Source organism: Triticum urartu, chromosome 7A (assembly GCF_056163025.1).
Source record: "Triticum urartu cultivar PI428250 chromosome 7A, HENAU_Tu73, whole genome shotgun sequence".
Classification (NCBI taxonomy): Eukaryota; Viridiplantae; Streptophyta; class Magnoliopsida; order Poales; family Poaceae; genus Triticum; species Triticum urartu.
Window position 1 is genome coordinate 102,242,831 of NC_141879.1, and position 144,179 is coordinate 102,387,009.

Here is a 144,179-nt window from a genome sequence, read left to right on the forward strand (position 1 = left end):
CTAGAGGGCATTATAAATTAATAAAAAAATTAAAAAAATATAAAACCTTGGAAACCCACCTATGTTTGTGCAATAGATCATGTCTGCCAAAGTTGAGGTCATTTGGAGATGGTCGAAAGAATGACCGCATATCGGAGGGGCCATTTAGTCTAACTTAAGCCAGTTTTTGAACAAATGTGATTTTTCCCACCACCTCCAAATCACCCAAACTTTCTTGAACATGGTGACCCACATGTGCCAATCATGCCTATGAAAGAAAATTTTGAAAAAGAATATTTTACAATACCCCCTGAGGTATAGACCGATGTTTTGACCAGTCAGTCTAGAGGGCATTATAAAATAATAAAAAATTTAAAAAAACTTAGAAACCCACCTTTGTTTGTGCAATAGATCATGTGTGCCAAAGTTGAGGTCATTTGGAGGTGGTCGAAAAAATGACCGTATTCCGAGGGGACATTTGGTCTAATTTAAGCCAGTTTTTGAACAAATGTGATTTTTCCCACCACCTCCAAATCACATAAACTTTCTTGAGCATGGTGACCCACATGCTCCCAAAAGTTGGGGTCATCTCATGCATGCCCCCACATGCATCATGTACAAGCCGGACCATTTGGGTCTGCCAGAGGGCAAGTTTGAAAGAGGTTTTCCTTGCCGGACCCACCAAATGATCCCAAACTTTTTGCACAGCGTACCATGACCATGGCATGCTTGTGGGAGGAGAATTCATACACCACGGCCTCATTTTGTTGAAATCCAATTAATTTCCATGTGTATTACATGTACGTGAGCATGTGTAAAATTTATTAGATGACTTGAAGGTCAAAACATTAACTTGTCATATATGCAAAAAAAGTGTGTATTGAACGCAAGTGAGCATGTGTATAATTTAGTGTGTGATTTGAAGATCAATACACATGGCAATATGCCAAAAAAAAGTGTCCACCTACCAGAGCAGGAGAATTCATACTCCACGGCCTGCATACGACTAGGAACCCTGCCATGCATGGGCCAGGATGCAGGCCCGTGGTGCAAAATATCTCTACTGCTAGTAGGCCCCACGGGGCAGAGGGGACGAGGGTTAGGCAATGTACTGCCTGCAATTGATAGGAGCTTGGGAGTGGAGTCGCAGCCGAGTATATAAACTAGTGCGGCGCTCTCTCGCTTGGCGAGGTGGGACTAAACTCCCACCACCCAACGGCTGTGCGCTGCGATGTGCCCTGTGCGGCTCCGCCTTGGGCCCAATTCGGGCGGGCTGGCCCAGGGCAGCGTTACCCGCGTGCTGATATGTTTTATATTTTATTTGTTTCTTTTCTTGTTTATATTTCTAATATTTAAAATCAAATCTCTTTTTTTCTATATTATTCCTAATAGTGTTTACTAAAATTTAAAAATATGCCAAATTCGGTTGTGTTTTATTTCATTTCTTCGAACTCTTTTGTATATTGATAATATTTACGAAATATGAACTAAAATGTTGTGTTTTATTTCAATTCTTCATTCTAATATTTCTTATCTTTATTATTTTTTAAATATTTTTAGTTTGTAAGATAAAATGTTCTGTTTTATTTCACTTCTTCATTCTAATATTTGTTCTCTTCTTTATATTTGAAATATTTCAAAAATGTAAGATAATATGTTATCTTTTATTTCACTTCTTCATTCTAATATTTGTTATCTTCTTTATATTTGAAATATTTCCAAAATGTAAGATAATATGTTGTCTTTTATTGCACTTATTCATTCAAATTTTTCTTCTGTTTTCTATATTCTCCTCTTTTCTTTGTTCTGACAGTTATAAATTCAAATAATGTATGATATAATGTTGTCTCATATTTCACTTTTCATGGTTGTCTTTCCTAATTATAAATTTTATTTTCTGTTTCATACTTGAAATATTATTAAATCAAATATAGTTGGGACAATCGCATGTATGCCTCCACTTGCACCATGTACTACAAGCAGGTTCTTCTTCTCGGTCTCACCAATTGATACCAAACTTTTATGCACACCCTACGATGACCATAGCAAGCATGCCTGGCAACTACCGTTCATTTCCAACACTCTATGCATTTTGTAGGCGTTTTGCGGTGATAAAACCCTAGAACACTGCCGCGGCGTGACGCAACGTGCGTTTTGTGTCCGAACTCGTGCACACCTTGCCTGGGGGGCCACATTGGTCATGCTCACATGCTCCCAAAAGTTGGGGTCGTCTCATGCATGCCCCCACATGCACCATGTACAAGCCGGACCATTCGGGTCTGCCGGAGGGCAAGTTTGGAAGAGGTTTTCCTTGACGGTCCCACCAAATGATCCCAAACTTTTTGCACACCGTACCATGACCATGGCATGCATGTGGTAGTAGAATTCATACACCACGGCCTCATTTTTGTTGAAATCCAATTAATATCCATGTGTATTACATGTAAGTGAGCATGTGTAAATTTTATTAGATGACTTGAAGGTCAAAACATTAACTTGTCATATATGCACACAAAAATGTGTATTGAATGCAAGTGAGCATGTGTATAATTTAGTGTGTGATTTGAAGATCAATACACATGGAAATATGCCAAAAAAAGTGTCCACCTACCAGAGCAGGAGAATTCATACTCCACGGCCTACATACGACTAGGAACCCTGCCGTGCATGGGCCAGGATGCAGGCCCGTGGTGCAGAATATCTCTGCTGCTAGTAGGCCCCACGGGGCAGAGGGGACGAGAGTTAGGCAATGTACTGCCTGCAATTGATAGGAGCTTGGGAGGGGAGTCGCAGCCGGGTATATAAACTGGTGTGGCGCTCTCTCGCTTGGTGAGGTGGGACTAAACTCCCACCACACAACGGTTGTGCGCTGTGATGTGCCCTGCGCGGCTCCGCCTTGGGCCCAATTCGGGCAGGCTGGCCCAGGGCAGCCTTACTCGCGCGCTGATATGTTTGATATCTTATTTGTTTATTTTCTTATTTATATTTCTAATATTTAAAATCAAATCTCTTTTTTCTATATTATTTCTAACAATGTTTACTAAAATTAAAAAATATGCCAAATTCTGTTGTGTTTTATTTCATTTGTTCGTTCTCTTTTGTATATTGATAATATTTACAAAATATAAACTAAAATGGTGTGTTTTATTTTAATTCTTCATTCTAATATTTCTTATCTTTATTATTTTTGAAATATTTTTAGTTTGTAAGATAAAATGTTCTGTTTTATTTCACTTCTTCATTCTAATATTTGTTCTCTTCTTTATATTTGAAATATTTCCAAAATGTAAGATAATATGTTATCTTCTATTGCACTTCTTCATTCTGATAAAATGTTCTGTTTTATTTCAATTCTTCATTCCTAATTATAAATTTTATTTTCTGTTTGATACTTGAAATATTATTAAATCAAATCTAGTTGGCACAGTCGCATGCATACCTCCACATGCACCATGTACTCGAAGCAGGTTTATCTTCTCGGTCTCACCAATTCAGACCAAACTGTATGCACACCCCAGGATGACCATGGCAAGTATGCATAACGAGTATCGTTCATTTCCAAAACTCGATGCATTTTCTAGGGTTTTTCCGGCGACAAAACCCTACAACACTGCCCCCACGTGACGCAACGTGCGTTTTGTGTCTGAATTCATGCACACCTTACCTGGGGGACCACATTGGCCAAGCCCACATGGTCCCAAAAGTTGGGGTCATCTCATGCATGCTTCCACATGCACTATGTACAAGCAGGACCATTCGGGTCTGCCGGAGGTCAGGTCTGAAATTGGTTTTCCTTGACGGTCCCACCAAATGATCCCAAACTTCATGCATACTCTACGATGACCATGGCATGCATGCGTGACAAGTATCGTTCATTTGTGACACTCGATGCATTTTCTAGGGTTTTCCGATGACAAAACCCTACAACACTGCCCCCACGTGACGCAACGTGCGTTTTGTGTCCGAATTCGTGCACACCTTGCCTGGGGGACCACATTGGCCAAGCACACATGGTCCCAAAAGTTCAGGTCATCTCATGCATGCTTCCACATGCACTATGTACAAGCAGGACCATTCGGGTCTGCCGGAGGTCAGGTCTGAAATTGGTTTTCCTTAACGGTCCCACCAAATGATCCCAAACTTCGTGCATACCCTACGATGACCATGGCATGCATGTGTGACAAGTATCGTTCATTTGCGACACTCGATGCATTTTCTAGGGTTTTCCGGCGACAAAACCCTACAACACTGCCCCCACGTGACGCAACGTGTGTTTTGTGTCCGAATTCGTGCACACCTTGCCTGGGGGACCACATTGGCCAAGCCCACATGGTCCCAAAAGTTGGGGTCATCTCATGCATGCTTCCACATGCACTATGTACAAGCAGGACCATTCGGGTCTGCCGGAGGTCAGGTCTGAAATTGGTTTTCCTTGACGGTCCCACCAAATGATCCCAAACTTCATGCATACCCTACGATGACCATGGCATGCATGCGTGACAAGTATCGTTCATTTGCAACACTCGATGCATTTTCTAGGGTTTTCCGGCGACAAAACCCTACAACACTGCCCCCACGTGACACAACGTGCGTTTTGTGTCCGAATTCATGCACACCTTGCCTGGGGGACCACATTGGCCAAGCCCACATGGTCCCAAAAAGTTGGGGTCATCTCATGCATGCTTCCACATGCACTATGTACAAGCAGGACCATTCGGGTCTGCCGGAGGTCAGGTCTGAAATTGGTTTTCCTTGACGGTCCCACCAAATGATCCCAAACTTTATGCGTAACCTACGATGACCATGGCATGCATGCATGACAAGTATCGTTCATTTCTGACACTCGATGCATGTATAATATTGTAGAAATGATAGAGATATTATAAATATTGTTGAACATATACAAGTATACAATAACTAATAGGTGTCACAAAGAGTTTTTTTAGGGATGAACCAATGATATTTATTTTGAGGGAAGAAACAATGCAGGTAGGTGGGCCGGCCCAGACCGCAAATAAGTGTCGGATCCATATTGTGGGGCCCACAATGCTGCGCTTTCCATGCACGTCGATCACACGCACGTCGATCACGGGAGTAGTTGTCGTTCTGTTACACAATTCTGGGATCCTGCTAATCCATATGTTCCTAATCCCTACGATTGAGGAGCACGTTCAGCCTCGCTTCAACGGAGGAAAATATAGATCGCGATATTGGCCACAGGGAAGTTACGACGACCTAGGCGTCGACCTCGTATATGATCTCCTCCTCCTCGCACATGTCGTCGACTAGATCGACTCCTGCCGGCGAGGCGTCGACAGCTCTGTCCGCCGCATCCCACATGCCACAAAAACCCCGAGAAGATCAAGGTCGTCCGCACGTGCAGGCCGACCTCGACGAACTACGTCGAGAACGCATCGTCGACTTCTTTCATCTTCGTCGACCGATCAAGTAAATTGTCCTCCTTCCCTCGTGCCTTCATAGCAAGCTACTTCCCCCGTCTCGTTGCTTTGATGGACTTAGTTTTACCACATATTTTCAACTAGTATGAACTCGACTAGATGCGTTCTGACCAGATGGTATAAATGAAAACAATCTTTGGTTCTTTCATAGCATGGTAGAATAAGATGTTGTTTCTCGAGAAGCATGATGCAATACATTTTTTGTCACAAGATCCAATTATATTTTTGTCACACGATCCAATTATATTGTTGTGCACATAGAAAATTAAAGAGTTATTAGCATTAGATGTTGATGAACCTCAAATAGGTACCATTGCTATAGACTCTAGTTTATTTACAGCTGAACAATTTGTCACCCTGTTAATAAGACAACCAGACGAATTAGTAACAGTTTACCATATTAAATTTATTGATTATATAATTTATCTGATACTCAAAGAACTTGATCAGATGCAAGTAAATTCAATTACCAATTGTAGTTATTTTTTTATTGCCTCATGTCAGCACACACTTGGCTGCATGTTGCAGTATACATGGTGATAGTTTTGTATTTGAATTAGTGTTATTTTTGCATTAGTGTTAGCTACTGCTAGAAAGTTTTATATTTTTGCATGTCTATTATTATTTTTGCTTTAGTGTTAGCTAATGTCACGAAGTTATATATTTTCTTTCAACAGGATGGACGAGCTGAATGGAGAAATAGTATGCGCCGTTGAAAAATGGTGCAAGCTTGTTGCAGCTCTATCGAGCGGTCAACGCGCTAGAGTGGCTGATACAACATTGCGCAGCATGCTGCAGATACCATCTATTAAGATGCATACCCTACTGATTAGGTATATGATTGAGAATTTTCAGGCCAGCACGGGCAGATTCATTATACAAGAGCAGGTTGGGGAGGTGACTCTCGGTGCGGTCGACGTCGAGTGCATCTTTAACCTCGAGAACCAAGGACTGTCCGCTTCGGACATTCTGACTGAAGAAGGCGAGGACATGAAGGAGCGGGTGCCGCCACAATTTCTCAGTAAGACATCAGAAAACATAGTGATAGATAATCTCATTGAGGACATAATTAAAAGTAAAGCCACCGACGACGATTTCCTTCGCAAAGTAGTCCTTGTCCTGTTAGGAACAATTATTGCTCCCATGTCGAGCAAGATTGTGCCAAAGCAGTACTACGCTTTGGTCGAAGATGTGAAACGTATTTCAAAGATTAACTGGAATGCCTTCACCATGCGTGTTCTCCTTGATTGCCTTCGCATAGTGAAGAAAGGCAAACACCTCCGCCAATGGCCGAAAGGCAATTTGGCTCTCTTGTAGGTACACATATGAGACATGTTGCATAATGTCAATTATCATATCATTGCAATTTTATGTGATGTATTTTACTAACTCTAAATCCTTATATCTTTTTGTAGTACTTGTACTGGGAGAAGGTGCAACCGATCGAAGGCGAATGCGCCTATAATCCCAACTTGTCCATACAACCTCTTATGAGGAACTGCACAGAAGGTGCAGCCACTAGGAGAGATAGGTTCGACTATGACAATGGGCGCGGCCGTGGTAACGTCAGGGTAAGTCATTGTGTTTCGTCTTTCTTAAATGTTTTGTAACTTAATACTATTTATTTTTTATTCATCACATGTACTTCAATATCGCATGCAGATCGAAAATAATATCACCCAGGAGTATAGGGCTCAGGAGCCCAACATCCCAAATAATGCGCCTACCATGAAGCCAAAACCAAGCCTGCAACTGGAAACGCAAAGAAATCGATGACAGCCGCATTGTCGGAAGATTTGATGGAGCTTCTAATGAAGCGGTGCATGGACTTCATACACACCCAGATGAGGCAAATCCCTGATCAAGTTGCTGAGGTATCACACCCAAACTTAATAGTTTACAGTATGTCTGCTGTTTTAAATCATGCTAGCATTACTAAGTTTATATTTCTATTGCAGAGGTTGTTGGAGAAGTTGAACAAAGCAGGTGTCATGTACAAGCCGGCTGCTGCCGTGCCATCCGCGGAGAATGATCCAGACGAAGTGGATTCGTTCGAGAATGGTCCATATGAAAAGAAGGAATTCGTGTACAAGGAAGACATGGACAGTGATGGACAGCCGATCATTGACATGACGCAGCCTGATATAGTGCTTCCCGACCATAAAACCGTACCTGAGGTACTATGTATTTATCTTTCTGTCTATAATTTTCTCGTTTAATTTTTTACGTCTAGAAATGTTCACACGATTTAGTTTGCCAAACAGAAAACCCCATCGAAGATGAATAGACACAAGGAAGCTTCACCTGTTAAGCGTAATGATGTATGTGGGGGTACACCGGAAAACCCTTGGGTGGTTGGTACTTCTACTCTAGCACCTTCATCGGACATAGACATTTGTCCATCTTCTATCAGCAAGTTCATGGCTAAGGCGAATGGAAAAAGGGTGCAACAATCGATAAGGATGAGGAGGTTATGTCCGGTAAGCGGAAGCGGACCGTTCCCAAGAAATTTGAATCCCCCTAAGCACTTGACAAGCCCGGCAGGCGTACTAGCCGTGGTCAGAGAACCTCTGGTACTAGTACTGCTACTAGAGGTATCGTAACTAATATTATTATTATTTTTTATTTACTACCAATGCATATGATCACCATTGTTGACGTTCATATTATTTCATGCAGCTCTATTTTCGAACAATAATGTGCCGGAGGTTGTGGCAGATGAGTTGACATCGGAAATAATTGATGCAGTTGTTCCATTTGTCGAGTTAGCTGCTAGCACTGAGAAGAACAAGAACAAAAAAATTTACTACAGTGAAGGGCATGGCATAACTCTGACTTCCGAAAGGATTCTATCGGTACTAGCTCATAGATGGCTGTCGGACGATGTAAGTACTACTTGCATGTCCTGTTTTTAAAATGCTCAATAATCTATGTCTCAACTTTCAACATGTAATGCGCTGATATTCTATGTAGGTTATTGATGCTTATATGGGACATTTGGAGCTGTGTGTTGCTCATGATCTTTACCTCTATCCAGCGTGGAGGTCCAAATTCCTTGTAGATCGTGCTATCGCACAAGACGATCCATTTCCATCGAGCTGCAACATGGATAGTGCTCTGACCAAAGTTGAAGCAGTTAATAGAGTCACGAAAGAGTATACTGTGCGTGATAAGGTACGTAATGTTTGTGATTCATCACTACAGTATAGTTCATCAAGTATTTCTTTTGATCCATAATGGTTTTTTGCACTGTAGACGTACATCGCGTTGAATATCGACAATAGCCACTGGATGACCGTGGTCATGCACATGATCAAGAAAGAATTCCAAGTTCTCGATTCGCTCTATCCTCTGGACCTGACTGAGAGGACTGTTAAAGCACTGGTAATGTAACCAACATTTGTACCATTGCTCTTACATATTGTTTATGATTGTTCTTTAACACTATCCTCTTTATAGCGAATGGCTATAGCACACGATATGCGTCAGGCAAATCTTATTACACCAGGGAAATATCGGGACATAAGTAAGTGGCCTATCAAGGAGTATGACATACCCTAGCAAGAGGATGGATGAGTTAATAGGACATCATGCACAATCAAACAACAACACACATGTTCGTATTGCCCACCGCTAATGTTTGCATATGTACCAGGAACTCTTGTGGCCTTTTCGTCACAGAATGTCTAGAACATTGGGACGGGGACCGAATCACCCACGATTTTACACAGGTATGCTGTTATTTATGTTTGTAGACTAGCTACTATGGTGGTGTAGCAACTTCGGTTCATGTAACCTTTATGTCATTTTTTGCAGGCCACCGTTGACGCAAGGAGAAGACGTTTCGTCGCAGAGTTGATTATGTTACCTTCGAACTCGATGGAGTGTGTGAAAAACAAAATTCGAGAAATCGCAAGGAAAAGGCGCGCCTGAAGAATTCATGCGGCATGCAAAATTGAAGTTTTAGTGGTTTGGATTTAGTCCGGTCGAAGGTTTCGATGGCATGATTATCTTAGGGGTTCTATCATTTTTATGTAATAAACAGGGCATCTCGAATATTGTGACACATGCATGTGTATGTGTCTGTCAGACAATTCGCTCGTACAAGACAATTCGGTCATAAAATTCGCTCGGAGAAGACAATTTGGTCGTACCAATAAAGTTTTGGCTTCACTTATCAATTGTTCTTGCTTAATATTTTTCTCGTTTCCAATTTTTTATAATTGTATTTTTCACGGCTTCACTTATCAAGTGTTCTTGCTTAATATTTTTCTCGTTCTCCATTTTTTTGTAATAGTCTATTTTTCTCTTCAACTGCTCTCGTGAGTTTCATATTAAAATTTTCACAATCTTAACTTTTTTTAAAACTCTACCAAGCTTAACCTTCTGCCTTAGCTATCTGCATGTCATCATCTTGCATAATCTCCTAGTAATTCCCCCTCATCACATGATTATGGAAAGTAGTCATGGTAGATAAGTAAATATATCGAGCCAAAATGTAATATTACACTGATCAAAATTAGTCATGTCAGCTCGTTGGCTCTATTACGTGTTATCAGGCATCATGTTTTTCTATTTTGTTTTACAAACCTGTCATTTTTTTATTATATGTATAATTAACTTTTTCTGTACTCACAATAATGCCAGGCACGGCCCATCTAACCACGTGAGGGGCCCCGCAGGCAGGCTATCTTCCCGGCAGCGCTACACCAGCCCATTTTGCCAGGTTCACATCGATCTTTCCCCTTTTCTCGTTTCCCTTTCCAAATCCCTAGCCCTCCCTCTCTATTTGTGCCTCCAAATCTCGACGACGAAAGCATGACAGCGAGCTGGGCGTCGGGCGGCGGCGGCGAGAAGAACGGTGGCGACCGCAAGTTAGGTCGAACCCTGGGTCCTGCAAGCAGGTGGGGCGGATTCAGTGGAACAGGAGGCAGCGGCGGCGGATCTAGTGGAACAGGGGATGGGAGTTTCGTGGGCGGCGGCGGGCCGGGAGAACCCACGGCTAGGGTTTCTTCAGTGCTACACTTTGGTGGCAAAAAGGTAAGTTATTTACCGTTGTTCTTTACATCCCAGCATTATCGCCCATAATTCATCACCTGTGGCCATGACAAGCTCCATCTATGTGGTCATCAGGAAACTCCTAGTGGCCGTGTCTGCGTAGATGCAGACAATTTTGGCAGCGCACTCGGGGGATGTGTGTTTGAGGTTAGTCTACTGAGCATGATATTCAAACTAGTACTGCTATTGCGGTTAAGCTGCAAAAAAGTTCAGTGTTTAACGCTTGCAGCGACAAGTTCAGTTATAAAATGACTTGAATTGCTCATGATTTATTTAGGATGATATCACTTCTGAGTATGTTGAATGGGTTGATGGGGAGTGGGATAGCAAAGCAAAGTCAGTCATTAAGTATCTTGCCATGAAGAACAAGAAACTGGAGACTAAGATTACAGAATATGAAGCTGGAATTAAAAGGAATGAGAAAGAAAAGAGGGCAATGGTTAAGATGCACAAGGAGATATTGCTCTATAGGGATAGGATTTTAGGATTTGGAGGTCTTCTGTATCTTGGCCTGCTTGCCATTATGATTGCTGTCATAGTTAGCAAGTAGATTGTTCATAAAGTTATTGACATCATTGTAATTGACATGATGAAATGCTGCTGAATTATTTGCTATTCAGTTTATGGGCAAAGTGTAACAGAGATTGCAGCATAAATAACATGGGGCCATCATGATTGGTAGACAATGCACTTTTGGCATGTTCTATATTTGGCAGACAATGCACTTTTAGCATGTCCTATATTTGACAGACAATGCACTTTTGGCATGTTCTATATTTGGTATGTGATGCACATGGGCACATCACCTAGCAACACTACTGATTTATGCAGCAGCCTAATTCATTGTCTTGTTGCAACATAGGAGCAACATCTAGCAGCTTCCATGCAACACTGAAGCAAAGCAACAGTACATATTCAATATTCAGAAATTTAACTGAACTTGGCACTTAGGGTGAGCAGTAGATATTAAGTTCTTCAGCCACAAAGAACCCGATCAAACCGTACCGATTGCATAACTTATATGCTTACATATAAAAGCATACCTAACCAACATCAAACCCAAAATAATGTTAACTTATATGCTGAAACATATAACAGCATACCTAACTTAAGATAACCAGCAGCTTCCTCCTCCTTCAGCAACTGTGCCCATCTTCACTTCTTCAGAAATTTGAGGCGGCGTGAGCGGCGCACCACACACAAAGAAGCCTTCTTCTTGACCGCCGTTCTGTTCGACAGCTGCGCCACCTGATCCTGAGCCACCTCCTCTTCTTCCACCCTCACTATGTCAGGGAGGAGGGGAAGGAGCTCGACGTCGATGGGCATTGTCTTGCCACCCTCGACCGCAACCGGCGCTACCATCTGCACAGCGTCCTCCTCGCCCTCCTCATGGTCACCAGGGATGAACAGTACCTCCTCCACATCGTCCTCCACGACATCAGAGCCCAACGGCAGCACTGGCTTCGACACGTGGCGGACCTGGTAGTCCGAGCTGACGGGCGCAGGGAGAGCGAGCTCGATGTCGACGCGGTCCGCCCTCGACGCGACACGTGCTGAATCTGGCCGCAACGTCATGGTGGTGGAGCGGTACATCCACCACCTTGCGCGCTGAACAGGGGAGTCGCTCAGCGTGGCCTCTCGCATTGCCCACACGAGTAGGACAGCCGGCGGGACGCCGCGGCCATAGGGGAAGGCGCGCTTCCTCTCGGCGTCGGTGAGGACTTTGACGAGGCCACACGCGTGGTTGACCTACATCTCCGTGCTGGGGAACCAGCCGCACACCTCCGTCAACTGCGCGCGCCATCCCTCTTCATCGCCGGCGAGGTCCATCATCGCTCTCTGCCAGCCGAGGCTTCTCTCCATGGAGGCGGCTGCAGCGGTCGCCGGCGAGGGTATTCTCGATCTACTGTAGGTGGGGATAAGAGGGGAGTTCGAACCGGCGCCTGTGGGAGGTGGGTGAGTGTGTGGTGGGGAGGAGAGTGGTACAGTTACTTATTTAATGGCATTTAGGACGTGGGCAGGGGAAATGTACAATATTCTTTCTACCTCCCGCCCCGGTCATTACACAGTAAAGAATTTTTTTGATTTTTGTTTAGAGGGAAACATTTTACTTTATTTAAACAAAGACTGGGATCTCGTTTGCTAATACACTAAGGATACAATCAGGGGGCGAAAGCCTCCAAACCAAAGAAACACAAGCGCCTACAGCTACCTTAGCCAAAGTATGAGCCGGCCGATTAACACAGTAAATAATTGAAGCAAGTGTTCTACTCTTGTTCCTTCTCCACTTTTTCTGCACATGATAGAAGACAAGCTAAGTTAATGAATGATACAAAATTTAATAATCCACAATGCATACAAACACTTACTTCTGATTTAGTTTGCATTTCTTGCTACGTCTAGAGTGTCCTACCAAGTTGCAAGCGTCGCACCAGGTTTTCAACTCATCAAAAGAGAGTGGTCTACCATTTTTCGAGACAGGGCGGCTCTCATCTACCTTTGTTGCACCTTTGCTTGACACTTTCATAGGATTTTTAACCTCAATCATGTTGCCTTCACCATCGTCCACATATTCAACTGCACACTTACTGATGTCATTTGTTTGCTTCAACAAATTTTCCTGTAGCAGATCATACTCATGACTCTTAGCTATCACAGCCTTCAAACTCTCCTGTAACTGATCCCACAATGCAGGGTGTTTGCATGCCGCATGCATAGCTTCAGACGCTAACACACTGACCTGGCTATATTTCATTCTTTCCCCGGCCCCAGTCCAACCAAATCCCAATAGATCGCTTGTGCGCCTCGCGGGCAGTCCCAACCTTGCTTCTTTCGTGAACCGAATAAGAACTAAACAGTTCGGTATTTCAGATATGTTCAAGTGCTTCAGTACATGGAATATGTGCTTGCAAGGTAGACCCTTTCGAATCATTCTTCTGCAGCTGCACCTTATAGTTTCTGCGGAATTTACTGGTGTATACTCCACCCAAAAACGGCGCTTCCGGTTATTCTTCCAGGCCACGATGTACTGCTGTGATCCGTCTCCCAGCTTTATTTCTACAATCTCCATGCCGTCAATTTTTCTAAGATCATCTTGCAACATATAGAAGTTTGCTGGAGTGAAGACGTGAGAAGCAGCTATCTCAAGTTCCCTCGAGCTAGTAACTGGCACCGGTAAACTCTGTGAGGCCGTGCAGTCATCTCGCGCCTCGTTTTCACGGATACACACAACGGCGTTCTCATAGTGCAAAATCATATCCACCAGGGTCATTTCACCGTCTAGGTGGAGGTGAAGGCATGAGTTCAGGCTTTCACTCCGCTGGTTGCTTTTCATGCCAAGCCAAAACCCCTCTGTTAGATATGCCGTGGCCCACAGTCTCCTCTTCTTATACATCCGCCTCAACCATGTTACAGTTTTTTCCGACTGCCATCTTTTGGAAAATGCGTGCCATCTCTCCTCAAATGTTGTCGTGGACGTGCTATAGTACAGAAGAGTTCGGAACTCCTTCAAGGACTTGTGACTGAGGTGAATCTTCATATTTTTCTCTATGTGCCACGTACATATACGGTGCCACACGTCTGGCAAGACTTCGCGAATTGCCTTGATCATCACAGCGTCGGCGTCTGTGATAACACTCTTAGGCATCTTTTGACACATGGACCTCAAAAAAGTCTGCAGAAGCCACACGTATGTCTCCTCGGTCTTGTCTGAAACTATGGCACAACCAAAAATAGTAGTCTTCCGGTGATTGCTAAGACCAACAAAAGGTATGAATGGCATACCATAGCGGTTCATCTTGTACGTGCTGTCAAATACAAGCACGTCGCCGAAGTCCTCATAGTCATGACGAGACTGGGAGTCGCACCAGAACATCCTATTCAAATGTCCTTCCTTATCTAGCCTGTACTCGAAAAAGAAGTTAGGATCCCTCTGTTTCCTACTGGCCATGATGCCTATGGCTGTGGCAGCATCACCTTTTGAAAGAAGCTTCCTCTTCTCCTTGGCGCAAAGGTTGTATATTTCACGCCTGGTAAAACCAACACCGCCATACCATACATGTTTGTTGATGAAGCAATCCATCATGTCGTGAATTCTAATCCCTGCAGCTCTCATGGACATTATCTCATCCTTCTGGTACTCTTTAATTTTTCTGTGGGACCAAAGAAAAGGTACCTCATCAGGTCCTGCCAACATATGGCTATGCTTGTCCTCAAAACTTTCAACATACCAAACCCCACGCTTTTGGTCAAGCTTGACGGTCAGGTGCGCTTCGCAAAAGCAGCGTGTCTCGGCTCTGAGCCTACGGCTGTGTCCTTCCTTGGTTAGCAACTTTTTGTCACGTTTTCCTTGTCTTGAACAAACAAACCGCCTATAACACATATGACGTGACTCTGTTTTGCTATACCTGACCTTATTCTTTCTAATGCTGAAACCATTATCTCTAGCATAGCTGTTGTAGAAATCATACGCAACATCGTGAGACGTAAAAGTCATTTCCATTATCTGCATGAACATATCCCTCTTATCATCTGCACTGGCAGTATCTTGGACATTCTTTGCCCCATCATCTTGTGTCACCTACACAATCAAACCACAACCATGAAAACAGGTTTCTATGGTTTAACATTACTTACTTCCATAGAACATTGATTACACACATACCTCACTCATGATGACCGACGAGTCAGACTCCCCAGAACCAGGTGCATCTAATGATTCGTTGTTAAGGCATGTCTCCGCGTCGGATTCACCGTAATAGTCGTACGCATTATGACATTTGGAAATGAACTGAAAAATACAACACAAATACATAATTACTTATCATATAATATTCCAGAAGAAATTCAATTTGCATGCCAAAAAAAAATTTTCACTTACGTACCTGACTAATGTAATCTTCATTCGAGAGCTCCGAGTTGTTTTCCTGATCATCATCAAGCTCATCGATCTATAAATTTTCAACACAAAGATTTAATGTTGTCGGATGCCACCAAAAAATTACAACATGACAATGCCACTCACATTAAGATCGTCCCATTCGTTCCCATTCTCTGACCGATCTTCACGATCTGAATTTTCATCATCTGACCAATCTTCTATCCAGTCTTTCATCAGTTCTCCAAACTCCATGTCTACCATGATATCAGTTAACTCCTCGTCCGCCATTTCCTACAACCAATAATATGTATCATCACATGTGCAAACATTATCAATGATGAAATATAAAACACATAGCACACGATCATGGATGTTATGTAAACAACCGCAACCGAGGTCGTTCAGATCTACCAAACTTAGTAAGGAATATGGCCACGGCACCCGTCATGATCACTTTCAATCGCGAGAAACTGCACGATCTCAAAACCTAGCTAGATCTGTGATTACCTCTGCCGTTGGATACCTAGGTTAGCCGCCACATCAAATAACGATACTGGTGGTGCGCACAGCCGACGGCAACCGACGCTACGTGAACCCAGATCACGAGGAGCAGCACTACTGGAACAAGATCCACGATCGCATGCGCCGCCGGGTAGCTAGGTTACCCGCTCCGCTAGGTTAACCACTACCACTGGCGCGGCGGCAGTTCGTTCGATGTTGCCGCGAGCAAGACTAGAGGGGGGACGCGGGATGCGGTACCTGTGCACGATCGTTGGAGATTCACGACGTTGTCGCGCCCGCTGTCCGACGAGATCGCCGGCGACGAGATAGCCGCCGGTGGAGATCTACTACTTGACTTACGGAGCTGCGTCAATGCTCGCGAGATTGATGGAGCTGCTCGCGTGAATGATTGGATTCGGTAGGTCTTACGTGGACGTGGGGTCGTGTGATGTTTTTTTTTGGACCAGGGTACTGTACGTATACGGTCTGGGTTATACAGGGCTAGACGGGGCTTGGATCTGGGTTGCGGCAGGCCAAGAAAAAAACAAACTCGCGGGGACAAAAATACCCCTCCGAAATTAGGTTAGGGGGGAGCACCGGAGCAGGCCTATGGTGTGGGCATTCAAACATAATACTCTCAGCTAACAAAACATAAAGCTGAAACCAATGCCTCACAGGCGCGTCGAGTAGCAGAACAAGGGAATGGAATTGTAACTGACCCGCAATTTTGCAGTAAAAAAGTATAAATAAATAAAACAGAAAAAACAAACTCTACACCATCACGTATTGGTATATACTAGCAAAAAAGTCCGTGCGTTGCAACGGGACACAAATTTTAACTTATTAATTCCTCTAGAAGGATGAACAGGTTAACTCTGCATCCTTTGAATAGTAATGCTTAATTTGTGTGATGCTTGAATTGGATGGTGAACAACAAAAACTCACCTCATCTCTCATTTTTCCTAATGTCTATCTTCTGCTAGTTTTCATGAAGATGACCTTTTTGAATACTCTACATGGTACCTGTAAAAAGCAAATAATATGATTAGTTTTGGAGAACAACAGTTGGGTAAATAAAATATGATGCTATTCTTTTCATTACAGAGTGATGTGCCAGTGGAAAGTACCCATATGCATGTCTTCACTCTTAACAATCTTATGCCACGATTGCATCCGCAATCTAGGGAGAACTTCTCTCAGATAATGGGGAAAAAGATCAAACTATTAGATAAGATTTATTTTTCTCTCTGTTGAATTTTTCGTAATAATGAAAAAACTATCATAAGATCTCTTTTCCTGGTCTGATCAATTTTTGTAATAATGAAGCAACTATCAACTATTGGATGAAATGAATTACCCAAAAATATAGGGAGAATTATTTGAGTGAAGCTATAAGAAATGAATAAAATCATCCAGTAAGTTAGTCCACATGAAATCAATGAACGTACTTCTCATGTCGCTGGCAATTTACCTTTGATAAATTGTAAGCAAATAGTTATAGTTTTCTTGTCAACAAAGGCAAACAAAATCCATCCGAAGACATTAACTTACCATGCAATTGTATGTTTGTGTATCTTGTCGACAGAAGGTCTTAGCAACTGTCAAGTTTGGCAACTAAGCAGTGCCGAGTAATTTACTTCATAATTATGCACTCTGACAGGTAGCAACAGCAAGGTATTCCAGCGTTATTCCCTTTCGAATATAATGTTGTCCCCATCCCTTCCATCCGTCCTCTGATCTCTCTCCCTGATGATCAACATTATTAGAATTTAGAATAGAATCAACAGTTTCTTACTTTACGGAACCTGAAAAACCATCGAGCGACTAGAGGCACAGCCACACACGCACACACGCGGATTCCATCGCCACCAACTTTCTTGAATGGATAGATAGATAGTACACTATATCATCCAATACTAAAAAGTATTAGTGGTCTTCCGCTCTTCCTTGTTGAAGCCTTGTCTGAAGTACATCTAGCCCCCATCAACTCAAAGGAAAACAAAAAAAGCTATCGATCACAGTCATGGCTCTTCACAAGCTTCTGCCGGCCTCCGTGCAGCCACCTGTAGAGCCACTCCACCACGGTCGCGCACTCCGACGGTGGCGCAGCGAGGGCAAAGGCCAAGCCGGTTGGCTACCTCGGCTGTTGGGATGATCAGGCTATCGTTGGCGTTGAGGCTGCACACGGCGCACCAACAGCTCGCAAAACATCTGCCTCGACAAGCTCAAGTTGAGATCGTGGACTCGTGGCCGAGGTAGCAGACCTTGACCTCGCCCTCCATGACACGGAGCGTTTTCACGGCAGCTCCATGTTCCAGATGATCGCCCACGTCCGGGACGATTGCTCTCTCGCCGGATCTTGGTATGGTGGCGGTGATGGATCCGTGGAGGTTGGATTTTGCTGCAGGGTGGGAGATGAGAGAAGAACGTGCGTGCTGACCGACTTAGGAGCGGAGGACGTGTTCGGATCTGTCTTGTTTTTTGTGGGCGTCTGATTCGTCTTCTAATCGGTCCGATGGTAAGAAGCAATAGTACCACCTCGGATGTAGAAAATAATATAGGTGAAAAACTGAAAGCGTAAATTCATGAGAAGAAGCGTATTGTGACGGTGAACCCACGGAGTCAATCCGTGCTTTATTATTAGGGAAAGATGAGACGATTTACATTCCTGTTCCATTATTACTGTTTATATATGTTGACGCAACAGTAAACCAAAAATGAATTGAACAAGGACAAAGAAAACAGCCATCGATCTCATGGCATGGACATCGTTCATGGTGATGGTGCCGGAGCAGTATCACCTCCTATGGCGACAACGACGACGGGGCTACGCACGACATGCTTCTCTGATACCCAGCTCAAGGTTCCCTCCACGTAGAGCTCTTTGCCCAGGTCGTGGCCGCTCACGGACACACTGAAGGTCTTCTTCTCTCCGGTTTTGGAGAACGACATCGTCTCCGGGACGGCACGCACCGTCAGAGACCTCGGCACGTCCACTTTCGCCTTGAATGTTGAATTTGCTGGCCCGACGTATGTCACAGTCCGGTTCACGGTGAACTGCGTCGATGTTAGTGGCACGGTTATCGTCGGGTAATTCAGCTGCACGTCCTGGACCTTGGGCAGCTTCGCACAGGTCAAACTCGAGTTGCGCACTATGGTTGCTAGGCCGCTGTCACCAAGGAGCCAGCAGATGTAGCCAGCGTAGTCAATGACGCTGAGGTCATACACCAAGCCAGGGTCGGCGGCTCTCGCCGGGTTTACATGGCCGGCGCCTGTGTCATACACGCCCGCCTTTCTATGCTGCTCGTCCAAGATTGAGCCGCCGGTACCGTTAATGATGTTTGACGTTGTCAGGATGGCAGACTTGATGGTGGCCGGCGACCAGTTAGGATGGATGCCTTTGATGAGCGCCGCGACACCACTGACATGTGGCGTCACCATGGATGTGCCTGATATGATGTTGAAAGGGCCCTGTCCATGGCCCGTTTTTGACGGCCAAGCAACAAGGATGTTGAGGCCCGGTGCCACTATGTCTGGCTTTAGGATGTTGGGGGCGAGTGAGCTTGGACCCCGGGAAGAGAACGAGGCCACGACGGGGGCAGGGCGTACGCTAAACTGTGTGCCGTTGTACGCAAGAGACGCCGCAGAGCTATTGTCCGTCGACGCGATGTAAGCTATGAGGGCCTCGCCACCGGCCGCAGTCACCTGTACAACGCTGCAGTTGTAGTCCGTAGCAATGGTGGTGTAGCCACTGATTTCGTCGTTGAACAACACCACGCCTGCCGCGCCAGTGCCCACTATGTTGCGGATTTTGGACTGTTGAGCCTTCGACTTATTGTCCTTGCAAACGAGGATCTTACCAATGATACTACTATCATAGTCGTAATTGCAGTACCGCCATTTCTCGGAGTAGAGGAGAGAGTGCAACTTTAAGCTTGGATTCGCTATCTGGGTAAGTGCTTCTCCTTCAATGCTCTTGCCATTGCCGAGATGGATGTTGGCTCCGAAGCTCCGGTCCACGGAGCCGGCGGCGGCCGTGAGCAACCAGGGTGCTTCATTGGCGACGGAGCGCTGAGTCGGACCGCTGTTGCCAGCGGCGCACACCACAAGGATGCCCTTGGACATGGCACTGAAAGCGCCAATAGATATGGGGTCTTGATCAAAGCTGGCGCCTGTGCTGCTGCCAAGGGAGAGCGAGAGTACGTCCACCCCATCCTTGATGGCCTCTTCTAGGCCGGCCAGTATGGCAGATGACTTGCAATCACGAGCAACCCATGCCTTATACATGGCAATGTGGGCGCTCGGGGCAATTCCGGCCGCGGTGCCTGTGCCCACACCATTGTATGATGCACCGGTTACGAAGTTTCCGGCGGCTGTGGATGAGGTGTGTGTTCCATGCCCCTCTTCGTCGTCAGAGTCATCACCCGCAATCAGTGACTTGGCACCGATAAGCTTGTTGTTGCACTGGGCCGCGTCGCACGAGCCCTTCCGCGGGGGGTGGTGGAATACCATGGTCGTTGAAGGAAGCGTGCGCCGCATAGATGCCGCTGTCAAGCAGCCCGATGATAACTCCCTTCCCGTAGTCAGCCTGGCTCCAGAACCTGGTGCCATTCCTTAGCCCAAGGAACTCTGGCGTGTGGGTGGTCATTAGCTGCAGCGTTTGGTCTGGGAATGCACGCACAAACCCTGGCTTCTTGGACACCATGTCGAGTTCGGCAACGGTGAGCCTCACGGCGAAGCCGTTGAACACCTCGGTGTAGGAGTAGAGAAGACGTGACTTGATAGAGTCACCTGCCAACGAGCTCGACAAGAAAGACTTGTGCCACTGATGAATATTCAGTTTAGGAGGGTGCTTGTGGGCGAACGATGGGAAGCATGGCTTCATTTGGTGCGTAGACTGATGGAGGTTCAGTTAGCTCATCAGCCCGAGCAGTTGTGTTGGAAGCGTACTAGGTCTGAAGAGTTCACAGTCACATAGATGTATATCGATATCATTAACTCTAGTGTTATTCCTAGTTCCAAACATGTTTGGAAAGTCAAAGTTCCTTTGAAGATTAAAGTGTTTATGTGGTTTGTGCATAAACAAGTAATTTTAACAAAGAATAATTTGGTTAAGCGCAACTGGACAGGATCTACTAGGTGTAGTTTTTGTGATCGGGACGAGACTATCAAACACCTCTTTTTTGATTGCCCGTTGGCAAGAGTTTTGTGGCGCACTATGTAAATTGCCTTTAATATTACTCCTCCGAATTCGGTCAATACGTTATTCGGAACGTGGCTTGTTGGGATAGAGTTCGAAACAGCTAGACACATTCGTGTAGGGGTATGCGCGTTGTAATGGGCAATTTGGAACTGCAGAAATGATTTAGCTTTTAACAGAACAACAACTATTCATTTTTTGCAAGAATTATTCCGGGCTACTGCGCTGATCCGTATGTGGTCCTTACTCACTCCGACGGAGGCCAGGAAGCGTTTGGTTACTGGATCTGTCCGGTGGAAGATGGTAGCGCGGGATATCTTCAACCGGTTTGGATGGCGGTCATGTAATAGGATAGGCGATTAGTTTACCTATCTTTTGTTTTGCCAGCCGGTTGTGGCTTTTTGGGCCTTTTGTTCTTGGCGTTGTGGCTCTGTGTGAGCTTGCCGTTTTTATTTTGTTTCCAGACTTTAAGACCTTGTTGAACCTCCTTTATTAATAAATGTGGCCGTATGCATCGTTCTGATGCAGAGGCCGGGGAGTCCCCCTTTTCGAAAAAAAACTGATGATGCGCGTCTTCGCCTGGATTCAAGGGTGGTGGCTGGACGAGCATGATGTAAGCACGATAAGCAGAGGATTTTGTGGCATTTTGGTGTATGCTTGTGGTAGCTGAATTGATATAGGATAGTGCGAGTGTAGGGAAGAGAGTGGTGAGCAAGAGAAGTTGTACTAAAAGATCTGTAAACGACGCCATTTCTTAAGTCGCAGACAGGTACACAAGGAAGATGATGGGAATGCTGGAATAGTCAATACCGGGTAATCTTTATATGGCACAAATAATTAATGTGTCGTGCCTTACTTTTGGCATGTAGGAGTATTAGTCAATTCATAAATCCAGCGCATGCGGTAACACATAAATGGCTTCAATTCCTACTGAATATGGATGGCATGATAAGGTTATGTGGGATTGTAGGAATGTGGGCAATGTATCTACCTGGGTTTATGGTGAAGGATTGGGAGGGGGGGGGGGGGGGGGGGGGGGGGACGACGACGCAGGATCTCTTTCGATTTTCCGGATGATCTTAAATACTCCATACCCAGCAGTATCAGAAAAAATGAGGATAATTAATGATTTAAATTTAATAGCTGGAGTACATTTTATGTGTTATCATCTCATAATTGTGTAGTATCAACAGATTCTTGAACATATTGAAGTAATGACAATATCGAAGTGATGAAATCAAGTGAGGTTGAATAGGTCGTCTTCTTTTGCTGTCAAAAGCACAAAAATATTAGGCCTAAGGGCTAAGGCTATGTTTGGTAGCAAAATATTAGAAAAACCGAAGTATTGAAAACCACAGTATTTTTGTCAATGGGTACAAGATACCACAGTTTTGATAATACCAAAGTATCTTGAAGTATTGAGATTATTATGACCTGTTTGGTTGTTGCCGCAAAACACAGTATTGTTGCCTAGCTGTTGCGTACAAACAGTCAGCTACCTAGCCGTTAGCAGGGGAAGGACATGCAGCTGGCCAGCCGTTTGAATACTATTCTGTTGAGCTTTTGTAGCTAGCTAGCTGGATATCCTAACCATCAGCATGCATAACAACCCAACGGGTGGCTTGTATATACAAAAAAGATCATCCATGGCACGGCATTTCTTGTGAATCACCTGATAGTGAAGCTACACATAGACGGAGCTGTTGACCGTTCTTTGCGTCACCATCGAGGCGCAGCGGAGCTACGCGTGGAGGTGACGACCCAACACGTCGCGTAGTTGGCCAGTCATCTGTGTCACTTCCGAGGGGCACGAAGAGTTGCGCCAGGATTGGAATCGCGCGCCCACGCTCAGCGCATTCACTTGATATTTGCATCGTCTCTATCCTCTGTAAGTCCTCCTAGTTTCTCCATCAATGTGGGGGAGTTTTCTGAAGCGTAAACATCGAGAAGATGATGAGTTGGCCATCATCGAAGCCGTATACAAAGGCGAGAGAGGTTCAAGCAATCACCAACGTATTCACACTTCCATCCTTACGGGGCATAAGTACGTGAGAGAAATTTTAGAGGGTCATGAATTGAGATGTAAGAGAGATTTTCGGATGGAAAAATATGTATTTTATAATTTGGTTAAGTCCTTCCAAGAGAGACAACTTCTACAACACGACAAGGCAGCGCGTCGGCGGCGTGGTAGGAGCGAGTTGTTGAACAGAGAGGGGAAGGATAATGAAGGAGACCCTTCTTTTCGGCTCCTCTGTTTTTTAAAAAGAGGTCTGAGATTCTTTTTTTATGCAGAGAAAAAACCACAGTTTAGCAAATACTACAGTATTAAAACCACAGTTGTTACGGACGACGCAGGATCTCTTTCGATTTTCCGGATGATCTTAAATACTCCATACCCAGCAGTACCAGAAAAAATGGAGGATAATTAATGATTTAAATTTAATAGCTGGAGTACATTTTATGTGTTATCATCTCATAATTGTGTAGTATCAACAGATTCTTGAACAAAAATATTGAAGTAATGACAATATCGAAGTGATGAAATCAAGTGAGGTTGAATAGGTCGTCTTCTTTTGCTGTCAAAAGCACAAAAATATTAGGCCTAAGGGCTAAGGCTATGTTTGGTAGCAAAATATTAGAAAAATCGAAGTATTAAAAACCACAGTATTTTTGTCAATGGGTACAAGATACCACAGTTTTGATAATACCAAAGTATCTTGAAGTATTGAGATTATTATGACCTGTTTGGTTGTTGCCGCAAAACACAGTATTGTTGCCTAGCTGTTGCGTACAAACAGTCAGCTACCTAGCCGTTAGCAGGGGAAGGACATGCAGCTGGCCAGCCGTTTGAATACTATTCTGTTGAGCTTTTGTAGCTAGCTAGCTGGATATCCTAACCATCAGCATGCATAACAACCCAACGGGTGGCTTGTATATACAAAAAAGATCATCCATGGCACGGCATTTCTTGTGAATCACCTGATAGTGAAGCTACACATAGACGGAGCTGTTGACCGTTCTTTGCGTCACCATCGAGGCGCAGCGGAGCTACGCGTGGAGGTGACGACCCAACACGTCGCGTAGTTGGCCAGTCATCTGTGTCACTTCCGAGGGGCACGAAGAGTTGCGCCAGGATTGGAATCGCGCGGCCACGCTCAGCGCATTCACTTGATATTTGCATCGTCTCTATCCTCTGTAAGTCCTCCTAGTTTCTCCATCAATGTGGGGGAGTTTTCTGAAGCGTAAGCATCGAGAAGATGATGAGTTGGCCATCATCGAAGCCGTATACAAAGGCGAGAGAGGTTCAAGCAATCACCAACGTATTCACACTTCCATCCTTACGGGGCATAAGTATGTGAGAGAAATTTCAGAGGGTCATGAATTGAGATGTAAGAGAGATTTTCGGATGGAAAAATATGTATTTTATAATTTGGTTAAGTCCTTCCAAGAGAGACAACTTCTACAACACGACAAGGCGGCGCGTCGGCGGCGTGGTAGGAGCGAGTTGTTAAACAGAGAGGGGAAGGATAACGAAGGAGACCCTTCTTTTCGGCTCCTCTGTTTTTTAAAAAGAGGTCTGAGATTTTTTTTTATGCAGAGAAAAAACCACAGTTTAGCAAATACTACAGTATTAAAACCACAGTTGTTACGGACGACGCAGGATCTCTTTCGATTTTCCGGATGATCTTAAATACTCCATACCCAGCAGTACCAGAAAAAATGGAGGATAATTAATGATTTAAATTTAATAGCTGGAGTACATTTTATGTGTTATCATCTCATAATTGTGTAGTATCAACAGATTCTTGAACAAAAATATTGAAGTAATGACAATATCGAAGTGATGAAATCAAGTGAGGTTGAATAGGTCGTCTTCTTTTGCTGTCAAAAGCACAAAAATATTAGGCCTAAGGGCTAAGGCTATGTTTGGTAGCAAAATATTAGAAAAACCGAAGTATTGAAAACCACAGTATTTTTGTCAATGGGTACAAGATACCACAGTTTTGATAATACCAAAGTATCTTGAAGTATTGAGATTATTATGACCTGTTTGGTTGTTGCCGCAAAACACAGTATTGTTGCCTAGCTGTTGCGTACAAACAGTCAGCTACCTAGCCGTTAGCAGGGGAAGGACATGCAGCTGGCCAGCCGTTTGAATACTATTCTGTTGAGCTTTTGTAGCTAGCTAGCTGGATATCCTAACCATCAGCATGCATAACAACCCAACGGGTGGCTTGTATATACAAAAAAGATCATCCATGGCACGGCATTTCTTGTGAATCACCTGATAGTGAAGCTACACATAGACGGAGCTGTTGACCGTTCTTTGCGTCACCATCGAGGCGCAGCGGAGCTACGCGTGGAGGTGACGACCCAACACGTCGCGTAGTTGGCCAGTCATCTGTGTCACTTCCGAGGGGCACGAAGAGTTGCGCCAGGATTGGAATCGCGCGGCCACGCTCAGCGCATTCACTTGATATTTGCATCGTCTCTATCCTCTGTAAGTCCTCCTAGTTTCTCCATCAATATGGGGGAGTTTTCTGAAGCGTAAACATCGAGAAGATGATGAGTTGGCCATCATCGAAGCCGTATACAAAGGCGAGAGAGGTTCAAGCAATCACCAACGTATTCACACTTCCATCCTTACGGGGCATAAGTACGTGAGAGAAATTTTAGAGGGTCATGAATTGAGATGTAAGAGAGATTTTCGGATGGAAAAATATGTATTTTATAATTTGGTTAAGTGCTTCCAAGAGAGACAACTTCTACAACACGACAAGGCAGCGCGTCGGCGGCGTGGTAGGAGCGAGTTGTTGAACAGAGAGGAGAAGGATAACGAAGGAGACCCTTCTTTTCGGCTCCTCTGTTTTTTAAAAAGAGGTCTGAGATTCTTTTTTTATGCAGAGAAAAAACCACAGTTTAGCAAATACTACAGTATTAAAACCACAGTTGTTACGGACGACGCAGGATCTCTTTCGATTTTCCGGATGATCTTAAATACTCCATACCCAGCAGTACCAGAAAAAATGGAGGATAATTAATGATTTAAATTTAATAGCTGGAGTACATTTTATGTGTTATCATCTCATAATTGTGTAGTATCAACAGATTCTTGAACAAAAATATTGAAGTAATGACAATATCAAAGTGATGAAATCAAGTGAGGTTGAATAGGTCGTCTTCTTTTGCTGTCAAAAGCACAAAAATATTAGGCCTAAGGGCTAAGGCTATGTTTGGTAGCAAAATATTAGAAAAACCGAAGTATTGAAAACCACAGTATTTTTGTCAATGGGTACAAGATACCACAGTTTTGATAATACCAAAGTATCTTGAAGTATTGAGATTATTATGACCTGTTTGGTTGTTGCCGCAAAACACAGTATTGTTGCCTAGCTGTTGCGTACAAACAGTCAGCTACCTAGCCGTTAGCAGGGGAAGGACATGCAGCTGGCCAGCCGTTTGAATACTATTCTGTTGAGCTTTTGTAGCTAGCTAGGTGGATATCCTAATCATCAGCATGCATAACAACCCAACGGGTGGCTTGTATATACAAAAAAGATCATCCATGGCACGGCATTTCTTGTGAATCACCTGATAGTGAAGCTACACATAGACGGAGCTGTTGACCGTTCTTTGCGTCACCATCGAGGCGCAGCGGAGCTACGCGTGGAGGTGACGACCCAACACGTCGCGTAGTTGGCCAGTCATCTGTGTCACTTCCGAGGGGCACGAAGAGTTGCGCCAGGATTGGAATCGCGCGCCCACGCTCAGCGCATTCACTTGATATTTGCATCGTCTCTATCCTCTGTAAGTCCTCCTAGTTTCTCCATCAATGTGGGGGAGTTTTCTGAAGCGTAAACATCGAGAAGATGATGAGTTGGCCATCATCGAAGCCGTATACAAAGGCGAGAGAGGTTCAAGCAATCACCAACGTATTCACACTTCCATCCTTACGGGGCATAAGTACGTGAGAGAAATTTTAGAGGGTCATGAATTGAGATGTAAGAGAGATTTTCGGATGGAAAAATATGTATTTTATAATTTGGTTAAGTGCTTCCAAGAGAGACAACTTCTACAACACGACAAGGCGGCGCGTCGGCGGCGTGGTAGGAGCGAGTTGTTGAACAGAGAGGGGAAGGATAACGAAGGTGACCCTTCTTTTCGGCTCCTCTGTTTTTTAAAAAGAGGTCTGAGATTCTTTTTTTATGCAGAGAAAAAACCACAGTTTAGCAAATACTACAGTATTAAAACCACAGTTGTTACGGACGATGCAGGATCTCTTTCGATTTTCCGGATGATCTTAAATACTCCATACCCAGCAGTACCAGAAAAAATGGAGGATAATTAATGATTTAAATTTAATAGCTGGAGTACATTTTATGTGTTATCATCTCATAATTGTGTAGTATCAACAGATTCTTGAACAAAAATATTGAAGTAATGACAATATCGAAGTGATGAAATCAAGTGAGGCTGAATAGGTCGTCTTCTTTTGCTGTCAAAAGCACAAAAATATTAGGCCTAAGGGCTAAGGCTATGTTTGGTAGCAAAATATTAGAAAAACCGAAGTATTGAAAACCACAGTATTTTTGTCAATGGGTACAAGATACCACAGTTTTGATAATACCAAAGTATCTTGAAGTATTGAGATTATTATGACCTGTTTGGTTGTTGCCGCAAAACACAGTATTGTTGCCTAGCTGTTGCGTACAAACAGTCAGCTACCTAGCCGTTAGCAGGGGAAGGACATGCAGCTGGCCAGCCGTTTGAATACTATTCTGTTGAGCTTTTGTAGCTAGCTAGCTGGATATCCTAACCATCAGCATGCATAACAACCCAACGGGTGGCTTGTATATACAAAAAAGATCATCCATGGCACGGCATTTCTTGTGAATCACCTGATAGTGAAGCTACACATAGACGGAGCTGTTGACCGTTCTTTGCGTCACCATCGAGGCGCAGCGGAGCTACGCGTGGAGGTGACGACCCAACACGTCGCGTAGTTGGCCAGTCATCTGTGTCACTTCCGAGGGGCACGAAGAGTTGCGCCAGGATTGGAATCGCGCGGCCACGCTCAGCGCATTCACTTGATATTTGCATCGTCTCTATCCTCTGTAAGTCCTCCTAGTTTCTCCATCAATGTGGGGGAGTTTTCTGAAGCGTAAACATCGAGAAGATGATGAGTTGGCCATCATCGAAGCCGTATACAAAGGCGAGAGAGGTTCAAGCAATCACCAACGTATTCACACTTCCATCCTTACGGGGCATAAGTACGTGAGAGAAATTTTAGAGGGTCATGAATTGAGATGTAAGAGAGATTTTCGGATGAAAAAATATGTATTTTATAATTTGGTTAAGTGCTTCCAAGAGAGACAACTTCTACAACACGACAAGGCGACGCGTCGGCGGCGTGGTAGGAGCGAGTTGTTGAACAGAGAGGGAAAGGATAACGAAGGAGACCCTTCTTTTCGGCTCCTCTGTTTTTTAAAAAGAGGTCTGAGATTCTTTTTTTATGCAGAGAAAAAACCACAGTTTAGCAAATACTACAGTATTAAAACCACAGTTGTTACGGACTACCAAACAGGTCATTGTAAAAAATACTATGGCAATCTAAAAAACTGTGGTATTATCGAAATACTTAAAAAATACTTTGCTATCAAACAGGGCCTAAGGCCCTGTTTATTTAGGCTTTTGCTTCTGCTTTTTCAGATTTTTCACTTTGACAAAAAAGCCAGAAAAGCTTCTAAGTAGGTGCTTTTTGCTTCATCTTTTGGCTTATACTATCACCGTTAAGTGTAGCATCGCTGTCGAAACTGAGTTCTATCAAAAGATTCTTGACAGAAATTAGCAGCAGCTCCATTAAGAAAGGGGTAGCAAGGACGTGGGTAATGTATCTACCCATTTTAATGGCGTGGGATGTGTGGGCTGGGGGGCGGGGGGATGCACATGATATTTTCTTTTTTATTATTTTCTGGATGATAACAAATACTTATATATCAGCATCGGTAAAATTGGAAGATATAACTAACTAGTCAATGTGTACGTGCAATGCACGCTAATTTGGAAGTATATTAAGTGCATGCAGATATTAAGTATGATATTATTCGCGTGTTATTATGTGATTAGCACTATATTTGGCATTAAATTAACTGTACGCTAAATGTGTTGAGCGCTCGGCATTGAAGCACTCTAGGTCGTTGGATTGACATGATTTAATGGCCGAGATTAATTGGATCTGCCCTTTGGTTCTTTTTATATTGATATAGATATAGATATAGATGATTCAAAATTAACAGCTCAGGGTTTGTCTCCCCACCTATGATGCATTATCATCTCATTAAACCCATTAAGTCACATGAAAAAGGCGGCCTCTCAGCTATGCAAGTGGCAGCTACGGCTTGGCTGTTGTGGGAATTGTTTCTTTTTTAGAAAATCTTTTTTATTTTGAGTTGAAGGCTCTTTTTTTCCTTTTGAAATGGATGTGATGTCCGCGTGTCATCTGTTGGTTGGTTGATGTGAGAAAGTTTTTTTTATGGAGATAAGGTTTCTTTCTCTTTCTCTTTGAAATGGAGAAAACGCATGTATATCTTCCTCTTAAGCGGCACACAATGGAGCCAACTTCAATAGTTCGTGCAAAAAAGGGCAAATTTTCCTTGCCAGATCGGCTATACAAGCTTCCTCGCTCACTCTGGTGCCGCCTCCTCCTCACCATGTAACTCCTTCTCGACTGCCTCACCAGTAGAAAACAGGGCTTTGGTCCAAGCTCAATCTACACATTAGTCCCGGTTGCATTACAAATCGGGACTAATGTGAGCATTAGTCCCGACTCAAGCGGCTAAGGCGCTAGGCAGGGATTAGTCCCGGTTCAAATGGGACCTTTAGTCCCGGTTTGAGCCACGAACTGGGACTAAAGGGTGCGATGCCCTTTAGTCCCGGTTTGAGCCACGAACCGGGACTAAAGAGATTTTGAAATTTGTTTTTTGTTTTTCCATTTATTTTTTGTGTTTAGTCTCTGTTTTAAATTGCTTATATCTTTTAGGATATTTGATGTTTTTGAGTGATTCTTTTTGCATTAGATTCATAATTTTGTCTAGTTTCTGTTTCTGTCATTAGTTTTCAAATTTGAATGATTTAATTATGATTTGTTTTCAAATTTGCTTCAAACCCTAGATTGTGAATAATTTGAGTTTAAAAATAGTTTTTAATTTAATTCTTTTTCTCCTAGTCACATGTTAGATTGTTGTCACAGTAAGATTTATTTGATTATTTTTAGAATAATTTATATTAAAATTTTAATTAAAACAGTATTGTTTTGCTTATATAGTCGTTTTAGTCCTTTAATTGTTCTTTTCAATTATTTTTAGTTAGTTCTATCTGTAGATTTTAACATGTTGTAGGATGCTTCTGTTAGACAACAGTAGATAAATTTTTATAATTAATTAATCTTAATTTTGCTAAAATTTTGTATTAATAGTTGTTTAGCCTTTAATAATAGTTGATAGAATTAGTTTTGCTATATTAAAAGTAATTCTTTTTGCCACTTTAATAGAACGTGACTCTGGCTTGGTTAACCTTAGTTGTGACTTTGGCTGGACGGTGCTAGCAGATGTACTCGACAGTAGGATTGGATGGACACCATGTTGTACTATGCTTTTGTTGGACACCACCAAACTCTACCCCCCCCCCCCCCCCCCCCCACGTATCGCCATTTCAGTTTTGAAAAAAAAAACAAAAGAAATGATAAAAACTTCAAAAAATAAAACCCTTCAAGATGTAGTTATGTTACTATATCTAATAGTTAGGAAAATTAAAAAGCATAAATTTCGACATGTTTTGCAAAAACGTGTTATGAAAAAGTAAAACGGTTATAACTTTTGCATACGATGTTGAGAAAAAATGTATAATATATCAAAATGTTCAGCACAAAAATCTGCTTCCGATTTCGACGGCCGCAAGGCATTTTGCAAACTTTTAGAATCCTCAAATTCTGAAAGGAAAAAAAGTTATCCTCAAATTTAAGTTTTTTTGAATTTTTGGTCAAACTGTGGTCAAACTACTTATTCAAGAAATATTAGTGTTACTAACTATTATTATTTTTAAATAATAGTTTCAAACTCAAACGGTGCTTCATGCTCAATTTCAACTCCTAAGGGTTAATAGGATTGACAGCTTACTATTGTCAGGAAAATAGCAAGTGTAGACTTGGAAACTAGGGAGAATAGAACTCGGAAGTAAAACATGCTTAGGCTGGGGTAGTGAGAGGATTGGTGACCAGCCGGGAAGTTAGATGATTTGGAATGAGTGATACATACTTGAGCAGTGATGAGGGGTGATTAGAGATTAAATTGTCAAATAATTTAGAAATTTGAAAATAAAAAAAATTCAATTTTTTTTCAAAATTAACAGCTCAGGGTTTGTCTCCCCACCTATGATGCATTATCATCTCATTAAACCCATTAAGTCACATGAAAAAGGCGGCCTCTCAGCTATGCAAGTGGCAGCTACGGCTTGGCTATTGTGGGAATTGTTTCTTTTTTAGAAAATCTTTTTTATTTTGAGTTGAAGGCTCTTTTTTTCCTTTTGAAATGGATGTGATGTCCGCGTGTCATCTGTTGGTTGGTTGATGTGAGAAAGTTTTTTTATGGAGATAAGGTTTCTTTCTCTTTCTCTTTGAAATGGAGAAAACGCATGTATATCTTCCTCTTAAGCGGCACGCAATGGAGCCAACTTCAATAGTTCGTGCAAAAAAGGGCAAATTTTCCTTGCCAGATCGGCTATACAAGCCTCCTCGCTCACTCTGGTGCCGCCTCCTCCTCACCATCTAACTCCTTCTCGACTGCCTCACCAGTAGAAAACAGGGCTTTGGTCCAAGCTCAATCTACACATTAGTCCCGGTTGCATTACAAATCGGGACTAATGTGAGCATTAGTAGTCCCGACTCGAGCGGCTAAGGCGCTAGGCAGGGATTAGTCCCGGTTCAAATGGGACCTTTAGTCCCGGTTTGAGCCACGAACCGGGACTAAAGGGTGCGATGCCCTTTAGTCCCGGTTTGAGCCACGAACCGGGACTAAAGAGATTTTGAAATTTGTTTTTTGTTTTTCCATTTATTTTTTGTGTTTAGTCTCTGTTTTAAATTGCTTATATCTTTTAGGATATTTGATGTTTTTGAGTGATTTTTTTGCATTAGATTCATAATTTTGTCTAGTTTCTGTTTCTGTCATTAGTTTTCAAATTTGAATGATTTAATTATGATTTTTTTTTTCAAATTTGCTTCAAACCCTAGATTGTGAATAATTTGAGTTTAAAAATAGTTTTTAATTTAATTCTTTTTGCTCCTAGTCACATGTTAGATTGTTGTCACGGTAAGATTTATTTGATTATTTTTAGAATAATTTATATTAAAATTTTAATTAAAACAGTATTGTTTTGCTTATATAGTCGTTTTAGTCCTTTAATTGTTCTTTTCAATTATTTTTAGTTAGTTCTATCTGTAGATTTTAACATGTTGTAGGATGCTTCTGTTAGACAACAGTAGATAAATTTTTATAATTAATTAATCTTAATTTTGCTAAAATTTTGTATTAATAGTTGTTTAGCCTTTAATAATAGTTGATAGAATTAGTTTTGCTATATTAAAAGTAATTCTTTTTGCCACTTTAATAGAGCGTGACTCTGGCTTGGTTAACCTTAGTTGTGACTCTGGCTGGACGGTGCTAGCAGATGTACTCGACAGTAGGATTGGATGGACACCATGTTGTACTATGCTTTTGTTGGACACCACCAAACTCTACCCCCCCCCCCCCCACGTATCGCCATTTTAGTTTTGGAAAAAAACGAAAGAAATGATAAAAACTTCAAAAAATAAAACCCTTCAAGATGTAGTTATGTTACTACATCTAATAGTTAGGAAAATTAAAAAGCATAAATTTCGACATGTTTTGCAAAAAAGTGTTATGAAAAGTAAAACGGCTATAACTTTTGCATACGATGTCGAGAAAAAATGTATAATATATCAAAATGTTCAGCACAAAAATCTGCTTCCGATTTCGATGGCCGCAAGGCGTTTTGCAAACTTTTAGAATCCTCAAATTCTGAAAGGAAAAAAAGTTATCCTCAAATTTAAGTTTTTTTGAATTTTTGGTCAAACTGTGGTCAAACTACTTATTCAAGAAATATTAGTGTTACTAACTATTATTATTTTTAAATAATAGTTTCAAACTCAAACGGTGCTTCATGCTCAATTTCAACTCCTAAGGGTTAATAGGATTGACAGCTTACTATTGTCAGGAAAACAGCAAGTGTAGACTTGGAAACTAGGGAGAATAGAACTCGGAAGTAAAACATGCTTAGGCTGGGGTAGTGAGAGGATTGGTGACCAGCCGGGAAGTTAGACGATTTGGAATGAGTTATACATACTTGAGCAGTGATGAGGGGTGATTAGAGATTAAATTGTCAAATAATTTAGAAATTTGAAAATAAAAAAATTCAAAAAATTCAAAAAGAACAAATTTCAAAAAAAATCCTTTAGTCCCGGTTGACAATGGTTGGTGTTGCCAACCGGGACTAAAGGTGGAGCTCCAGAAACCAGCCACGTGGAGCTCCTTTAGTCCCGGTTTGTAAGCAAACCAGGACTAAAAGTTTTGGGCTTTAGTCCCGACCAGAACCGGGACTAAAGGCCCTCTGGAATCGGGAATAAAGGCCGTTTTCTACTAGTGCCTCCATCTCTGCTGCCAAGCGCTTCAATATCTTTGACATGGACGGCACGCACGATCATTGCCCATCGCCATCCAACTCGTCTATCCTCATGGTCAAGATCTTAGTATCCTCCGAAGTGGCCGCGAGCTCAACCCTCCTCTCTTCGCGCTTCGTCTTCTTCCCTTCGAGACTAATCTTCTTCTCAGTCGCCGCCATCAAGATGTTAAACCTCTCGCACTTATTTTCCTTTTTCTTGTCGGAGATCTTGACACATGCCTTTGATGACCCACGAGTATAGGGTATCTATCATAGCCTTTTCGATAAGTAAGAGTGTCGAGCCCAATGAGGAGCAAAAAGAATTGACAAGGACTCCCTCCGTTCCATAATATAAGATGTTATTACATCCAGTATACTCATATATTTCATGTAATAACGTCTTATATTATGAGACAGAGGAAGTACTTTTCAGCAAGGTTTCACTGTAAATATTGTAAAGATAATTTGGTAGCTTGTTTGATAGCAAGATAAATAGTAACAAAAGTAATAAAGTTCAGCAATTGGCCCAATCCTTATGTATGCTAAGGAGAAGCCGGTTGTGTTTCTTACAATAGCTAAAACGCTCTTGAGGACACACCGGAATATCGTCAAGTTACTTTAACCATGATTCATTAAGTTACTATTCATTGATTTAATAAGTGTTGTGTGGGTGGACCGGAGCTAGGGCAATGCTCTTACTTGAACGAATACCTACTTATGATTATACCCTCCATGCAAGAACCCTCATATACAAGAGAAATAATTAAAACAAATCTAACAATAGCATTAAACAGTTGGATCCAAACAGCCCCTCACAGAACAATTCATAAATTGGGGTTTGGGTTTCTATCACTCCTGCAACCCATCATCTACAAACTAATTCCATAGTGTCTTCCCCTAGGCCCAAAGATGGTGAGGTGTCATGTAGTTGACGTTCACATAAAACCACTAGAGGAAAAACAACACAACATATCATCAAAACGTTAAATGGTAATCAACTTCACATGATTACAAGCCACAAGACTTCTCACATGTCCTCAAGAACTAAAGGACACACGACATCATATACATCATGATCAGTGGGAGGAACATGGCCATATCACAGCCACTCTCCAGATTTTCGAGATTCGAGGCATGTGAAGAGAAGGTGTTGCATGTATTCGATTGGATGAAGTCATCTGGGAGAAGCGGCATGTTGATGGATCGTTTTCTTATGCAGGTTTTGCATTGTGTCGAGGAAGTTGGTGTGTAGGAGCCAGCCAAAGATGCATACCTTGGCAGGAAACCTGAATTCCCATATGTGATCTAGCTTTGGATCCAAGTTTGATTGTTTACGGCGGCATATGCCCCCTTGATGGATATTTTTAAGCCAGCAAGAAGGGCCCTTTACTGCTTTAGTCCTTCAGAGCAAGACCTTGCAACGGTAGCCTTATGGACTCAATTCACTAGTCACAATGGAGGTTAGACGGCTACCAAGGCCAAGGGTATGGCTACTTGTAGGATCGAAAGTATGTCTACAGGGGGGTGATTAGACTATTTGACCAAATAAAAATCTAACATTTTCCCTATTTTAGTTGTGGGTAGATTTTAGCAATTAGCACAAGTCAAGCAATCAACCTACACACGCAATTCTAAGAGTATAGCAGCGGAAAGTAAAACATTGCATATGAAGGTAAAGGGAAGGGTTTGGAGTATGCAAACTCAATGGAGACACGAAGATTTTTGGCGTGGTTCCGGTAAGTGGTGCTATCGTACGTCCACGTTGATGGAGACCTCAACCCACGAAGGGTAACGGTTGTGCGAGTCCACAGAGGGATCCACCCACGAAGGGTCCACGAAGAAGAAACCTTGTCTATCCCACCATGGCCATCGCCCATGAAGGACTTGCCTCACTCGGGTAGATCTTCACGAAGTAGGCGATCTCCTTGCCCTTACAAACTTTCTTGGTTCAACTCCACATCACGACGGAGGCTCCCAAGAGACACCTAACCAATCTAGGAGACACCACTCTACAAAAGATAATAGATGGTGTGTAGATGATGAACTCCTTGCTCTTGTGCTTCAAATGATAGTGTCCCCAACACTCAACTCCCTCACACATATTTGGCTATGATGGAAGAGGGATTTGAGTGGAAAGCAACTTGGGGAAGGCTAGATATCAAGGTTCAAAAGGTTGGAATGGAATCTCTTGATCTCAACACATGAGTAGGTGGCTCTATCTCAAAAAATGAATGGTGGAAGTGTAGGCACATTCTGATGGCTCTCTCTCCAATGGAGACGGGGGTGGAGGGGTATATATATAGCCTCCACACAAAATCCAACTGTTACACACTTTTAACTCATCTCGTGGCACCGATTAGGAAACTCGGTGGCACCGATTAGGAAACTCGGTGGCACCGATCTGTTCAAAAATATGAACGTTAGGAATCTCAGTGGGACCGACTGGAACAACTTGGTGGGACCGATGTGCTAGGGCTTAGGGCAAACATCATCTCGGTAGCGCCGATTGCATCAACTCTGTGGGACCGAATTGAAGCAATAAGCAACAGAGCATCTGTCAAGCCAACTCGGCGGGACCGATTGCATAAACTCGGTGGGACCAAAGCGAATGCAATAGATAATAGAGCGCTGGCAAGGCCATCTCGGTGGGATCGAGATCCGTATCGGTGTACCGAATCGTTAGGGTTTCTGGTAGTGGTTATGTCAAATGAACTCGGTGGCTTCGGGTTGAAAGAATCGATGGGGCCGAGTTTGGAATTAGGGTTTGGACATATTTGGATGGAGAAAGTGGTTGAGGGTTTTGGAGCAATATCACTAAGCACTTGAGCAAGTAAACCATTAAGCAACACGTCATCCCCTTTTAATAGTATTGACTTTCCTATGGACTCAATGTGATCTTGGATCACTTAAATAGAAATGAAGAGTCTTGAGATTTTGCCAATATTTGTCCTTAGCATTTTGAGGGGTCCACATCTCTAGTCCATGCCATGCCAATCACTGAACATCCTGAAATATTTATCTTGAATGGATATTAGTTCAATGAGCTATATGTTGTTATGAATTACCAAAACCACCGGGGGATTAGTTGCACTTTCACTACTAGTATGTGTTGTTGTGTGTGGTTTGAGAAAATTGCAAGGAAAGCCTTATCGACTCATTTACTCTTGAGTTGCAGGCCTACAAAGTTGTAAGTTCAAATATCATTTTGTTGAAAAGAAACAAAACGAGCAATTTCTATAGTGAGAGACCACTAATCTTATGCAAGTTGGACACATGGTTCATGTACATGGATGCGAATGGTTCGGGTTCGGGTCAGATTGAAAAATACCATCAATTCCAAACCCAAATCCATTAAGGCATTCCCTGCCCACCCATGAAATAACCCATGGGCGGAAAATCGCGCCCATGGCCAAACATGATGGATATCGATTGGGTATGCATATCCCTCACATCCTCTCAATAGGTATACATAATACCTTCGAAAATAGCAAAAATGCGTGCCAACTAAGATTAGCACTCCGGACAATACCCAAATAAGCACAAGTACTAAGCACATGAATTCACAATCTAAGTTCCTCACGAAATGTCATAACACAATAAAAAAATGCTAAGGGAATGACATAACACAACTCGAGAAGACATGGAGTAAGTTACGGCGGTGATTTTCTTTCTTTTTCTAGTTCAGATTTATTATAGGGGAAAGGATAGTGAGTAGGGATTAGGGAATATTGCCTCCAAAAGTCAGACTATCGGGTTGGATTCGGGCATACCCACGTGCACCGGCGGAGCTTCAGCAAGGCTGAAAGGGCCATGGCCCGCCCTTGGCTGGATCAAAAAAATGTTTTATATGAAGTCTAGCCCATAATAATATTGATTTTTTTTACTTTGTTACCACTCTTTACACTCTGCGGCCCGTCCAATATTATTTTGGTAGCTCCGCCACTGCCCACGTGTATGGAACCCATGCCTAATCCATGAGACTCATAATGGGAGTAACTTCAACAGTAATACAGAGTCCAACTCAGCAAGTTTGCCTAGCTATATGGTAATGAGTTAATGAGAAGAGAGGCAATTTGAGTAACTTAGCTAGTTACCGTGACATCACATATCCTAATATAATATGAATTTATAACCTAATAAATGAAGGTTTGCATGACACCGTACTTATGTTACTACCCACTATGAAGATAGTAAAATAAGCTAGGGTCATGTGTATGACTAGTGTAACTTACTCTCCACTATGGCTAGTCTGACTAGTCGGATCAGATTTGAGTGCTGCCCTTGTGCACAAAAATTTCCAAACCCTACCCATTCGGACCGTGTACCCGCGGTCATTCATGTCCATGCGAAAAATTACCAGCCTTATTCAGGTAGGAGGTGTAACTGCATGGGGTTGGGCCTATCACACAGTGACACAATCCCCTTACTCAACGACTTTTCATATAGTAACTACCTCTTCAGAACTTTTATATTACTGTAAAAGAAATTTGAATGAAGGGATCTCTCTCCGATTTCATTAAAGAAATCATTAGAGTTTTGATACATGGCGATCATCGGCTAAGAGGAAACAAAAGAGAGTATATGTTGTACAAGCTCACTGGAGCTAGAGAAAAACTTTCATTATTGTATATGCTGAGGCCAACTCCACCGCGCGACCCTATCTTGTCCGGATGCGTCCGTTTGGGATAAAACGAACGAATAGCGCGGCCCAACGCGCGGCCTCAAACGGACAAATGTCCGAATTCCGTCCGTTTTCGACCCATCCTCGGCCCAAACTTGCGCTCGGTTTGGGGTGAAACGGACGCGCGCGGACGGCCTCGACGCATGCCCTTGCCCCCCCTCCCCTCCCCATGGCCCGCCTGTCGGGGACACTAGCAGTCCCTCCGCTCCCAACGCTTCCACCCTCTCTCCCCGCCCCGCCCCGCCGCCGGCGCCGGCGCTATTCTCCAGCCGCCTCCTCACCGCGCAGCCCCCGGCCGTCCATACCAAACCACGTCTCGACATGGCCGCCACCACGCCCGCACTTTCGCCGTAGTTTTGGTCGTCGATCGGAGGAGGTTTGACCGTCGCCGTCTTTGCCGGTGGCAGAGGGGACACGACCACCGACGACGTACCATGGCGGCCGCGGCAGATTCCGACGAGAGCTCCAGAGCGGCCAGTAGCCGGCCGGCAACCATCCCTGCTGCGTCGAGGTGATCATCGCGGCCCCTTCGCCACCACGACCGCAAGGTGTTCGACATTTTGCCAACAAATGTATGGACAGTGGAGACGAGTTTTTCTTCCATCACTTCCTTTGTTCATCAGACGATTCGTCGTCGGATGATGACGATCTTGTGGTGGCTACACTGGTCGTTCACGACCATATCCAACGGCAGCTTCCTCGGTACAGGGGATCAGTCCCTGGTCGTGCTCCCAACCTGAACCGCAGCAGGGAGAGAGGCCACGCCCTGCTCTATGCCGATTACTTTTCCAACACCCCGCTCTTTAAGCCGGATAAATTCCATCGCCGTTTTCGAATGGCAAGGCATGTGTTCAATCGTATCCGAGAGGGAGTGGTTGCTCATGACCCATACTTCGAGTGCAAGACGGATGCCCTTGGCAAACTTGGATTCTCCTCTTACCAGAAATGCACCGTGGCCATCCGCATGCTTGCATATGGAATTCCATGCGATCTGGTGGATGAGTATGTGCGTATGAGTGAGACAACATGTCTGATGTCAATGTACAAGTTTTGCTAGGATGTGATCGAGGTGTTTGGCCCAGAGTACTTGAGGCAGCCAACTGCAGCTGATACAGAGAGATTGTTGGCGGCCAACGCAGCTAGAGGCTTTCCAGGCATGCTTGGCAGCATAGATTGTATGCATTAGGAGTGGAAGAACTGTCCATTTGCTTGGCAGGGCCAGTACAAGGGGCATGTCAACGCGTGCGATGTCATATTAGAAGCGGTGGCTTCGCAGGATCTTTGGATATGGCATTCTTTCTTCGGCATGGCATGTTCTCACAATGATATCAATGTGCTGCAGCGTTCTCCAGTCTTCGCAAGGCTTGCAGAAAGCCACTCCCCACCTGTCAACTTTGAGATCAACGGCCACCAGTACAACAAGGGATACTATCTAGCTGATGGTATATATCCTCAGTGGTCAACTTTTGTGAAGACAATCTCAAAACCCCAAGGTGAGAAGAGAAAGAGATTTGCCCAAATGCAAGAGAGTGCTAGAAAGGATGTGGAACGTGCTTTTGGTGTGCTTCAATCCCGGTGGGGTATCGTTCGAAACCCTGCACTGTCATGGGATGAAAGGAAGCTTTGGGAGGTGATGACTGCTTGTGTGATCATGCACAACATGATCGTCGAGGACGAGCGTGATGAGAGTATCTTTGACCAAGGATTTGATTATCAAGGTGAAAATATTGAGCCCATGCACCAAGACCCGGCCACATTTGAACAATTTGTGCAATTCCACCGTGAGATGCGTGATTGGCACAGTCATTTGAATCTTCAAAATGACTTGGTTGAGCACGTGTGGGATCACATTGGCAACCAATAGACGTATTGGTTCATTTTATGTTCAGTCAAGACAATTTCGATTTGGTTGTAGAACTTTTTTATTAAGGCCAATTTCAATTGGGTTGTAAAACTATTTTAATTTTCAGACAAATATTTGGACGTGCAAACTAGTTTTGATGAGAATATGGGTATTTTTGGCCCTGACGGACAGGATGAGGCAAATGGATGCGGCCGCGCGCTGGGCGCACGGCCATCGCATCTCAGGACACGCCCAGATACGACCTCAAATCCCTACCCAAACGGACAGAATCTGGACAAAACGGACGTCCGTTTGGGGTCGCGCGGTGGAGTTGGCCTGATTGAAGATGCATGCATTGAACGGATACGGAGTAGGAAAGTAGATGGATGGCTGTCACTCCAAAGGCCGCGGCGCACGTTGCTCTTGCTTTGGCCACAGGGTGTCATGTCGTTCTACAGTAAGGGAAAGGCTCCACATCTGCAGCATTGCATTTGCACGAGTTCCAAGTATATGTCACTCAGTACTGCCTAAAATGGGTGGTCTTTCCTACTGCTAGAATCTATCTCTTGTACCGTCCATGGACATGCATATCTCTCTCTCTCTCTCTCTCAAGTTGATGGTTGTTTATTGGAGATTCAGATCAGCATACAATTTGATCGTATTCCTCAAGGTAATTTACTACTCCCTCCCTCTCGTAATATAAGAACGTTTTTTGATACTACACTAGAAGAGTTGGAGACCGTTGCTGCGTTGCATCATGTTAATTTACTACGTGCAACGCAGTGGCAGTGGTCTGATATGCTCTACTACACATTTACATGCTCCTGCTGCCAGCACAGTGATCTCCCTCACGTGCATATCGATCCCCATGCATGCACATGAATACGGCAGGGAGAGCGAGACCGGCCATTGTTTGACGTGAGCTTGGAAGCGAGTCGTTTGATGAGTATGGCATGGGAGAATGAGGCAGGGCCAGCCCCATGGTTTGCCCATTTCCATGTCGGTTTGTACCTCTCCACTCGAGTGGCTGTTTCATTCATGCATGCTAGCACAGTAGCGCTTGGCTGCTCGATCACACATGCAGAGAAATTAAGAGAGGCAATGAAAGCAAGAAATATATGCAGTCAAATTTCGAGCTAGCCTGTGAGCTTGGATTGCACGTGGTCAAGCTGCATGCTTGGAGAGACCGCGTGCAAAGCTGCTAGATGCTGGACTGAAGTGGCACTGCGGTTTGTTGTCCAGGGAAAGATTTTGCTGGGCACGTTTGACAAAGGGGAGATGGCATTACCGAGGTGTCCATTTCTGGGTCGGTTGAATGGCCCGGTCACGCACGCACCTGGCCCCGCATGCCAAGCACAAAACAGTGAAACGCAACTAGTACATGCGTGCGTGCATGATCTACAGTGGCCTCCCCTGCTCCCGGCCAGGACTCTGTCGCTCTCTCCATCGCCTGTGCTGCCAGAGAGAGGGAGAGAGCTTGACTGAGAGTATGTGGCTACCCAAGTCCATGGCCATGATAGCACTGCCCAGGGGAGAGAGAGAGAGAGGCTACTGTGTGATGGACTGGGACATGAAAGTGACCAGCAAGAACAGCCAGTGGCGGGCCATCAAGCTTACCTGTCCTGTGTCGCCAGTACAAATACCCACTGCCGCTTCACTCCACTTGCCATGACCCATACATCCAGCCAGCCCTCTTCTACCTTCGCTAAGCGCGCTAGCTACTTCTGTAAGGCTCGATAGACACCATGGAGAGCGGGGGCACGAGGGAGCAGCAGCCATGGCGCTACAGCTGCAGCTTCGCGTGGCCGCCGCGCTCCTACACCTGCAGCTTCTGCAAGAGGGAGTTCCGGTCCGCGCAGGCCCTCGGTGGCCACATGAATGTCCACCGCAGGGACAGGGCCAGGCTCCGCCACGGCTCCCCACCCCCTCCCCCTCCTCAGCTTGCTGCTGCTGCTGGAAGCCCTAACCCTAGACGGGCAGCAGCGGCGGCAGCTATCCCCAACCTCAACTATCCTCCTCCTCCACCGTCGCAGCCATCCCTGTGCAATGAACTCTCGTCGGTGGCTGCGGCGAGCACAGGGGCGTTAGGGTTGAGCCTGGAGCTGGGGTTGGAGGCTGGTGTGCAGTCCTGCGCCAAGGAGGATGATGATGGTCTGGATCTTGAGCTTAGGCTCGGCTGCTCTTGATCGATCGAGCATATGCATAACATTCTCTAGTCTAGCTAATTACTGTACATCACTAGGTTGGTTCTCTAGTTAGTTCTAGCAGTAGCCAGCTTAGTTCAAGCTATGAGAATGGCTGAATTGGTGTTTGCTTCATCGTCTCTTCAATGTATTATTAGTTCGGCTTTGATGTTTTAAGCTAGCTAGGTATCTATGGTCGTGTTTACTGTTTAGAATGGTACTGCCTAGGGTGACCCATGATCTTTGATATCATTTTACTGTTGTTTTCTCAGCATTGTCTCTCTCACGTGGTGTTAATACTAGAAAAATAAATTTTATTTTTGTTTTGGTTTGGACCTTTGGTTACCCAACGCAGACATATTGCCCAAAACGGGATCGGGAAACTATATTATAACATAAACTTGGTAAAATCAAGCCCCAACACTACAATACATAAATACTACTCCCTCCGTTCCTAAATGTAAGTCTTATGAACTACATACAGATATACATAGAAGTAATTTAGAGTATAGATTCACTCATTTTCCTTCGTACGTAGTCCATATTGCAATCTTTAAAAAGACTTATATTTAGGAACGGGGGGAGTATAAAATTTCCAATGACTAAACTGAGATTCATTTTGTATATCATAGTTTGAAATGGCGAGGGAGGAAATCTGTCTGACAAATGTTGAAGAAAATGACGAAAGCACAGTTTGCTTTGTGCGCACACCACGTAGCTGTGTTGAAAAAAAAAATCAAAAAAAAGTTGAAGAAAATAAGTTAGACAGAAAACTATAGTGTGTGGTGCAAAGGTTGAACACCTTATTAAATTCTTAGATGAATTTTTTGTTGGACATGTCAGATTTGAACTAGAGGAGTTCCATGCTCTGCTAAGAGTGATTGTTAAGAGAGTGGATTTTCTCCCATGCACGGGAGGTCCGTGCATGGATTAGTCCATTGATTATTTTGGTTTGACCCCTGCATGTAATTTTTGGTAGAGATGGCATGCTCCACCCATCCAGCTTCATTGATTTTTATTTTAGCTTTCAAATTTGAATCTATTGTATCTTTTGAACTGAAAGTCCAATTTTTGTTTCATTTGTGTATTTGTGTTTCGTGCAACGAGGGCTTCCAAATAATACCATTCTTGAATATGTTTTGACAAGTTTTAAATTTTTCACCAAGTTTCATCTATTAAAAGTTTAAAACTTGATACGATTAAGGATAAAATCACCGATTTTTCAATAGTAAAACTTAAACCTTAAACCCTAAGTGATAAGCCATAAATAGTAAACCCTAAGCCCTAAATAGTAAACTGGAGGTGGATTCTCATAGAGGCTCAACTTCTAAGGCGATTCGCATCCACTCGTGGTAGACCTTGCTGCAGTCTCCAAACCTTTTATAAACTTCGAGCAAATTACAACATGATTTTTAACCGAGAACATCTAATGCCTGTGAGTCTCAAACATCTAATAGTAACAAGATCAAAGGGAAGAGCTTGAAACTTAATCAAATCATAAATCCAGTTTGTTAAAGTAACTAGGAGGAGTAGATCTATTCTTGAGTGGAATCCACACTCGAATCTCTCAACATTCCCTCAAGAATCAAATATTCGGTTTGGGGAAAGTTAGGAGAGTTGTTTCTCAAGTTTATTCAATGTGGTCAACCCACCCACAAAGAGATAGGTGGATATTTATAGTGTATCTGTAACTAGTCTTTGTTTTTCTACATAAATTCCGTAGCTGGATAGTCCATGCCAAAAGTGGCCAAATAGTGCAGCTGATGATTTTTATGGAGAACAGTAGTCGAGCCAACAATAATCATCAGCATAAATCCAGAAGGCGGACTGTCCGACTATAATGGGCCCGGACAGTCTAACCCATCAGTCATGTCAGACCAAGAGTGCTTGGACAAGTCGCAAATTGTTCAGGGCTTGTCTTACTCGGGAACACCCCGAAAACGAGCAAGCCGAGACAAGGCCTGGACAATCTAACACATGTCTGGCTTAGGCCGAGCAAGCCCGGACAAAGGCGAAAACAGTTTGGCAACTATCCATCTCACGAACCACCCCAAGCCAGCCAGTTGCCAATGCCTGGATAGTTCGACCAGATACATATCAGATAGTCGGGCTAACTATTTATTCCCCTTTTTTACTTCTTTGACTTAGGATATTTTATGAAATTTTGGAATAGGCATAAAATTTGAAGATCATGAAATGAGCAGATCATTCGCATCCCTTTGACCCCTCTTAATAACATGGGATCCCTATGACTTAAGAACAAAAGTAGAAAAAAATGTGCTTGATCTCGTGTTGCCTACAGAGCACCTTCCATGGGTTGAGGACCATTTTCGTGTTGCCCGTAATACTTTTCTTGATTCTTTTGGTTTCTTCTTTACTCTTACATTTTTTTGTTTATTTTAAATATTATTTTTTTCTTTTTTCCGGTTCTATTTTATGTTTTCATTTTCCTTTTATAATTACTTTTTTGTGTTACATTTTTTCGATTATTTTTCTATTTACTTCTGTTATATTATTAAAACAAAATATAAACATTGTCGAAACATACACAAATATGTTTTATCAAAAATGTGTGAACACTTTCTAAAATTACATGATTTCTTAAAAAGGGATAAAACACTTTATAAAATCTCATAAACATTTCCCTAAAATTCCAAACATTGTTTTAGTTGCATGAACATTTTTTACAATAAGTAAACATTTTTTAAATGTATGGACACCTTTTCAATACGTGAGTACTCCCTCCGTTCCGAATTACTTGTCGCAGGTATGAATGTATCTAGATGTATTTTAGTTCTAGATACATCCATTTCTGCGACGAGTAATTTGGAACAGAGGGAGTACTATTTTAAAATACATGGATATTCTTCAAAATACATGATCTTTTTCTCTTATTTATCAGTATAAAATTGAATATTATTTTAACAGGTCCATTTTGGCAGCGCTGTGGTGGGCTGGCCGCAATTTCATTCCATTGCCCAAAACACTAAACATTTCACCTGTATGGACTTAGAAGGCCTTTCCCGTGTGCGCCGCGGTGTCTTTTCGGTCCTGCACGGCCCGTGCTCATCTCGAAAAGAAAAAATCTCCACACAAAAAAAAAAGGCCGGGGAGGGACTATGCAAGTGCAACCGCAAACGCTTGCCCTTTCCTCCAAGAAAGAAACGAAAACTCCGGTCGAAAAAGAAAAGAGAGAAAGAAACGAAAACAACAGCCGGCCGAAGCCTCCGCTGCGCCGCCGCCGGCACAGGAGCCAAGCAGCGCCTCCCTTCGTCGAGCAGCAACGCCGCCGCCCGGAGCTACGCCGGCGACCAACCCATAGGCAGGTAGCCACCACTCCTCCCTCCTTCCTCTCGCATCCTCCGTTTGTTCCCCTTTTTCCCCCTGATTTTTACTGTAGATTTGATATCCTGAGAATATAGTGATGATTATTTCTTGATGTGTACTTGCTGCATGATTTTTCCAGCGCATGTTCAAGTTTACATGTGAAAGGATTTTGCTTGATAGGTGTTTGTCATAATGCTTATAAGGGCAAATGTATATGCAAATTGTAGTTTGAATTTATTTCAGATGATCAAATGTTTTACATGTTGAAGTGAAACACGCAATGCCTGACGATATATGAAAAGGAAAAGATTAAGTTGTTTTATCTGAATCAAAGCTTAGGAGTAAATGCAATTTGAGAGAGTAGGAGCTTTGTCTTGGTTATACTGGACGAAATTGGTTAACGCATTAGTACTACTATACTGGTATTGTTGGCATCATAGATGTCCCAACTCTTGTTTATGATTGGGAATATAGTGGTACTGTTAGCTGACTGTTCTTAAGGTTCCACCTTTTGTGTTATGCCATGATAGATATACAGCTAACTAATGATTTGAGTTGCTGCTCAATATTCATTTTACACTTATTAAAAGTATAATTCTATCTCTTTGGAACTTGGAGTCAGAACAGGGCATCAACATTGTCAATTGGAGAGGCTTGGAGCTGCTTTGGCATCCACAGTAGAGCAAACACAAGAAGGTAATCTGCTGTTCCTAGCTTCTATACATTTTTTTTGTGAATAAAAAAAAACTAAAATGTATCCCTGTATTGGCGCTTTTCCAAAATGGCGAAGTTACGTATCCGGCCCGATACTGCTACACATACCCGTACCGGTGCATTTTAGCTACTTATTTAGTAGAAGTACTTACCTAACGAATTATGTTGAACTTATGGTCACTGTATTCCCCTTTCGTTTCATATGTCAGTTGTGCATCACAGATTTGTCTCTGTTCCTTCTGAGTCAGTCCCACCTCAAGTTGATTACTGCCGCCGTGCGATTTCTATATTGCACTCTCTTAAATCCCAGTTTGATGAAGTAGATAATGCTCATTTTTTGGTTTTAAGTTTGCGGTAGTCAAGTATGACAAACGGCATACGGTTCTTCTTTCCCTTATTAAATATGTAGAGTAGCTGCAGTGATGCAGAAGTTGACTTCGAGATCCATATTACCTTGATCTCCTCTTCGGAATATGTACATCAACCTTTTCTCCATTGGTTTGTTTCAGTATCGACATGGATTCCAGCAATACACAGTCTGAAGGTTCTCAGTCACCTGTTCCTCCTAAAAACCCTACCATGTCGTCGTGCCGGAAGAAGAAAGCTGATGATGATGCTACCTTCCTCGAAGATGTGAAAGAGCACATTGACGAGTTCATCCATGCCTCCATGGACGAGCACAAGACCTGCTTCAAGAAGACCATCCAGAAGGTATTTGCGCTGACACTGAAACTCGAAACTTTTGTGGCTCTGGCTTGTTTAACTTTGGTGTGTTGATGATTAAGCCACTTGCTTTGTGTCGCTCAGATGTTCGGGATGTCGAAGGCTGTTGCGGAGCGGTCCGCTGCAGCGAAGGAAGCTGAAGTCGAAAGCGCTTTGCCTCTTAAGACCAGTGTGTCCCAGTAGGAGGTTGCATTGGTGGTGGCCGGTTCTTGCTTTCTGGTGACCTAGTTCTTGTATCAGGAATCTAGCTAGTGTTTTGTTTTCCCTACTGTTGCTGTATGGTCACTATATATTTTTCTGTGAGAAATGTTGAATAATATTAACATGAATATAACCTGAGACTGGAGCACTGGCTTTCTCTATCAGATAAATATGTACAGGGATGCTGATAGCTTAGCGAAATATTTAGCGGCCAACATTCAAAGATAAAGCAAATTTCGCTAAGCTATCAGCTTCATGGTTGCTACATGGTTGCTATTTCTTCTCTCGTGGATGGCCTGGCAATGCTCAAAACTCAGCTGCTTGGGCAACAATCTCTTTGACGGTCGCATCATTAGTGCCCACATATGTAACGCCCATGATGCGGCTATATCTCCCACGTGTCGGAGCACGACTTAGAGGCATAACCGTATTGTAAGCAATGTCGCAAGAGAGGTAATCTTCACACAACCCATGTAATACATAAGGGAAAGAGATACATAGTTGGCTTACAATCGTCACTCACACAAAACATGAATAAAGCATTACATCATCCAGATACAATCAAGATCCGACTACAGAACCAAAATAGAAGAAGACTACCCCAAATGCTACCCAGATCCCCGATCGTCCCAACTGGGCTCCACTACTGAACAACTGGAAACGGAACAACAAAACGAACACGAACTCCATCGAGCTCCTCATTGAGCTCGGTTGCGTCATCTGCACGGTATCATCGGCACCTGCAAGCTGGTTTTGGAAGTATCTGTGAGTCACGGGGACTCAGCAATCTCACACCCTCGCGATCAAGACTATTTAAGCTTATAGGTAGGGTAAAAGGTATGAGGTGGAGCTGCAGCAAGCGACTAGCATATATGGTGGCTAACATACGCAAATGAGAGCGAGAAGAGAAGGCAAAGCACGGTCGAGAAACTATGATCAAGAAGTGATCCTAGAACAACCTACGTCAAACATAACTCCAACACCGTGTTTACTTCCCGAACTCCGCCGGAAAGAGACCATCATGGTTACACACGCGGTTGATGCATTTTAATTAAATTAAAGTGTCAAGTTTTCTACAACCGGACATTAACAAATTCCCATCTGCCCATAACCGCGGGCACGGCTTTCGAAAGTTCAAATCCCTGCATGGGTGTCCCAACTTAGCCCATCACAAGCTCTCACGGTCAACGAAGGATATTCCTTCTCCCAGGAAGACCCGGTCAGGCTCGGAATCCCGGTTACAAGACATTTCGACAATGGTAAAACAAGACCAGCAAAGCCACCCGAATGTGCCGACAAATCCCGATAGGAGCTGCACATATCTCGTTCTCAGGGCACACGGGATTGTCCAAGGTTCCGGTAGGCCAGCCCAGAGTTGCCCCTGGTGGCCACCGGCAGCTGACAGGTTGGACCAACACTCAGAGGAGCACTGGCCCGGGGTTTTAAATAAAGATGACCCTTGAGTCTGCAGAACCCAAGGGAAAGAAAAGGCTGGGTGGCGAATGATAAAACCAATGTTGGGCCTTGTTGGAGGAGTTTTATTCAAGGCGAACTGTCAAGGGGTTCCCATTATAACCCAACCGTGTAAGGAACGCAAAATCCGGGAACATAACACCGATATGATGGAAACTAGGGCGGCAAGAGTAGAACAAAACACCAGGCATAAGGCCGAGCCTTCCATCCTTTACCAAGTATATAGATGCATTAATTAAATAAGATATATTGTGATATCCCAACAATAAAACATGTTCCAACATGGAACAAACTTCATCTTCACCTGCAACTAACAACGTTATAAGAGGGGCTGAGCAAAGCGGTAACATAGCCAAACAACGGTTTGCTAGGACAAGGTGGGTTAGAGGTTTGACATGGCAATATGGGAGGCATGATAAAGCATGTGGTAGGTATCGTAGCATAGGCATAGCAAAAGAGCGAGCAACTAGCAAGCAAAGATAGAAGTGATTTCGAGGGTATGGTCATCTTGCGTGAGATCCCGCAAGGAAGAAAAATGAGTCCATGAAGAAGACAAGCGGACGAAGTCGAACGGATCCTCACAAATGCGACGTTATCGAAACTAACCCGAAGAAGCAACACCGGAAAGAAGCAAACAACATAGTAAACAACCATCACGTCAACATGGCATGATGCACAACCAAGTATGATGCGTGTCCGGTTTAAATATGCATGGCATGGCAAAGTGCAACAAACAACACTACAAATTAACTGGAGCTCAATATGCCACGGAGTTGCATATTGAAGAAAACACCACATGACTTATTTAGTTCTCTCTCGTTTAGGTACTCAACAATATTAAATGTTGATTAACATGGCAAGAGGTGAAGCATAACAAAAACTATACCATCTAAACAATTTAAATGGGGCCGGATATAACAAACAACAAACCCGGTAAAACCCCATATGCATTAGTAATTTAAAGCAAACAACAATTTTAACCATTTAAATGTTATTATCATGATGAAAATGACATGTGCAAGTTTATGCAAGTTTTATGAAAATATTGATAAGAGCATTATGAAGCATTTGTCACCGTGGCTGAAAGAAAGGGGTCCCACGACGACGCTAACGAAAACGGTGCCACGGCAACGTTCCGGTTCCGGAAACTCAATTGAGAAGCCGGTGAAAAAGAACAAGTGTGACGGGAGCGTGTCATGCGAAGAACGGTGGGGTGCTCCCGGTTACCGGGTTCCCACGTGTCGACGGCATGGCAAACGAGGAGGAACAACTAAGGTTCACGGGCGAATACAACAACCAACCATGCATCTCATACAACACATGCATTCGGTCCACGGGCGTCGTCTCGGGGTTATACCTTCGGAGCGTGCAAAGGGGACAGTTCTCATATGGCGGTAGGGGTACACGTGTCGAAGGGGAAGTAGTTGTTCACGGGGTCGTCGTGGGAAGTAGCGGTTCACGCGACGGTAGTTGAACTTGACGTTTGTGTTACACGGGTCTTCGACGACGGTCGTCGTACATGGTTCGGAGTGGTACTTGCATCTTCGGACTTGTCGGTCTCGATTCTTGCGACGGTAGCGGTATACGTCTCGTTTTCAGAGAGGTACTTGGGGACATTTGAACTTGTCGGTCTCGTCATCTCGAAGGGGTGCTTGACGTTCTTAGCGATTTCGAAGACGACGGTAAAGGTACACCTGTTGTAGGGGTACTTGTCGGATCCACAACGACGATAGAGGTACAAACGTTCTCGCGGTACTTGGGTCGTCGTGGAACTTGACGATTTTGTTGACCTGGTACTCGGCATATTCCATGTTCGGTGACCGTTGGACTTGGCGTCAACAACAACAGGAGCACGACGCAGGGACTTGGCGCGATGCAGGGGCGACGGCCGCGGGACTTGGCCATGGTACAGTGGCTCCAAGAACACACCAGGGCCATCACGGAGGCCTCCATGGCCGGTGGCCATGACGAGCAGAGGCATCGGCTGTGGCACAGGGGGCGTGAAGGGCCATGCTTGAGGGAGCAGAGGGGAAGGATTGGGTGCTGGGGAAGAAGCAAGACGCGCCATGGTGGTGGTGGAGGAGGAACACGGCACCGGCTTCGGGGAGCTCCCTCGGGCGCGGCTGGAGGACGAAGAAACACGAGGCGCATCCAGGGAGATGGCTGCTGCACGGAGGCTCGTCGAGGGGCAGATCGGAGCTCGGGGACGGGCACGTCCCTAGGCGGCGTCCTGCTGGCTTGAGGTGCCCGTGGCCATGGCAAGGAGGCGGGGAAGAAGACCAGGGCACAGGGCTCGCGCGCAGGGCGGCGGAGCAGTCTTGCGGCGAGGATGACCGGGAGCAGGGGGCGGAGCAGACGGCAACAACTCCGATGGCCGGCCGGCGCGACGAGGTGGCGTAGGGTCGGGCGCGGTGCCCTGCCGGCGGCGCTAGGAGGGGGTGAGTGGATCAGATCAAGGGAAATGAGAGGGGTTGGCGGCGCTGGGAGATCGAAGAGGGAGGAGGGGGATCGAGAGCGGGCGCGCTGGGGGGAGGTTTGGTCGTGGCAGAGGAGGAAGGAGTCAGAGGGGAACGAAGGGAGAGGGAGGAGAGGATCGAGCCAGAGGCTCTGGCGGCGCGAGAGAGCGAAGGTGAGGGAGAGAGCGAGGGTTCGGTCAGGCCTAGGGTTAAGAGACGTGGCCTTGGAGGCCGGCCTAGGTGCGGGTGGTCCAGGTGGGCCGGTGCAGAAATTGGCCTAGGGAGGCCTAGTTGGGCTCTCTGCTTTCTCTCTCTCTTTCCCATCTTTTTCCATTTAAAACAAAACAGAAAAAAGAAAAGGAAGAGAAGGTAGGGAAGGACTCTGGGTATGGGGATAATTTTCACGAACTCGTGAAAATGTGCACGGTCCGAGAAAATAGAAAAGGTCAAGTTTGAAAGATTAAATTAAAATTCATTTGAATTTAATTCAAAAAGTTTGAACTAGGACAGGTTTAGGAGTGGCCAAACAAGTTGAGAATTTAGGAGGAGCCTCGATAAAAGAGATGAGAGATATTGGCAAGGTTTGAAGGTCAAACTTGAAGAGGAATAGACATGGAAATTATTTTGCACGTGTGTTATGATGATTCCAAATTAATGAAATATTTATAATAACTCCCTAAATATTAGGAGGGTAATGTTATAAAGAGAAGTCACTCTTCCCTCGATTTAAATGGATCGAAGATCCACACAAATTATTTAGTTGAGATGCAAAAGATTTATGACATGATGCAATGTACATGATGCAAAGATGAATGCAATAAACCAACAACTCACATGACAAACACCCAGAAACCCTGAAAGGCATCTGAAACTCCGGTCTTGGGGCGTTACAACATACCTTTCGGACATATCCTTTACTACTGCCTGCCAGTCTAATGCGATAAACAAGCACTTGACCATTAAGTCTTTAGACAGGGCCTGAGCTTCCCGGACGGCTAGAGACTTGGGTATAAAAGCTTCAGTTATACCACTGAAGGTGATCGCAGATGACCCAAGATATGTACCATTCTGGTTCCGGCAAACTCTTGCAGCGTAGATGGTGATAGGGGTTGTCTGATGGGCCGGCACACCAAGAGGGATTTGGCAACAGGTTTTGTTTGTTTCTCCTTTTTTTTTGTTCAACCGTTTTTTTTTGTTTTCTTTTGGTTTTCTTGCGATTTTTTTAGTGAAAATACATGTTTGTGTATGAACATTTGTTTCTCAAATACTTGATGAACATTTTCTCACACATACAATGATTTATTTTAATTCACGGTGAATTATTTTTTAAAATATAATAAATTTTTTTGTAAAATACTTGGTTAACACTTTCCACACGATGAACATTTTTCAAATAAATTATGAATTATTTAAAAATAAATTTTAATAATATTCGCACATTTCTTTCATGTAATAAAAAATATTTACATTCTATGAGAAAACCAAAGGAAAGCAGGGGGGGGGGGGGAGAAAATCATTGGAAAACCAAATGAGCAGATTTTCTTTAGGGGACTATGTTGCACTTTAATGATCAATGAGGCTCAACTAGCCAAACATGCTGACCAAGATCTAAAAAAGAAAGAATTTATTAAACTATCCACTTCAACATTTTTATCCATGAAAATGAAAGTATAGAAGAACCAAAAGAGTAAGGAGATCCACTTTGTTGCTGATCAATTTATGAAGGAAGCCTATGCATTACGGGAAGGGCTGAGTTTGGCTCGGTTTCTAGGATGCAGCAAAATCATTATCCAATCTGATAATTAATTATCAGGTAATTGAGATTATGAAGGATGGTGGTTTCTCGGCCACCTCACCTGCAGCTATATTTGATGATTGCAGAATTCTTGCAACTGGTTTGAGAGAGATCACCTTCGAACATTGTAATCGGGAGGCCAATGAGGTTGCTCATGAGTTAGCTAGGCCTTTTAGTGATCATATCGATTGTATTTGGGACGATGACCCCTCTAGCTTTTTATGCTAAGCTCATAATGATGTAACTGTGTTTGAGAATCAATAAAATACGTCGAATGGCCTTTCCTGAAATCAAAAGAAGAAGTACGGCAGGTAAGGAAGACACAGAACCCTCGCAAAAAAGAAAAGAACACTTTTTTAGCGGAGGAAGACACAGCAGCTGAGAAGGCGAGCGCCATGTGCGCTACCTCGACTATCTTGCCGCTGTGAGCGGCAGATAGGTCTCCGTTAAACACGAAAGACGGGCTTCATTGATACGGCCACACCCACTACACCTCGTCTCCGGCCCATTTACCCCGGTTCACTTACAGGACTCCAACACCGGGTCCAGGCAACGCCAGCGCCGCTTTCCTTAGACCCGTTCCACCATCTCGGCCGTACACCGCACGACCAACCCCCGCCCCCGTCGCTGGGCTCCGGCGAGGCCCGCCGGCGGTCGCCCGTGAGCTCCGCAGCTAGGCTTCTCCTCTCCGCCATCCCGCAGCATCTCCTCTTCCTCTCACGAGCTATCTCGCGCGTGCTCAAGCTCCAACCCGACCCCGCTGTGCCCTAGCGCTGCCGCCGTGCGCCGTAGCTTAGCGTGACCGCCTCCGCCGACGCATCCGCCTCTCACGCGCGTCGCCGAGATTGCCTCTTGCGCTCTACCTCGCGGCGTCCCTGCTATCTCCGCCCCGTCCGCAGTCTCGCACGTTTGGTTTTGAGGTATGAGCTTTCACACATCCAGGTGATTAGATTGCTCAAACTCAAACTTATTAGTAATAACCTTCACAAATTACCATGTAGATCCGGTCCCTGATGCTGTTCACATGAAGGCTGGTGGAACTGCTTGAGTAGAAATGGATAGCATACCGGGCTCTCAAGAGGAATTGCTTCGAATGAGGAAAAATGGTGAGGTAGGAAAGAAGGGGGAAGACCATCGAAATGCCTTGAGCCGCAAGGAGGCGACCGAGGAGCTTATCGGTTGCATGGTCCACAGCGAGGAAGAGGCATACAAGCTGTACTGCGACTATGGACATCGAATCGGTTTTAGTGTCCGGAAGGGCAAGCAGTCCTACTTCATTGGTACCAGGGACATCCGGACAAAAGATTACTATTGCTCAAAGGAAGGGCTTAAATACGACGAGCCTGTCACAGAAGCGAATTTCAACCGGCCAGACACAAGAACGAATTGCAAGGCGATGGTCCGCTTTAGAGTCGATGAGAAAGGGCGTTGGACCGTCATACGCTTTGTTCCCCTGCACAATCACCAGTTGGCTAAACCTGGGGAGAGGCATCTGTTGAGATCCGCAAAGTCATTTGCTGTTGGAAAATCAGGTGTTATAGATCCAGCAGAATCTGCTGAATCACATGCAGGGAATGGTTCCTCTGATAGGACCGTGGGTGATATTAGTGAGCCTCCAGGCTACACTACAAGGGATTGCTACAATCATGACAACGTGCAGAATATAACGCTAATTGGGGCAGGAGACAGCCAAAGCCTTGTAAGCTACTTCAAGCGTAGAACCAACGAGGAAGGAATGTTCTATTGGGATGTCCAAGTTGATCAAGAAGGCCGCATGACTAACTTCTTCTTCAGGGATGGTAAAAGTAGAAGTGATTATGATTGCTTTGGAGATGCTGTTATATTTGACACAACCTACCGCACAAATAAATATAGCCTGATATGTGCCCCTTTTGTTGGAGTTAACCACCATTGGCACAATGTTGTTTTTGGATTCGCATTCCTGTTAGATGACTCCACAGCTTCCTATGTTTGGCTATTTAAATCATTTTTGGAGTCAATGGGTGGCCGATCACCAAAATCGATTTTCACTGACCAGGACGAGGCTATTATGCAGGCAGCCGAGCAGGTGTTTCCTAACACGCAGCATTGCTTCTCCTACTGGCATATTCTGAAGAATGCACAGTCTCATTTAGGCACTGTAAATACTTCTCAAGCATTTCAAAATATGTTTATGAAGTGCATGCAAGGATGTGACACAGAAATGGAGCTTCAGGAATCTTGGGATGCTATGCTTGATGAATACAAACTACAAGATAATGATTGGCTTAATGGCCTTTATAAGTTTCATAACAGATGGTGCTCGGTATTTAACAAAGATACTTTTGATGGTGGGATCAATTCATCCCAGTGGGGAGAAGTCTCAAACAATATCCTCACTGGAGTTGCTGATGAATCTACTTCTATAACAAGATTTGCTCTCTTGCTGGAAAAGGTTGTGAAAACACTACGTAGAAATGAATCAGAAGAGGATTTTCGCTGCAGCCAAACTGCTCCAGTTCGTGCAATCAAGCACAGTACAGTTCTGAAGCAGGCTGCGGAATCTTATACACATAGGATGTACAAGTTATTTGAGGCTGAATTTCTGGATGGATGTGGAGCAACTTCATGTCATGAAAATTCCTGTGGTGGAAGCTTATTGAGGTTTGAAATAACAATGCAGGGCAGGGGTTCAAAAATGTGGACTGTTCTTCTTGATACATCCACAATGGAAATCTCTTGTGGTTGCGGAAAGTTTGAAAGGATGGGCCTTCTTTGTTCTCATGCTCTGAAAGCCTTCAGCCTGCAGAATGTGGATATGGTTCCTGAAAAGTACATCTTGAAACGATGGACGAAAGATGCCAGGAGAAGCATGTATAATCTCAGTCAAGAAGATTCAACACAACAAGAATGTACCGAGGCTGAACTTGCGTATCGCAATCGCGCAATGCAGTATGCGTATAACCTTGCATTGAAGAGCCAGGAACTGGAAGAAGCAAGAAAGATACTCTGGGACTCCCTTGAAACAGGAGAGAAGGCACTTGAAGTGTTCTTCGAAATGAGAAATCTGCACGCTCAATCTGCCAAAGACGCCAGTACAAGGGAGAAGAAGAAGAAGAAAATACCTAAAGGACCAAGCACCAGTAAGTAACAACTCTCAAGTCTCCTCGTGCTTTTAAAACATCCTTTTTGCATTAAAAAAATACGCCACTGTGCAGAAAAAGCAAAGCAAGCCCTGGCATCTTCCTCGGCTGCTCCAGTACTAACCGCCCAAACTAGTGAGCAGCAGTTTCAATCTGCACAAGATGCAAATGGTAATGCAACCATTGGAAGATCATATTACTATCAGGTACACATAAATATGTACGAAATATTATCTTTCCTTCTGGCATTTAAGATTTAACTGATCTCATACCAGCATGGTTCATGTTTTGCAGGTTTTTCCAACTCCTATGCAACCAAACCAGATCTTCATGCATCCGAATACAATGCCTGTTTGTGCACCACAGGTATTCTGGTTGGCAGATTGGCCTGAGCAAAATTTGTTTTGTCTGTTATTCCACTGTGCATTAGCATTATTACCAAACAGCACTTTGGAACTCATAAATAGAAATTTTGTGACAATAAATTCGAACAATGCTTCTATACATAAGTACATGTTCGAGGGAAATATACATAAGTACATGACAGACGCAGATTTTGGCTCACGGGAGTCGGAGAAGCCGTAATCAGGTCCAGACGTAATCCCTCGGGATTGTTGTAGTAAATGCTACAAAATTCACTCTAACTGACATACCAGATGCATACACCCACTAAGGCCCTGTTTGGTTCCAAATAAGTCACCAACTTATAAGTCGAAAAGTGAAAAAAGTGACTTATTTTGCCAAACGGACCCAACTTATAAGTCACCCCAACTTATAAGTCATAAGTTGCTCCACCCCAACTTAAAACTTATAAGTCACCCCCTTTTGCGTGGGTCCCATCACCTTTACATAAAAAACAAGGTGGAAAGGTGTGGTCAGGTGACTTATAAGTCAGGTGACAACCAAACGGGCATGACTTATAAGTCACTGGTTTTAAGTCACCTGACTTATAAGTCAGGTGACTTATTGGAACCAAACAGGCCGTAAGTAATACATCATAGATGGAAGGATAGTCAATTAATGCGTCACTGTTTAGTACTCCCTCTGTTCCATATTAGTTGTCGCTGATTTAGTACGAACAGGAAAAATTAAATTCCCAAACTGTTATCTATGTCATCTATCATGCAATAATCAAAGAAATCCCTAAGTTACCCATCCCTGTAACCCTCCATATAGGGCTGGTCTCGCGCGAGCTCTATCACTGTTCATCTTCCCCGTTACTGCCTCCATTAGAAACAAACTCCATCCTGCTCCCCACCCTCATATTCTGATGGATCCAGGTTCTTCAAAGCAGATTGGTAATATATTGGTGCACACCACCCAGCCATGTAGAGCAGAGGGACCTTGGTTGGACCTGGTGATAACGATGCGGACATGGTGATGGACCTTGGTTGGAGCCAAAGAAAGTGTAGGTTTTTAGATCAAGATGGCGTCTGACTCTGGAGAAGGGGAGTGGTGGTGATGAAAAGGAACTGTGCGTACGGTTGTTTGGTGGTTGGAACAAAATAGGTGATTTCTGGCTGGTGGGACAAGTCTGTGTACCATGGTACAAAACATACTAGCTTGTAATAAATTGGTACAGGGAAGTATATATGGGTGGAATACATAAAGTAGCATACGATCCCAAGGATAGTGCAGGGTGAGGATATAGATGCATGGACCACCTGGAGCTCCAATGCAATTACCAATACATGACTCTGTACTTTTGTAGACTGAACTGAGCAAACCTTCAGGACGTCGACAAGTATGCCATACTATTTTCTATTTTCTGGTATTAGAGCCCGTAGCACTTGTACCATCTCTTAACTTGGTAGATGGGTTTACGATTCCACTGCCATTACAGACAGCGTTAATAAAAAATGCTGAAAGGCTCTTGGCTTCTTGTGCACTTATGACCAACAGGATTTGTCAGCATATGCCGCGGTGCGTCCTAATTCAAATTTCGGCGGCGCGAAGAACATCTAAAGGACACAAGGTATACAATTTTTTTCAGTTCAGTAACTTGATTAGCAATATTGCTTCTGCCACTCTGCACAGAACTAGGATGGTAGGACCAGGCTTGTATCTCGCTTTTCTTGAATACCTTGAGCATCATAAGCTAGATTTGAATCCTGTGTTAGCAAGGGTTCAAACCCCTACTACACACAAGAGGCGTAACCCATATTGCAGTTTGAAATTTCTACACTGATCTGTTGTTGCTCTTAACTTCCAGGGTCTGCTAGATGTGTTTCTTTACAATTTTTTGTTGGAGATGGCTACTGCCAAGTACCCAGTCCTGCAAGTACCAACCGCCGGGCGTGGATCTTTTGTCGAACCGTTACAGAGGGATCATGGTTCCAGCGATGCTGCTCTTGAGAGGAGTGGCTATTCTGTCCTGTGCCATTTCTTTTCTACCGAGGGTGGAGTCTAGGATTAATTAGGCATCCCATTTGCGGTGTGACCTTTTGGGCGTAGGCAATTATAGCATGTAAGTTGTAATTGTACATGAGTAGCCATTAATTAGCTATTAACAGGACCGCTGGATGGAGTCCAGGAACCCTTGGCCGAGAAACGCAATATGGTGTAATTTTCAACAAGAGCAAAATTGCTCTTCATTTCTTGCTCGAGTTGGAGCAGGAGGAATGCGAGGCCTCAGCAATCTCTGCAAGCTGACCTTGAGTGCTTTGTGTTGTTACCAAATTGTTTTAGACCATGATTAACATGATTAAGATTCTCAGGCTGGTTCTATATTTGATGGACGGCGCTTGCATATTGTGATTTTAACTGGCCTTGTATGTTGCATCTTCTATTTTCCCTTGGTATATGCAGAGCACCAGCCACTCAAGGCGGCCTCCTCTTCTTGCCAACATGTGCACTGCCATTGGCAAGCACAGCTCCTCGCTTGATTGCCTGAATGTCCACTCGTCAGTTAGAATGTTCAGTAACCAGTGAGTCGTGATCAATAACTGTGGGCATTGCTCGAACAAACACATCACTCGCAATAGCGTCGTGGTGCCATGATCAACCCATGCGGCTACATCAAACAAAACACACATACAAGAACTTTTGAGAGGGCAAACACACCACCAAAGGCAGCCCAGCTGCATTGGGCATGGAGCAACCATATAGCGGTTAAAAAACCGTTCACGTTCCATCCACAGGTTCCGACACAAATGGGGTTCTCAACTTCTGACACTACAACAACAGTGGGCCAAGGAATGAATGTCAGGTTAAGGTACAACAGCATGCTAACAACTACCCAATTCTGGCCCTGAACAAAAGAATCAACCAATGATGGATGTCTCTTCAGTGGGCGAGCTTCTTGGCCCGCCCGCTGGAAGGCTGCCCGGGGTCTTTCGCTCCAGGAGCGTCGGGCTTTCGAGCCCACACGGGGGCTCGGTCAGGCTCGTAGCGGTAATCATAGAAGATCTCCTCGCCTGAACCGATCCGCTCTTTGGCAAATATGCCTACCCTGTGATCGCCTGCTACCATGATGACCTTGGCATAGCAATTCGGGTCAGGGGAGTGGTTGGCAAACTTCAGCTTGTCGCCCATTCTGAAGGCATCCAGAACAAACTGCATTCAAAGAGTAGAGTAAGGGAACAGCGGTCGGATCAGATGTAAAATGCTAGGCTTTGAATGAAGAGTTGAGAAGGATATCTAGTGATCAGTCCGACATATAGCCCTGAATGTTGAGACGACTGTAGATGGTAACCTTGAACACCTACCTCATTATTCAGGTTGAACAGGAACGACGAATTCTCACGGTCATATATCTTCCCACGCTTGTCTGCTTCCTTGTGAGAGATAAGCTCCCCAGTGTACTCGCCAAGATACTCATGCTTGCTAACAGTATTCTGAAGATTATGGAAAAGATAAATAAGATGAATTAAAGGGGAAGAGCGATGGAGAAGATGGACGGAGCAATCTTACCTTGAGAAATGCTCCCCAGCCAGAAACATCAGATCTCCCAAGCAAGACCTGAAAACAAAGTAATGACTATTCAAAACCATGAACAGAACAATTTGTTCAAAACAGAACCCAGGCCTTATAATGGACATCAAGTCTTTTATCGAGAAGCGTGTGTTTTGCCAGCTATTTCATGTGTTGTGTCACAACATCAAGTCCAACGAGAACATTAAAATGGCTGTCGTGTACAAGAATTCGGCTTTGCAATTCAGTCGCTTATCACAACTAATGCCCTTTTCAGTAAGGAGTGGCAATGCTGGCATTGCCCTGTTCTATTTTTCCTTCATTTCAGAAGAAAAATGATGTGCCCTGCTTAAATTGATGGTAAAAATAATCTCTTAAGAGAACGCCCAATTTAAATCAAAATCATATCCTAATTGGTTCATAACTAGCTCGGTACTAACCATAAACAAGAGCCACTGCTCAGAAGTTCTAAATTACTGCTATATCAATACCAGCCTCAACAGTAATCAGAACTAGCTCAAAGAGATGAAGACAATTAAATCATGTTTAAATCACATCTACCAGTTCAGGTATCTAAGCCTGCAATTTTGCACACAAAGAATCTGTGGTTCTTATCTTTATTCTGTTACTCCCTCCATTCCAAAATAGATGACCCAACTTTGTACTAATTTTGTACTAAAGTTAGTATAAAGTTGAGTCATCTATTTTGGAACGGAGGGAGTAGATGACAGTGCCAACCAAAGAAATCAGCAAATCAAGTCGACTCGAAGAAATATAACCAAGATGTTCATAACATGTGATAAACTGAAGTGTAAATTTTTTACCCTTTGTTGTTGTTTAAGAAGTAGCTTCATGTTCCGGCATTCATAATTATCGCCTCTTTGGTTAGGAACTCCCAGTGAACCATCACCACACCTGTAGGTTAGAAATGGAACAGTTTAATGCAATGATGATTTACTCCGCAATAATTACAGACGAGACAACATTTCAAGCTAGAACAGTTTGCAAAGCATGATTCAACATTAATAAAATTGTCCATGAACAGCTTGCAACTTTATGGGTTCTACGAAACATCCATTGTGAACAAGATACTGTTCCATGATTTTACATAGTACGTGCATAAACAATGGGAAACCCGATAAGTTTTAGACCCTTTAACAATGCACTAGCGCACCACGCACATAAGCATTCAATCAAGCGTGTTAACAACAGGGTGAATCATGTCAAATTACTATGTGTGATGATTGTCAACTGTAGCTGATGGCTACAAAATTAAAATCATCAATTTATCATTTATCAACCCCCTTGTTTAAGGCTTTTAGCTGCAGAACTGTATCTTGAGATGCTAAAATGTTATCAAGCAAGAGTATTTGTGCACTTCTAATAATAGATTCACCATCCAACAAAGCTCTTCATGAACAGATGAGATACTTGTGTGACACATATATTTGAGCTTTTGCAGAATTACCACCCATACTTGCGATGCAGCAACTTACAACGTGCAGATTTACTTCTGTTGGCGCCGCTGTGTGCAATTTCAAATGGATGACTAATTCTCAAATATCAGGTGGTAAAACAGAAGCATCATGGAAATTTTCGAAGGCAAACTTGGTGAATTATGAACTAATCTGCTACAGATGAGATTGTAGAAGTGCAAAGAACAAAATACACAAGTCCTGGTGATGCAATTTTCTATACATTGATACTGGTGAATTAACTACATATGCCTTCAAAGGTTCATATGATTGTGCAAATACATACCCGACCCAGCAGTTTCTGCACACGTCAGGATCACATTCCCTGTCAGCAGCAAAGCATGGACACTGGCGACTGCGACACTGGCTCTTAGCACAATGACAACCTCGAAAACGGTTCTTGCACATTTTCGGACACCTGAAATGCAAAGGGAATAAACTTCCAGTTACTCGCACCAATTGCTACATTATGACAGCAGGATGAGGATACAAAATTGTTTGCATGTCTGTTTTATGTGTTTTTATAGTTTTGATTCCATTCACAACTGAAATTTCTCAAACTAAGCAATAATGACAAAGTATCCATGACCATAAATTAGTCTGATTTTATTCTCTACGGAGAGTTAATCATGTACAACACAGCTTTAAAAATCTCGTTTGAATCCAATACTAGCTTGGGTGTTGTCTAAAAAGAGTTAGGTGTGCTAAAAAGTAACGAGAAAACAACTCAGCACTAAAGTATTCAATCATTCTACTAAACAATTTCATAGAATATGAAATCAAACTATATTTCTAGATATAGAGTAGTGTTTTCATGAGCAATTGTATTAGTATCCAGAAGGACAAGCATTCTTAGTTCACATGTGACAGGATTAATCCAAGAAAAATATATATACCAGCAAAATGAAAAGGTAAGTTGATCTGTGGGAAAGAATGGCAGTAGTCAATAACTAGAAGAACTCCATAGTAAACAGAAAAAAGCACATATACTTCAGATGCATATAACTTATGCTATAATTGTGCAAGTTGTTGTAAAGGAAAATAATCGACTCACCCACAGTATTTCTCACAGCATGTCCCATTTACGAGACATGGACACTGTTTCCCACATGATGATTGACAACCACATGGATTATATTGCCGACAAGGCTGATCTTTCCTTTCTGTAATCCTTTTCCTTATAAAATGGTAACCTGCAGATTTCCAGGTGTACTTCAAACGACGAACTCTACCTCGCCTTCTAATAAATCGTGATCTCACGCGCAACTCATGTCCCTGAGATGTTAACATTGGCAGCATGAAAATAAGAAACCACCTGGGTGAAAAATAAAAAATAACATAGGGGTAGAGTGAACCAAACCTTTATATATCCTTTGACGAGGGAATCACCCCTGCTAAGAGTTCCAGATGCGCTGCTGTTTTCAATATAACTCATATAATGAAAAACATCGCTGCATGTTTTCATTCCACAGAGAAGGTTCCGAGCAATTAAACAACTGCATGAAAAAAATATGAATTCAGTGTGACTATTAATTCTGGGAAACAGGGTAAACTTATGACTATAATAATGATAAAGGAGAGCAGCGATTTGGCTCCCAGATTCATGTGCTCCCACTGTGAGCAGCAACAATTCAAAAGACACATGAAAGTGTCGTACCCTTGCAATTTTCATGGAAAATTGAGTATTGTTTGCACCTTGGAGAAAAAATAGTGCCTAAAAATTTAAGTGGTGGTGGGATCCTTGTGGTTCACATTTAAAACTTTAACCATTAATATAGGTAGTATATGCCTTGACACTATGAAGACAATGTCATTAGTGGAAAATCTGTTTGTAATATATAGTTATGAGGAGATGGCCTCAACTTTTAGTCATAGAAAGATCATAAACATTTCCTCCCCCAGCATTTTTTTCAATCCCTGGTACTCTGCGCTTGTAAGATAGTGAGAAAACAGCATGCAAAAGGAAATGATGGGAATACCATATGTAAAAGGAATGAATTGTCTACTCAGTGAGGAACCATAGTCAAAGTCTTCCGAGTGGCAGAGTTTAAAACAATTCACATATAACCTTTACTCAGTTCAGAAAAATGTTTTACAGGTTATGTAAAGCCACACACACAAAATTGCCTGACTGGTTGTATGATACTCCCTCCATCCCATAATATTAGATCTTATTACATCCAATATATGAGTATATTGGATGTAATAAGATCTTATATTATGGGACGGAGGGAGTAGTAAGCAACACATAAACAAGTGCAAGGTAATGAAACCACTGATATAATGATGGTGATCAGGATAAGGGTCCAACCTGTTCCTTCCAAAAATCTCCAAACCTTTCACCAGAAGCCCTTGTTCAATCACCTTCCAGGATCTACAATTATTTTCTTGCCTGCATATATTCTCCTCAACATCTTCTATCATCGAACTATCATGGCCATCTGTTGCTGAATGTTCGTTCTTGGTTTCCACTGTTGAATCATTACGATCTTCCCCTGAAGCTAAACTATTCTCCATTTGAGGCGCATCCTTCTTCCGAGAACTTCTTGTGCTTGGAGAATTCTGTTGTGGGGATGCAACTGAATCCTTGTGTCCATTTCGTGTATCAGATCTAAGCTTCATGTCCCTTGGCCAGAGGCATCCACCAGAATTAGAATCTGATGGTGCCACTTCTCTTTGTCCTTTCTTCACACTCATAAGAATCCGCTCGGCGATTCTTCTATTAGTACTTTTCCTGATTCCACCTTTCGGGCTAATTTTGACTTTTGATTGACAAGATGATTGTTGTGGAGATTTAGTGCTCATTGGATGTCCTTCTGAGTCACTGCTTTCTGAGGCAACCCTTTGGGTTGAAGAGCCTTCACTTTGTTGGGATTTCGCTTTCTTACCACTAGAACCCTGTTTTTTCTTATTTGAGCTTAACTGGTTCCTTGTATTATCGGATGAGTGAGTTGGCTCCTCTATGTCAAGCATGTCAGAATCAACTGTGGTAGTAGCCTCTGGTTTAGGAGCCTGAAAAAACGTGGTTTGTAAAACAATGTCAATGCAAGTCACATGCTTATGTTTCAAAATCCAAATTGTCAGACAAGACAAGCCAATTTTCAGAAGTCATACACCATAAAATACAAACCAGTTTATAACAATGAATACCACATGGTACACCATCATCCATGCTGTTCCAAGGTGGTTGCTTTTCTGTCTGTATGAGAACACACAAATTAGAATACCTCCCAATTTTGGAAATAACTATTGAACTTCAAAACTTACAGGAAATACTAAATCTTGAGAACACCCATGTAGTTTGCAATCAAAAACCTGCCAATATCAAGATGGGCAGAATATTCATCAGCACACCAGAGGCATTACAGAAAGCATATGATGGTTAACAGATGAACGTACTAGACATCGGCGACAGAAGAGATTGTCAAAGGAATCCAATGCTGCATCCAAATCTTTATCACGGTAGAGATCTTCCACTTTGGCATTAAGTTCAGAAACCTTTTTAAGAGAACCCTCAGTTTTCTCCCCATTTAGGATCTCATATCTGGCCTGTAAAATAGGGCTATATGTGTTAATTGTCAATAGCGAAAATGTGAACTGGAAAAGGAAAAGCCCAAATGGCCAAAATGTTATTGAGATTATGTGAATGATTATGAACAGAAAACTAGCCTTTATATCACCAGCTGCCCTATCAAAAAAACGAGCTAGGGTTTCCAGCACTGCATCAGACATGCCACATTCTTGAATTGTCATCCTAACATAAGAGTAGCAGAGGAACATAATTAATTACATAGTCATCAAATCACCCATTGAGAAGAAGGTGTATAGCAGAAGCCTAAATCTATTTTTGGTCTATCCAGGTTAAAGAAGGTGTGTAAACTCATCAACAGACTACGCAGAATATAGTTGGACAACATAAACTTCACATTAAAGTTCCTTGAAGAGTACACTAGAAACAAAGCATGCAGCCCATTTTAAGTAACATAAGCCTACTTTTCTGGAGGTCCAAGCTAGTCTAGTCCGATTATGCAAACCAATTAAACATTTTGCAGTCTCACCTTAGGTAGAAAGGAAGAAGAAAGACACGAAAGTGGTAATGAATTATCCAAGTTCTTTATTAGACGAAAATAAAGTGAAGCAATGCAGGCCACAATAATTACTTAGTGATACTTCATATTCATATTAGTTAAATACTCCCTCTGTTCACTTTTATAAGACATTTTAGACAGTTCAGACAGCACCCAAAACAATTCAATGTCAGCTGTCTGAAACGTCTTATAAAAAAGAACGGAGGAAGTACTTTACAACTCTTGATGTACCCCCGACATTCCCTTTTCGGCGTTGTGTTTCCAATTTTGCCAAGACCAAGGATTTCCAGCGCAGAGTGCCCGCAAAGATTTTGGTCATTTTACCGTCACGCAAACCCCAGCTCTTTGTTCACATCATCTCATAACTGCACCATCGCCCAGCTCTCGTATTCATAACTCGCTATCTTGCAAAAATTGCAAACAGATTCGCTCCTGTTTTTTCTCTCTTGATCTCACACATCAACCTTGCGCACTACTGCTGTCCTGCATGTATTTATTGTGGATAAGGGAGGAACGAGAGAAGATAACGGGCATGTGTTCTGGGTGTATTTAGTACGGCCATAGATTGTGGAGATCAATGGGTTAAGAGCCGATTAGAGATTAGTGAGAGGACTGGACACGAAAACTAATCATCTGACTTCCTAATGTGCTTCCTAAATAGGAATTTCAACAGAAAAAAACACCACCAAAATAGGAACGGATGGAGTATTATGTTTCAAGAGAAAAAATGAGACAATCCTTTAACTTAAAAGTAAATTGTGCGCAACGTATTTTTTTCAGGAAACTATTAATTGCTTATGTATCCTAAAACCATAAGCTGCTTGTATCCTAATGTAGCGTGGTTCCCGTATTAAAATACAAATACAACAAATGTATTTCTTCCAAGAAAAGTAAGTGGGGTAGCATTTATTTGAGGAACTGTGATATTAAAACTAGCCCATCTGTGAATCACAAATAAGTGCAGAAGTTAAGCCAAAGCTAAGGCAAAATAATGCAAAAGAAAACAAAGGAATGCCCCAAGTTGTTTACCGAATAAGACAGTCTTCAGAAACTTTGAACTCCTTTTTCTCCTCTTCATCCTCAACAGCTTCATCCTCACTATCACTGCAAATTAAAGCTTCACCACAATTTGCATCATAGTAAATCCTTCGTCGACCAAGTACAGATTGGTCTTCTGTCATCCTCTGGTTCCTGCATGAAACCCCGAGAAAAGTTTTGTCTCAAGAAACCCTACGAGACCTTACTGAAGGAAACTCATTTGCATGCAGCAGGGGTTTGGGGAGGTTGAGAAGTGCATGTGGTTATAAACAGACCTGTCCAAAAATGTCCATGTTGTATAAGGCGGAATTTTTGGTGCTTCTGGTAGTTTAATTGGCCTAGTGACATTCTTTGCAGCTAGATTTCCACCCAACATAACAGTTGACGCGGCATAGGAGCTTTCTTCGTCAGAACTGACACCATCTTCGTCAGCAGGGGATACTACAATACGAGGCCCAGAAGAGAGTACATCATCTTGCCTACTTGTCAGCAGATTCGAGTCAGTGCTATTTGATGTATTTCTTTGCCAGATTTTTGAAGAATTGCCAGTGCTTTGTGTAACGGGGCTGAGCTTTATCTTGTTATCCTCTATCCTATTCTGGAAAAAAAATATAACAATCAGAAGAAAAGAACAACATGAACATCTGATAACAAAAAGTACTGAGAGAAATACAGAATGTGTGATCTCAAAGCACCTTAATGTAAGTAAAACGATCTGCTGTAACTTTCTTCTTCAACGAGTCAATAACACGTAAAATGTGCCGGGAGGCCTCACTTCTTTCTTCTTCTGACATATTAGCCTTACTATCTTGACTCTTGAGTAAACCTACACATGTAGTAACTTTAGCATAACAAGCATAACACAAACTCATCATATCATAACTGTATGATTGAAGGGTAAAATTATCGAAGCCAGAAGACAACCAACTTTTGAGTGCCACTAATTAGTTGGTCTCAACATTTTCAGGCACAATGTTAGGCATAAAATGGCATCGCGATCACAAACTGTAAGCGCATAATGATACTGCACACCATAGAGAACAGACAAACTACTACAAATCTACAATAAATAGGCACCATCGTCCAGTTTACTGTCAGTCATGTATAAGCGTCCAATATTTCTGCGGGTTATTAGGGTACTATATCCAAACGGCAGCACTCGAAAATAAATGAAGCGGTTCTTCAGTAACGGAACGGGTGGACCATGACAAAAAACACAACGGGTGGCTCGTGAATACTCCTATGCCTACTAGAAGGGAGAAACGCGGAATAAAACGCGCGAACTCAGCCGCCACCCGTTTCAGGCCGTCGGAGCGTAACCACGCGGCGCCCAACCCGCGCCGCATTCCGCGTCGCCGCGCCATGCGCGGATCTACACGGCGCGCGCAGCGGCGGCCTGTTTCGGGGCGGAAGCAGCTGCCGCGTGACCGGAAGGAAGGGCGTACCTGAGAGCCAATGTCGGCGGTCGCGGACGCGGCGGAGACGGCAGGGACGGGCCGAGGCGGGGCGGGAACCGCGGCGGCGGCGGAGGCGCGGGCCGGGGAGGAGGGGGTGCGGCGGCCGCTCTAGGGCAGAGCGGAGGAGGGGGAGGGGGAGGAGGCTCGCGGTGGCCGCATTGGGTGGGAATGGCGGATCGTCGTCGCGGGGGCAGGGTAGGGTAGGTCAGACTCGGAGCAGGGAGATAGGTCACGAGAGGGGGGAGAGGGGATTAGTTTTTGAAATGCGGGGAGGGAGGGGGAAGAGAATGGTGGTGGTGCGGGACAGCGCCGAGGGAAACCTGGGGGGAAAGCAGGTGGGCTTTGATGACCCGGTCAGATCACTCGCCGCCCGCCGTGGATAATCCTTCTCTTCGCACCCTCCCTCTCTCCACTAAAAATCGTTTCCTTTATATCGAAGAAAACATACACTTTCTCCGTTTCATAATGTAGCGCTTATAAATTTCAAAAGCCAAGCTTTGTCCATGATGACCAAGTCAGCATTATATTACAAAATAAGACCCGCAGAGAATGCAGTTACTGTCGTAATTTACTGTCTCTGGTGGTTGGGGCTAGGGCACGCCTATAGCCCACCGCCTCAGTTAGTCTTGGGTGTTTCAATCTTGTCTAAGAACATTAAGAGGCTGTTTGGAACGTTACCCTTGCATGCCCAGCCAAAAATTCGGTGTTGGCCTTGCATGGGGTAGGCGTTTGGACAGCTACTGATTATTTGGTGCGCACTGCCCTGCCCAGCTATGTTAGTTCAATCCGACAACAAAAATTTGGCGAGACGCGGGCGCCAGAATTGACCGGCAATTAATTGGCGCGCCGCAGTTGACAGGCTGACCCCCACCAAGCAATCCAAACAGGCCCTAAGATGACTGATTGGGTCCATAGTCATATTTTGGTTATGCACATTTGCTTACTATGTTGGCGAGGAATGAAAATATGGCTTTAATGCGAGAAATCATCAAGATAGTAGATCTATAAAGAACTTTGATATAGTAATGAAAACATTTTCATGTTTTTTGCAATAAAAAAACTTTCCTTGTATAATTCAAAATTACGGATCAATGGACATTTGAGCCATGCTTCATCGACATATGAGGACAAGTCCATAGCAAAAAGAAATTGTAGTAGTAGATATACACCTTGGTGCTGAAAGAGTTGTGAAGGACCACCAAAATCACAAGCAATGTAAAATCTCTTGTATTAGTATATAAAATAGGATAATCTACACACTTAGAACCAATCAACACTCTTGTGTACTTCTTTAGCTAGGAACTATGAGAAGTGTCATCGGCGCCTCACCAAGTTACTCTACACGTGAGGACATATCTGCACAGCCTAAAGAGACTGAAGTGTCACTCATCATTCAGAAAGGCTGGAATAAGAAGTGTAATGAATGGTGATCAAATCACTGGTAATACTAATTTTAAATCAAGTTCATGCTATCAGATAAGTGTTTCAAAAAGCAGGGAAGACTATAAAGTAGTTGAACTATCAACTATGACAAGTAAAGCTAACAATATTAGGTTAACTTAGTCACAGTGATTGCTCTTTATTGATTATGGAGATAATAGTAGAAAGCTTACTGCTGATAAAACTAGTTACCACTATGATGCGAGATAATTAGCAGAATATCAAATTTCTAATAAGCACCTAGCCATATGCAGAGTAAGTTTTCACAAGTATCCGTAGGAGAACGGGTAGGCTATGCTGGAAATCAAAAATTCTACTGCGTTCATCCCGGGAACTCCTGCAAGTAGTTACCCCTTGACGCACAGCGCAACAGAAGAATGTCGACGTCGCGTGCCGATGCCAATGTAGTTGTACTCCTCCTATCCATCCCACGTACAACTCCTCATGGATCTCATTAACGATCGTCCAAGCGCCGCATGTACAGTACTTCCAAGGTATCCACGCGTACAAAGTCCGGAACATCACGCGGACGGGGTGCTAGCTCCGAAGGCGTGACCTGGGTGGAGGGAGTGCGGCGTCTAGGGTTTGTGTCTCACACACGCATTAGATTTTTTTGAGCATCAGTACAGACACAAGCGCTCATATACACGCGCATACACTCACCCCTATGAACGCACACACGCACACCCTATCCCTATGAGCACCTACACACGCATTAGATTAACCCCAATTCTGCCCACCCTTCACTTATATAGACCTCCTGATGGGCTTCTACCTTAGAGGCCCATTATAGCAATATAAACCCAATAAAAGATGGATCATGTTCAAACTCTGTTCCAGTCCCCTTAAGTGTGTGACCCTATATGTTCACGCATACCTGGACATGGCATGGGTACACTACTCGACCAATAATAGGTAGCAGTCTCTAGCAAGACATGCCTACTCCCAAATACACTTAAAGATCGCATCGGATGAACCTTCCACAATATTATATACATGCTCCCTTTGCCTCGTGATGTTGATTGAGCTCGAGGTGGGAATATGTCATCCTTGTTAATAGCTCAATCCTCTTTATCGATTTCCATGACTCGGAATCCTTGAAACATGGTGTAGTATGGCCATACATTTTCTTGGTCCTATCACTAGTGGCCAAGAGAGACCCCCCTCCCCCCATTGTATTGAGGGGCAAATCTCATCTTGATCGATGATGTCTCGCGACATATTTCAAGGCAAACCCGAAAACTACCTTTATGTCTACACAGTTATGGTGTGGCATTTGATACCCCCTAAGTAAGCCCTTGTGCTTCCTAAACACGTGTGAAGATCTCAAGTCTAAGGAATCATCATACACATTGTGTGAGGCTAACTGATGGCATAGAAGAATACAACTTTCTCACAATGTCTCGTGGTGAGTCAGTCCAACCAAATGTTCTCCAACACACCTTGTACGCACTTTTTTTTACTAGCATATATGTTTGCATCTTTACATGATAAAATGAAAAATATATCTATTAAATTTGGATGTCATAATTTGGCTTCAATTTGCAGTACAAACACATACTGCTCTATCCTATGCTGAGTTTGAGTCTTAAATTATGAAAATTGTAGTTATATCATACTGTGATAAAAAAATTATGATGAGTTTAGAGGAAGCCAAACTATTACGTGAGGATATCATTTATCTTATATGTACTAACTGGAGGCATCAACAGAGCTCCACGTTAATCCTTGAAAAACGGATGAAAATAATTATTGGATCTCAATTGTGTGGATAAGATTTAACAAAACACAAAATCGATGGAGCCTTCACGTCAATCCTAGAAAAAACTGATGAGAATAACCATCGGATCTCAGTTGCGTAGATAAGATCTAACAAAACATGGAATCGTGTTCGCAGGAGTCATAGAGACACAACCTTGCATTATATCTCACTCATACTCAAATATGTTACTCCACACAATTGTGTTGTGGCATGCGGCAAGGCATGCCCAACGCATCGTTTGTCTCAGATACTTGGATGTGATTTCTATTTCTCAGGTTCTATCCATAAATCGTTCATGGTTTGTTCATCGCCCTTGGGTCGGGACCAGGTGGCAGAGGAAATAGGTTTCGGTTTCATCGTTTTTTTTGCCACGGAATCAGGGCGAGGAAGAACGTCCATTAGCTATGTGCAATCATCGGACGGATACCTTACATCGTGCTCACCAAATCTCCCACGTGCACCCCTCCTCCTGAACTCATCTGGTCTTCGTCGCTCCATCACCCCCATCCCCATGCATCTGTATGTTGTTCCTTACTGCCGCTTTTCTGTCGTGTCTATTGCTCTTCCGCCCTCTCAATTGAGGTTGTGTGGCTCACTCATCCTAATATGCTTATCTCCGCAAGATTTGAATCTACATTTCGTGTTCTGATCATGCTACAAACTAGCATCATTTTTTGGTCCCATAGATGAACTTGGTCCACAATGGTTGAGGAGTAGGATGCATAATCATGGCAATTAAATGTCCTTTTTCTTTTTTTTAAATGATCAGATATATTATAAAGATTCACCGGAAATACAAATCATCTTAGACATAATTAAAATTACGTCAAGATTCATGGATCATCAAACAATCATTGCCGCCACCAGAACGAGCCACCGAGGCGCCGTTGCCGCCTAGGGCCCATCCCAGATTATTCTATCCTTACATCTAATCACTGGTGTAGGCATTTTGTCGAGCACATGGCGTGCGATGTCCGCTGCTCCTAGCGCCATGCCTCCGTCCTAGTCGAGCGATTCGGAGCTTGAGGTGGCGGCGGCGGCAGCATCGGGGTCGAACTGGTCCTCGTGGCGCCTTGTACCGCAGCTAGGCGGTGAGCGCGACGCAGCGACGGGCCGAACTCGGGCGCCACAGACCAGCGAACTGTCATCGGAGCTCGGCCGAGGACGGCGAGCAAGAGCAGCACCTGGTGTCGTGGTTCGCGGCGGCGCTGGACAAGAAGCCGCCGGCGGCGGTGGCAGAGAGCTCGGCGAGATATTCGGCTCGCCGGACGCCAGCGGCGGTTCCTGCGGGATGTTGTGCCGTGGTGAGCCTCATGCCGGACGAGATAGACACGACGTCCTCCGCCCTCACCTGGTTCTTCGGGCTCCTCGCCGCCAACCCGCGCTGCGAGCGGCCCGTGCACGTGGAGGTCACGCGCCGGCCGCACGGAGGCGTCGACGACGACGGGTACGTACTATTCCCTCCGTTTCAAAATAGATGACCGTGCGAGGAGCTGAACGGGATGCACCACCTGCATGCGAGGTCGCTGGATGCGTTTTGCACGCGGACCACGGAAGCAAGCAGACCGTCCTTGTGTTAGACCAGGAGCACAAATTCCTTCACGTGTTCTTCAGAGCGTTCGTCTTCCAGTCCATGTGATCGCGCGCGTGTTGCAGATTTGGCAATGACGACACAGACATCGGGCGTCGCGTCGGCGCACCAGCTGCGATGGCAACGACAACCACCGTCCCTCCGCCGACGGCAGCGCTAACCGCGACATGGGCACACTGCTCTGCTGCACCCTGATGTATGACGTGTCAAATTTTAGTCAAAACTGGATCCACGTTAGCAGAAAACCATGGAAACCACGCGAGGGACTAAACTAATCCTATTTAATAAGTTATAAGGGACTAAGTTTTGCTGATTTTAAAGTATAGAAGAAACATAATTTACCATGTAGAGTCAATTACACCGGTGGTGCTAGAACTTGGCGCAAATGGTCACTTTAGTGCTAGAACTTGTGGCATACATCGAAGTGGTGTAAAAACTTGGCCCGAACATGCAAATACGGTGCAAATCTCGTTTTTATACGCCGGCAACGCTGACGGAGCATGATAGTGTGGCGTAGGGCCCGGTGTCAGTGACCATATTGGGAAGACGGGTGTGTGGTGTGCTCTTTCTGCAAAAAACCCCCTTGAATTCTTATTTTTTGCTTTTTTCTTACATAAAGGCCCCTGTTAAGTTTACACAGTAACTGCATGTGTGGCATCTGATGATCCCATTTGTCAGCCAAATATCACAAATTTTATTAGTTTCAGAATGAAAAATGGAAACCACGCATGACTCGAACAGGTGACCCTTGGGTCAAACGGAGTGCGCGGCTAGCCAACCCAGCAGATAACAATTAATGTTATATAATGATACTAAGCCTTTTACATCCTGACCTAAAATAATGTAAAATAATAATAATAAGACAATCACAGGGAACGTAAAATAACAATTATAAATTTGAAAAAAAAAGATGCCGCCGTGCGATTCCGTACTAGCGACCTGACAATTACCACCAGCAGAACCTAGCAATACAACCACTAGCATTTCGTGCCTTAAACATGCTAGTTTTTTTTTTCATTTTAGCTTAAAAAATGTAAATTGTATTGTAAATACGTATTCATTTCAGAATCTGCAGACACACTAGGCTAATTCTTTTCATACATATATTTAAATTAATTTATAAATACAAATATAATTTATAGAAAACACACAAAATTTATAAAAGTGCATGAACACTTATAAAACAACATAAAGAAATTAAATCTTGGACAATTTTATATACAACATAATTATATTATAAAAAATTAGTTTTTTTGAACTTATAGGATAATTTATTTAAGTACAAATATTTTCTAAAGTTACTTTGATATTTTAATTCATATGAAAAAATATTAAAAAAAATTCGTAATTTAAATTGATGGATTTTAAAATTAATAGGTGAGCATTTTTGGTTTATATATTTATTTATATGTATATTATTTATAATTACAATTTTTTAAACTTGTAATTATAAATAATATACATATTTTATTGTAGACATGTAAATTGTAATACTCCCTCTGTTCACATTTGTAAGACCTTTTAGACATTTAAGACAACACTTAAAATGGTTCAATTTCAGCTGTCCTAAATGACTTATAAAAGTGAACAGATGGAGTAATATACATGTAAATTGTAGCCCAGGAGCACGTTCTATTATAGACATGAACCGTAACAATTATATTTACACATCAGAGTCCATTTGTCTCAAAAAAAAAATTGAGAGTCCATAATTGGAGTGGCACGCCCTCCTACTTGCTTTACATGGGTAGCTTGTTCGAAACCCCACGGGCGAAACTGTTTTTATGGATTAAAATTCTTGATTTATGTTACTTAACTCAAAGATGTAAAACTTGTGTATGCTTATGCATCAGCAAGTGAACTGTGGGCGGGTGGGTAGCCGCGCACACTGGTTAGACCGTGGTCACCGGTACGAATCCCTCTGCGTCATATTTTTCATTCTAACAAAATTTGTGATGTTTCACTGACAAGTGAGACCCACCAGATGCCACACGCCTAACAGGTGCCTTTTCATGAGAAAAAATAAAAATCTGAGGGTGTTTTTGCAAAAAAGAGCACGCTACACGCCCAGCCTTCACTATGCAGTCACTGACAGCGGGCCCGATGCTATGCTATCATGCCTCGTCAGCATTGCGGCCGTATACAAACGAGATTTGCACCGTATTTGCACGTCCAAGCCAAGTTTTTGCACCACTTTAATGTATCTTGCAAGTTCTAGCACTAAAGTGATCATTTACGCCAATTTCTAGCATCACCGGTGTAATTGACTCTACCATGTATGTACAAACCTCACTAGGTCGAAACAACAGGCATCGAAGCTCTCCTCGTAGCATGCCGGTACATGATCAAATCATAGAAGAAACATAACATTGCTCCGATATATGAAAGGTAGCTGTTCTGTGTAGCTTGCCCAATATCTACGGGTGTATTCATGCATTCTTTGTTTTTTATGAATTGATCTTCATGAATTATGTTATTTACGCAGAATTGTTATTGTTTAGTTTAGTGCGCCCTGATGCTAGACTTAATAAAATCTGTCATGTAGCAGATCATATATAAAGATATACTGTACTAGGTACGACACAATATGTAATTATGTAGTTGTAGTTGGTCGGTGATCATTCATAGGGATGTTTTGACTTATACCTGCATGTTATTTCATCTTGTAATTCTGCTTTAAGCTACTTCTAAAGATTAGAGTACCTCTCAATAGAAATAAAAATTTACCATGATACAATGACGAGACCTAAACTATATGAAAGGGCAAGAGAGAGCATAAGTAACAAGAACGCATTTATGTAGCGTGTGGCCATTTTTTCATGTTGAATAAGATAATTGCAAAGATAACTCATGTTTTTGCTTTCCTTGGTACTAATAACGCAGATTACAGAAATTAGGCTTCTTCTGTATCATCAAGACTAGGCATTTTTTTTACTGAAAGCCTAACTACCCCCCAGCTTGTAACACTCAATGTACATGCTTGAGTGTACTTCAAATTTTCAACGACATATTGCACTCATTGACCGATGTGATGCAGGACATAATTGGATCATTTGATCTAGAGAGCACAAAGTAACATGCGCACCACCATACAACATTTGTTTATGCGAAAGTTCAACTTAGATGAAGTTTATAATACATCCGAATTGATGACAACATATCTAATGTTATGTACCGGGTGACATCCGAATTGATGAAGCTGTGATGTCGCCTGATTTTTATTTGGACTCTTTGATTTTTTGAATTGCTCTCTCATTTGTGAGTTCCCATGACTCATATATATTAACTGAATCCCCCATGGCAAATAATCACGTGTGAGAACGCCAATTTTTAAGACATGATAATACAATGTAGGAATCAGAACAGCATATGATTGGAATATCATGCACTATTGATTCCAACAATATACCTTAACAGAACAATTTTTTAGGTGAAACCTTCATATTTTGTAGGGAAGGTGAAACCTTTGGATGGTTCATAGGAGATGAGCACATAATTTAACGGAACAGTGAGAGAAATATGGAGAGAACTAGAGGGGGATCCTAAAGACCAGAGTCCATAAAAATGTCTATGAAACCAAACATTCCACAGAGGCCCTAAAATTATTTGAGCCCTTTGGTGCTTACATACGTGAAGAAAGGCCAAGAGTGATGTCCAGAATGTTGCAACTATTTAACATTTATTCTTACTCCCTCTGTTCACTTTTATAAGACCTTGAATATATTTCAGACAATGTGCAAAACAACCCATTTTGAGTTGTCTGAAACAACTTACAAAAGTGAACGGAGGGAGTACTATTTTTTAAGTACTCATTTTTTATAAAAAAATATTGATTTTAGTTCAAATTTACATGTGCACTTACTTGGTTGGCATTTACGCTTTTTTTATAGTTTAAGTATCACATCATATAATATAACAAATGAAATAAAAAAATTGTTGAACAAGCTCGGTGCATACTACTAACTTGCTAAAATAATGGTGAATATGTTATCAAGGGGTTATAATCTTTGTATGTTAAATAACTAACCAGCAGTTGCACGAGCTGACGATTAGTTTTACTCCCTCCGTTCCAAAATAGATGAGTTATCTATTTTGGAATGGAGGGAGTACTAGTTAGTGACGTCGGTGGTGATGTTATTGCAAGTAAGGATTGGTTCACACAGAACACCAACTGAATTGGATTGGCACCGATTACGACCCGAACATGCATACGTCTTTTATTTCAAATTTAAAACCTTGTCCATTATAATTATGCCCCATGACTCGATGAAGTTTGAATTGTTTATGTTTGTTCTGTATTATACAAAAAAAATGCTTTTAGGTTACTATAAATTGTTTCTGCAAAAGTGACGCAATGCCATTTTAGAGGCCGCTGTCATGTTTGTCTCACCGAGCTAGTGGCAACACAAATATAATTTACCTAGCGCAAATATATATAACTAGGCTCATCTTCTCAATGAGTTTCCTTAACTTTTCTTTACTGATTGATTCTGTAGATGTGTAATCGAAAGCCGAAATAATTGCAACGCTTTTCTCTCTTACATATAGTAGATGCTACTCAAGGTATAATTGCACAAGTGTCTTAACCAGTACAATGCAGCTCCAGGATTCTCAAAATAATTGCTCAGATGTTACCTTGGCAACGCAGCTCCAGGCTTTTCAAAATCTATTTACATGAGAACAGGAATACAAAGAGTCCAATTTTCTACTTGAAATGAATTTGTTTCTCCAATTTTTTTGCTGGATGAATTAACATGCACAATGAATACAAGAATGAACAGATCGCCCGACACTGTAGAACAAAATTTGCCGGACCACAAAAGGACTACATATACAACTCAAAATTTTGCCGGGCCACAGAACAAAACTAGGTACAACTTGAGGCTGTGCAAGCAACGCATCCCTTTTCTTTTTCTTTCTTTTTGACAAGGCCTATCCATAGCCAAAGGAACAGATCCAGATCGCCGTAAGAAGCTGTCGACCCGGATCCAAATCATCAACCTAGATACCTAGGTAGGTGGGAGTGTCGGAGGCAGCCGCTCCTCATTCCTCAAGGAAGCAGCGAAAAACCCGACTGTTCTCTCCATGGCAGTATACTATTGGTATAGCTACTCTACATATGTCTACCTACATACAGCTACTATATGTAGTAGCTGCTGGCCTGTTCTTTGCTTTTGCTCCTTGATCCGCCGTCGCCATACTGGTCGTGCCACCGAATAAGTTCCCTCATGTTTTCGGAGTCAACTGGCACGCTAGCGCACACCTATGCAGCAAATCATGCAACGTGGTTATCACATGGTCAATAAGCAAGCAGTAACAAACATACCTATTGCCAGCAAGTTTTCAAACAACTAGTGCTTTGATCCTCACCTGATCATGGGCCGATTTGAAATCGTCCATTCTAAGAGGCCGGATGTCGTCAGCTGTAAGCAGTGCAGGCTCAGGCCTACCTTCGGCAATCGCTACACTCTTCTCCTGTACAAAAGCAAAACCAGTATGAATAATTCAGCCACACCGGTGTGTGAGTGTGTGTGCGCGCGGGGGGGCCACAGAGGGGGGGTTTGGGTTTACATGCACACCTTTATTTCTCTCTCTAGGAGATCGCGAATGGGCCGCCCTGCTGCTGTTACACAGAGATTCTGGGGGAAAGGGGAATGTCAATGAGAATTCGGTGCGGTGGTACTCATTGCTGAAGAGCATAAGAGAGTCAGACCATCACCAACATCAACATACCTTCAAGTCACTTCCTGAATATCCATCAGTCATATTGGCAACTGACTCAAGACTCACATCTTCTGCCAACGCTTCTTTGGACAGTATCAGCTTCAAAATCCTCTCTCTATTCGGCGCATTAGGAAGGTTCACCATTAATCTGCCAACACCGGTCAGATCAGTGCCTAATAATTAAGAGCTAATGAGGACACCAAGATTTGTCAAGTAGTATAGGGAGATAGATGCTACCTGCGAGGTAACCTTCTAATGACCGCCTCATCAAGATCATAGGGCCTGTTGGTGGCTGCAAGAACCACTACACGTTCGTCATCTTTAGTAAGCAACCCCTCCCAATTCACCATAAATTCATTTTTCATCCTTCGCGTGGTTTCTGGCTCTTCTCGATTTTGTCTCTTTCCTAGCATGCTGTCAACCTGTGAAAGAAAGAAATACAGAAGAGGATGTGAGCATAATTAATAAACCATGCATAAAAGAAAATGATTATTATAGACTTGATTGCTCACCTCATCAAGGAATATTACAGCAGGAGATAGTTTACTTGCCAAAGAGAAAATGGCCTTTACATATTTCTCTCCTTCCCCAAACCACTGAAAACAAGACGAAAGAAAAACGCACCAGCTTTAACAGGCCGGAAAGCGCACACAAGAGCAGGGGCAGCCAATTTGTTATTTTGATTCAACTAACATACCTTTGGCGTGATGCTTGACATGGATACGTTCATAAAGCTTGCACCTGATTCTGTGGCTACTGCTTTTGCGAGCATTGTTTTACCGGTGCCGGGAGGTCCAAAGAGCAATATTCCCTTCGCAGGCTGCCAACATGAAAGGGATTCAATGCAGTGACTCATTAACCTTCACAAATTTATTTTTCATGTAAAACACTATCCAGCTAGATGTACATATACTTCTTTTATCTCCCCATTTCCCAATATAAAAAATGGCAAGCACAGTTCTGATTATTTAAAAAACAATGCCACAGCAACAGAACCCTGAGTCTTTACATCAAGCATCCTAGCTAACTGCTAGTTACTGCAGTTATATTGGTGAGCAAATAATTAAAATTCTGCATATCTTTTTTTGGCCAATAAAGTAACCATAGATATTAATCATGTTGGAAGGCAACCGGATTTATAATTTTAAAATTGTTGTACGGCCTATCCACTAAGAGAGCTGCCCTTAGCTGAATGTACATGACCGAGTACCTTTAATAGCTGCCCTTTGCTGAACAATTCAGGTCTTTTTAGAGGAGTTATAATCAATTCCTTTAACGTGTCTTTTACACACTCCAGGGCTCCGATATCGTCAAAGGTTACTCCAATTTCATGGGGTGCAATAACATTCGACAGAAGGCTTCTCTCAAACTCATTCTCTGTGACCACGTCCTGAAAATAAAATAAAATAAAAACCTAGATGAATTTAAGCATCTTAGACTTTTAAATAGCTCGCTAGATATAGGGGCGGAGGACACCTTCAGTGCTTTCTTTGAGCTACTACTGGCCATGCTCTCGCGCTGTATACGTTCGAGTCCGTGCTTCAGACTGTAACCACAAAGCTAACTTGGTATTCCACAAAAACACCTAATTCAAGTTTATTTTGATATGTAATACTCATAGGACATTAGCATCGTCTATTTACCTTTCTGTTGAAAGTACAGGTTTGGCATCCATATTGGGTTTATCGTGCTCAAGGTGATAAGAAATCCCATAACCAATAACCTTATCCACATCTGAAAATGGGAAAATCATAAGTTTTCAGTAAACATGTCTATAGAATTGAAAATAAAATACTAACAGTTGGTCCATGACTGACAATGGAAGAACCAACTTACCGTCATGAGTCAGTAGTCGGTCCGTAATTGGTAATTCTTCAACGTTGTGGCATTCAATTTCACATTGGGTCAGAAACTGCATTATAAAACAATGTAAGAATCATATAATAATTATCCAAAGTATCACTACCGAAGTTCATTAATAATCGAAGGTACCAAATGCTACCATTCTAGCAATTGTTGTTCCACCTCTATAGGTGCTTTCTTTTGATACATTGATTGATTGCAAGGGAATACTACTTGAAGGGCATAAAACATGTAAATCAATAAAAGCAATATATAGTCAAGTAGAGCACCATAAAATTCTTTTCAGAATTGCTTTTGTGCAAGGAGCGCTATACATATAACTATATAAGTTCACATTTCAATCATATAGCAAGTTAGAAATGAAACCATGCAATTAAGTTTTCTCGATCAAACACTGCTATACATGTACTTCCAGGGTCGCACAAAAAAATTCCTGTCACCTTCTGCAGAGACTCCTTGTTGCAGCTTACCTTGCGAATACTAAGAACATTGGCTTTAGCTCTAAGGCTTTCGGCATCAAGTCTTATTTGTTGGTTCAAATATGATAGCTGTGCTTTGTCCTAAGAAAAAACACGAATCTCTAGATTAGACAAAGTACCATCTGCAAGCTAATGGTTAACAGAAGTTTTTTGAATATGTCACCAGGGGGGAGGAGTCCCGCCTGTATGTTGATCTCTATTCAAAGAAATGGAGCCGGTTTATATGGGAAACCAGATAAAACCGTGACATTACCTTCGGAGGTTCAATGTAAATTCTGTTAGGGAAAAGCTTAGTTAGATGCTTTATTGAGTAATCATTGTTTCTTTCTTGCAATTTACTTCCAGAAGAGCCCTGCATTTTTCATAGCATTCGTTAGAGTAGCTCCCAAACATTCTACACCATGCCTACAAACTCTAATATAAATAAGTATTAATTTTTACCAATAAAGAGTTAATAAGGGCCTGGGCGTCATTACCAAGCGCCGGAAAAGATAATCCTTTTGGAGGTGACTATAAAATAGACCAGCGTCAGCAATCTCGAAGATAAAAAATAAGTACAAAAAAACAGTGTTAAATATATTCAACAGAACGATACAAAGCTGACAAGAAGAGAGAAGCCGAGGGGAATGAATATTTGCTGCATGTTAACTAGTGAATTCAGAATCCTCCGGTGGCAAGAGTTGTCTTAGGTTTAGTCTCATGTGCCAAAATGTTACTCAAACCACATATTAGCTAGTGAAATATTAAAAAGAGTTGTCTTAGGTTTAGTCTCATGTGACAAAAAGATTTGTCTTAGGTGTTTGTCCTTGAGAGTTGAGCTAGCCTAGTGATCTCGGCTATCCTACGTTTCACTCACCCCTGTTCCGATCGTTTTGAAAATATAGGTGTGCCAACCTATCTGAGCAATCTTTCCTATTCTACCTAAAAAACCTTGTGCTTTAGCAGAACACCAAATGTAATGGACTGCTGTGTAGTACTATACCTTATCTATAAATGTGTCAACCTATCTAATCAATCTTCCCTACCTAAAAAACACCCGATATCACGGCATCTTAATCCTTGTGCTAAATTTCAATTTACTTCCTAAAGGGGACTGTGTAGTATACCTTATCTATCTGGCTGGTTGCCCAAGTGTAAGAAGCAATTATTAGAACACCAGGTGGAAGTTCCTTCCCTAGTGATTCATGTGATTCTGGACTTCTGGTCAGCGTTCTCTCTAAATCCTTAACGAACACAATCAAAGTGCTACTTTGGCTTTCTTCCGAAATGACCTGAAAGGCAATGGAAACAATGTTGTTGCAGGCTATAGAAGGTTAAATTTCACATAAATATGATCACCCAAAACAGTAGGTACCTGATTTAACTCGTCTATACCAAATTGTTTATCACTAGAAGAGCTTGGGAGAAGTTCATTAACTAGAGAAATGTCAAACAGTTAATCACAAATCAGATCAGAAGAGCATCAGTAGGCAACCAAAATGACCATTGCACATCAAGTTCACACTAACCAGGGCAAAAGAAGCCATGATCTTTGTCGCACAAACCCCCAAGATCATTACCACCCGGAATCGGCTTGTCAAATCTAACTCCAACTTTATGGAAACTACCGACATTGTTTTCGAAGGCAAGCATCACTCTGCCCCGATAACCATTAGTTGGCCCCCTGCGAATAAGCCAAATTTACAATGTAAAATTCCAAAGGAAATTATCTTGCTAACATAATCATGCGATGAGCAGGGCTAACATACTCATGTAACAAATATGACCAAAAAGCACAAAGAACAAAGGAGATCTAGGATGCACAAATATTATGTCAAAGTGAAACAGAAATACAAGGCTACAAAGCTACCTGTGCATAAATGTGTGAAAGGGAGGTTTTGTAATTGGGCCAATATACTTTACCCTACTCCCTGCACAACAAAGAGTATATATAAAGGCTTCAGTAAAGATTATGGTAACATTTAAGCTGATAAACAATATAAAAAAAGGGTACCAAAACCTTTTCCAAAAGTTACACCATTGGGCGATTCTGGAACCTTGGTACATCTGGCCTGAACATAATTTTATTTCTCAGATAATGCATAAATTGCTTCGGCATTCACAGAGTACAAGTTGCTTAGTTACTATGTTTGGATTGATATTGAAATGGAAACTCATAGATAACTTACAGAAGGAAGCAGAAGAGAATCAACAATGAGAAGTCTGGCACCAAACTTCTTTGCAAGGGCCTTTACAATTGTTTCCTGATAAATTTCGGTCCCTAGAAAAGCATATTTGTGCAAATATAGTTAACTACTCCCTGGACAAGCAATGATTAGAAAAATGCCACCTCCTGGTCCTGTGACCTTAGTAAATATCAAAAACGGAGAAGAGAAATGCTGAAAAATACCAGATGAACTAGATAACATAATTCGCTGGTTTAGAGACGAAATTCCCCATAAACTTCTGATGAACCTTTTCCCCCTGTGTTCCATGTGTATGGATGCAGTTGTCAAGAGTTTGCTCTTTGTATTCTCACTGCATAAAAAAAGGAAAGATGGTTTGATGAATAATGAGAGGAAAGATGATTCAAACAAACATTTTTGTAAACAATTTTCTTTGCCTAAATATATATAAGCTAAACAACTTGAACACCAAAAGTATACAGAAAAGGGAGACTTTGCTTTGCCCTCAGCTTTGAGGGATGCAAATAAACAGAATAGTGCAAAATGTTTCATTCACATGGCATAGCATGCAGAGAAAAGTGTTTAAGTAACGGATAGCTGTTGAAACAAATGAGCTAAACACAAGTAGCATATTAGTTACCTAAGATAGTAGGGGAAATTCTCAAGAGTAACTTGAATAGCATCTGGACAAAGAATTCCTCGTTTTAATCCATCCGTAAAAGTTTGAGATACCCTCTGGTTATTCTCTCCAGCTGATACAGAGATCGGCGCTTCATTGCCATTTAAAAGATACTGGAAAATCTGGTAGAAGGTTAAGGCTAACTCCCCTTGATTTCAGAGAATAGTCAAACTAACAAATCTGGCAGCTTTTACTTATCATTGTCGGAGTAGCATATAATCAATGGAATATATGGAAATGATAACAGAGGACAGACAGGGGTAAAGTACAGTGTAGCAACAAAACATGATAAGAAATGGATACGTAGGCATTCTTGTAATGTGAAATGATAACTTCATCCCCATCGGCAAGGGGAGTTGTGGTGCCCTTGATGATGTTCCTACGATTTACTTGAACCCACCCCGGTTCTCCTGTGACTTCTAATAGACACTGGCCCGATTCCTGGAAGAACAAAGCAAAGCAGCACAATGTTTACGCAAAAAAAGTCGAATAGTCAACAAAGCAAGGAACGATAGCAAGGTTAACAGTATGTACCTCAAGGTGCCGCAACATGCATAGAGTCACGCTATTGAAACCGATAGCACATAGACGGTTACTGATGGTGAGATGAGGAGTCTGCAATCAGGTAGTGATGGTTGGTATCTATCAGGCAGTGATTAAGGTGATTCACGAACACGCACAAATGATAATAAAGAAGGAATGCACTAGAGTCAACAGTTAAGAACAAACCAATGCATTTCACATTTCTGTAATGCATTTCACATTTCTGTAATGTATTTCACATTTGAGATGCTGAAATTCACAATTCTGTAACGCATTTCACATTTCTGTAATGTATTTCACATTTGTGATGCTGAAACTCACATTTCTGTAATGCATTTCATATTTCTGTAATGCATTTCACATTTGAGATGCTGAAATTCACATTTCTGTAATGCATGTCACATTTCACATTTCTGTGATGCATTTCACGTTTGAGATGCTGAAATTCTCACCGAGGTGTTGAGAACAAAATTTGCAAGACTAGACAAAACGGCCTGCAATGCAACTCTAAGTTGCATCTTCAAGCTAAGAAAATTTTCATTTCACCACGAGTTGACTAACACTTGACCTTTCTGTGAGTGGTTGGTTAATTCTGAATCAGGCATGATGGTCGTTGATATTCCCCAACAAATTCAGACACCAACAACTTTTAACACCCGCAAGAAAAATTCCTACATGAACAATGCCTACAAAACTGAACTGCAATCATCAAGACCAGGGGAAATCTTGTAACTTGGTCTAAGAAAAGGGGGGAAATCTTGATTCTTGAAGACCAGCAGATGCTAGATTAGATATCTGCAGCCAGACAGCATCAAGAATGAACGCAGGCGAGCTCTAAAATGAAGGCCAAGAATCGCCAAGAAACAGAGCATTCGCCCCCAACGAGCTCTAAAATGGAGTCATGACGATAATCTTGAAGAGAATGGAGAACCAATGAGTCAGCAACCCCAATTCACGCACCTCCGAGAACTGTGACAGCAGCCTCGCCCACGGCCCCGGGTTCGGCGGCTGCCTCGCTTGCGACCCCGTCGCCGCCGCAGCCAGCCTGTCCTGCGCGGCCAATGACGCGAGCGCCTTGCACACCTCCTCCTCCACAGCATGCCTCGAGCTCGTCGTCGCCTTCTCCGCCGCCGCCGCCGCGGCGACGGGCGCCTTCTCCTGGGGTTTGTCCGCCTCCGCCTTCTCCTTCCCCTTCCCCGTCGCGCCCGCCTGCGAAGCGAGGTCGGGTCAACCCGAGGCGTCCAAGGTCCAAACTGACACCGAATTCTCGCGCTGCTGGATTGGAGGGGCCAGCCCGGCCAGAGTCACCTTGGAGCGCTTGATGGGGGAGGCGGGGGACGGGGGCTGCGGCGGCGACGACGACGGCGCGCGCTTCCTGCCGCCCTTTCCTCGTCCGCTGCCGTCGGCGGAACTACGGGGAGTGTCCACCATGGCGGTCGCCGGCGACGAGGGGCGCTCTTTCTCTTTCCGGAAAGCAACCGTAACGGAAAACCTTCCTCTCGGTGGATTTCTGTTACTGTATTTCTTTTTACGCGAGAAAATAAATGGTGGGTCGGCGAGGAGGAGGCTTTATATAAACGGTGAGGCGAGGAGAGAGCTCAGATAACTTCAGTTCATAATTGTGCTCCGCATTTATTTCATGATTTCACCGCACTAAGCTTTATATAAGTGGCGAGGTCAGGTAAATGGTTCGTAATTGAGTTCTTTTTGTCGAGCACTCAGCAAAGATTTGTTGAGTGTCAAAACTCGGTGCATGGCAAAAAAAAGAGGAACAAGGGACAACCTGTTTTTGCCGAGTTCTCTAGCATGTGTACTCGGCAAAAGTTTGTCTGGAATTAAATCACGTGGAGATATAGAGCACAAAGCACGTGAAGAACACACAAAACATGCAAAGAACATACCAAGTAAAAGTCATTTTTGGTCTTGCTTTGTTACCGACTAGATTATGAGCTTGTTTCGAGTTGAAAGTTGTTTTTCTTCACCCGGATGTCATTTATGTACAAATAATGACTATCAGAAACAAGTGCTTCAACATAAATAAGTATTAAAATAATATAGTTCATGAGGGGGAGGGGGCCAGAATTCCCTGGTCTAACGTATGATCAGGGGGCAGAGTCTCCGACCTAAGGTATGGTCGGGGGAGGGGTCCATTGCCCTTCCTCCTAATCCTAATTGCTTTATTTTCTTTATTGTGGCTATGCGTGTTTTCATGTCGGCCAGCTCAAGCATCCAATTGGATGATCGAGAGGTTCTTGAGGACCTGCATGGCAACCTATTCAAGGATGACAATTACTCCTACTACTAACACAATGACACAGAGCCATGTGGGTGGAGTGACATTTCCTATGATCGAATTGGTTGTGTCACAATAATCAAGCTTGCGGGCTTAGGAATTGTTGTTAGCTTGCCGACAAGTGTCTGCAAACTCAATGCACTAGAGGAACTAAATATATATCTCAACATCAATGAAAACACTAAGATCAACCTATTCAACTGTGGGTGGGGGGGGGGGGGGGGGGGGGGGAGAGGGGGCGCTTCTGGCAAACCCCAATTTCTGGCAGCAAGAACTACAATGCCTATTTAATGTCGATCCTGCCTCTTAGGTGCCATACCAGAGCACCTCAGGATGATCAAAAGCCTCAAGTTAGCATTGATCAGCATCAAATCCATTTCTAGTTTGATCCCGACCACCTTTAACATCAACAACATGTAACGCTCCGGACCGGCACTATGCAAAGCTAGCACCTCTGGTAGCATTTGCCTAATATCGATCCTAGGACACCCACCAACACAACGTGCATGTCGTGGAAAGGATCGAGATGGACCTAGAGGGGGGGGGGTGAATAGGTACAATTACAAATTTTAATTATTACTTAGCAATTTTAGGCAATAATGTGGAATATGAAGATAAGCCTAACAATTGCAAGTGTAGTACTAAGAGCTAAGCAGGATAAACAAGTAGCACAAGTATGTAAGTAAGCAAGCACAATATGATACAAGTGAGTGCTAAGAGACAAGTAACCACAAGTAGAGAGTTAGGGTTAGGAATAACCGCAACTCCGGGAGACGAGGATGTATGCCGATGTTCACTTCCTTGGAGGGAAGCTACGTCACCATTAGAGAGGTGGATCTTACCACAAAGGCACACCAACGCCACGAAGGCTCACCCTATTATCCCTTTGAGACAACACCACGAAGGCGTTTCTCAACCACTAGTGGTAGACCTTGAGGTGGTCTCCGAACCCTCACAAACTTTCTGGGGGTAATCACAATGGTTGATTCCTCTCCGAATGACTCCTATCGCCTAGGAGTCTCCAACCTCCAAGAGTAACAAGAACGATGGAGAAAAAGCTCAAGACTTGCTCAAATCACAAATTCCTTTGGTGCAAAGGTGGGGAAGGAGTGGATCTATCACTTGATCGGACAACTTCTCTCAAGTGCTCTCAAATCCCTTGGGGATCTAAGATTTGGTGTGGAAGAGTGAGAGAGTGAGTGAAATGTGTTCTTAGCAAGCTCAAAGTGAATGGTCAACCTTATCCCGTGGGGAGAAGGCTATATATAGTGGAGGTGGAAAAGTAACCGTTTGAGCAACTCAAGTGCACAGGAGGCGTCGGACGTCCGGACAGGACCGGACGTCCGGTGGCATAGATAGGCCCGGACGTCCGACAGACGTCGGTCGTCTGGTCGCTGGAGAAACACAAGCCACGAATCAGCATATAGCTAATGGACGTCCGGACCGTTTCGGTCGTCCGGTGACCGGACGACCGTAGAAGACCGGATATCCGTAAAAATTGTTCTGTTGAGAAAGTGTCGGACGTCCGGAGAAGCTCGGACATCCGTGAATATTGTTCTGTGAAGAAACACCGGACGACCGACGAGAGCCAGACGTTCAGACAGCTGAAAGGGATCGGACGTCCGTAACATATCGGACGTCCGGTGAAAAATGGAGTTGTGGGTTTTGAGCAAATCTTTCACTAGATCCATCGACCCCCTCTTAATAGTGCGGGATCCCTATACTCAAGAACAAACTGTAAACAAAGCCAACACTATTGTCTTGTATCTCCAATCTTGAGTTATATGCATTTGTCTTTAGTCATGATCCACACACGGCCTTTGAGACATAATCCTGAGATATACTTGATAAACATGATTAGTCCCATACATGCATGTTGTCATCAATATCAAAATAAGATTAAGGGCATGATTGCACTTTCAATCTCCCCCTTTTTGGTAGTTGATGACAACATACATGTACTTCTTGAAATAAAAACTTTGAGTATCGAAGGGATTTGTTGCGGAGCTCCCCTTAACAATGTGCACAAAGAAAAATAAGCATGAGAGGAGCTCCCCCTCAGGGTGATACCAACACATTCAAATCACAAGTTGCACATGATAACATTCAAATAGATTCATCACTCACATCATAGAACCTAAAGTAACAATGATCATAATAAGGTTCATGGTACGATACATATCATAGTGCAATACAAGTTAATATCACATATTACAGTACTCAATGGATACTACTACCCCCCTTGGCAGCAAGTACCCAAAAGGAGGCCAAGAGGAGCAACCAGAACATCATCATCATCATTAGAACCCAGCCTCCTCCTCATCATCATGAGCACCACTACCACCGGCCTCGTCAAAGAAGTCAGACCACTCAGGACCCGAAGGAAAGCCAAAGTCCGAAGGGGGCTCATTGTTGAGGAACGTAGTAATTTCAAAAAAATTCCTACGCACACACAGGATCATGGTGATGCATAGCAACGAGAGGGGAGAGGTTGTCCACGTACCCTCGTAGACCGAATGCGGAAGCGTTAGCACAATGCGGTTGATGTAGTAGTACGTCTTCACGATCCGACCGATCCAAGTACCGAACGCACGGCACCTCCGAGTTCTGCACACGTTCAACTCGATGACGTCCCGCGAGCTCCGATCCAGCAAAGCTTCATAGGAGAGTTTCGTCAGCACGACGGTGTGGTGATGGTGATGATGATGCTACCGACGCAGGGCTTCGCCTAAGCACCGCTACGATATGATCGAGGTGGATTATGGTGGAGGGGGGCACCGTACACGGCTAAGAGATCAATGATCAATTGTTGTGTCTATGGGGTGCCCCCTGCCCCCATATATAAAGGAGCAAGGGGGGAGGCGGCCGACCAGGGAGAGGCGCGCCAAGGGGGGAGTCCTACTCCCAATAGGAGTAGGACTCCTCCTTTTCCTAGTAGGAGTAGGAGAGGGAAGGAAAGGGAGAGGAGGAGAAGGAAAGAGGGGGCCGACCCCCTTGCCCTAAACCAATTCGGTTTGGGCCTTGGGGGCCCCACACTCCCCTTGCTGCCCTCTATTTCCACTAAGGCCCATGTAGGCCCATTAAGCCCACCCCCCCGGGAGGGGGGGGGGTGCCGGTAACCCCCGGTACTCCGGTACATGTCCGAAACCTTCCGGAACCTTTCCGATGTCCGAACATAGTCGTCCAATATATCAATCTTTACGTCTTGACCATTTCGAGACTCCTCGTCATGTCCGTGATCATATCCAGGACTCCAAACTACCTTCGGTACATCAAAACACAAAAACTCATAATACCGATCGTCACCGAACTTTAAGCGTGCGGACCCTACGGGTTCGAGAACTATGTATACATGACCGAGACACGTCTCCGGTCAATAACCAATAGCGGAACCTGGATGCTCATATTGGCTCCCACATATTCTACGAAGATCTTGATCGGTCAAACCGCATAACAACATACGTTGTTCCCTTTGTCATCGTTATGTTACTTGCCTGAGATTCGATCGTCGGTATCTCAATACCTAGTTTAATCTCATTACTGGCAAGTCTCTTTACTCGTTCCGTAATACATCATCCCGCAACTAACTCATTAGTTACAATGCTTGCAAGGCTTATAGTGATGTGCATTACCGAGTGGGCCCAGAGATACCTCTCCGACAATCGGAGTGACAAATCCTAATCTCGAAATACGCCAACTCAACAAGTACCTTCGGAGACACCTGTAGAGCACCTTTATAATCACCCAGTTACGTTGTGACGTTTGGTAGCACACAAAGTGTTCCACCAGTAACCGGGAGTTGCATAATCTCATAGTCATAGGAACATGTATAAGTCATGAAGAAAGCAGTAGCAACAAACTAAATGATCATCATGATAAGCTAACGGATGGGTCAAGTCAATCACATCATTCTCCTAATGATGTGATCCCGTTAATCAAATGACAACTCATGTCTATGGTTAGGAAACATAACCATCATTGATTCAACGAGCTAGTCAAGTAGAGGCATACTACTGACACTCTGTTTGTCTATGTATTCACACATGTATTAAGTTTTCGGTTAATACAATTCTAGCATGAATAATAAACATTTAGCATGATACAAGGAAATATAAATAACAACTTTATTATTGCCTCTAGGGCATATTTCCTTCAGTATCCCACTTGCACTAGAGTCAATAATCTAGTTCACATCTCCATGTGACTAATACCCAAAGGGTTTACTAGAGTCAATAATCTAGTTCACATTGCTATGTGATTAACACCCAAAGAGTGATCATGTTTTGTTTGTGAGAGAAATTTAGTCAACGGGTCTACCACATTCAGAGCCGTATGTATTTTGCAAATTTTCTATGTCTACAATGCTTTGCACGGAGCTACTCTAGCTAATTGCTCCCACTTTCAATATGTATCCATATCGAGACTTAGAGTCTTCTAGATCGATGTAAAAAGCTTGCATCAACGTAACTCTTTACGACGAGCTCTTTTATCACCTCCATAACCGAGAAATATTTCCTTAGTCCTCTAAGGATAATTTGACCGCTGTCCAGTGATCTACTCCTAGATCATTATTGTACTCCCTTGCCAGAATCATGCTAATGTATACAATAGGACTGGTAAACAACATAGAATACTTTATAGAACCTATGGCTGAGGCATAGGGAATGTCTTTTCATTCTCTTTTTATTTTCTGCTGTGGTCGAGTTTTGAGTCTTTACTCAACTTCACACCTTGCAACACAGGCAAGAACTCCTTCTTTGAATGTTCCATTTTGAACTACTTCAAAATCTTGTCAAGGTATGTACTCATTGAAAAAACTTATCAAGCGTCTTGATCTATCTCTATAGATCTTGATGCTCAATGTGTAAGCAGCTTCATCGAGGTCTTTCTTTGAAAAAACTCTTTTCAAACACTCCTTTATGCTTTCCAGAAAATTCTACATTATTTCCGATCAACAATATGTCATTCACATATACTTATCAGAAATGCTGTAGTGCTCCCACTCACTTTCTTGTAAATACAGGCTTCATCGCAAGTCTGTATAAAACCATATGCTTTGATCACTTTATCAAAGCATATATTCCAACTCCGAGATGCTTGCACCAGTCCATAGATGGATCGCTGGAGCTTGCTCACTTTGTTATCACCTTTTAGGATTGACAAAACCTTCTGGTTGCATCATATACAACTCTTCTTTAAGAAATCCATAAAGGAATACAATTTTGACATCCATTTGCCAGATTCCATAAAATGCGGCAACTGCTAACATGATTCAGACCAACTTTTAAGCATCGATACGAGTGAGAAAATCTCATCGTAGTCAACACCTTGAACTTGTCAAAACATTTTGCGACAACTCGAGCTTTGTAGATAGTAACACTACTATCAGCGTCCGTCTTCCTCTTGAAGATCCATTTATTCTTAATGACTCACCGATCATCGGGCAAGTCAATCAAAGTCCATACTTTGTTCTCATACATGGATCCCATCTCAGATTTCATGGCCTCAAGCCATTTCACGGAATCTGGGCTCATCATCGCTTCCTCATAGTTCGTAGGTTCGTCATGGTCAAGTAACATGACATCCAGAATAGGATTACCGTACCACTCTGGTGCAGATCTCACTCTGGTTGACCCACGAGGTTCGGTAGTAACTTGATCTGAAGTTACATGATCATCATCATTAGCTTCCTCACTAATTGGTGTAGGAGTCACATGAACCGATTTCTTTGATGAACTACTTTCCAATAAGGGAGCAGGTACATTTACCTCATCAAGTTCTACTTTCCTCCCACTCACTTCTTTTGAGAGAAACTCCTTCTCTAGAAAGGATCCATTCTTAGCAACGAATGTCTTGCCTTCGAATCAGTGATAGAAGGTGTACCCAACTGTCTCCTTTGGGTATCCTATGAAGACACATTTTTCCGATTTGGGTTCGAGCTTATCAGGATGAAACTTTTCACATAAGCATCACAACCCCAAACTTTAAGAAATGACAACTTTGGTTTCTTGCCAAACCATAGTTCATATGGCGTCGTCTCAACGGATTTAGATGGTGCCCTATTTAACATGAATGCAGCTGTCTCTAATGCATAACGCCAAAACAATAGTGGTAAATCGGTAAGAGACATCATAGATTGCACCATATCTAATAAAGTACGGTTACGATGTTTGGACACACCATTATGCTGTGGTGTTCCAGGTGGCGTGAGTTGCGAAACTATTCTGCATTGTTTTAAATGAAGACCAAACTCGTAACTCAAATATTCTCCTCTATGATCAGATCGTAGAAACTTTATTTTCTTGTTACGATGATTTTCCACGTCACTCTAAAATTCTTTGAAATTTTAAAATGTTCCAGACTTATGTTTTATCAAGTAGATATACCCATATTTGCTCAAATCATCTGTGAAAGTCAGAAAATAACAATACCCGCCGTGAGCCTCAACACTCATCGGACCGCATACATCACTATGTATTATTTCCAATAAGTCAGTTGCTCGCTCCATTGTTCCGGAGAATGGAGTCTTAGTCATCTTGCCCATGAGGCATGGTTCGCAAGCATCAACTGATTCATAATCAAGTGATTCCAAAAGCCCATCAGCATGGATTTTCTTCATGTGCTTTACACCAATATGACCTAAACGGCAGTGCCACAAATAAGTTGCACTATCATTATTAACTTTGCAACTTTTGGCTTCAATATTATGAATATGTGTATCACTACGATCGAGATTCAATAAACCATTCACCTTGGGTGTATGAGCATTGAAGGTTTTATTCATGTAAACAGAACAACAATTATTCTCTGACTTTAAATGAATAACTGTATTGCAATAAACATGATCAAATCATATTCATGCTTAACGCAAACACCAAATAACATTTATTTAGGTTCCACACGAATCCCGAAAGTATAGGGAGTGTGCGATGATGATCATATCAATCTTGGAACCACTTCCAACACACATCGTCACTTCACCCTTAACTAGTCTCTGTTCATTCTGCAACTCCCGTTTCGAGTTACTAATCTCAGCAACTGAACTAGTATCAAATACTGAGGGGTTGCTATAAATACTAGTAAAGTACACATCAATAACATGTATATCAAATATACCTTTGTTCACTTTGCCATCCTTCTTATCCGCCAAATACTTGGGGAAGTTCTACTTCCAGTGACCAATCCCTTTGCAGTAGAAGCATTTAGTCTCAGGATTAGGTCTAGACTTGGGCTTCTTCACTTGAGCAGCAACTTGCTTGCCGTTCTTCTTGAAGTTCCCCTTCTTCCCTTTGCCCTTTTCTTGAAACTAGTGGTCTTGTCAACCATCAACACTTGATGCTTTTCTTGATTTCTACCTTCTCGATTTCATCATCACGAAGAGTTGGGAATCGTTTCTGTTATCTCTCGCATATTATAGTTCATCACGAAGTTCCAGTAACTTGGTGATAGTGTCTAGAGAACTCTGTCAATCAATATCTTATCTGGAAGATTAACTCCCACTTGATTCAAGTGATTGTAGTACTCAGACATTCTGAGCACATGCTCACTAGCTGAGCTATTCTCCTCCATCTTGTAGGCAAAGTGCTTTGTCAAAGGTCTCATACCTTTCGACATGGGCATGAGTCTGAAATACTAATTTCAACTCTTGGAACATCTGATATGCTCCGTGGCGTTCAAAACGTCTTTGAAGCCCCGATTCTAAGCCGTAAAGCATGGTGCACTAAACTATCAAGTAGTCATCATGTCGAGCTCACCAAACGTTCATAACGTCTGCATCTGCTCCTGCAATCGGTCTATCACCTAGCGGTGCATCAAGGACATAATTCTTCTGTGCAGCAATGAGGATAATCCTCAGATCACGGATCCAATCCGCATTATTGCTACTAACATCTTTCAATTTATTTTTCTCTAGGAACATATCTGAAATAAACGGGGAAGCTATGTGCGAGCTATTGATCTACAACATAGATATGCAAATACTATCAAGATTAAGTTCATGATAAATTAAAGTTCAATTAATCATATTACTTAAGAACTCCCACTTAGATAGACATCCCTCTAGTCATCTAAATGATCACGTGATCCAAATCAACGAAACCATGTCCGATCATCATGTGAGATGGAGTAGTTTTCAATGGTGAACATCATTATGTTGATCATATCTACTATAAGATTCACACTCGACCTTTCGGTCTCCAGTGTTCCGAGGCCATATCTGCATATGCTAGGCTCGTCAAGTTTAACCCGAGTATTTTGCGTGTGCAAAACTATCTTACACCCGTTGTAGATGAACGTTGAGCTTATCATACCCGATCATCACGTGGTGTCTTGGCACGACGAACTTTGGCAACGGTGCATACTCAGGGAGAACACTTCTACCTTGAATTTTTTTAGTGAGAGATCATCTTATAATGCTACCGCCGAACTAAGCAAAAATAAGATGTATAAAAGATAAACATCACATGCAATCCAAATATGTGACATGATATGGCCATCATCATCTTGTGCTTTTGATCTCCATCTCCAAAGTACTGTCATGATCTCCATTGTTACCGACATGACACCATGATCTCCATCATCTTGATCTTTTATCAACGTGTCGTCACATGGTCGACTCACCAGCTATTGGTTTTGCAACTATTGCTATCGCATAGCGATAAAGTAAAGCAATTACATGGCACTTGCATCTTGTGCAATAAAGAGACAACCATAAGGCTTCTGCCATTTGCCGATAACTTCAAAAAACATGATCATCTCATAAAACAATTTATATCTCATCACGTCTTGACCATATCACATCACAACATGCCCTGCAAAAACAAGTTAGACGTCCTCTACTTTGTTGTTGCAAGTTTTACGTGGCTGCTACGGGCTGAGCAAGAACCGTTCTTACCTACACATCAAAACCACAATGATATTTCGTCAAGTTAGTGCTGTTTTAACCTTCAACAAGGACCGGGCGTAGTCACACTCGGTTCAACTAAAGTTGGAGAAACTGACATCCCCCAGCCACCTGTGTGTGCAAAGCACGATTTTTTTGAAACTATGATGATTTTTATAGCAAATTCGGAAACTGTACGACCTAATGCATAAAAATCGAAACTATGACCCCGTCGGCCTTCTATTGGCCGAAGAGGGACTTTTCGGCCTACCGTTGGCCGAAGTGGGCTCTTCAGCCTCCCGTTGGCCGAAGAGTGCCCAACTGGGCCGAAGAGCACTTTTCGGCTTCCCATTGGCCGAAAAGTCTCAGGGGCACAAAACGTAATTAAGATGGCCTCAAATGAAAAAGGTATCAACATGAAAAATCTTTGTCTCGTCGAAACGGTTGATTTTGATATAAAAATCGTCTTAATCCGACGTCGTATGCAACCTGTAGAGCCAAAACAAGGTCAGGGGCAGAAGCTGCAGAGTTACTTCGGACAGACTGAATGGATGTTAGAAAATTTGTCACGGGACACCCGGTGCACTCGGTGAGACCGTGTGGAATCCATAATAGTACACAAGTTTGATCACGTTCACTCTGTGAGACCGAACCAAACCACTCGAGTTAAAAGTTAGGATTTTTTATCTGGAAAATTGTTCGTCTACACCGGGAAGACTGCTTGCTTACCGTGCTTCCGGCCGGGTCTCCTTCGACGTGAGCTACGGTGCATCACCCCTAGCCTCGAGGGTACACGGTGACGTTTTTGTGTGCATCATCCCTGACATCGAGGGTGCACGGTGACGGGCCTGAGAGGTGACCATTGCCTCCGAGTGGTTTGCTTCGGTCTCACAGAGTGAACGTGACCAAACTTGTGTACTTTTCTCTATTTCACAAGGTCTCACTGAGTGCACCGGGTGTCCCGTGACAAATTTTCTGACATCCATTCGGTCTGTCCGAAGTAACTCCGCAGCTTCTGCCCCTGACCTTGTTTTGGCTCTATAGGTTGCATACGAGCTCGGATTAAGACGATTTTATATCAAAATCAACCGTTTCGACGAGACGAAGATTTTTCATGTTAATAACCTTTTCATTTGAGGCCATCTTAATTACGTTTTGTGCCCCTGACACTTTTCGGCCAATGGGAAGCCGAAAAGTGCTCTTCGGCCCAGCTGGGCACTCTTCCGCCAACGGGAGGCTGAAGAGCCCACTTCAGCCAACGGTAGGCCGAAAAGTCCCTCTTCGGCCAACAGAAGTCCGACGGGGTCATAGTTTCGATTTTTATGCATTAGGCCGTATAGTTTTCGAATTTGCTATAAAAATCATCATAGTTTCAAAAGAAAAATCCAAAGCACGTCGGTAGAACCAGTCTCGCGTAAGCATACGCGTAATGTCGGTCCGGGCCATTTCATCCAACAATACCGCCAAACCAAAGTATGACATGCCGATAAGAAATATAACTTGTATCGCCCACAACTCACTTGTGTTCTACTCGTGCATATAACATCTACGCAATAACCTGGCTCGGATGCCACTGTTGGGGAACGTAGTAATTTCAAAAAATTTCCTACGCACACACAGGATCATGGTGATGCATAGCAACGAGAGGGGAGAGGTTGTCCACGTACCCTCGTAGACCGAATGCGGAAGCGTTAGCACAACGCGGTTGATGTAGTCGTACGTCTTCATGATCCGACCAATCCAAGTACCGAACGCACGACACCTCTGAGTTCTGCACACGTTCAACTCGATGACGTCCCGCGAGCTCCGATCCAGCAAAGCTTCATAGGAGAGTTTCGTCAGCACGACGGCGTGGTGACGGTGATGATGATTCTACCTACGCAGGGCTTCGCCTAAGCACCGCTACGATATGATCAAGGTGGATTATGGAGGAGGGGGGTACCGCACACGGCTAAGAGATCAATGATCAATTGTTGTGTCTATGGGGTGCCGCCTGCCCCCGTATATAAAGGAGCAAGGGGGAGGAGGCAGCCTTCCAGGGAGAGGCGCGCCAAGGGGGGAGTCCTACTCCCACTAGGAGCAGGACTCCTCCTTTTCCTAGTAGGAGTAGGAGAGGGAAGGAAAGGGAGAGGAGGAGAAGGAAAGAGGGGGCCGACCCCCTTGCCCTAAACCAATTCGGTTTGGGCCTTGGGGGGGGGGCGCCCCACACTCCCATTGCTTGCCTCTATGTCCACTAAGGCCCATTAAGCCCCCCCCGGGGCGGGAGGGGGGGGGGTTCCGGTAACCCCCGGTACTCCGGTATATGTCCGAAACCTTTCCGATGTCCGAACATAGTCGTCCAATATATCGATCTTTATGTCTCGACCATTTCGAGACTCCTCGTCATGTCCGTGATCATATCCGGGAGTCCAAACTACCTTCGGTACATCAAAACACAAAACTCATAATATCGATCATCACCGAAATTTAAGCATGCGGACCCTACGGGTTCGAGAACTATGTAGAAATGACCGAGACACGTCTCTGGTCAATAACAAATAGCGGAACCTAGATGCTCATATTGGCTCCCACATATTCTACGAAGATCTTTATCGGTCAAACCGCATAACAACATACGTTGTTCCCTTTGTCATCGGTATGTTACTTGCCCGAGATTCGATCGTCGGTATCTCAATACGTAGTTCAATCTCGTTACCAGCAAGTCTCTTACTCGTTCCGTAATACATCATCCCGCAACTAACTCATTAGTTACAACGCTTGCAAGGCTTATAGTGATGTGCATTACCGAGTGGGCCCAGAGATACCTCTCCGACAATCGGAGTGACAAATCCTAATCTCGAAATACGCAAACTCAACAAGTACCTTCGGAGACACCTGTAGAGCACTTTTATAATCACCCAGTTACGTTGTGACGTTCGGTAGCACACAAAGTGTTCCTACGGTAACTGGGAGTTGCATAATCTCATAGTCATAGGAACATGTATAAGTCATGAAGAAAGCAGTAGCAACAAACTAAATGATCATCATGCTAAGCTAACGGATGGGTCAAGTCAATCACATCATTCTCCTAATGATGTGATCCCATTAATCAAATGACAACTCATGTCTATGGTTAGGAAACATAACCATCATTGATTCAACGAGCTAGTCAAGTAGAGGCATACTAGTGACACTTTGTTTGTCTATGTATTCACACATGTATTAAGTTTCCGGTTAATACAATTCTAGCATGAATAATAAACATTTATCATGATATAAGGAAAATAACAACTTTATTATTGCCTCTAGGGCATATTTCCTTCAGTCTCCCACTTGCACTAGAGTCAATAATCTAGTTCACATCTTTATGTGATTAGTTCACATCTCCATGTGACTAATACCCAAAGGGTTTACTAGAGTCAATAATCTAGTTCACATTGCTATGTGATTAACACCCAAAGAGTGATCATGTTTTGCTTGTGAGAGAAATTTAGTCAACGGGTCTACCACATTCAGAGCCGTATGTTTTTTGCAAATTTTCTATGTCTACAATGCTTTTCACGGAGCTTGTTGGTGTCAAAACCGGCGGATCTCGGGTAGGGGGTCCCGAACTGTGCGTCTAGGCCGGATGGTAACAGGAGGCAGGGAACACGATGTTTTACCCAGGTTCGGGCCCTCTTGATGGAGGTAAAACCCTACGTCCTGCTTGATTAATATTGATGATATGGGTAGTACAAGAGTAGATCTACCACGAGATCAAGGAGGCTAAACCCTAGAAGCTAGCCTACGGTATGATTGTTGTATATGGAGTTGATTGCCTATGGACTACAACCCTCCGGTTTATATAGACACCGGATAGGGTTAGGGTTACACAAAGTCGGTTACAATGGTAGGAGATCTTGAATATCCGCATCGCCAAGCTTGCCTTCCACGCCAAGGAAAGTCCCATCCGGACACGGGACGAAGTCTTCAATCTTGTATCTTCATAGTCCAGGAGTCCGGCTGAAGGTATAGTCCGGCTACCCGAACACCCCCTAATCCAGGACTCCCTCAGTAGCCCCTGAACCAGGCTTCAATGACGACGAGTCCAGCGCGCAAATTGTCTTCGGCATTGCAAGGCGGATTCCTCCTCCAAGTCCTTCATAGAAGATTGTAAACACCAAGAGTAGTGTCCGGCTCTGCAAAATAAGCTTCCACATATTGCCATAGAGAGAATAATATTAACACAAATCAAATCTGCTGACGTATTCCGCAGTGCGTCATCACACTACGGCCATGTCCTTTACTCAAATCGTTTTTACTTTTCCACCTCAGCATGTTTTGCGAGGCGGTTTCCTTGGCACGTCTTTTCAAAGCAGAGATCGTGTACCCCCTTTACGGGATTCTCATCAATACAGATGTGGGTAACCCAACCGCGCCATTTATCACGGCGCTTGGGAGGCAAGCGAGTTTTACTAGGCTGGTGGGGACGCACAACCGCATCCGCCCATATAAGGGGATAAGGATCCACCTTTTTACCTACGCCTTCTTCCTCCTTTGCCTATCCATCTCCTGCGCACCCGAGCTCCAGCGCCCAAGCCCGCGCTTCCTACCTCAACCTCCTCCAGCAATGTCCGGAGCAGGAGGCAAGTGGGTGGTCTCCTCCGTCACGGAGGGCCATGTCAAAAAGCTAAGGAAGGCCGGATACTTGTCCAAAGACATCGCGCACCGGCTTCCCGAGGAAGGGCAGCTTCTCCCCACCCCAAGGCCCCATGAGAGGGTAGTATTCCTTCCCCACTTCCTCCGCGGACTGGGTTTTCCACTCCACCCATTTGTCCGGGGGCTCATGTTCTATTATGGCCCGGATTTCCATGATCTGGCCCCGAACTTCATCCTCAACATCTCGGCGTTTATCGTTGTGTGCGAGGCTTTCCTCCGCGTCCGCCCTCATTTCGGCCTCTGGCTCAAGACCTTCACCGTCAAGCCCAAGGTGGTGCGCGGCAGCCAGGCGGAGTGCGGAGGCGCCATGGCGGGCAAGATGGCCAACGTCCTATGGTTCGAGGGCTCTTTTGTGGAGACCCTAAAGGGGTGGCAATCCGGGTGGTTTTACATCACCGAGCCACGCGATCCGAAATGGACCGCAGCCCCCGAGTTCCGATCCGGACCCCCCACGCGGCTTATGTCCTGGAAAGAGACGGGCATGTCGTGGGGTGACGAAAAAGAGGTGACCGGATTACAAACATGCATCCAGTCCCTGGTGATGTAATCCAGGTTATGCTCATCCGCCGGATCCTCCCGTGCCAACAACAGGATTTTAATCTGTGGGAGTTCGACCCGGCGCAGCACCAAACCCTTAGCAGGCTCTTCGACACGAGGTACGAAGATGCCTGGAAGGTGCTATTCAAGGGCGCCGAGGCTCCCGCATCCGCTTCCGAGGACCGCGGATACAGCTCGCAGCGTCACGCTAGCGAGGTAAGCTATCTTCACCTTTTACAGGATGTTAACCTTTCTTCATAGTTTGACTCTATGTGGGATCTAAACTCCCTTACCTTTGACAGGCTTGGCGGGTGATATCCGGACCGATTAACTGTCCGGCTCCGCTGCCCGAAGACCCAGCCCCAGCTCTACTATTGAAGCTGCTGGTTCCGGCGCCTTATGTGGTGCCGGAGAAGAAGGCCAAGAAGAAGAAGACCACGGGGACTCGAAAGAGTGCCCGTAACATGGTGATGTTGGACTCGTCATCTGACGAGTCCGAGATGCCCTCCTCCCGCGAAAATGAGGATGAGGAAGAAGAAAACTCTCCCCCCCCCAGCGGAGGGAGGAGAGAAGAGGAAGGCCGCCCCAACGGGGGAGGCCGAGGGGTCTAGAAAAAGGAAGACCCCTCCGCCGGACTACGCCCCCAACGCCGAAGAGGGCAAAGAGGAGTGGCCAAACAGGGCCAAGCGTCCGGCGAAATCATAAGTTCGGATATCAGAATAACTCATGATGTTCCTTTGTTGCACAGCTTTCCCTAATGTCGAATGTAATTATGCAGTCCGCCCCGGGCCGAATTCGACGAATCGTCGGGCGGCTCCCTGGACTCATCGGACGTGAACTCAGTTCCGCCCGCTGTCTCCCCCTCACTGCAGACGACGCCGAAGTGGCATCGCGACAAGCTCCGGGGCAGGAGGAGGTGGTCCCGGAGGAGCCGCAGGGCAACCTCCCGGACTCCAGGAGTGAAGGGGATAAGGCCCCCCAGGGCTCCAAGTCCGGCTTTGTGCCGGACACCACGCCGGAATCTTCCATAGTTCCGGACCGCGGTAGGCGAACTCCTTCCAAGAGGAGCAAGCCTTCTGAGCCGGCGGCCTCCGTCCAAATGGAGGTGCCGGACAATTTGCTGGAGGTGCTTGACGGCGCCTCCATCGACGAGGGGCACCGTACTATTATGAGTATGGTGATCCAGAAGGTTCAGTCCGCCAAGAGCGGACTGACTGAAGCTTGCGCTAGCCTTCTAACAGGCTTCGAGGTAAGTAAAAATATGTAAAAATATTACCGCATAGACAGTAGCCCCTGATGCTCTGTTTGGCGTTCGGAAAGAAAAGCCGAATAGAGGATCTATTAAATTTCGCAGGAGTCTAACAAAAAGAGTCAATATGCATATGCAGGCTTCGCTGCTATCCACCGCCGCACTGACTGCGGAGGTGGGTGTCCTGAAGCAGGACCTCGAGCGGACCGAGCGAGAGCTCGGCCTTGCCAAGCGGCGGCTCGAGGAGAGAGAAGGTAAGAAATACCTTATAGAAAAAGTGCCTATAAAAAGGCGTGATTGCAAAAAAATAACAGGATTGTACTGCTTATTGTAGGGGCCACGACTGAGGTGGTGACCCTTAAGCAGGCGCTGTCTGAGGCCGAAAAGAAAACGTCCGCGGAGCGCACCGAGCGAGACAGACTTGGGGCTCAGGTCGGCGAGGTGCAGCAAGAGCTTCAGGCTCTCATGAAAAACATGAGAGTTTGGAGCTTGAGTCAAAGGCGCAAGCATCCGAGCTCGCGACGGCCCTTGAGACTGCCAAGTCTGCTAAGGCCGAAGCCCAAAAGGCCCTCCAAGAGTTGGAGGAGATGAGGAAGATAGCAGCGGGTAAGGCATTCTTCATGCAAAGCAGAAATATAAAAGTAAACTACTTGTTACTTACCCGAATCCGGAGCTCTCAAGGGGAATTCGCAGATCTTCCCCGCAGCGTATCCGACGCCGCCGCATTCTACCGAGCTGAAGAGGGTAGCTCGACGGAGAAGGTGTTCTGGTCTCAGTCTTCTGAGGCCGGACATCCTGTGCCTTTGAGCGACCAGCTGAAACAGCTGGTCGAGCTCCACAAGGCGGCCGAACAGGCCATGAAGGACTTCATAGTTCGACTGTGGCCCGGAGAGGCCCTGCCTGGGAGCTATTTCGGGCTGGTGCGGCGGCTGGTGGAGGCCTGTCCGAGGCTCGAGGTCATCAAGCGCTCCGTCTGCATTGAAGGTGCCCATCGGGCCCTTGCCCGTGCGAAGGTGCACTGGGGTAAGCTGGACGGTGAGAAGCTTGTGAAGGACGGGCCGCCGCTGGGGAAGGAGCATCGCAAGCCCGAGAACTACTACAAGGATGTTCTTGCAGGTGCCCGCCTTGTGGCGGATGAATGTACCAAGGATGTGATTTTTGAATGAACTCGCTCGTGTTTATCCTGTGCGCTGAAAACTTGTTCATATGCGCTAAGCAATGCTTATTGAATTTAAAATATTACTTTCTGTGCCGCCGTTTATCAAAAATTTGAGAGATGGCCAGTCGTCGGCTTCTGCCCCATGCCACTAGTGCTGGGGTGTTCGGGATAAACCTGAGCGCTCTTTTTCCCATAGTTGGGTCCTTCGAGGGAGGCGCTCAGCACAACGAACCAGGCAATCGGACTATAATGCTTGAACACTCTCACTTAGCCATAGAACTCTATAATTTTAAATTTCGGCGAAGCCCCTAGTTCGGAAGACCGAGTTCGGGGCGCTATCCACGCCTTGGCCGGACAAAGCCAGCTCCTCGCTCGAAGCGGCATAAGTCTTTAGGGACTCAAAAAACCTCTCGAACAGCGACCGGTCTCTCGCCTCATCATGACAGTCAGTTTTAGCTTTCTCCACTGAGGTGCTTAACCCAGCTGAACCGGGGCACAATCGCAGTGGTTCTCCTAGTGCTACCTTAGCCGATATAGCGGAACGTAAGGCACCAAAACATAGGAGCCGGGCAAACCCAACTATTGACCCAAATCATGATTCGGAGCCGATGCATATAGTGCTATAAGTTCGGGGTGCCGCACTTGTGAAAGTGTACGGACTTCTCACACCATAATGAGGGGTACTGAAGCCCCTGGCGTGTTTGCCGTACCATGGTGTACGGGTGCAATCATGTCATTTAATAAACATATATGTGAAAAGAGGATAATGCAAAAAATAGACAGGAAGCTAAGCATTGTCTATAGAGAGGCTATTTATCAAAGCCGAATGATGCAAATAGTGCGGTAAGCAAAAGATATTGGACTATTCAGTATGTCCTGACCAGGGGCAGGCCGCGGAATTGTATTTAAAACAGGTATACCGCTCGTAACAGAGACCACCTGGGAGTTCCATAATGCGGCATGGCTTGTCTGTCTCCCTGGATCTTGCATCGTTTGTGCGGCAGGCGAATTGCCGAACAGGTCGTCCGAACTATGGAGTCCTGAAAGTAAGAAAAAATTTAAAAAAAGAATCCGGCAGCCCCTAGTACGTTTTAAGCCGTATTTTGGGCATGCCGTTATTGTGCCCCTTCCCCTGTGCCCATGGTATTTCAAGGGCGTAGTTATGTACGTGAGTACTGGTTTCGCTATGTCGCGAAAGCTGGGGTTGGGGCCGCATTGCTACGCTTGCTCAGAGTGTGCTAGGCGGTCCTGCTGTGGGTTACTCCGGGCGCGCTTGGCAGTGTCTGGCTTTTTAATGGCCGGACTGGAGAATTGCCTGAGAAGGCTACTTTGTACCTCCCCTGCGAGAGCCGCCGTATGCTCCTCCGTACGGAGGGAGCGTTCGGTGTTTCCTTTGACCGTAATTACTCCTCGAGGTCCTGGCATCTTGAGCTTGAGATATGCGTAGTGCGGCACCGCATTGAACTTTGCGAATGCGGTTCGTCCGAGCAGGGCGTGATAGCCACTGCGAAACGAGACTATATCAAAGATTAACTCTTCGCTTCGGAAATTGTCTGGGGATCCGAAGACCACGTCAAGTGTTACTGAGCCTGTATAGTTGGCTTCTACACCTGGTATAATGCCTTTAAAGGTCATTCTTGTGGGCTTAATCCTTGAGGGATCTATGCCCATTTTCCGCACTGTATCCTGATAAAGCAGGTTCGGGCTACTGCCGCCGTCCATGAGGACTCTTGTGAGATGAAACCCGTCGATGATTGGGTCGAGAACCAATGCAGCGAAGCCGCCATGACAGATGCTAGTGGGATGGTCCCTTCGATCAAAAGTGATCGGGCAGGAGGACCATGGGTTGAACTTTGGGGCGACTGGCTCTATCGCGTATACATCCCGTAGCGCACGCTTCCGCTCCCGCTTGGGAATGTGGGTTGCGTATATCATGTTCACCGTCTGCACTTGTGGGGGAAAGCCCTTCTGTCCATTGTTGTTCGGCGGCTTGGGCTTCTCGTCGTCGCTGTGCAGCCCCTTGTCTCTGTTTTCGGCCCTTAACTTGCCTGCCTGCTTGAACACCCAACAATCCCTGTTAGTGTGATTGGCTGGCCTTTCGGGGGTGCCATGTATCTGGCACAAGCGATCGAGTATTCGGTCCAAACTGGACGGGCCCTGAGTATTCTTTTTGAATGGCTTTTTCCGCTGACCGGATTTATAGCCTTTGAATCCGGCATTGACTGCCGTGTCTTCATTACTGTCGCTGTTAACGCGACGCTTTTGCTTATTCCGACGCGTCCTGCCACTTTTGTCCTTGGTATCCGAATTACCAGGGTTCTTTGATAAGTTGTTACTGCGAGCTAGCCAGCTGTCTTCTCCCGCGCAAAAGTGGGTCATGAGTGTCGTGAGGGCTGCCATGGATTTCAGCTTTTCCTGTCCCAGGTGCCGGGCAAGCCACTCATCGCGGATGTTATGCTTGAAGGCTGCTAGGGCCTCTGTGTTCGGACAGTCGACTATCTGATTTTTCTTTGTTAGGAACCATGTCCAGAATTGTCTGGCCGATTCCTCTGGCTGCTGAATTATGTGGCTTAAGTCGTCGGCATCCGGCGGTCGCACGTAAGTGCCCTGGAAGTTGTCAAGGAATGCGGTTTCCAGGTCCTCCCAAGAACCGATTGAGTCTGCTGGCAAGCTGTTAAGCCAATGCCGGTCCGGTCCTTTAAGTTTGAGCGGGAGGTATTTGATGGCGTGTAGATCATCGCCGCGTGCCATGTGGATGTGAAGGAGATAATCCTCGATCCATACTGCCGGATCTGTTGTGCCATCGTATGATTCGATGTTTACGGGTTTGAAACCCTCTGGGATTTTATGATCCATTACTTCATTTGTGAAGCATAGCGGGTGTGCGGTGCCTTTGTATTGGGCTATATCACGACGCAACTCGGAAGAGCTATGTCTGTTGTGTTCGGCCCGGCCGGATTTGTTGTATCCGGAGTGAAGATCATTGTCACATGCCGTAGGGCGCCTGCGCGATCCGTAGATCGATCTTGTTTGTCTTGCCTTATCCTCCAGTATGTCTCGCAGGTCGGGCGCATTTTCCCGTGCCTTAGTTGAGCGGCGTCGGGGCATGGCTTGGGTGGAGGGCCGAGAGGCCTCTTTGTCACGGCCGCGAGGTGGCCGGTCTGCCATGTCATGCGCTGGTGATGTAGGTGCTTCCTCCTTTGATCGGGATAGCGGCCTGCGCTTCGGGTCACTCTTGGAGGGGCGTTCGAGTTCATACTCTTCGGCCGCAAGGACTTCAGTCCATCTGTCAGCTAGCAAATCTTGGGCAGCTCTAAGCTGTTGCTGCTTTTTCTTGAGGCTGCTTGCCATGGCTAAAAGCCTGCGTTTAAAACGCTCTTGTTCGGCGGGGTCTAATGGTATGACGAAGTCGTCGTCATCGAGGCTTGCCTCGTCTTCAGAGGGAGGCGTATAGTTATCATTCTCGACCTCTCGGTCTGCCGCTCTCTCATGAGGGCTGGCTTCTCCATCTTCCTGTGCCGAATCTTGCTGAGGTGGGTGTTCTTCGGCGCTATCCGGGGTAGTATTATCTCCCGTGCCGGAATCACCGTTTTTGCTTTGGCGGGATTTAGAGCGGCGCCGCTGACGCCGACGCGTTGGCTGGTTCTTGGGGGCGTCATCCCCCACTGTTCCATCGCCATCTCCATCTTTTGGAGTATCCACCATATATATGTCATATGATGAGGTGGCCTTCCAGCGCCCTACAGGTGCTGGTTCCTGTTCGTCTCCTACATCGTCGTCCATGCCGTCGATGTCTTTGGAGCTGAAGTCAAGCATGTCGGTTAGATCATCGACAGTGGCTACAAAGTGGGTGGTGGGTGGGCTTTGAATTTCCTCATCGTCCGTATCCCACCCTCGCTTACCGTAGTCCGGCCAGGGCTCTCCTGATAAAGAGAGAGACTTAAGAGAATTCAGGATGTCGCCAAAAGGCGAATGCTGAAAGATGTCTGCGGTGGTGAACTCCATTATCGGCGCCCAATCGGATTCGATTGGCAGGGGCGCGGGCGGTTCGGAGTCCGGGGAGGAATTTGGGTCCTCGGAGTCACAGGTCGTGCGGAGTGCGGGGCTAGCGTTCGGCTCGATCGCTTTCGGGATCGCAGCCCCCGAGGTGACGTCCAACCGCTCATCCTCGATTGGCGCAATGGGCTCCGAGTTAGGGGTCGGAACCGATGCATGTGCGGCCTCCAGGACACTGTCTGGAGGCAGAGCTAGATCATGCCCCTCAAGATAGTGCGGCGCGCTTGGCCGTGGCTCGAACCCGTCGAAGATCAAGTCTCCGCGGATGTCAGCCATGTAGTTTAAGCTTCCAAACCTGACTTGATGGCTAGGGGCGTAGCTTTCGATCTGCTCCAGGTGGCCGAGCGAATTGGCCCGCAGAGCGAAGCCGCCGAAGACGAAGATCTGTCCGGGGAGAAAAGTCTCACCCTGGACCGTATCGTTGTTGATGATCAAAGGAGCCATCGGGCCTAAAGGCGACGACATAGAGGAACTCTCAATGAAAGCACCAATGTCGGTGTCAAAATCGGCGGATCTCGGGTAGGGGGTCCCGAACTGTGCGTCTAGGCCGGATGGTAACAGGAGGCAGGGAACACGATGTTTTACCTAGGTTCGGGCCCTCTTGATGGAGGTAAAACCCTACGTCCTGCTTGATTAATATTGATGATATGGGTAGTACAAGAGTAGATCTACCACGAGATCAAGGAGGCTAAACCCTAGAAGCTAGCCTACGGTATGATTGTTGTATATGGAGTTGATTGCCTATGGACTACAACCCTCCGGTTTATATAGACACTAGATAGGGTTAGGGTTACACAGAGTCGGTTACAATGGTAGGAGATCTTGAATATCCGCATCGCCAAGCTTGCCTTCCACGCCAAGGAAAGTCCCATCCGGACACGGGACGAAGTCTTCAATCTTGTATCTTCATAGTCCAGGAGTCCGGCTGAAGGTATAGTCCGGCTACCTGAACACTCCCTAATCCAGGACTCCCTCAGAGCTACTCTAGATAATTGCTCCCACTTTCAATATGTATCCATATCGAGACTTAGAGTCATCTAGATCGATGTAAAAAGCTTGCATCGACGTAACTCTTTACGACGAGCTCTTTTATCACCTCCATAACCGAGAAATATTTTGTCGGTGTCAAAACCGGCGAATCTCGGGTAGGGGGTCCCGAACTGTGCGTCTAAGGCGGATGGTAACAGGAGGCAGGGGACACGATATTTACCCAGGTTCGGGCCCTCTTGATGGAGGTAATACCCTACGTCCTGCTTGATTGTTCTTGATGATATGAGTATTACAAGAGTTGATCTACCACGAGATCGTAGAGGCTAAACCCTAGAAGCTAGCCTATGGTATGATTGTATGTTGTCCTACGGACTAAACCCTTCGGTTTATATAGACACCGGAGGGGGCTAGGGTTACACAGAGTCGGTTACAAGGGAGGAGATCTACATATCTGTATTGCCTAGCTTGCCTTTCACGCCAAGGAGAGTCCCATCCGGACACGGGAGGAAGTCTTCAATCTTGTATCTTCATAGTCCAACAGTCCAGCCAAAGGATATAGTCCAGCTATCCAGAGACCCCCTAATCCAGGACTCCCTCAGTAGCCCCTGAACCAGGCTTCAATGACGATGAGTCCGGCGCGCAGTATTGCCTTCGGCATTGCAAGGCGGGTTCTTCTCCAAATACTCCATGGAAGATTTTGAACACAAGGATAGTGTCCGGCTCTGCAAAACAAGTTCCACATACCACCGTAGAGAGAATAATATTTCCACAAATCTAATCTGCTGACACGTTTTAACAGCACGACATCATGTCATGGCCCGGTCATTATTCGAACCGTTTTTCTCAACCAGGACCGCACATATTGCGAGGCGGTTTTCTTGACACATCTTGTCAAAGCAGAGATCGTGTCCCCCTTATTACGGGATTCTCATCAATATAGACGTGGGTAACCCAACCGTGCCATCAATTATGGCGTTTGGGGAATAAGCTATTTTACCAGGCAAGTGGGGAGGCACATCGCCCCTTCCGCCCCTATAAAGGGACAAGGATTCACCCTTTTTACCCATGCCTTCTTCCTCCTTTCTTACCCATTCTCGCACACTCAAGATCCAGCACCCAAGTTCACGTCTTTCTTCTCAAACCACTCCAAGCATGTCCGGAGTGGGAGGCAAGTGGATGGTCTCCTCCATCACGGAAGAGAACATCACAAAGTTACGGGAAGCCGGATATCTGGCCGCGGATATCGCGCACCGGCTGCCAGATGCAGGGCAGCTCATCCCTACGCCCGAACCCCATGAGAGGGTAGTTTTTCTTACCCATTTCGTCCGCATACTGGGATTTCCCCTCCACCCGTTTGTCCACGGGCTCATGTTCTACTAAGGGCTAGATTTTCATGATCTGGCCCCCAATTTCATCCTCAACATCTCGGCGTTTATCGTCGTGTGTGAGGCCTTCCTCCGCATCAGGCCCCACTTCGGCCTGTGGCTGAAGACCTTCAATGTTAAACCGAAGGTGGTGGTCGGCCAGCAAGCAGAGTGCGGAGGCGCCATGGTTGGCAAAATGCCTAACGTCACCTGGCTCGAAGGCTCCTATGTGGAGACCATAAAGGGGTGGCAATCGGGGTGGTTCTACATCACCGAGCCGCGTGACACCAACTAGGTGGCGGCTCCCAAATTTCGATCCGGAATCCCCACGCGGCTCACGTCTTGCAAAGAGAAGGGCCTGTCTTGGGGTTCTTCGGTAGAGCTGACAAGACTCTAGACCTGCGTCACGAACATGATGAGCAAGAAAATCAAGCTCGTCAACGTGGTCCAGGTCATGCTCTTCCGCCGGATTCTCCCGTGTCAACGACGGGCATTCAATTTGTGGGAGTTCGACCCGGCCCAGCACCAGACGCTGCGAGAGGTCTACGGCACGACACACAAGGACGTCTGGAGGGTGCTGTTCAAGGGCGCTGAGGTACCTCCTTCCCTCACCGAGGACCGCGGACTCAGCGCAAAGCGCCATGCCAATCCAGTAAGTTTTTGTATCTCACAGGGTATTTATTTGCCCCAGTTAAATGATGTGCGAGATCTAAGCTCCCATGCCATTAACAGGACTGGATAAAGACATCAGAGTAGCTCAATTGCCCAGCCCCCCTGCCTGAAGATCCTGCAGATGCTGTCCTAACGGAGATGCTACCTCTGGCACCTTACGAGGTGCCGGCGAAGAAGACCAAGAAGAAGGCCACGGGGACCCGAAAGGGTCTCCGGCGCAAGGTTGTATCGGACTCATCGTCCAATGACTCCGACGCGCACTCCTCCCACGAAAATGAGGAGGAGGAGGAAAGTTCTCTCCATCCAGCCGGAGGAGAAAAGAAAAGGAAGGCCGACCCAACCGGGGAGGCCGAAGGGTCCAAGAAGGGAAGGACCCTCCCTCCGGACTGCTCCACGACGGCCGCCTACAGCGGTGACGAGTGGCTACCCAGGGTCAAGCCCCTGGCGAAGTCGTAAGTATCCGGACACCATAGTAATTCATGGTATGTTTTATTGCACTGCTTCTCCTCATGCCGAACATGATTATGCAGTCCGTCCCAATCTCATCTCGACGTATCCTCGTCGAGCAGTTCATTGGACTCGTCGGATATGAACAGTGGTTCTCTTCCGACCGCCTCCACCCCTCGCCCTACGAACAATGTCGAGGTGTTGTCTCGAAAGGCACCGAGCCGAGGGGAGGTGGTCCTGGGGGCGCCTCGAGGCGACCTCCCGGACCCTGGGTACAAAGGGAGCAAAACTCCCATGGGCTCCGAGTTCGGCCCCCAGCCGAACACTACGCCGGAACCTTCGATGGTTCCGGACTCCGGCAGGCGATCCCCCGTCAAGGGGGGCCAGCCGCCCGTGCCGGTGTCCTCTGTCCATCCAGAGGCACCGGACAACTTGCTGGAAGCGCTTCGCAGCGCCTCCATCGATGAAGAGCACTACACTATCATGAGTGCGGCGATCGAGAAAGTTCAGTCCGCCAAAAACAGACTGACCGAAGCTTGCGCCAGCCTCCTGACGGGTTTTGAGGTAAGTGCTACCTCTTGAGCACTGCGTTGGATTTCCCCGAAGAGGAGAGGATGATGCAGCAAAGTAGCGTAAGTATTTCCCTCTGTTTTTGAGAACCAAGGTATCAATCCAGTAGGAGGCTACGCGTGAGTCCCTCGTACCTACACAAAAACAATAGCTCAACGCAACCAACGCGCTTAGGGGTTGTCAATCCCTTCACGGTCACTTACGAAAGTGAGATCTGATAGAGATGATAAATAATATTTTTGGTATTTTTGGTATAGAGATGCAATGTGAAAAGTAAAAGGCAAAGTAAAAAGCAAAGCAATAATAAAGTGATGGAGATTGATATGATGAAAATAGACCCGGGGGCCATAGGTTTCACTAGTGGCTTCTCTCAAGAGCATAAGTATTCTACAGTGGGTGAACAAATTACTGTTGAGCAATTGACAGAATTGAGCATAGTTATGAGAATATCTAGGTATGATCATGTATATAGGCATCACGTCCGAGACAAGTAGACCGACTCCTGCCTGCATCTACTACTATTACTCCACTCATCGACCTCTATCCAGCATGCATCTAGAGTATTAAGTTAAAAACAAAGTAACGCCTCAAGCAAGATGACATGATGTAGAGGGATAGTTTCATGCAATATGATAAAAACCCCATCTTGTTATCCTCGATGGCAACAATACAATACGTGCCTTGCTGCCCCTTCTGTCACTGGGAAAGGATACCGCAAGATTGAACCCAAAGCTAAGCACTTCTCGCATGGCAAGAAAAACCAATCTAGTAGGCCAAACCAAACTGATAATTCGAAGAGACTTGCAAAGATAACCAATCATACATAAAAGAATTCAGCGAAGATTCAAATATTATTCATAGATAAACTGGATCATAAACCCACAATTCATCGGTCTCAACAAACACACCACAAAAGGAAGATTACATCGAATAGATCTCCACAAGAGAGGGGGAGAACATTGTATTGAGATCCAAAAAGAGAGAAGAAGCCATCAAGCTACTAACTATGGACCCGTAGGTCTGAAGTAAACTACTCACACTTCATCGGAGAGGCTTGGATGATGATGTAGAAGCCCTCCGTGATCGATTCCCCTTCCGGCGGAGCTCCGGAACAGACCCCAAGATGGGATCTCATGTATAAAGAAAGTTGCGGCGGTGGAATTAGGTTTTTGGCTCCGTCCCTGATCGTTTGGGGGTACGTAGGTATATATAGGAGGAAGGAGTACGTCGGTGGAGCTTCGACGGGCCCATGAGGCAGGGGGGCGCGCCCTAGGGGGGGGCCTCCACCCTCGTGACCGCCTCGTGGCTTTCTTGATGGAGGGTCCAAGTCTCCTGGGTCTTATCTGATGAGAAAATCACGTTCCCGAAGGTTTCATTTCGTTTGGACTCTGTTTGATATTCTATTTCTCCAAAACACTGAAATAGGCAAAAAACAACAATTCTGGGTTGGGCCTCCGGTTAATAGGTTAGTCCCAAAAATAATATAAAGTGGAAAATAAAACACAATATAGTCCAAAACAGTAGATAATATAGCATGGAGCAATCAAAAATTATAGATACGTTGGAGACGTAGCAGGCATCCCCAAGCTTAATTCCTTCTCGTCCTCGAGTAGGTAACTGATAAAAACAAATTTTTTGATGCGGAGTGCTACTTGACATAATATGTAATTCTTCTTAATTGTGGTATGAATATTAAGATCCGAAAGATTCAAGACAAAAGTTCATATTGACATAAAAATGATAATACTTCAAGCATACTAACTAAGCAATTATGTCTTCTCAAAATAATATGGCCAAAGAAAGTTCATCCCTACAAAATCATATGGTTTAGTCATGTTTCATTTTCATCACACAAGAATGCTCTCATCATGCACAACCCCGATGACAAGCCAAGCAATTGTTTCATACTTTAGTAATCTCAAACCTATAAACTTTCACACAATATATGAGCGCGAGCTATGGACATAGTACTATGGGTGGAATAGAATATAATGAGGGGGGTTATGTGGAGAAGACAAAAAGGAAAAAGTCTCACAACAACGAGGCTAATCAATGGGCTATGGAGATGCCCACCGATTGATGTTAATGCAAGGAGTAGGGATTGCCATGCAACGGATGCACTAGAGCTATAAATGTATGAAAGCTCAACAAAAGAAACTAGTGGGTGTGCATCCAACTTGCTTGCTCACGAAGACCTAGGGCACTTGAGGATGCCCATTGTTGGAATATACAAGCCAAGTTCTATAATGAAAAATTCCCACTAGTATATGAAAGTGATAACATGAGAGACTCTCTACTATGAAGATCATGGTGCTACTTTGAAGCACAAGTGTGGTAAAAGGATAGTAACATTGTCCCTTCTCTCTTTTTCTCTCATTTTTTTGGACTTTTTTATTTATTTATTCCTCACTTGGGACAATGCTCTAATAATGATGATCATCACACTTCTATTTATTTACAACTCAATGATTACAACTCGATACTAGAACAAAGATGACTCTATATGAATGCCTCCGACGGTGTACCGGGATATGCAATGAACCAATAGTGACATGTATGAAAGAATTATGAACGATGGCTTTGCCACAAATACTATGTCAACTACATGATCATGCTAAGCAATATGACAACGATGAATGTGTCATGATGAACGAAATGATGGAAAGTTGCATGGCAATATATCTCGGAATGGCTATGGAAATGCCATAATAGGTAGGTATGGTGGCTGTTTTGAGGAATATATAAGGAGGTTTATGTGTGAAAGAGCATATCATATCACGGGGTTTGGATGCACTGGCGAAGTTTGCGCCAACTCTCAATGTGAGAAAGGGCAATGCACGGTACCGCAGAGGCTAGCAAGGATGGAAGGGTGAGAGTGCGTATAATCCACGGACTCAACATTAGTCATGAAAACTCACATACTTATTGACAAAATCTACAAGTCATCAAAAACCTCGGTACTACGCGCATGCTCCTAGGGGGATAGATTGTTAGGAAAAGACCATCGCTCGTCCCCGACCGCCACTCATAAGGAAGACAATCAAATAACACCTCATGTTTCAAATTTGTTGCATAACGTTTACCATACGTGCATGCTACGGGACTTGCAAACTTCAACACAAGTATTTCTCAATTTCACAACTACTCAACTAGCACGACTTTGATATTATTACCTCCATATCTCAAAACAATCATCAAGCATCAAACTTTTCTTAGTATTCAACACACTCATAAGAAAGTTTTATTATTAATCTTGCATACCAAGCATATTAGGATTTTAAGCAATTACCATTCTATTAAGACTCTCAAAATAATCTAAGTGAAGCATGAGAGATCAATAGTTTCTATAAAACAAATCCACCACCGTGCTCTAAAAGATATAAGTGAAGCACTAGAGCAAAACTATAAAGCTCAAAAGATATAAGTGAAGCACATAGAGTATTCTAACAAATTCCAAATCATGTATGGCTCTCTCAAAAGGTGTTTACAGCAAGGATGATTGTTGTAAACTAAAAAATAAAGACTCAAATCATACAAGACGCTCCAAGCAAAACACATATCATGTGGCGAATAAAAATATAGCTCCAAGTAAAGTTACCGATAGAAGTAGACGAAAGAGGGGATGCCTTCTGGGGCATCCCCAAGCTTTGGCTTTTAGGAGTCCTTAGATTATCTTGGGGGTGCCATGGGCATCCCCAAGATTAGGCTCTTGCCACTCCTTGTTCCATAATCCATCAAATCTTTACCCAAAACTTGAAAACTTCACAACACAAAACTTAAAGTAGAAAATCTCGTGAGTTCCGTTAGCGAACGAAAACAAAAGACCACTTCAAGGTACTGTAATGAACTCACTCTTTATTTATATTGGTGTTATACCTACTGTATTCCAACTTCCCTATGGTTTATAAACTACTTTACAAGCCATAGATTCATCAAAATAAGCAAACAACACACGAAAAACAGAATCTGTCAAAAACAGAACAGTCTGTAGTAATCTGTAGCTAGTGCAAGATCTGGAACCCCAAAAATTCTAAAATAAATTTCTGGAAGTGAGGAATTTATCTATTAATCATCTGCAAAAATAATTAACTAAATATCACTCTCCAAATGAAAATTACAGCAGTTCTCGTGAGCGCTAAAGTTTCTGTTTTTTACAGCAAGTGTAACAAGACTTTCCCCAAGTCTTCCCAACAGTTCTACTTGGCACAAACACTAATTAAACACAAAAAACACAACCAAAACAGAGGCTAGATAAATTATTTATTACTAAACAGGAGCAAAAAGCAAGGAGTAAAAATAAAATTGGGTTGCCTCCCAACAAGCGCTATCATTTAACGCCCCTAGCTAGGCATAACAAGCAAGGATAGATCTAGGTATTGCCATCTTTGGTAGGTAATCCATAAGTGGCTCTCATGATAGATTCATATGGCAATTTTATTTTATTTCTAGGGAAGTGTTCCATGCCCTTTTTTAATGGAAATTGAAATCTAATATTCCCTTCCTTCATATCAATAATTGCACCAACCGTTCTAAGGAAAGGTCTACCGAGAATAATAGGGCAAGAAGGATTGCAATCTATATCAAGAACGATAAAATCTACGGGAACATAATTCCTATTTGCAACAATAAGAACATCATTAATTCTTCCCATAGGTTTCTTAATAGTGGAATCCGCAAGATGCAAATTTAGAAAGCAATCGTCAAAATCACGGAAATCTAGCAAATCACACAAAGTTTTGGGAATAGTAGAGACACTAGAACCCAAATCACACAAAGCATAAAACTCATAATCTTTAATTTTAATTTTAATAGTAGGTTCCCACTCATCATAAAGTTTTCTAGGGATAGAAACTTTCAAGTCAAGTTTTTCTTCATAAGATTGCATCAAGGCATCAACGATATGTTCGGTAAAGGCTTTATTTTGACTATAAGCATGAGGAAAATTTAGCACGGATTGCAACAAGGAAATACAATAAATTAAAGAGCAATTTTCAGAATTAAATTCCTTGAAATCCAATATAGTGGGTTTAGCAACATCTAGGGTTTTATTTCTTTTAATCTCACTTTTATCAATTTCATCATCAAGATCTAAATACTCCGAATTTTTAGAACGCCTTCTAGGTAAAGGTGGATCATATTCAGTCCCATAATTATCAAGATTAATATTTCAAAACAAAGATTTAATAGGGGACACATCAATAAATTTTATATCTTCATCTTTATTTTCATAGGAATTGGAAGAACACGCTTTAATAAAGGCATCTTTCATAGCACACATCCTAGCGGTTCTTTCCTTGCACTCATCAACGGAAATTCTCATGGCTTTGAGAGACTCATTGATATCATGCTTAGGAGGAATATATCTAAGCTTTAAAGAATCAACCTCAAGAGAAATTCTATCAACGTTCCTAGCCAAATCATCAACTTTAAGCAATTTCTCTTCAAGCAAAGTATTAAAATTCTTTTGTGAATTCATAAACTGTTTAACACTACTCTCAAATTCAGAGGGCATCTTATTAAAATTTCCATAAGAGTTGTAGGAATTTCCATAATTATTAGAAGGATTACTAGGATAAGGCCTAGGATTAAAATTCCCTCTATACGCGTTGTTACCAAAATTATTCCTACCAACAAAATTCACATCCATAGATTCATTATTATTCTCAATCAAAGTAGACAAAGGCATATCATTAGGATTAGAAGAAACACTCTTAGTAGCAAATAATTTCATAAGTTCATCCATCTTTCCACTCCAAACATTAATTTCTTCTATGGCATGCACTTTTTTATTAGTGGATCATTCAGTGTGCCATTGAGAATAATTAACCATAATATTGTCTAGGAGTTTAGTAGCATCTCCTAAAGTGATTTCCATAAAAGTGCCTCCCACGGCCGAATCTAAAAGATTTCTAGAAGCAAAATTCAATCCGGCATAAATTTTTTGTATAATCATGCACAAATTCAAACCATGAGTAGGGCAATTATGTATCATTAATTTCATTCTCTCCCAAGCTTGTGCAACATGTTCATGATCAAGTTGCTTAAAATTCATAATATCGTTTCTAAGAGAGATGATCTTAGCAGGAGGAAAATACTTAGAGATAAAAGCATCTTTGCACTTGTTACAAGAATCAACACTATTTTTAGGCAAAGATGAAAACCAAGCTTTAGCATGATCTCTAAGCGAAAAAGGAAATAGCTTCAATTTAACAATATCATTATCGACATCTTTCTTCTTTTGCATATCACATAAATCAACGAAGCTATTAAGATGGGTAGCGGCATCTTCACTAGGAAGGTCGAAAAACGGATCTTTCATGACAAGATTCAGCAAAGGAGCATTAATTTCACAAGATTCAACATTGGTAAGAGGAGCAATCGGAGTGCTAAGGAAATCATTATTGTTGGTATAGGTGAAGTCACACAATTTGGTATTATCTTGAGCCATCGCGACAAACAAGCAATCCAACACACGAGCAAACAAAAAGAAAACGGGCAAAAAGAGGTAAATAGAAAGGGAGGATAGAGAGAGAGAGAGGGCGAATAAAATGGCAAGGGTGAAGTGGGGGAGAGGAAAATGAGAGGTAAATGGCAAATAATGTAATGCGGGAGATAGGGATTGTGCTGGGTACTTGGTATGTTGACTTTTGCGCAGACTCCCCGGCAACGGCGCCAGAAATTCTTCTTGCTACCTCTTGAGCACTGCGTTGGATTTCCCCGAAGAGGAGAGGATGATGCAGCAAAGTAGCGTAAGTATTTCCCTTAGTTTTTGAGAACCAAGGTATCAATCCAGTAGGAGGCTACGCGCGAGTCCCTCGTACCTACACAAAAACAATAGCTCAACGCAACCAACGCGCTTAGGGGTTGTCAATCCCTTCACGGTCACTTACGAAAGTGAGATCTGATAGAGATGATAAATAATATTTTTGGTATTTTTGGTATAGAGATGCAAGGTGAAAAGTAAAAGGCAAAGTAAAAAAGCAAAGCAATAATAAAGTGATGGAGATTGATATGATGAAAATAGACCCGAGGGCCATAGGTTTCACTAGTGTCTTCTCTCAAGAGCATAAGTATTCTACGGTGGGTGAACAAATTACTGTTGAGCAATTAACAGAATTGAGCATAGTTATGAGAATATCTAGGTATGATCATGTATGTAGGCATCACGTCCGAGACAAGTAGACCGGCTCCTGCCTGCATCTACTACTATCACTCCACTCATCGACCGCTATCCAACATGCATCTAGAGTATTAAGTTAAAAACAGAGTAACGCCTTAAGCAAGATGACATGATGTAGAGGGATAGTTTCATGCAATATGATAAAAACCCCATCTTGTTATCCTCGATGGCAACAGTACAATACGTGCCTTGCTGCCCCTTTTGTCACTGGGAAAGGACACCGCAAGATTGAACCCAAAGCTAAGCACTTCTCCCATGGCAAGAAAAACCAATCTAGTAGGCCAAACCAAACTGATAATTTGAAGAGACTTGCAAAGATAACCAATCATACATAAAAGAATTCAGAGAAGATTCAATATTATTCATAGATAAACTGGATCATAAACCCACAATTCATCGGTCTCAACAAACACACCACAAAAGGAAGATTACATTGAATAGATCTCCACAAGAGAGGGGGTGAACATTGTATTGAGATCCAAAAAGAGAGAAGAAGCCATCAAGCTACTAACTATGGACCCGTAGGTCTGAAGTAAACTACTCACACTTCATCGGAGAGGCTTGGATGATGATGTAGAAGCCCTCCGTGATCGATTCCCCTTCCGGAGGAGCTCCGGAACAGGCCCCAAGATGGGATCTCGTGGATACAGAAAGTTGCGGCGGTGGAATTAGGTTTTTGGCTCCGTCCCCGATCGTTTGGGGGTACATAGGTATATATAGGAGGAAGGAGTACGTCAGTGGAGCTACGAGGGGCCCATGAGGTAGGGGGCGCGCCATAGGGGGGGCGCCCTCCACCCTCGTGACCGCCTCGTGGCTTTCTTGATGGAGGGTCCAAGTCTCGTGGGTCTTATCTGATGAGAAAATCACGTTCCCGAAGGTTTCATTCCGTTTGGACTCCGTTTGATATTCTGTTTCTCCAAAACACCGAAATAGGCAAAAAAACAACAATTCTGGGCTGGGCCTCCGGTTAATAGGTTAGTCCCAAAAATAATATAAAAGTGGAAAATAAAGCCCAATATAGTCCAAAACAGTAGATAATATAGCATGGAGCAATCAAAAATTATAGATACGTTGGAGACGTATCAGTAAGCAATCAAAATATAAGAAAATATTACCGCATAGATAGTAGCCCCTGATGCTCTGTTCGGCGTTCGAGAAGAAAGGCCGAATAGAGGATCAAATGATGACTCAGGAGTCTAGTCATAATATGTCTATGTGTATGTGCAGGCTTCACTGCTGGCCGCTGCCGCACGTACTGCGAAGGTCTCTGCACTAAATCAGGGCCTGGAGCGGTCTGAGAACGAGCTCGGCCTTACCAAGAGGCAACTCGAGGAGAGCAAAGGTAAGCAATACCTTGTCTACGCTTCGAAAAGATGTTCAGTTGTAAAATAATAGGATCATCATGAATTTGCCAGGGGCCACGACCGAAGTGGCGACCCTGAAGAAGGCGCTGTCCGAGGCCGAAGACAAAGCGGCCATGGAGCGCATCGAGCGGGAGAAGCAAGAAGCCCGAGTGGGCGAGGTGCACCAAGAGCTCGAGGCTCTCGCCAAAAAACACGAGTCCTTGGAGCTTGAATCTAAGACGCAAGAGTCCGAGCTCGCGCAGGCGCTTGAAAGCGCCCAGAGCGCCAAGGCTGAAGCCCACAAGGCCCTCCAGGAGATTGATGCGGTGAAGAAGATAGCAGCGGGTAAGGCATTCATTATGCAAAGCAAGCATGCGAGGGAAACTTTCCTTTTTCTTACCCGAGTTCGGAGCTCTCCAGGAGCGTTCGCAAATCTTCCCCGCAGTGTACTGGATGCCGCGGAGTTTTACCGAGCTGAGGAGGGGAGCTCGACGGAAAAGTTGTTCTGGTCTCAGTATACTGGGACCGAACACCCGATGCCCTTGAGCGACCAGCTGAAGCAACTGGTCGAGCTACATAAGGCGGCCGAACAGGCCATGAGGGGCCTTATAGTCCGGATGTGGCCCGGCGAGCCCCTGTCCGGCAGCTACTTCGGTCTGGTGAGGCGGCTTCTAGATGCCTGCCCACGGCTTGAAGTCATAAAGCGGTCCGTCTGCATCGAGGGTGCGCGCAGGGCTTTTGCCCAGGTGAAGGTGCACTGGGCAAAGCTGGACGCCGTGAAGCTGGTGAAGGAGGGTCCGCCGGAGGGCAAGGAGCATCGCTGCCCCGAGATGTATTATGAGAGTGTACTGAAGGGTTCCCGCCTTGTGGCGGATGAATGTGCCAGGGATATGTGATTTTTGAATGAACATGCTCATGTGATCCTGTAATGTGAAACAAGTACATCTGCGCTATGCAACACTTTTTTTTGATTTAAAATATTACCTTCTGTGCGGCCGTTTATAACATCTGAGAGTTGGTCAGTCGTCGGCTTCTGCCCCCACGTAACTAGTACTGGGGTGTTCGGGATAAACCTGAGCACTCTTTACCCCAATTTTGGGTCCTTCAAGGGAGGTGTTCATCGCAACGAACCAGGCAATCAGACTATAAGGCTTTATCACTCTCACTTAGCCATAGAAGTCTACAATTTTAAACTTTGGCGAAGCCCCTAGTATTCGGAAGGCCGCATTTGGGGCGCTATACATGCCTAAGCCAGGCAAGGCCGACTCCTCGCCCGAAGCGGAAAAAGTCTATAAGGACTTGAGACCTCTCGAACAGCGACCAGTCTCTCTCCTTATCATGACAGTCAGTTTTCGGCTTTCTCTACTGAGGTGGTCGTCCGTAAGAACCGGGACACAATCGCAGTAGTTCTCCCACTGCTACCTTAGACGATATAGCGGAACGTAAGGTACCAAAGCATGGGAGCCGGGCAAACCCAACTATTGACCCAAGACATGATTCGGAGCTGATGCATATAGTGCTATAAGTTCGGGGTGCCGCACTGTCGAAAGTGTTCGGACTTCTCGCGCCGTATTATGGGGTAAACGAAAGCCCCTGGCGTACTGACCATACCCGAATGTACGGGTGCGGATCGTCGTAAATGGACATATAAGACGAAAAAAGGATAAATAATGCAATAATAGACTAATGCTATGCATTGTTATTTAAATAATACGTCGAAGCGTACTGGTACAAGTAGTGCAATAAGCAGAAAGTAGGACTATTCGAAATGTCCTATCCCAGGGCAAGCTGCGTATGGATAGTAGAAAGAGGGTAATATCAATTATTATTAGAGACCACCTGGGGGTTCCCGTGTACATCTTAGCTTCTTGCCGCCTTGGTTGTTCGTTCCCGTAATGTATCCGGCAATCGTACTGCCGGAAAGGGCTTACAGAGAGTTAGGCCCTGAAAGAGAAAATAAATGATAAAGGTATACAACCCCTAGGGCGGTTAAGCCGCATTGTGGGACGTGCCCTGATCGTGCCCCCGCCTATGTCCATGGTATTTTCAGTGTGTAATTATGTACGCGCGGCACGGATTTTGTCGCTTGACTGGGACTGGGACGGGGGCCGAATTGCTAGGCAAGCTCTGAACGTGCCAGGCGATCCTGTTGCAGTTTACTCCGGACTCGCTTGAAGGTGTCCGGGGGCTGTAATGCCGAATTAGTGGTTTGCCTTAAAAGGCTGCTTTGTGCTTCTGCTGCGAGGGCCGCAGTGTGCTCTTCCGTGCGGAGCGAGCATTCTGTGTTTCCATTTACTGTTATGACCCCCTAGGTCCTGGCATCTTGAGCTTGAGGTATGCGTAATGCGGTACCGCATTAAATTTTGCAAATGCTTTTCATCCGACCAGTGCGTGATAGCCACTGTGAAACGAGACGATATCGAAGATTAACTCCTCGCTTCGGAAGTTGTCCGGTGATCCGAAGACCACTTCTAGTGTGATTGAGCCCGTGCAATGGGCCTCTACACCTGGGATGACGCCCTTAAAGGTGGTTTTGGTGGGTTTGATCCTCGAGGGATCGATACCCATTTTTCGCACTGTATCCTGATAGAGCAGGTTCAGGCTGCTGCCGTCGTCCATAAGGACTCGAGTGAGGTGAAATCCGTCGATGATGGGGTCTAGGACCAGTGCGGCGGATCCGCCATGACGGATACTAGTGGGGTGGTCCCTGCGATCAAAGGTGATCGGACAAGCGGACCATGGGTTGAACTTTGGGGCGACGGGCTCCATCGCATAGACGTCCCTTAGTGCACGCTTCCGCTCCCTCTTGGGAATGTGTGTTGTGTATATCATGTTCACCATCTTCACTTGTGGGGGGAACCCCTTCTGTCCTCTTGTGTTTGGTGGCCGAGGCTCCTCCTCATCATCACTATGCAGCCCCTTGTCCTTGTTTTCGGCATTTAACTTGCCGGCCTGCTTGAACACCCAGCATTCTCTGTTGGTGCGATTGGTTGGCTTGTCGGGGGTGCCGTGGATTTGACATGAGCGATCCAGTATGCAATCCAAACTGGACGGAGCTGGAGTACTTCTTTTAAATGGCTTTTTCCGCTGACTGGATCTAGAGCCCCTGAATCCAGCATTGACTGCCGTATCATCGTTGTTATTGCCGTTGTTGCGGCGCTTTGTTCTATTACGACGTGGTCTGCCGTTGGCATCTTTGATATCCGAAGTGCCCGGATTCCTTGATGTGTTGCTGCTGCGAGCCAGCTAGCTATCCTCACCCGCGCAAAAGCGGGTCATGAGTGTCGTGAGGGCTGCCATAGACTCCGGCTTCTCCTGGCCGAGGTGGCGGGCAAGCCACTCGTCGCGGATGTTATGCTTGAATGCTTCTAGGGCCTCTGCATCTGGACAGTCAACAATTTGGTTTTTCTTGGTCAGGAACCGTGTCCAGAATTGCTTGGCCGATTCCCCTGGCTGCTGAGTTATATGGCTCAAGTCATCAGCATCCGGTGGTCGCACATAAGTGCCCTGGAAGTTGTCAAGAAATGCGTCTTCCAAATCCTCCCAACTCCCGATGGAGTCTGCTGGCAAGCTATTCAGCCAATGTCGAGCTGGTCCTTTGAGTTTGAGTGGGAGGTACTTGATGGCATGTAGATCGTCACCGCGAACAATGTGGATGTGAAGGAGGAAATCCTCAATCCATACAGCGGGATCTGTTGTACCATCATACGATTCGATATTTATGGGTTAAAAACCCTCCGGGAATTCGTGATCCATAACTTCATCAGTGAAGCATAGGGGGTGTGCGGCGCCTCTATGCCGGGATATATCACGACGCAGTTCATATGAGTCTTGTCTGCTGTATTCGGCCCGGCCGGATTTACCTTTGGTGTATCCGGCGCGACGATCATCGTCCTGTGTTGGCGCGCGTGCCTGTGACCCGTATATTGACCTTGCAAGTTTTTCCATGCTGTCCAATACGTCTCGCAGGTCCCGTGTGTTGCCCCGGGCCTTGGTATTTTTGATTAAGTGGCGGCGGGGTGCAGGCTGAACTTCGGGCTGAAACGCCTCTCTGGCTCGGCCACGTGGTGGCCGGTCAGCCGCATCGTACATTGGTGATGGAGGTTTCAATGCTTCCTCCTCTAGGTGAGGTAGCAACCTGCATTTTGGGTAATTCTTGGAGGGGCGCTCGAGTTCATATTCCTCGGCCGCAAGGACTTCGGTCCATCTATCTGCTAGTAGATCTTGATCAGCTTGAAGCTGTTGTTGCTTTCTCTTCAGGCTATTTGCTGTGGCCATAAGCCGGCTCTTAAATCGCTCCTGCTCGACTGGATCCTCAGGCACGATAAATTCTTCGTCATCGAGGCTCACCTCATCTTCGGAGAGAGGCATGTAATTGTCCTCCTCCGATTCTCCATCTGCTGCCCGCTCTGAAGGGCTAGCTTGTTCACCCTCCTACTCTAAATCGTGCCGGAGGGGATTATTGTTGTCTTCGGCACTATCCGGAGTGTTATTGTCTCTTGTGCCGGTATCACTACTTTTGCTATGGCGGGACTTAGAGCGGCGCCGCTGATGTCGGCGCTTGGGTTGCTTCTTGGAGGGGTCTTCCTCTGCTGTCTCATCGCCATTGCCTTCTTTGGGGGTGTCCACCATGTATATATCATATGATGAGGTGGCGGTCCAGCGCCCTGTGGGCGGTGGTTCCTGTATGTCTCCTACATCATCGTCCATACCATCGATGTCTTCAAAGTCGAAGTCGAGCATGTCGGTTAAATCGTCGACAGTGGCTACTAAGTGGGTGGTGGGTGGGCAGCGAATTTCTTCGTCGTCCGCAACCCATTCTAGCTTGACATAGTTCGGCCAAGGTTCTCCTGACAAGGAGAGAGACCTTAATGAATTTAGCACATCGCCGAAAGGCGAATGCTGAAAGATATTCGCGGAGGCGAACTCCATGATTGGCGCCCAATCGGATTTGATAGGCACGGAAGCGGGCGGCTCGGAGCTCGTGGCCGGAGACGAATCCCGCGGTTCGGCGACAGGGCTCTCGTAAGGGATGAAGTCAGTATTCGGCTCCATCGCCGCTGAGAGTGCGGCCTCCATGGCGGGGGTCTATCCCTCCGTCCTTGGATGGCGCAATTTTCTCCAAATTGAAGGCCGGAGTAGTTGCAGATGAGATCTCCCAGACACTGTCCGACGACAGAGTTACGTCGTGCTCGTAGTGATTGTGTGGCGCACCTGACACGGGCTCGAATCCGTCGAAGATCAAGTCTTCGCGGATATCGGCAGTGTAGTTTAAGTTTCCTAATCTGACCTGATGGCCAGGGGCGTAGCTCTCGATCTGCTCTAGATGGCCAAGCGAATTGGCCCGCAGTGCGAAGCCGCCAAATACAAAGATCTTTCCGGGGAGGAAAACCTCACCCTGGACCGCATCACTACCGACGATCGAAAGAGCCATCGAGCCTTACGGTGACGACACAGTGGAACTCTCAATGAAAGCACCAATGTCGGTGTCAAAACCGGCGGATCTCGGGTAGGGGGTCCCGAACTGTGCGTCTAAGGAGGATGGTAATAGGAGGCAGGGGACACGATGTTTACCCAGGTTCGGGACCTCTTGATGGAGGTAATACCCTACATCCTGCTTGATTGTTCTTGATGATATGAGTATTACAAGAGTTGATCTACCATGAGATCATAGAGGCTAAACCCTAGAAGCTAGCCTATGGTATGATTGTATGTTATCCTACGGACTAAACCCTCCGGTTTATATAGACACCGGAGGGGGCTAGGGTTACACAGAGTCGGATACAAGGGAGGAGATCTACATATCCGTATTGCCTAGCTTGCCTTTCACGCCAAGGAGAGTCCCATCCGGACACGAGAGGAAGTCTTCAATCTTGTATCGTCATAGTCCAACAGTCCGGCCAAAGGATATAGTCCGGCTGTCCGGAGATCCCTAATCCAGGACTCCCTCATATTTCCTTAGTCTTCTAAGGATAATTTTGACCGATGTCCAGTGATCTACTCCTAGATCACTATCGTACTCCTTTGCCAAACTCAGGGTAGGGTATACAATAGGTCTGGTACATAGCATGACATACTTTATAGAACCTATGACTGAGGCATAGGGAATGACTTTTCATTCTCTTTCTATTCTAATGCATAACCCCAAAATGATAGCGGTAAATCAGTAAGAGACATCATAGATCGCACCATATCTAGTAAAGTGTGATTATGACGTTTGGACACACCATTACGCTGTGGTGTTCCAGGTGGCGTGAGTTGCAAAACTATTCCGCATTGTTTCAAATGAAGACCAAAGTTGCAACTCAAATATTCTCCTCCACGATCAGATCATAGAAACTTTATTTTCTTGTTACGATGATTTTCCACTTCACTCTGAAATTCTTTGAACTTTTCAAATGTTTCAGACTTATGTTTCATCAAGTAGGTATACCCATATCTGCTCAAATCATCTATGAAGATCAGAAAATAACGATACCCGCCGCGAGCCACAACACTCATCGGATTGCATGCATCAGTATGTATTATTCCCAATAAGTCAGTTGCTTGCTCCATTGTTCTGGAGAACGGAGTTTTAGTCATCTTGCCCACGAGGCATGGTCCGCAAGCATCATATGATTCATAATCAAGTGATTCCAAAAGCCCATCAGCATGGAGTTTCTTCATGCGCTTTACACCAATATGACCTAAACGACAGTGCCACATATAAGTTGCACTATCATTATTAACTTTGCATCTTTTGGCTTCAATATTATGAATATATGTATTACGTACTATGACCGAGATTCAATAAACCATTCACCTTGGGTGTATGACCTCAGAAGGTTTTATTCATGTAAACAGAATAACAATTATCCTTGACTTAAATGAACAACCATATTGCAATAAACATTATACAATCATATTATGCTCTATGCAAACACCAAATAACATTTATTTTAGGTTCAACACTAATCCCAAAGGTAAAGGGAGTGTGCGATGGTGATCTTATCAACCTTGGAATCACTTCCAACTCACATCATCACCTCGCCCTTAACTAGTCTATGTTTATTTTGCAACTCCCATTTCGAGCTACTACTCTTAGCAACTAAACCAGTATCAAATACCGAGGGGTTGCTATAAACACTAGTAAAGTACACATCAATAACATGTATATCCAATATACCTTTGTTCACTATGCCATCCTTCTTATCTGCCAAGTATCTAGGGCAGTTCCACTTCCAGTGACCATTTCCTTTGCAGTAGAAGCACTCAGTTTCAGGCTTGGGTCTAGCTTTGGGGTTCTTCATGGGAGTTACAACTTGCTTGCCAATCTTCTTGAAGTTCCCCTTATTCCCTTTGCCCTTTTCTTGAAACTAGTGGTCTTGTCAACCATCAACACTTGATACTTTTCTTGATTTCTACCTTCATCGATTCAGCATCACGAAGAGCTTGGGAATCGTTTCCGTTATCCCTTGCATATTATAGTTCATCACGAAGTTCTAGTAACTTGGTGACAGTGACTAGATAACTATGTCAATCACTATCTTATCTGGAAGATTAACTCCCACTTGATTCAAGTGATTGTAGTACTCAGACAATCTGAGCACATGCTCACTACCTGAGCTATTCTCCTACATATTGTAGGCAAAGTGCTTGTCAAAGGTCTCATACCTTTTTGCCATGGGCATGAGTCTGAAATACTAATTTCAACTCTTGGAACATCTCATATGCTCCGTGGCGTTCAAAACGTGTTTGCAGCCCCGATTCTAAGCCGTAAAGCATGGTGCACTAAACTATCAAGTAGTCATCATATCGAGCTTGCCAAACGTTCATAACTTCTGCATCTGCTCTTGCAATCGGTCTGTCACCTAGCGGTGCATCAAGGACATAATTCTTCTGTGCAGCAATGAGGATAATGCTCAGACCATGGATCCAATCTGCATCGTTGCTACTGACATCTTTCAACTTAGTTTTCTCTAGGAACATATCAAAAATAAAACATGGGAGCTATACGCCAGCTATTGATCTACAACATAGATGTGCAAGTACTATCAGGACTAAGTTCATGATAAATTTAAGTTCAATCATATTACTTAAGAACTCCCACTTAGATAGTCATCCCTCTAGTCATCTAAATGATCATGTGATCCAAATCAACTAAACCATGTCCGAACATCACGTGAGATGGAGTAGTTTTCAATGGTGAACATCACTATGTTGATCATATCTACTATATGATTCACGCTCAACCTTTCGGTCTCCAGTGTTCCGAGGCCATATTTGCATATGCTAGGATCGTCAAGTTTAACCCGAGTATTCCGCGTGTGCAAAACTGGCTTGCACCCGTTGTATGTGAACATAGAGCTTATCACACTCGACCATCATGTGGTGTCTCGGCACGACGAACTGTCGCAAGGGTGCATACACAGGGAGAACACTTATACCTTGAAATTTAGTGAGAGATCATCTTATAATGCTACCGCCGAACTAAGCAAAATAAGATACATAAAGGATAAACATCACATGCAATCAAAATATGTGATATGATATGGCCATCATCATCTTGTGCCTTTGATCTCCATCTCCAAAACACCGTCATGATCTCTATCGTCACCGGCATGACACCATGATCTCCATCATCTTGATCTCTATCAACGTGTCATCACATGGTCGTCTCACCAACTATTGATTTTGCAACTATTGCTATCGCATAGCGATAACGTAAAGCAATTATATGGCGCTTGCATCTTATGCAATAAAGAGACAACCATAAGGCTCCTGCCAGTTGCTGATAACTTTAACAAAACATGATCATCTCATACAACAATTTATATCTCATCACGTCTTGACCATATCACATCACAACATGCCCTCCAAAAACAAGTTAGACGTCCTCTACTTTGTTGTTGCAAGTTTTACGTGGCTACTACGGGCTGAGCAAGAACCGTTCTTACCTACGCATCAAAAACCACAACGCGGTATAGTGATTTCTATTTGATCTTTAGAAAGAACCCTGTTCATTGAATCCGATTCAACTAAAGTTGGAGAAACAGACACCCACTAGCCACCTGTGTGCGAAGCACGTCGGTAGAACCAGTCTCGCGTAAGCGTACACGTAATGTTGAATGGTTTTGAAACTAGACTATCAGACATTCGCTTCGTTGTTCAAGAGCAATGGCGGAAAAAGGTGAAGATCGTGCTGCTCCATTAGATTCTACAGCCTGAAACATTAGCACTCAGGTCAAATGATCTGTGCTTCTATACATCTGATGGTGCTTTTATCTGCAAGGACTGTAAAATTTATGCCAACATGCCTTTTGTTGTATGGTTGGAATTTATTTTGTTGTGATACAACATTTATGATGCTGCCAAAGGCTGCAATAATTATGACGCTATTTTTGTGTAGTGTAGGTTTATCTTAGTAATGTATTTGGCCGAAAGCTTCGTAGGAGCCCAACATGCCAACATTAGTCGAGCCCATTCCAACTGGGCTAAAAACGATTATGGGCCAAAATTTTCATGTAGCCCACTAAAAATATCTGGGCCTAAATCAGCATAAGATTTCATATTTTTCTGGTAGGCTTGTGCCCATAGTGGGCCTTTAACAGACCTAAACATAATTTGGGCCCTCAGTAACAATAGGCCATTTACAGGTGTAAATATCTCGAGCCCATAAAAAAATGGGCCTTTAAAAGACCGAAAGTGAGATTGGGCCCTGATTGTGCCAAATAACCCACTCGTCTTAGCAGGCCAAAATGGTGGCCCATTTACGATGCGGAACTTTCACAAGCCGAAATTCGGACGGGCCGTAAATGCGCCGACCTAATACACGGGCCTTTAACAGGCCGGAAGTTCGGTCGGGCTAGATTATCATCATTTTTATATGGACCGTTAATGGGCCCGATGTGATGTTGGGCCACATATGGCCCATGGATTTCGTCCGACGTTAACAGGCCGAAAATCACAACAGGACGAAAGTGGCCCAAATCTATAGTGGGCCTCTAATAGGCTGAATGTCAGACATGGCCGAATATGACCCAAATCCTTCACGATCGTTTATGGGCCGAAAGCTTCAATGGCCTGTAAATGGGCCCAAATGAAGTAGGACCTTTAATAGGCCAGAAATACACCGGGCCGTAATTCGGCCCATATACTTAGCGGACTGTTAACGGGCCAGAAGTGACCATGGGCCGCGATGATGACAAGTTTAGGACAGGCCGTTGACGGGCTGATTTGACACTAGCCGTACGGGCCTTAACTAAGAATGTTGGGCCTTTAGCTGGGCCGGCCCATTATGGTCTGCAAAATATTGTGGGCCTTTAGCTGGGCTAGCCCATTATGGCCCGCAAAATCTCGTGGGCCTTTAGCTGGGCCGGCCCATTATGATACGCAATATCTCGTGGGCCTTTTGCTAGGGCGGCCCATTATGGATCGCAAAATCTTGTGGGCCTTTAGTTGGGCCGGCCCATTTAAACTTTATGGGCCACTTTTGGGCTGGTCCACGTGTCAACATATCATAGGCGCATCTCGCGCATTGGATGAGTGACACATGTGCCAATGCGGAGCTGACACGTGTTTCCGTCAGCCAATCAGAATTTTACACGTGGAAAATCCCCATTGGTCCGGGCTGTTAACGGGTTATCGGATACAAAACCGGACCCAATAGCTTAACGGCGTTCCGTTACGGTGGAAGCCACGTGTCGGTCACCCTTGACGAAAGCACTTCTATGACGCGTGATTTATCGTCATGGAAGTGGACACTTTCGTGATGATAATTTTGGTAATGTCATGGAACACTCCTACGACATCACAGGTATGACTATCTTGATTATGTCATAAATTTGTCATGGATGTACATGCATGACAGAAAACATGACCTACTATGACAAACATGTATCATCATGGAAGTGTATTTTTTTGTAGTGCTTCACCACAATGGAATATGGCTCCGAGGTGACCTCAACCGTCTAGGGTGCTCAAACACCCAAGGGTAACAAGATCTGCAAGGGATGAGTGGGGGGAATCAAATTTCTCTTGGTGGAAGTGTAGATCTGGGCCTTCTCAACCAATCCGTAGAAAATCAACAAGTTTGATTGGCTAGGGAGAGAGATCGGGCGAAAATGAGCTTTGGAGTAACAATGGAGCTTGGGGGAAACGAGGTAAGTCAACTTGGAGAAGGAGACCTCCTTTTATAAGGGGGGAGACAATCCAACCGCTACCCCCGCTCAGCCCCGCACAGGGCGGTACCCACTGGGGGGCGGTACTACCGCCGTGGCCAGCGGTCCTACCATTCCACCTCGCGGTACTGCCGCGCAGTGAGAAGAGAGCGAGAAGCAGAGCAGGACCTAGACCCAGGGCGATACTACCATGGAGATAAGGGCGGTACTACCGCCTATGAGCGGTACTACCGCCTCTACTGCCACAGCTAGTGCCGCAAAACCCGACACGAGAGGAGAACCCTCGAATCGAGGCGGTAGGAGCATGGAGCCGTAGCGGTACTACGGCCGAGAGCTCCAAGCGGTACTACCGCTGTGGAGCGGTAGTGCCGCTTGTATCTCTTGAGCGGTACTACCGCTGGGGTTCGTGGTACTACCGCTGGGACCAGATCATAGGGAGAAGGCCGCAAGGGAGCCTTCAATGGAGGGGAAAAGCTCAGAGGGTGCAAAGGGGATGTGTATGTGTTGATTCCACCCTAGCCTAACCAATGCAGATCCCCTCTTGATAGTACGGAGACTCTTATGACACAAGACCACCAAAACTGAATCGAAAGGGCTACACCATCTTCGCTTCAAACTCTGAGGGGAGGGTATCGTCTCGCCAAAGGATGAATCTCTGAAATACTCAACGCGCATGATTAGTCCGCAAACATGTTGTCATCAATCACCAAAACTACTTAGGGAGAAACATGCCTTAACGATCTCCCCCTTTTTGGTGGATTGATGACAACACGGGATTTGCACAAGAAGGTAAGACAAAGTAGATGAACCCTAGAATTACAAAATATAAACAGAGCTCCCCCTGAATGTGTGCACCTAAGAAGAGGAGACAAAGTAAAGCAAAGCACATACATTGGGATCAATGCCCCACCTATGTTTTGTAGTCTGGCAACATTAGCAATAGGTAATGTAACAAATAGAGCTAGGAAGCATAATGTACTTGACAAACTAGATAATACAAGGAAAAGGGGGCATATGTCTCACACCATATGAAGGGGTACTGGTTCTCACAAACATAAAACAAACAAGCGCCAAACACGAGAAAAGAGTTTGCGAGAAAGACAGGCAAGGCAAACACGCCACGCAAACACATGCTCGCAACTCGACACGACAAATCCCTAAGCTCTCTCCCCCTTTTGGTATCAAGACACCAAAAAGGCAAAGAGCGCTGCTCCAGGTGATAGAAAACTGAGGGGCTCCATCATCACATCCCGGCGGGATCGTCTGCACTGCCATCCTAGGTTGGAAACTGCTCGGTGTCTGAATCGGTCCACGGACAGTGCTGCTGAATCCACTCCTCATCATCAGTGATCTTGCCCTTAGATCCACTGGCAACGGTCGCACCCAACTGATGCATGAGCTCCTTGTGATGACTCCTGGCCTGCTTCTCAGCCACATGAGTCATGTACTGACCATGAGACTCCATGCATAAGAGTTTCTTCATCTTGCACTTGAGCTTCTTTGCCCAAGAGGGCTCTGCTTCAGAAGGCTCATAGTCATCGTCATCATTAGCATCAGCCTCGGTCTCCATGTCACCAGCTCCAGGCGGAACGCCAGAACTCGGAGCTGCGGTGCCCCTGTTCTCCTTCTTCCTCAGACGCTTGATCTCATGAGAAACTAGATCCACAGTCTCCAACAGCACCTTAGGATGAACACGCTCCTAGGCCTTCTCAATGAGCAACATGATAAACGGTCCATAGATAGGGCACTTTCGCTTAGACATGGCGGAAACCAACTTAGACCACATGACATGAGAGATATCCAAAGAGTCTCCAGTGTTTTCTTCCTTCTCATGTTGACAGAAAAGAAGCATGTCTACAAGGAAAGAGTGTACCATATCCAAGTTGCCAATGCGAGGGAAGAGGGTCTCCCTGAAGATGCGATGCATAATGTCTAGAAATGCAGGCAGCTCATAGGTCTCCTTCATAGTCGGGTGAATCCTCAAGGTACAGTATGGCCAGAGAGATTGCTTGTGAGTGGAAGTTGCATTGCGGTGAGGACGAAAGCCAACTGGGTTCTCAAGACCTTGATCCTCAACTTCAAGAAGCTCCATGAAGGCCTTCCACTTGACAGAAAGCAGCCTGCCATTTTTCATCCAAGTCAGAGTCCTGTCCTCATCTGTTCCAAGATGGACGGTGGCAAAAAACTAAGCCACCAAATCTGCATCAAAGTGCTTGTTGAACTGCATGATCCTGAGGATGTTCAACTGAGAGCACATCTGAAGAGCCTCCCCAAAGTAGTCAGGATCCTTCTCCATAAAGGCAACATCGATGGAGTGAACATCAACAAAAAGATTCTTCTTGGCTTTGATCACATCAAAGTAGATGTCATACTGAAAACGGTTCCAGAACGGGCGGTTGACCAAGGCGGGTTCTTGATCGACCTCATATGGGTTGCGCCGATGCTTCTCCCAGAATTCCTTGGCAGAAAACTCCGTCTCAGACTTGGTCCTTGGCTTGGGCTTGGACACACTCATCTTCTTCATTTGAGGAGGAGGCGGAACACTTGATGAGGCCGCCGTTGTCTCAGAGGTGTGGTAGCGCTTGGAAGTTGCACGCCTGGGGTTGACATGGCGCGCATGCTGCTCAGAAGGACCATCACCTGGAACCAAACACACGGACACACTAAATAGCCAGTAAGAACAAGCATAAGCCACCAAACACAGCAAAAGAGATCAAAAATTTGTAGGAATATTGGGCAACCAGCGGTAGTACCGCGATCCATAAGCGGCAGCACCGCCCTAGCGGTAGTATCGCTCCGATGGGAGCGGTAGTATTGCTCAAGATGGGGAAACGGCGGTTCCCTACTGCCGTGGTCAAATCCGGCACTACCGGGATGCAACATTCAAAAATATTCCTACCAATTATCAATCCAAATAGTCTAGTCGCCTTCTCCAACCTACTCAAGCCTTGATTTAGCCAAAAATCGAGAGATGCAACCACTATTGCCCCTAAGAAACTAGATCTAAAATGTAGACAAGAGGAGAAGAGGAACGGGGACAATATCGGCATCCATGGCAAGAGGACGGGGTGGGGATCGACTCCACCGAAGGAAATGGAGAGGGACGGCAGCCCGCCGGAGCCCTCCCATGGCGAGTCGACGCTGGAGAGGCAAAGAGGAACGAGTGGGCGGTGCGAATGGGTATGGGGGAGACGAAACCTCCCCCTGCCCCGACATAACCCCTTAGTCCCGCCCCTCAACGGTAGTACTGCTCGGGTGGGCGGTAGTACCGCTTATCAACATAAGCGATAGTACCGTGCACCACCACCAGCAGTACGGCCCAGCAAGACCCAAAGACTAGACTCCAAACGGCTAGCTCAAAAAGAAGGAAAAACAAAAGGCAAGAAGAGGGAACCAAAACACAGCAACGAGAACACTAGCGAGAGGACAAGAAACACACACCTCTTCAAGAGAGGGCGGTGGCCGAAGGTATGGCGCCGCGAAGATTTTAACCTTGGGCCCATGACCAAAACTCGTCTTTGAAGCACAAGTACCATCAAACATGGATAATGTGAAAGACTTGATCAATTTATGCATAATGGGGGGGGGGGAGTTCATTGAGAGAACAACACTCCCCCTATGTCCATGCCTACACCTAAACAAGACAACAAGTTGAGTATGGAGGAGTGTGCAAGGGTTCAAGCAACATTGCTCGAATCAATGATATTTAGCTCATGCCTTAACTCGCAAAATCTTCCTTCATCCAAAGGCTTTGTGAAAATATCTGCAAGGTTATCATGAGTGTTGACATAGTTGAGCTCGATCTCCCCTCGCCTAATGTGATCCCGGATGAAGTGATACTGAATCTCAATATGCTTTGTCTTGAAGTGTTGAACCGGGTTGAGAGAAATCTTGATGGCACTTTCATTGTCACACCAAAGAGGCACTTTGTCACAAATGACACCGTAATCCATTAAAGTTTGCCTCATCCAAAGAAGTTGTGCACCACAACTACCGACAGCCACGTACTCCGCCTCAGTGGACGAGAGAGACACACAACTTTGCTTGTTGGAAGACCAACTCACCAAAGAGCAACAGAGAAATTGGCACCCTCTGGAAGTGGACTTCCTATCCACTTTGTCTCCCGCCCAATCGGAGCCCGAATAACCTACAAGCTTGAAGTTTGCTCCTCTTGGGTACACTAAGCCAAAGTTTGGGGTATGAGCCAAATATCGAAAGATTCGCTTGACCGCCACAAAGTGGCTTTCCTTAGGTGCGGCTTGAAACAGTGCAAAAATTCCCACACTCAACATGATATCCGATCTAGATGCACAAAGGTAAAGCAAGGAGCCAATCATGGAGCGATATACCTTTTGATCCACCGCTTTACCATTGGGATCTAGGTCAAGTTGGCATTTGACGGGCATTGGAGTGGAAGTCGGCTTGACATCATTGAGCTTGAATCTCTTGAGCATGTCTTGTGTGTATTTGGATTGGTTGATGAAGGTTCCTTCTCTCCGTTGCTTGACTTCGAACCCGAGAAAGAACTTCAATTCTCCCATAATGGACATCTTAAACTTGGAGTTCATGAGTGCGGCAAATTCCTCATTGAAAGATTTGTTAGGGGAACCAAAGATAATATCATCAACATATAGTTGTCACACAAACAACTCCCCTTTGACCTTCTTGGTAAAAAGAGTGGGTCGATTTTCCCAATTTCAAAACTGCGATCTTGCAACAACTCGGTAAGGTGGTCATACCACACACGTGGGGCTTGCTTATGGCCATAGAGTGCCTTATCGAGTTGGTACACATGATCAGGAAAATAGGGATCCTCAAACCCGGGGGGTTGCTTGACATACACCAACTCATTAATGGGACCATTAAGAAATGCACTCTTCACATCCATTTGTTGCAACTTAAAGTTATGGTGAGAAGCATAAGCAATCAACATGCGAATGGATTCAAGGCAAGCAATGGGAGCAAAGGTTTCATCGTAGTCGATACCCTCGACTTGGGAGTAGCCTTGTGCTACCAACCAGGCCTTGTTGCGAATGATAATTCCATGAGCGTCTTGCTTGTTCTTGAATATCCACTTGGTTCCAATGACATTGTGGTTCCCCATTGGCCTTGGCACCAACCTCCACACCTTGTTGTACTCGAAATTGTTGAGTTCTTCATGCATGGCATTGAGCCAATCCGGATCTTCGAGCGCCTCATAGACCTTTTGAGGTTCAACACAAGAGATAAACGCATGATGTTCACAATAGTTTGCCAATTGTCTACGAGTGCTTAACCCCTTTCGAATGCTTCCAAGCACATTTGTCATGAGATGGCCCTTGGTTGAGAGCTTTGAAGCGATCTTGGCGGCACGGCGCTCCAATTCCTCCTTAGGGATGAGTTGAGGAGCGGTGACTTGATCATCTTGGGCGCCGTCTTGAGCTTGTTCTTGATCTTGAGCTTGCTCTTGATCTTGAACTTGCTTGGAGGAGAGAACTTGACCTTGGGCATCACTTGGTGATTCAACACCGTCTTGAGATTGATCTTGCCCTTGGTCTTGTTCATGATGTTGAGGGCCTTCACTTTGTTCTTCAGAAGCGTGTGGGCCTTGGGTTGGTGATGGCTCCACTTGAGTGGAGCATTGTCCTTCTCCTTCAGCCACAAGGGGTTCCTCAATGGGTAGGATAAAGCCAACTCCCATTCTTCTTATGGCTTGGGGAGGAATTTCATCACCTACATCACAAGTGCCACTTTGCTCCACTTGGGAGCCGTTATTCTCATCAAACTCCACGTTACGCGTCTCCTCAATGAGTCCCGTGGACTTATTGAGGACACGGTAAGCATGAGAGTTGGTAGCATAACCAAAAAATATGCCCACATAAGCTCTAGCCTCAAATTTAGACAAACGAACACCTTTCTTAAGAATGAAACACTTACACCCGAACACCCGGAAGTACTTGAGGTTGGGCTTGTTACCGGTGAGTATCTCATAAGGAGTCTTGTTCAAGCCCTTGCGGAGGTAGAGCCGATTAATTGCATGACAAGTGGTGTTGATGGCTTCGGCCCAAAAGTTGTATGGAGACTTGAACTCCGCCATCATGGTCCTTGCCGCATCCATCAACGTCTAGTTCTTCCTCTCCGCTACACCATTTCGTTGATGGGTGTACGGTGCAGAATATTGATGCTTGATCCCCTCATCACTAAGGAACTCATCCAAGGTGTAGTTCTTGAACTCGGTGCCGTTGTGGCTTCTTATTGTCAAGATCTTTGCATTGTGTTGTCGTTGGGCTTCATTTGCAAAGTCAATGACGGTTTTTGGGTCTTGCTCTTCCTCTTGAAGAAGTATACCCAAGTGTATCTTGAATAATCATCCACAATCACCAAGAAATACTTTCTACCCCAAGACTATCAAAGGATGGAAGCCCAAAGATATCCAAGTGAAGGAGCTCCAAAGGCCTCTTCGAGTAGATGATAGTCGTGGGAGGGTGAGCCTTTTCATGAAGCTTTCCTTCGATACAAGCACTGCAAGCACGATCTTTAGCAAAACTAACATTTGTTAGTCCACGGACATGGTCCCCCTTGAGAAGACTTTGCAAAGATCTCATATTGACATGGGATAAACGGTGATGCCAAAGCCATCCCACGTCAACTTTAGCCATTAGGCATGTCGCGGTCATAGTGGGTCGCTCCGAAAAGTTAATCACACAGAGACCGTTCCTGACATGCCCAACAAAGGCTACTTTAAGAGTCTTGCTCCACAAGAGGGCCACTGTATCAACATCAAAGAAAGTGGCAAAGCCCATGAGTGCAAGTTGACAAACGGAAAGTAAATTGTATGCAAGGGACTCAATAAGCATGACCTTCTCAATCGTGAGATCATGAGGAATGACAACCTTGCCAAGCCCCAATACCTTGGAGGACGAGGCATCACCCCACTCGACATTGGTGGGCATAGATGGAATCTTGTGAACATCCACCGCCAAGTCCTTGCTTCCAATCATATGATTAGTGGCTCCACTATCGAGCAACCATGATCCCCCACCGGAAGCAAACACCTACAAGAGATCAATGCTTGGTTTTAGGTACCCATTTTGTAATGGGTCCTTTGATGTTAGTAACAAGGGTCTTAGTAACCCAAAAAGACCATTCAATGTACTCATAAGGAGAGCCAACAAATTTGGCATAAACATGTCCATCACTAGCACGACACAACACATAAGAAGGGTTAAAGTCACCAGCTTTGTTGGGAAGGGAAGTGTTGCCCTTCTTGGCATCACCACCCTTCACGGTGTTCTTCTTCTTCTCCTTAGTAGCACCCTCTCCCTCCTTCACAAAGGTTTGTTTGAGAGGGGGAGGTCGTTTGACCTTGTCATTCTTCTTCTTGTTCTTGGACTTGGGTGTGTACCCAATCCCTTCCTTGGCCACAACTCCCTTTTGATTGCTCAAAAGGTCGTTGAGGTTTTTCTCGCCTTGTATGCAAGAAACAAGGCCTTTCTCAAGTTGCTCCTTCAACTTAGCATTCTCCTCAACAAGATGCACATGCTCACAACACGGGTTAGTAGCATTTGCCTTATCAATTAGCATCATATGATGAAATGTGGCTTTCTCCTTGGTTAGCTTTACTTGAAGTTGATCATGAGACTCTTTGAGGATAACATGAGCACCCTTCAAGACCTTGTGAGCCTTGTCAAGTAGGTCAAACTCCTCTTTGAGTCTAGAAAGATCAACCCCAAGCTTGGCCTTCTCGGAGTTTAGCACACGAGAAACAACAATAGCATGATCAAGATCTTTCTTTAACTTAGCGTGATCATCGTTGTGTGACTCCTCAAGAGCCAAACGAAGAACACACTCTTTCTCAAGAGCATTGGAAAGATCCGAAATCTCATCGGCATAGTCATGACTATGCCCCTCCATCTTAGAGATGGTATCTTCGTGAGCCTCGATCATGTCATTGGCTTCAGCAAGTTGTTCCAAGAGAGCAACGAAGTGCTTCTTGGATTTACCCTTGAGTTTACCCATAAAGGACTCAAACTCATTCTCCTCCACATTAGATCCATCATGTTCATCAATGCAATCCGTCAACGGAGGATTATTAATGATGGCAGTTTTGATGTTGGGGGTTACCTTGTTGGTGGCTTTAGCCATGAGGCACTTGGCGGTGATGTTCTCATTGGGTGAGTTGAAGAGTGACACTCGTGGAGTTGTCGCAATGGCAATGGAGGCCATGGCAACCGACTCACCATCCTCATCATCATCATCATCCTCATTGTACTCTTCTTGTACCACCAACGCCTTGGGAGGAGTCTTCTTGGTGAAGTTGCTCTTGTTGGGGAAAGACTTGGCTTTGTCCTTTCGGATGAGCTTGCCACGATTGTCTTCCCTCTTCTCATACGGGCACTCCGCAACAAAATGGCTCACATTGCCACAATTATAGCAAGTCCTCACACGTTGCTTTCCCTTCGTGCCACTTGAGTTGTTCTTGTTGAAGTTGGGCCTTGAGTTTTTCTTGCTCCAAAATTGCCTTGAAGCAAGAGCCATGTGTTCATGATAGGCATACTTCGCATCTTCGGGGTTGCTCTCTTCTTCTTCTTCTTCTTCTTCTTCTTCGTCCTCTTCTTCCACACTAACCTTGGCCTTTAATGAAAGGTTGGGCTTCTTTGATCTTTGAGAACGTAGCACCGCATTGTTGGCGGTCTTGTCCAAGATGCTCATGGACACAAACTCATCCAACACTTCACTTGAGGACAAGGTGTGGAAGTCCGGCCTTTGACGAATGATGGAGGACATGGTCTTGTGGTAATGCATCATTGCCTTGAGGAATTTGCGCTTGATACAATTGTCATCCATGTCCTTGCTCCCATGATCTCAGAGTGAGACCACGAGTTTGGTTACTCTCCGATAAAGCTCATGAGGTTCTTCATCTTCTTTCATTGCAAACTCATCGGCTTCATCTTGCACCACTTCATAGTTGGAGCGTTGAATGCTTGCGCGTCCCTTGTGGAGGGAAACAACTTGATGCCATGCATCTTTGGTCATGGCGAAGGGCCGGAGATGAGGAACATCTTCGGGTGGAATTGCATCTTGGATGATGAAGAGAGCATGCTCGTTGAATTGATTATCCGCGGCTTCTCTAGGAGTGAAGTTGCTTTGGTCATGCGGATAGAAACCTTCTTCAATGATTCTCCAAAGATTAGTATTCACATGATTTAAATGACGCTTCAAGTGATAGACCCAAGAATCAAAGTCCTCATTTTTCACAATCTTAGGGGAAGGACCGTCATGATTCAAATGAGTGGAAGGAATCAGTCCACCATAAACAAGTGGGGGTTCCACATGGGCAAAGATGCCGGTGCCATTTTTACCACTAGAAGAAGGAACTTGATCACTAGTAGCTTCCCCCTTGTCGGAGTTAGCATCCATCACCTTGTTAGTGGGATCACCCACTCTCAACGGTGTGGTGGAAAGTTTAAGCCCTTCTAGGAATTTATTAAACATGCTTTCAACCTCGGTCGTCATGGAGGTTTTCAATGTGTCCAAAGCCACATTGAATTCCTTATGAGAGACCGTGGTTCCCCCATCGGCCGTAGAAGAGATCGGATTCACACTGGAGTGCTCCTCCACACCGTCTACGATGTCAACCATACTCTTCGGACGGCAAAGTCCTTAATAAATAGACGAGGCTCTGATACCAATTGAAAGGATTGATATAGTTGACTAGATAGAGGGGGGGTGAATAGGCAACTAACAATTTTAGCTTTTCTTTACCAATTTAAACTTTGCATCAAAGTAGGTTGTCTAGATATGCAACTAGGTGAGCAACCTATATAATGCAACAACAATAAGTACACAAGCAAGCAAGGGAAACAACACAAAAGCTTGCACAAGTAAAGGTACGAGATAACCAAGAGTGGAGCCGGTGAAGATGAGGATGTGTTACCGAAGTTCCTTCCTTTTGAAGGGAAGTACGTTTCCGTTGGAGCGGTGTGGAGGCACAATGCTCCCCAAGAAGCCACTAGGGCCACCGTATTCTCCTCACGCCCTCACACAATGTGAGATGCCGTGATTCCACTATTGGTGCCCTTGGAGGCGGCGACCGGACCTTTACAAACAAGGTTGGGGCTCTCTCCACAACCGAATTGGAGGCTCCCAATGAAACCACAGAGCTTCACCACAATGGAATATGGCTCCGAGGTGACCTCAACCATCTAGGGCGCTCAAACACCCAAGAGTAACAAGATCCGCAAGGGATGAGTGGGGGAAATCAAATTTCTCTTGGTGGAAGTGTAGATCTGGGCCTTCTCAACCAATCCCTAGACAATCAACAAGTTTGATTGGCTAGGGAGAGAGATCGGGCGAAAATGAGCTTTGGAGTAACAATGGAGCTTGGGGGAAACGAGGTGAGTCAACTTGGATAAGGAGACCTCCTTTTATAAGGGGGGAGACAATCCAACCGTTACCCCCGCTCAGCCCCGCACAGGGCGGTACTACCGCTGGGGGGCGGTACTACTGCTGTGGCCAGCGGTACTACCATTCCACCTCACGGTACTGCCGTGCAGTGAGAAGAGAGCGAGAAGCAGAGCAGGACCTGGACCCAAGGCGGTACTACCATGGAGATAAGGGCGGTACTACCGCCTATGAGTGGTACTACCACCTCTACTACCGCAGCTAGTGCCGCAAAACCCGACACGAGAGGAGAACCCTCGAATCGAGGCGGTAGGAGCACGGAGCCGCAACGGTACTATGGCTGAGAGCTCCAAGCGGTACTACCGCTGTGGAGCGATACTGCCGCTTGTATCTCTTGAGCGGTACTACCGCTGGGGTTCATGGTACTACCGCTGGGACCATATCACAGGGAGAAGGCTGCAAGGGAGCCTTCAATGGAGGGGAAAGCTCAGAGGGTGCAAAGGGGATGTGTATGTGTTTATTCCACCCTAGCCTAACCAATGCGGATCCCCTCTTGATAGTACGGTGACTCTTACGACACAAGACCACCAAAACTGAATCGAAAGGGCTACACCGTCTTCACTTCAAACTCTCAGGGGAGGGAATCGCCTCGCCAAAGGATGAATCTCTGAAATACTCAATGCACATGATTAGTCCGCAAATATGTTGTCATCAATCACCAAAACTACTTAGGGAGAAACATGCCTTAACAACATGTAACAACCAGGTGGCTTTGTATTGAATGGTCAGAAAGGAAAGGTGTGTAAGTTAGTGAAATACTAAGGGTGTGCTTATACCCTTCTGCAATTCCAATATGTTGAGAAGACTTTGAGTTTCTTTGGATATTCAGATTCCAAACCTTCTCCAACACCATATGATTCTAGTATGTGGATCCGAAAGTTTGAAGGCCTAGCTAAAGGTCAATTGAGATACTCTCAAGTTAATGGTTCACTCTAGTACCTAGCTTGTGCGACGAGGCCATAGATCATGTTTGATGTGAGTAAACTAAGCTGGGTTGTTTGTAATTCGGAAGATGTACATTGGCATATTGTTGAAGAGTTATGCGGTATCTAAAAGGTACTATGAGTCATGGACTTCAGGCCGTACTTGAATAGTGTAGTTATGGAAATTGGATTTCTGATGCTGATGAGAGGAAGGCCATAAGTGTATATGTGTTTACACTTGGAGGTGGCATTGTTTCATGGAAGTCTTGCAGCAAACCATCTTAACGAATTCAATGATGGAAGCAGAACTCACATCATTAGAAAAATCTTGCACTCAAGCGGAATGGCTTCGAGAGCTTTTGATGGACTTGCCAGTGGTTAAAACTGAATTTTGGCTATCCTTATGAACGTTGACAATCATAGAATGCTTGTCAAGGCAAGCAGTTCAAAGGGAAACATGCAATCTAGAATAAGATGGGTATGAGACCCACATGAGTAGCCATGATGGTAACCCAACCTATTTTATCAGAGATACTATGAAGTAGTGTTGTGGAACATAGTAATTCAAAAAATTTCCTACGATCACACAAGATCTAACTAGGAGATGCATAGCAACGAGAGGGGAGAGTGTGTCCACGTACCCTCATAGACCGAAAGTGGAAGCGTTTAGTAACGCGGTTGATGTAGTCGAACGTCTTCACGATCCAACCGATCCAAGTACCGAACGTACGGCACCTCCGTGTTCAGCACACATTCAGCACGATGATGTCCCTCAAGCTCTTGATCTAGTAGAGGGTCGAGGGAGAGTTTCATCAGCACGACGGTGTGGTGACGGCGTTGATGATGTGATCCGCGCAGAGCTTCTCCGAAACACTACGACAATATGACCGAGGTGGTAAACTGTGGAGGGGGGCACTGTCGGTGTCAAAACCGGCGGATCTTGGGTAGGGGGTCCCGAACTGTGCGTCTAAGGCGGATGGTAACAGGAGGCAGGGGACACGATGTTTACCCAGGTTCGGGCCCTCTTGATGGAGGTAATACCCTACGTCCTGCTTGATTGATATTGATGATATGAGTATTACAAGAGTTGATCTACCACAAGATCGTAGAGGCTAAACCCTAGAAGCTAGCCTATGGTATGATTGTGTGTTGTCCTACGGACTAAACCCTCCGGTTTATATAGACACCGGAGGGGGCTAGGGTTACACAGAGTCAGTTACAAGGGAGGAGATCTACATATCCGTATTGCCAAGCTTGACTTCCACGCCAAGGAAAGTCCCATCCGGACATGGGACGAAGTCTTCAATCTTGTATCTTCATAGTCAAATAGTCCGGCCAAAGGATATAGTCCGGCTGTCCGGAGATCCCCTAATCCATGACTCCCTCAGTAACACCTGAACCAGGCTTCAATGACGATGAGTCCGGCGCGCAGTTTCGTCTTCGGCATTGCAAGGCGGGTTCCTCCTCCGAACACTCCATGGAAGATTTTGGACACAAGGATAGTGTCCGGCTCTGCAAAACAAGTTCCACATACTGCCGTAGAGATAATAATATTTCCACAAATCTAATCTGCTAACATGTTTTGATAGCATGACATCACGTCATGGCCCGGTCATTATTTGAACCATTTTTCTCAACCAGCACCGCACATATCGCGAGGCGGTTTTCTTGACACGTCTTGTCAAAGTAGAGAT

The 144,179-nt window shown here is 44.6% G+C and overlaps 6 protein-coding genes and 1 pseudogene across 9 annotated transcripts; 3 read left to right on the forward strand and 4 right to left on the reverse strand.

Annotated features, from left to right (window-relative positions):
• Nucleotides 1-12,861: 12,861 nt before the first annotated feature.
• On the reverse strand, nucleotides 12,862-15,710 carry LOC125506652 (protein FAR1-RELATED SEQUENCE 5-like). Its single transcript, XM_087536826.1, has 4 exons — nucleotides 15,520-15,710; nucleotides 15,380-15,421; nucleotides 15,160-15,285; nucleotides 12,862-15,075 (listed from the first exon to the last, which is right to left on the reverse strand). Exons 1-4 carry the CDS (start codon nucleotides 15,661-15,663, stop codon nucleotides 12,862-12,864), a joined length of 2,526 nt encoding a protein of 841 aa, XP_087392952.1. The 5' UTR covers nucleotides 15,664-15,710.
• A 2,938-nt stretch (nucleotides 15,711-18,648) lies between these two features.
• LOC125518977 (subtilisin-like protease 1) lies at nucleotides 18,649-21,827 on the reverse strand (annotated as a pseudogene).
• Nucleotides 21,828-39,063: 17,236 nt separating this feature from the next.
• Nucleotides 39,064-40,353, forward strand: LOC147958284 (uncharacterized). The gene is made up of 2 exons (XM_087532028.1): nucleotides 39,064-39,495; nucleotides 39,706-40,353. Exons 1-2 carry the CDS (start codon nucleotides 39,064-39,066, stop codon nucleotides 40,351-40,353), a joined length of 1,080 nt encoding a protein of 359 aa, XP_087388154.1.
• Nucleotides 40,354-45,626: 5,273 nt separating this feature from the next.
• On the forward strand, nucleotides 45,627-47,641 carry LOC125521013 (uncharacterized). Of its 4 annotated transcripts, none has more exons than XM_048686059.2 (4): nucleotides 45,627-45,841; nucleotides 46,465-46,538; nucleotides 47,066-47,267; nucleotides 47,364-47,641. In XM_048686059.2, the coding sequence occupies exons 1-4, from the start codon at nucleotides 45,635-45,637 to the stop codon at nucleotides 47,460-47,462; spliced, it is 582 nt and encodes a 193-aa protein (XP_048542016.1). In that variant the 5' UTR covers nucleotides 45,627-45,634; the 3' UTR covers nucleotides 47,463-47,641. The 4 variants fall into 4 exon arrangements, with proteins under 4 accessions (XP_048542016.1, XP_048542018.1, XP_048542021.1 ...); XM_048686061.2 differs by having other exon boundaries at nucleotides 45,627-45,837; nucleotides 46,470-46,538; XM_048686064.2 differs by having other exon boundaries at nucleotides 45,682-45,841; nucleotides 46,470-46,538.
• Nucleotides 47,642-53,740: 6,099 nt separating this feature from the next.
• LOC125521331 (protein FAR1-RELATED SEQUENCE 5) lies at nucleotides 53,741-59,089 on the forward strand. The gene is made up of 6 exons (XM_048686388.2): nucleotides 53,741-54,124; nucleotides 54,206-56,326; nucleotides 56,402-56,532; nucleotides 56,621-56,692; nucleotides 58,229-58,301; nucleotides 58,539-59,089. The coding sequence occupies exons 2-5, from the start codon at nucleotides 54,259-54,261 to the stop codon at nucleotides 58,289-58,291; spliced, it is 2,334 nt and encodes a 777-aa protein (XP_048542345.1). The 5' UTR covers nucleotides 53,741-54,124; nucleotides 54,206-54,258; the 3' UTR covers nucleotides 58,292-58,301; nucleotides 58,539-59,089.
• Nucleotides 59,090-59,369: 280 nt separating this feature from the next.
• LOC125521330 (histone-lysine N-methyltransferase EZ1) lies at nucleotides 59,370-68,589 on the reverse strand. Its single transcript, XM_048686387.2, has 16 exons — nucleotides 68,285-68,589; nucleotides 67,535-67,665; nucleotides 67,115-67,437; nucleotides 66,831-66,992; nucleotides 65,383-65,467; nucleotides 65,113-65,262; nucleotides 64,981-65,028; nucleotides 64,844-64,912; nucleotides 64,025-64,725; nucleotides 63,074-63,209; nucleotides 62,768-62,988; nucleotides 62,000-62,131; nucleotides 61,063-61,153; nucleotides 60,239-60,286; nucleotides 60,034-60,162; nucleotides 59,370-59,881 (listed from the first exon to the last, which is right to left on the reverse strand). The coding sequence occupies exons 2-16, from the start codon at nucleotides 67,631-67,633 to the stop codon at nucleotides 59,612-59,614; spliced, it is 2,664 nt and encodes an 887-aa protein (XP_048542344.1). The 5' UTR covers nucleotides 67,634-67,665; nucleotides 68,285-68,589; the 3' UTR covers nucleotides 59,370-59,611.
• A 9,129-nt stretch (nucleotides 68,590-77,718) lies between these two features.
• LOC125522974 (uncharacterized) lies at nucleotides 77,719-86,089 on the reverse strand. The gene is made up of 26 exons (XM_048688018.2): nucleotides 85,851-86,089; nucleotides 85,503-85,751; nucleotides 84,534-84,614; nucleotides 84,303-84,440; nucleotides 83,961-84,121; nucleotides 83,545-83,672; nucleotides 83,324-83,415; nucleotides 83,155-83,206; nucleotides 83,005-83,065; nucleotides 82,664-82,818; nucleotides 82,510-82,571; nucleotides 82,262-82,426; nucleotides 81,597-81,665; nucleotides 81,409-81,507; nucleotides 81,147-81,236; nucleotides 80,650-80,725; nucleotides 80,457-80,547; nucleotides 80,290-80,359; nucleotides 80,024-80,203; nucleotides 79,511-79,633; nucleotides 79,326-79,409; nucleotides 79,051-79,235; nucleotides 78,823-78,961; nucleotides 78,669-78,728; nucleotides 78,460-78,564; nucleotides 77,719-78,352 (listed from the first exon to the last, which is right to left on the reverse strand). The coding sequence occupies exons 1-26, from the start codon at nucleotides 85,971-85,973 to the stop codon at nucleotides 78,230-78,232; spliced, it is 2,961 nt and encodes a 986-aa protein (XP_048543975.2). The 5' UTR covers nucleotides 85,974-86,089; the 3' UTR covers nucleotides 77,719-78,229.
• Between the last annotated feature and the right edge of the window lie 58,090 nt (nucleotides 86,090-144,179).

Bases quoted from the DNA above. Each gene is read 5' to 3' on its own strand.
- LOC147958284 (XM_087532028.1), top strand. From the start codon at position 39,064: ATGGACAGTGGAGACGAGTTTTTCTTCCATCACTTCCTTTGTTCATCA. The intron at 39,496-39,705 runs GTGCGTATGAGT...TTTGCTTGGCAG, and splicing joins GCGATCTGGTGGATGAGTAT to GGCCAGTACAAGGGGCATGT.
- LOC125506652 (XM_087536826.1), bottom strand. From the start codon at position 15,663: ATGGCGGACGAGGAGTTAACTGATATCATGGTAGACATGGAGTTTGGA. The intron at 15,422-15,519 runs GTGAGTGGCATT...GATGATGATCAG, and splicing joins ACGAATGGGACGATCTTAAT to GAAAACAACTCGGAGCTCTC. The intron at 15,076-15,159 runs GTATGTGTGTAA...TTGATTGTGTAG, and splicing joins CGTCGGTCATCATGAGTGAG to GTGACACAAGATGATGGGGC.
- LOC125522974 (XM_048688018.2), bottom strand. From the start codon at position 85,973: ATGGTGGACACTCCCCGTAGTTCCGCCGACGGCAGCGGACGAGGAAAG. The intron at 84,441-84,533 runs GTACATACTGTT...TTGTTCTTCCAG, and splicing joins GCATGTTGCGGCACCTTGAG to GAATCGGGCCAGTGTCTATT. The intron at 79,236-79,325 runs GTGAGCAATCAA...TTTCTTTCACAG, and splicing joins CTGTAATATTCCTTGATGAG to GTTGACAGCATGCTAGGAAA.
- LOC125521013 (XM_048686059.2), top strand. From the start codon at position 45,635: ATGCAAGTGCAACCGCAAACGCTTGCCCTTTCCTCCAAGAAAGAAACG. The intron at 46,539-47,065 runs GTAATCTGCTGT...GGTTTGTTTCAG, and splicing joins AGTAGAGCAAACACAAGAAG to TATCGACATGGATTCCAGCA. The intron at 47,268-47,363 runs GTATTTGCGCTG...TGTGTCGCTCAG, and splicing joins TCAAGAAGACCATCCAGAAG to ATGTTCGGGATGTCGAAGGC.
- LOC125521331 (XM_048686388.2), top strand. From the start codon at position 54,259: ATGGATAGCATACCGGGCTCTCAAGAGGAATTGCTTCGAATGAGGAAA. The intron at 56,327-56,401 runs GTAAGTAACAAC...GCCACTGTGCAG, and splicing joins ACCTAAAGGACCAAGCACCA to AAAAAGCAAAGCAAGCCCTG. The intron at 56,533-56,620 runs GTACACATAAAT...CATGTTTTGCAG, and splicing joins GAAGATCATATTACTATCAG to GTTTTTCCAACTCCTATGCA.
- LOC125521330 (XM_048686387.2), bottom strand. From the start codon at position 67,633: ATGTCAGAAGAAGAAAGAAGTGAGGCCTCCCGGCACATTTTACGTGTT. The intron at 65,468-66,830 runs GTAAACAACTTG...CTCTTATGTTAG, and splicing joins TCTGAAGACTGTCTTATTCG to GATGACAATTCAAGAATGTG. The intron at 59,882-60,033 runs GTAGGTGTTCAA...CTTTGAATGCAG, and splicing joins TGTTCAACCTGAATAATGAG to TTTGTTCTGGATGCCTTCAG.